Source organism: Megalops cyprinoides, chromosome 5 (genome assembly GCF_013368585.1).
Source record: "Megalops cyprinoides isolate fMegCyp1 chromosome 5, fMegCyp1.pri, whole genome shotgun sequence".
Classification (NCBI taxonomy): Eukaryota; Metazoa; Chordata; class Actinopteri; order Elopiformes; family Megalopidae; genus Megalops; species Megalops cyprinoides.
In genome coordinates, this window is record NC_050587.1 from 1004 (window position 1) to 135732 (window position 134729).

The window sequence follows — 134729 nt, forward strand, 5'->3', positions numbered from 1 at the left end:
TCTCCTTTAAATTGAATGCTGAGCGATGTTGAAAACGTGGGAATCGTGTTTTTGCGCTCTGAAAGTGTTGAAAACCGTGTTTCTGGCAATATAGTTGAAACTGCACGTTGAATGATGTTAAAACCCAGGAATCGCGTTTTTGCGCTCTGAAAGTGTCGAAAACAGGGTTTCTCGCAATATCATTGAAACTGCACGCTGAATGATGTTAAAACCCGGGAATCGCGTTTTTGCGTTGTGAAAGTGTAGAAAACGGCGTTTCTGATGCACTTCTGGAAAATGAATGCTGTGTGTTGTTCAAAGCTGGGAACAGAGTTTTTGGGCTTGGAGAGTGTGAAAATTGTGTTTCTGACAGTCTACTGAAATCTGAATGCTGAGTGTTGTTCAAAGCTGAGAACAGAGTTTTTGGGCTCTGAGTGACTCCAAAAACCTTTTCAGGCATTCTCCTTTAAATTGAATGCTGAGCGATGTTGAAAACGTGGGAATCGTGTTTTTGCGCTCTGAAAGTGTTGAAAACCGTGTTTCTGGCAATATAGTTGAAACTGCACGTTGAATGATGTTAAAACCCAGGAATCGCGTTTTTGCGCTCTGAAAGTGTCGAAAACAGGGTTTCTCGCAATATCATTGAAACTGCACGCTGAATGATGTTAAAACCCGGGAATCGCGTTTTTGCGTTGTGAAAGTGTCGAAAACAGGCGTTTCTGATGCACTTCTGGAAAATGAATGCTGTGTGTTGTTCAAAGCTGGGAACAGAGTTTTTGGGCTTGGAGAGTGTGAAAATTGTGTTTCTGACAGTCTACTGAAATCTGAATGCTGAGTGTTGTTCAAAGCTGAGAACAGAGTTTTTGGGCTCTGAGTGACTCCAAAAACCTTTCCAGGCATTCTCCTTTAAATTGAATGCTGAGCGATGTTGAAAACGTGGGAATCGTGTTTTTGCGCTCTGAAAGTGTTGAAAACCGTGTTTCTGGCAATATAGTTGAAACTGCACGTTGAATGATGTTAAAACCCAGGAATCGCGTTTTTGCGCTCTGAAAGTGTCGAAAACAGGGTTTCTCGCAATATCATTGAAACTGCACGCTGAATGATGTTAAAACCCGGGAATCGCGTTTTTGCGTTGTGAAAGTGTCGAAAACGGCGTTTCTGATGCACTTCTGGAAAATGAATGCTGTGTGTTGTTCAAAGCTGGGAACAGAGTTTTTGGGCTTGGAGAGTGTGAAAATTGTGTTTCTGACAGTCTACTGAAATCTGAATGCTGAGTGTTGTTCAAAGCTGAGAACAGAGTTTTTGGGCTCTGAGTGACTCCAAAAACCTTTCCAGGCATTCTCCTTTAAATTGAATGCTGAGCGATGTTGAAAACGTGGGAATCGTGTTTTTGCGCTCTGAAAGTGTTGAAAACCGTGTTTCTGGCAATATAGTTGAAACTGCACGTTGAATGATGTTAAAACCCAGGAATCGCGTTTTTGCGCTCTGAAAGTGTCGAAAACAGCTTTTCTGATGCACTTCTGGAAAATGAATGCTGTGTGTTGTTCAAAGCTGGGAACAGAGTTTTTGGGCTTGGAGAGTGTGAAAATTGTGTTTCTGACAGTCTACTGAAATCTGAATGCTGAGTGTTGTTCAAAGCTGAGAACAGAGTTTTTGGGCTCTGAGTGACTCCAAAAACCTTTTCCAGGCATTCTCCTTTAAATTGAATGCTGAGCGATGTTGAAAACGTGGGAATCGTGTTTTTGCGCTCTGAAAGTGTTGAAAACCGTGTTTCTGGCAATATAGTTGAAACTGCACGTTGAATGATGTTAAAACCCAGGAATCGCGTTTTTGCGCTCTGAAAGTGTCGAAAACAGCTTTTCTGATGCACTTCTGGAAAATGAGTGCTGTGTGTTGTTCAAAGCTGGGAACAGAGTTTTTGGGCTTGGAGAGTGTGAAAATTGTGTTTCTGACAGTCTACTGAAATCTGAATGCTGAGTATTGTTCAAAGCTGAGAACAGAGTTTTTGGGCTCTGAGTGACTCCAAAAACCTTTCCAGGCATTCTCCTTTAAATTGAATGCTGAGCGATGTTGAAAACGTGGGAATCGTGTTTTTGCGCTCTGAAAGTGTTGAAAACCGTGTTTCTGGCAATATAGTTGAAACTGCACGTTGAATGATGTTAAAACCCAGGAATCGCGTTTTTGCGCTCTGAAAGTGTCGAAAACAGGGTTTCTCGCAATATCATTGAAACTGCACGCTGAATGATGTTAAAACCCGGGAATCGCGTTTTTGCGTTGTGAAAGTGTAGAAAACGGCGTTTCTGATGCACTTCTGGAAAATGAATGCTGTGTGTTGTTCAAAGCTGGGAACAGAGTTTTTGGGCTTGGAGAGTGTGAAAATTGTGTTTCTGACAGTCTACTGAAATCTGAATGCTGAGTGTTGTTCAAAGCTGAGAACAGAGTTTTTGGGCTCTGAGTGACTCCAAAAACCTTTCAGGCATTCTCCTTTAAATTGAATGCTGAGCGATGTTGAAAACGTGGGAATCGTGTTTTTGCGCTCTGAAAGTGTTGAAAACCGTGTTTCTGGCAATATAGTTGAAACTGCACGTTGAATGATGTTAAAACCCAGGAATCGCGTTTTTGCGCTCTGAAAGTGTCGAAAACAGGGTTTCTCGCAATATCATTGAAACTGCACGCTGAATGATGTTAAAACCCGGGAATCGCGTTTTTGCGTTGTGAAAGTGTCGAAAACGGCGTTTCTGATGCACTTCTGGAAAATGAATGCTGTGTGTTGTTCAAAGCTGGGAACAGAGTTTTTGGGCTTGGAGAGTGTGAAAATTGTGTTTCTGGCAGTCTACTGAAATCTGAATGCTGAGTGTTGTTCAAAGCTGAGAACAGAGTTTTTGGGCTCTGAGTGACTCCAAAAACCTTTCCAGGCATTCTCCTTTAAATTGAATGCTGAGCGATGTTGAAAACGTGGGAATCGTGTTTTTGCGCTCTGAAAGTGTTGAAAACCGTGTTTCTGGCAATATAGTTGAAACTGCACGTTGAATGATGTTAAAACCCAGGAATCGCGTTTTTGCGCTCTGAAAGTGTCGAAAACAGGGTTTCTCGCAATATCATTGAAACTGCACGCTGAATGATGTTAAAACCCGGGAATCGCGTTTTTGCGTTGTGAAAGTGTCGAAAACAGCGTTTCTGATGCACTTCTGGAAAATGAATGCTGTGTGTTGTTCAAAGCTGGGAACAGAGTTTTTGGGCTTGGAGAGTGTGAAAATTGTGTTTCTGACAGTCTACTGAAATCTGAATGCTGAGTGTTGTTCAAAGCTGAGAACAGAGTTTTTGGGCTCTGAGTGACTCCAAAAACCTTTCCAGGCATTCTCCTTTAAATTGAATGCTGAGCGATGTTGAAAACGTGGGAATCGTGTTTTTGCGCTCTGAAAGTGTTGAAAACCGTGTTTCTGGCAATATAGTTGAAACTGCACGTTGAATGATGTTAAAACCCAGGAATCGCGTTTTTGCGCTCTGAAAGTGTCGAAAACAGGGTTTCTCGCAATATCATTGAAACTGCACGCTGAATGATGTTAAAACCCGGGAATCGCGTTTTTGCGTTGTGAAAGTGTAGAAAACGGCGTTTCTGATGCACTTCTGGAAAATGAATGCTGTGTGTTGTTCAAAGCTGGGAACAGAGTTTTTGGGCTTGGAGAGTGTGAAAATTGTGTTTCTGACAGTCTACTGAAATCTGAATGCTGAGTGTTGTTCAAAGCTGAGAACAGAGTTTTTGGGCTCTGAGTGACTCCAAAAACCTTTCCAGGCATTCTCCTTTAAATTGAATGCTGAGCGATGTTGAAAACGTGGGAATCGTGTTTTTGCGCTCTGAAAGTGTTGAAAACCGTGTTTCTGGCAATATAGTTGAAACTGCACGTTGAATGATGTTAAAACCCAGGAATCGCGTTTTTGCGCTCTGAAAGTGTCGAAAACAGGGTTTCTCGCAATATCATTGAAACTGCACGCTGAATGATGTTAAAACCCGGGAATCGCGTTTTTGCGTTGTGAAAGTGTAGAAAACGGCGTTTCTGATGCACTTCTGGAAAATGAATGCTGTGTGTTGTTCAAAGCTGGGAACAGAGTTTTTGGGCTTGGAGAGTGTGAAAATTGTGTTTCTGACAGTCTACTGAAATCTGAATGCTGAGTGTTGTTCAAAGCTGAGAACAGAGTTTTTGGGCTCTGAGTGACTCCAAAAACCTTTCCAGGCATTCTCCTTAAATTGAATGCTGAGCGATGTTGAAAACGTGGGAATCGTGTTTTTGCGCTCTGAAAGTGTTGAAAACCGTGTTTCTGGCAATATAGTTGAAACTGCACGTTGAATGATGTAAAACCCAGGAATCGCGTTTTGGCGCTCTGAAAGTGTTGAAAACAGCTTTTCTGATGCACTTCTGGAAAATGAGTGCTGTGTGTTGTTCAAAGCTGGGAACAGAGTTTTTGGGCTTGGAGAGGGTGAAAATTGTGTTTCTGACAGTCTACTGAAATCTGAATGCTGAGTATTGTTCAAAGCTGAGAACAGAGTTTTTGGGCTCTGAGTGACTCCAAAAACCTTTCCAGGCATTCTCCTTTAAATTGAATGCTGAGCGATGTTGAAAACGTGGGAATCGTGTTTCTGCGCTCTGAAAGTGTTGAAAACCGTGTTTCTGGCAATATAGATGAAACTGCACGTTGAATGATGTTAAAACCCAGGAATCGCGTTTTTGCGCTCTGAAAGTGTCGAAAACAGGGTTTCTCGCAATATCATTGAAACTGCACGCTGAATGATGTTAAAACCCGGGAATCGCGTTTTTACGTTGTGAAAGTGTAGAAAACGGCGTTTCTGATGCACTTCTGGAAAATGAATGCTGTGTGTTGTTCAAAGCTGGGAACAGAGTTTTTGGGCTTGGAGAGTGTGAAAATTGTGTTTCTGACAGTCTACTGAAATCTGAATGCTGAGTATTGTTCAAAGCTGAGAACAGAGTTTTTGGGCTCTGAGTGACTCCAAAAACCTTTCCAGGCATTCTCCTTTAAATTGAATGCTGAGCGATGTTGAAAACGTGGGAATCGTGTTTTTGCGCTCTGAAAGTGTTGAAAACCGTGTTTCTGGCAATATAGTTGAAACTGCACGTTGAATGATGTTAAAACCCAGGAATCGCGTTTTTGTGCTCTGAAAGTGTCGAAAACAGGGTTTCTCGCAATATCATTGAAACTGCACGCTGAATGATGTTAAAACCCGGGAATCGCTTTTTTGCGTTGTGAAAGTGTCGAAAACGGCGTTTCCGATGCACTTCTTTAAAATGAATGCTGTGTGTTGTTCAAAGCTGGGAAAAGAGTTTTTGGGCTTGGAGAGTGTGAAAATTGTGTTTCTGGCAGTCTACTGAAATCTGAATGCTGAGTGTTGTTCAAAGCTGAGAACAGAGTTTTTGGGCTCTGAGTGACACCAAAAACCTTTCCAGGCATTCTCCTTTAAATTGAATGCTGAGCGATGTTGAAAACGTGGGAATCGTGTTTCTGCGCTCTGAAAGTGTTGAAAACCGTGTGTCTGGCAATATAGATGAAACTGCACGTTGAATGATGTTAAAACCCAGGAATCGTGTTTTTGCGCTCTGAAAGTGTCGAAAAAAGGGTTTCTGGCAATATCATTGAAACTGCACGCTGAATGATGTTAAAACCCAGGAATCGCGTTTTTGCGCTCTGAAAGTGTCGAAAACAGCGTTTCTGATGCACTTCTGGAAAATGAATGCTGTGTGTTGTTCAAAGCTGGGAACAGAGTTTTTGGGCTTGGAGAGTGTGAAAATTGTGTTTCTGGCATTCTACTGAAATCTGAATGCTGAGTGTTGTTCAAAGCTGAGAACAGAGTTTTTGGGCTCTGAGTGACTCCAAAAACCTTTCCAGGCATTCTCCTTTAAATTGAATGCTGAGCGATGTTGAAAACGTGGGAATCGTGTTTCTGCGCTCTGAAAGTGTTGAAAACCGTGTTTCTGGCATTATAGATGAAACTGCACGTTGAATGATGTTAAAATCCAGGAATCGCGTTTTTGCGCTCTGAAAGTGTCGAAAACAGGGTTTCTCGCAATATCATTGAAACTGCACGCTGAATGATGTTAAAACCCGGGAATCGCGTTTTTGCGTTGTGAAAGTGTAGAAAACGGCGTTTCTGATGCACTTCTGGAAAATGAATGCTGTGTGTTGTTCAAAGCTGGGAACAGAGTTTTTGGGCTTGGAGAGGGTGAAAATTGTGTTTCTGACAGTCTACTGAAATCTGAATGCTGAGTATTGTTCAAAGCTGAGAACAGAGTTTTTGGGCTCTGAGTGACTCCAAAAACCTTTCCAGGCATTCTCCTTTAAATTGAATGCTGAGCGATGTTGAAAACGTGGGAATCGTGTTTTTGCGCTCTGAAAGTGTTGAAAACCGTGTTTCTGGCAATATAGTTGAAACTGCACGTTGAATGATGTAAAACCCAGGAATCGCGTTTTGGCGCTCTGAAAGTGTTGAAAACAGCTTTTCTGATGCACTTCTGGAAAATGAGTGCTGTGTGTTGTTCAAAGCTGGGAACAGAGTTTTTTTTCTTGGAGAGGGTGAAAATTGTGTTTCTGACAGTCTACTGAAATCTGAATGCTGAGTATTGTTCAAAGCTGAGAACATAGTTTTTGGGCTCTGAGTGACTCCAAAAACCTTTCCAGGCATTCTCCTTTAAATTGAATGCTGAGCGATGTTGAAAACGTGGGAATCGTGTTTTTGCGCTCTGAAAGTGTTGAAAACCGTGTTTCTGGCAATATAGATGAAACTGCACGTTGAATGATGTTAAAACCCAGGAATCGCGTTTTTGCGCTCTGAAAGTGTCGAAAACAGGGATTCTCGCAATATCATTGAAACTGCACGCTGAATGATGTTAAAACCCGGGAATCGCGTTTTTGCGTTGTGAAAGTGTCGAAAACGGCGTTTCTGATGCACTTCTAGAAAATGAATGCTGTGTGTTGTTCAAAGCTGGGAACAGAGTTTTTGGGCTTGGAGAGGGTGAAAATTGTGTTTCTGACAGTCTACTGAAATCTGAATGCTGACTATTGTTCAAAGCTGAGAACAGAGTTTTTGGGCTCTGAGTGACTCCAAAAACCTTTCCAGGCATTCTCCTTTAAATTGAATGCTGAGCGATGTTGAAAACGTGGGAATCGTGTTTTTGCGCTCTGAAAGTGTTGAAAACCGTGTTTCTGGCAATATAGATTAAACTGCACGTTGAATGATGTTAAAACCCAGGAATCGCGTTTTTGCGCTCTGAAAGTGTCGAAAACAGCGTTTCTGATGCATTTCTGGAAAATGAGTGCTGTGTGTTGTTCAAAGCTGGGAACGGAGTTTTTGGGCTTGGAGAGTGTGAAAATTGTGTTTCTGACAGTCTACTGAAATCTGAATGCTGAGTGTTGTTCAAAGCTGAGAACAGAGTTTTTGGGCTCTGAGTGACTCCAAAAACCTTTCCAGGCATTCTCCTTTAAATTGAATGCTGAGCGATGTTGAAAACGTGGGAATCGTGTTTTTGCGCTCTGAAAGTGTTGAAAACCGTGTTTCTGGCAATATAGTTGAAACTGCACGTTGAATGATGTAAAACCCAGGAATCGCGTTTTGGCGCTCTGAAAGTGTTGAAAACAGCTTTTCTGATGCACTTCTGGAAAATGAGTGCTGTGTGTTGTTCAAAGCTGGGAACAGAGTTTTTGGGCTTGGAGAGGGTGAAAATTGTGTTTCTGACAGTCTACTGAAATCTGAATGCTGAGTATTGTTCAAAGCTGAGAACTTAGTTTTTGGGCTCTGAGTGACTCCAAAAACCTTTCCAGGCATTCTCCTTTAAATTGAATGCTGAGCGATGTTGAAAACGTGGGAATCGTGTTTTTGCGCTCTGAAAGTGTTGAAAACCGTGTTTCTGGCAATATAGATGAAACTGCACGTTGAATGATGTTAAAACCCAGGAATCGCGTTTTTGCGCTCTGAAAGTGTCGAAAACAGGGATTCTCGCAATATCATTGAAACTGCACGCTGAATGATGTTAAAACCCGGGAATCGCGTTTTTGCGTTGTGAAAGTGTCGAAAACGGCGTTTCTGATGCACTTCTAGAAAATGAATGCTGTGTGTTGTTCAAAGCTGGGAACAGAGTTTTTGGGCTTGGAGAGGGTGAAAATTGTGTTTCTGACAGTCTACTGAAATCTGAATGCTGACTATTGTTCAAAGCTGAGAACAGAGTTTTTGGGCTCTGAGTGACTCCAAAAACCTTTCCAGGCATTCTCCTTTAAATTGAATGCTGAGCGATGTTGAAAACGTGGGAATCGTGTTTTTGCGCTCTGAAAGTGTTGAAAACCGTGTTTCTGGCAATATAGATTAAACTGCACGTTGAATGATGTTAAAACCCAGGAATCGCGTTTTTGCGCTCTGAAAGTGTCGAAAACAGCGTTTCTGATGCATTTCTGGAAAATGAGTGCTGTGTGTTGTTCAAAGCTGGGAACAGAGTTTTTGGGCTTGGAGAGTGTGAAAATTGTGTTTCTGACAGTCTACTGAAATCTGAATGCTGAGTATTGTTCAAAGCTGAGAACAGAGTTTTTGGGCTCTGAGTGACTCCAAAAACCTTTCCAGGCATTCTCCTTTAAATTGAATGCTGAGCGATGTTGAAAACGTGGAAATCGCGTTTTTGCGCTCTGAAAGTGTTGAAAACAGCGTTTCTGGCAATATCGTTGAAACTTCACGTTGAATGATGTTAAAACCCAGGAATGGCGTTTTTGCGCTCTGAAAGTGTTGAAAACAGCGTTTCTGGCAATATCGTTGAAACTGCACGTTGAATGATGTTAAAACCCGGGAATCGCGTTTTTGCGTTGTGAAAGTGTCGAAAACAGCGTTTCTGATGCACTTCTGGAAAATGAATGCTCTCTGTTGTTCAAAGATGGGAACAGAGTTTTTGGGCTTGGAGAGTGTGAAAATTGTGTTTCTGATAGTCTACTGAAATCTGAATGCTGAGTGTTGTTCAAAGCTGAGAAAACAGTTTTTGGGTTCTGAATGACTCCAAAAACCTTTTCAGGCATTCTCCTTTAAATTGAATGCTGAGCGATGTTGAAACGTGGGAATCGCTTTTTTGCGCTCTGAAAGTGTTGAAAACAGCGTTTCTGTCAATATCGTTGAAACTTCATGGTGAATGATGTAAAAATCCAGGAATCGCGTTTTTGCGCTCTGAAAGTGTTGTAAACAGCGTTTCTGGCAATATCGTTGAAACTCCACGTTGAATGATGTTAAAAACCGGGAATCGAGTTTTTGTGCGCTAAAACTGTTGTTAACAGCGTTTCTGTCAATATTGTTGAAACTGCACGTTGAATGATGTTAAAACCCAGCAATCGAGTTTTAACTCGCTGAAAGTGTTGCAAACAGCGTTACTGGCAATATCGTTGAAACTGCATGGTGAATGATGTAAAAATCCAGGAATCGCGTTTTTGCGCTCTGAAAGTGTTGTAAACAGCGTTTCTGGCAATATCGTTGAAACTGCACGTTGAATGATGTTAAAAACCGGGAATCGAGTTTTTGTGCGCTAAAAGTGTTGTTAACAGCGTTTCTGTCAATATCGTTGAAACTGCACGTTGAATGATGTTAAAATCGGGCAATCGTGTTTTAACGCGCTGAAAGTGTTGCAAACAGCGTTACTGGCAATATCGTTGAAACTGCATGCTGAATGATGTTAAAATCCAGGAATCGCGTTTTTGCGCTCTGAAAGTGTTGAAAACAACGTTTCTGATGCACTTCTGGAAAGTGAATGCTGAGTGTTGTTCAAAGCTGCGATCAGAGTTTTTGGGCTTGGAGAGTGTTGAAAATTGTGTTTCTGATATTCTACTGAAATCTGAATGCTGAGTGTTGTTCAAAGCTGAGAACAGAGTTTTTGGGCTCTGAATGACTCCAAAAACCTTTTCAGGCATTCTCCTTTAAATGGAATGCTGAGCGATGTTGAAAACGTGGGAATGGCGTTTTTGCGCTCTGAAAGTGTTGAAAACAACGTTTCTGATGCACTTCTGGAAAGTGAATGCTGAGTGTTGTTCAAAGCTGGGATCAGAGTTTTTGGGCTTGGAGAGTGTTGAAAATTGTGTTTCTGATATTCTACTGAAATCTGAATGCTGAGTGTTGTTCAAAGCTGTGAAAACAGTTTTTGGGCTCTGAATGTCTCCAAAAACCTTTTCAGGCATTCTCCTTTAAATTGAATGCTGAGCGATGTTGAAACGTGGGAATCGCTTTTTTGCGCTCTGAAAGTGTCGAAAACAGCGTTTCTGGCAATATCGTTGAAACTGCATGGTGAATGATGTTAAAATCCAGGAATCGCGTTTTTGCGCTCTGAAAGTGTTGAAAACAGCTTTTCTGATGCACTTCTGGAAAGTGAATGCTGAGTGTTGTTCAAAGCTGGGAACAGAGTTTTTGGGCTTGGAGAGTGTTGAAAATTGTGTTTCTGATAGTCTACTGAAATCTGAATGCTGAGTGTTGTTCAAAGCTGAGAACAGAGTTTTTGGGCTCTGAATGACTCCAAAAACCTTTTCAGGAATTCTCCTTTAAATGGAATGCTGAGCAATGTTGAAAACGTGGGAATGGCGTTTTTGCGCCCTGAAAGTGTTGAAAACAACGTTTCTGATGCACTTCTGGAAAGTGAATGCTGAGTGTTGTTCAAAGCTGGGATCAGAGTTTTTGGGCTTGGAGAGTGTTGAAAATTGTGTTTCTGATAGTCTACTGAAATCTGAATGCTGAGTGTTGTTCACAGCTGGGAACAGAGTTTTTGGGCTCGGAGTGACTCCAAAAACCCTTTCAGGCATTCTCCTTTAACTTGAATGCTTAGTGATGTTAAAACCTGGGAATCGAGTTTTTGCGCTCTGAAAGTGTTCGCATTTTTTGGACTCGAGCGTGTTGATAATGGTGTCTATGGCATTCTTCTTGATATTGAATTCTGAGTGCGATTCAAAGCTCAAAATCGCATGTTTTGGCCCTGAGAGTGTTGAAATTGGTGTTTCTGGCATTCTCCTTGAAATTGAATGCTGAGTCGGGTTCAAAGCTGAAAATCGCATTTTTTGTTCCGGAGATTGTTGGAAATGATCTTTATGGAAGTCTACTGGAAAGTGAATGCTAAGTGGTGTTCAAACCTGGGAATCATGTTTTTGGGCCCTGAGAGTGTTGCAATCAGCGTTTCTGACATAATCCTTGAAATTGAATGCTGAGTGGTTTTGAAAATTTGGGAATCTTGTTTTTGGGCCCTGAGAGTGTTGCAAATAGTTTTTCTGGCAGTCTACTGGAAAGTGAATGCTGAGTGGTGTTCAAACCTGGCAATCGTGTTTTTGGGCTCTGAGAGTGTTGCAAACAGCGTTTCTGGCAGTCTACTGGAAGGTGAATGCTTAATGGTGTTCAAAGCTGGGAACCACATTTTTGGGCTCTGAGAGTCTCCAAATACTGTTTCTGGCAATCTCTTTGAAATTGAATGCTCAGTGGTGTTCAAACCTGGGAATCGCATCTTTGAGCCCTGAGAGTGTTGCAAATAGTGTTTCTGGCAGTCAACTGGAAACTGAATGCTGATTGGTGTTCAAACCTGTGAATCACGTTTTTGGGCCCTGAGAGTCTTGCAAATAGTGTTTCTGTCAGTTTACTGGAAACTTACTGCTATGTTATAGTCAACCCTGAGAAACTCCTGTTTGGCTCCGGGAGTCTTTCAGATTGAGTTTTTGGCCGTCCACTACAAACTAATCACTGAGTTGTTTTCAATCCTGCGAATCAGTGTTTTGGAGTTTGGAGTCTTCCAGATCATGTTTCAGGACTTCCACTCTGAACTCAAAATTGCGTGGTTTTCTTCCTTCCGAAACAGTATTTTGGACCCTTTAAGGGTTCCAAATAGTGTTTCTGGCTTTCTACTGAAAATTCATTGCTGAGTTGTGGTAAAACCTGGGATTTGCTTTGATGGACTCAAGGAGTGTTCCAGATTGCATTTCTAGCATTCTACTGGAATCTCATTGCTGAGCTGTGGTCAACCCTGAGAACTGCCTATTTGGACTCTGGGAGTGTTTCAGTTTGAATTATTGACCATCCACTGCAAACTCATCACTGAGTTGTTTTCTAACCTGCGAATCTCCAGAGTGCATTTCTGGCTTTCCACTGAAAATGCATCACTGAGTTGTGGTCAAAATTAGGATTTACTTTTTTGGATTCTGGGAGTCTCCAGATCATGTTTCTGGCCTTCCACTGTAAACTCAATATTGAGTGGTGTCATCCCTGGGAAGCACTTTTACGGACTCTGGTAGTCTTCCAGATCGCATATCTGGCTTTCCACTGAACAATCATTGCTGAGTGGTGGATAACACTTGAGGACACTTTTCTAGGTCCTGGGAGGCCATTTCTGGCCTCCCCAACTCAAAATTGAGTGGTTGTCTTCCCTGGAAATCACTTTGTTAGACTCTGGGGAGTGTTCTAGATAGCGTGGAAAATTTCTATTTAAGTGTATACCCCATGTGGAAATTGTAAGCACTTTCACTCCACCAGAGAAAAGCGGAGCTTGATGTGGTACGATTAAGCTTGTTACTTGGTGGAGATAAATTATTGCCAGCAAACATCATAAGCATTGCCAATAGATGTTACTTTTTAATTTTAACTGCAGTTATTGATATATTAACTGAAGTTATTGATATATCAGCCATTTACTCTATTAATTAAACAACTTAGTAATGTAGTAATGTAGCCTATTATAGTTTGTATGCCTGTGAGCAGAAACTAGAAAGAAGGGTTAAGAGAGTACAGGAGACTGGGGAGGGTATGCAGCTGTGAGATACCTGTATACCAAGTTAGGTCTGTTGTGGGCCTGTTAGTGAGAGTTGGATACTTTCCGAGCGCTGCTCAGAGGATGGACCCTGAGTGTAAGATAAAAGAGTTGGATTCTAAAAAAGGGGGGTTGAAAACAGGGATTCTTTATGGAATACAGCCAAGGCAGAGCAGGTCAAGAAAGGACAGTTATTTTTTATAGATTAGACTGGAAGGGGTTTGTCCTACCATAGTTTCTGGCATTCCACAGAAAGTCATCACTGTGTTGTGGTCAATCTTAGGTTTTGCTTTTTTGCAGCCTGGGAGTCTTCCAGATCGCATTTTTGGCCTTCCACTGCAAACTCAAAATTGAGTGGTTGCCTTCCTTAGATCACTTTTTTTGTACTTTGGAGTCTTCCACATAGCGTTTCAAGCATTTTACATGAAGCTCACTTCTGAGTGGTGGTCAACTCTGGGAATCATTGTTTGGACTCTGGCAGTTGTCTAGATCGCAATACTGGCCTTCTGTTGAACAATCATTGCTGAGTGGTGGATAACGCTTGAGAACACTTTTCTAGGTCCTGGGAGTCTTCCAGATCACATTTCTGGCATTCCACTGTAAATGCATCACTTAGTTGTGGTCAGATTTGTGACCCGACGCGAGTAAACCCTCCACATCACGGCCGCGTCAACTTTACAGGAGACCGCAAAAATGGTCAAAAAACATTTTTCGTGAAAAATGAGATAGTGGTGGATTCAAATTCCTAAAGTGCTTATCTATCATCCACCTTCTTTTTGAAACTGAAAGTTATCTGTAAATATGGAAAAAAAACAATAAATATCAAGGCAAGTTGGTCCTCCGAGAACGGACAGGGGAGAAAACGTCGTCAATTTCCTATTATGTTGCATTATTAAAACAAGCGCTGGCATATCGTATGCTTCCGTCTTTTAATACAGTCATGCAGTTCATGATCACCCTCTCACATTCGCTGTGGTGTCAATTTGCAACACAAAGCCATTTTTATAAAAAATGTAATTTAAACAATACTGGATTTATGACTGAAATGAACTACGCAGTATGATCAGCGTGTTGTCACAGTCGGAAAAGGACATGTTCATCATGGGACAACTTTTCAGTAACGGGAGAAGGAGTGACATGACGAACGACAACAAACGAATTGTCACTGTGACGGTCATGGAGAGACCGCACGTGTCCACTGCCTTCCTTGGGCACGAGTTGCCTTTGTGTGAACTCCACTACACTTACAAACACACACACACTGACAGACGCCGACAAGAGCCATCAAGCTCAAATAAACGTGATGCTGCTATTGATGTACTTAATGTTGTTGCCCACGAAATGGACATTTTACAAGGATAAATGAAAACGCTAGACAATCTTGTGATTATGCTCTAAAACATCTTTATTGTGCTGAAGTAGGCGCGCAAACTTGACTGCATAAAAAAAAGAACAGCGTAGCATAGTCATACCGTGTTGAATGCTGCTCCTTGGTGTTGGCAAATGTCTCTCCGATGGCAAAAGGGTGCCGTGGGGAAACAGGGTAGCGTTTATTTCGTTCTGGCCACGATTGGCCCAATTTACCCTGCTCGTGGCCATGGGGGGTGACAGAGATGGCCCTGATCAAGCCGCCTCCGTTTTAATCCTTTCATGTGTCATTTGGTTGAATTGTATTTTTACTAAAATCTGCTGTTTAAATGTTGTAGGGTGTTATGATGCTGCATCAGGGTTTGTCATGTTGTTGTTTGTGTTGATTGATTGTCTTATGTTCCCCCCTTTATGTGAATGGTGCTGGTCACCTGGTATATGTCTGTCTGTCTAGTCTCATGTGGGGAGTCTAGTGTTGGATGTTGGACTGTGAGTACCGCTGCTGTAGTACCCTGCATACTTGGAACATCTAAACTTGTTCAAAGGCTTTTCAACACAGTCATCCCCTTCAGCTGTAAACACCTCACCCTTAATTGTGATGGTGCAGACAAAGTTGGCACTATGTTTACCATTCTCAAACCGAGTGTCAAAGTCAAAGAAAATGTACTTGTCATCTGTTTTTTTCAACGTGATGGGTTGAATGTAGCAATCATGTTCAGCGTCTGGTGACAAATTCTCGCCGCAATGAACACAACGCCCCATAACACATTTGTGACCCTTTGTTTCTTTCACACTAACATTTCTTACAATACTTTGTAACTTCGCATGGTGCCGCTACCACACCCGCCTCACCCAGGGAAATCGGCTGCTTGTGTTTCTCAAAACAAAACTCAGATTTGCAGTACCTTGAACAATCATTGCAATATTTCAACATCCTTGGCTTCTTGTAACATTCAGAGTCGTTGCACACGTCACAGCTGAACTTACTACTATGGTCTCTGCGATTACTAAATCCACCATAGCAAAACTGACAAGATATTGTATCATGTAGTAATGATTGTCATGGAGGTGCAGAAACACCATCTTGTTGTGCGGTGTGTCGCTTGTTTGGTACTTGTGACCCATGCTTGTACCAGACCTACAGAATACAACAATCTTGATTGCACTCAAACTTTGAAACATCTTTAAACCCTATTTTCTGCTGAACTGTGAAACCGACGCCTGTATGTATGTCTGTTGCGATCTTCTCTAATGTATTGGGGGTTGCTTGCGGGTTCAGATAATGCACAAGACAAATTGTGAAACATAGGTTGTTTGAAATGTTAGAAGGACAAAACAAATTCATTCTGTTCTTACTAATCACTTCATTATGAGCCAGGTCACGCAACTTTCTATACGCACCACGTTCTTACCCCGTGTTATACAGACTGTCAGTTCCAAATGGTCATCAACCATGATTTGTGTGTTACTCTGCAAAACTCTTTCAATAGCATCCAAGAAATGCTCAACTCCGTAACCACACAACATCACATTAACATCTGACGTTAGGCTAGGCCCTCTCAAGGTAATATTTAAAACACCGTTTTCGCCAGCTAACAGTTTTGAAAACTTGACTATGTCACCCAGCGTATCGTGTACAAACACTGTGTATGCAGCCTGTGTCGGGGGTTCCCCTGAAATTAAGCGACCTGTGTAAAACCACACTATTAAATCGGGGGCCTCATCACCACCGTATGATCACCAACCACACCACCCTCTCTTACCAATCTTTCTACATCCCCGTTGTTTAAACCATGATTAGATTATGTGTCAGTGTGACCAGCACCGTTTTATAGAGCACGTAGTGTGTTATTGAAAGTATCGATATCATCAGGCGTATGGCAAATGAAAACATCATTCAAACATTACCATTGTGTCTGGTTTTTGGATGTTATCCTCTACAGCTAACAGTGAAACGTGCTATATGTCCTCTGTAAATGTATCCCCAGATTCATCGGTGTACAGTTTCACACAACGTGCAACTTTGTCAAAAACATATTCGCCAACACGACCATCAGACAACACCCATTCATATTCCACAGCTTCTTTCTCATTTTGAAGAAATCGGATCAAACCCACAGATTTCTTCTTTTTTGGCACAAAAGTCATTTTGTCGTCTGCAGTAGTGGCGGAAATAGTAGTGAGAGGTGCCCTCTTTACACTCTTTGTTACTGTAGATGCTGATTTTTAAACAGCTAACTAGTTAGACTTAGGACTCACATTACTCAATCTGTACCGTGCCCAAGCACGTTTGACCCCCAAAGTCCAGTTCGTTTGACTAGTGTGATCGCTCCGTACCATGCCCCGGCACGGTACACTGAGCCATGCCCGGGCCCGCTTGAGGAGTTGGGCTCGGGCACGGTTCAGTTGGACTCGGGTACGGTACGCATCAGTGTGATCGCTAACCGTGCCCGAGCACGGAACTCGAACATGACATTAATGATGCGACTCTCCCATTTAATAAATATATCCCTTATAGCAACAGTTAGCTGGATATCTGTTAGTTATATGCCCAATCATATTAAATCCTTTAAACCATCATTTCCACCTAAAGAATCTATTATAGTTAACCTTATTGATTCCTTTTATAAATTTAAATACCTCAATTAAATCACCCCTAAGCCTCCTCTCGGTTAGTCTAAATAGGTTAAGTAACTTGAGTCTTTCCTCATAGCTTTTATATTTCATGCCAGGAACTAATTTAATTGCCCTTCTTTGAACCTTTTCTAGAGCTTCGATATCTTTTTTATAGTGCAGTGCCCAGAACTGCACACAGTATTCCAGGTACGGTCTGACTAAGGCATTGTATAATTTCAATATAAACTCTTTAGATTTATACTCAATACTTTTGGCTATATATCCCAGCATCCTGTTGGCCTTTTTTACTGCTACAGCACACTGCCTAGATCCTGTTAAGCTTGGGTCAACCATTACTCCCAAGTCCTTTTCAAATTGAGCACATTCTAGTTTTTTTCCCACCCATGAAGTAGTCTCGTCTAAAGTTCTTATTTCCCACATGCAAGACTTTACATTTATCTAAATTGAATGTCATCTGCCAGGTATCTGCCCACTTTTGGATGCTGTTTAGGTCTTCCTGTATTACCTTAGTTGATGCTATACTGTTGGCTAGACCCCCTAGTTTTGTGTCATCTGCAAATTTTACTATTTTACTACTAACCTCTGCATCAAGATCATTTAAGTATATAAGAAATAGCAAAGGCCCCAACACCGATACCTGCGGGACTCCACTTCGTACAGGACCCTGCTCTGATACAATTCCTCCCACAGTTACAGTCTGCTTTCTATTAGACAACCAACTTCGAACCCACTCAGTGATAGCTCCTGTAATTCCTGCAGATGTCATTTTCAATATGAGTCTCTCGTGCGGAACTTTGTCAAATGCCTTTTGAAAGTCCAAATAGATAATATCATAAGCTTGGTTTGAGTCCAGACATGCTGTAGCTTCCTCAAAGAAGTCCAGGAGGTTTGTTAAGCACGACCTCCCTCTGTGAAAACCGTGTTGGCTATCATTTAGAACACCATTTCGTTCCAGGAATAATTCCAAATTATCCCTAATGATGGATTCCAGTATTTTGCATGCGATACAAGTTAAGCTGACAGGCCTATAATTTCCTGGTTCAGTCCGGTCTCCTTTCTTGTAGATAGGTATTACACTGCCATGTTTCCAGTCATCTGGTATTTCTCCAGTTTTAAGGGATTGCTTAAAAATAACTGTCAGAGGCTTGTAAACCACCTCTGCTAGTTCTCTGAGAACTCTTGGATATATTCCATCAGGGCCTGCTGCCTTATTTGTTTTAAGTTTTTGAAGTTTATCTAGTACTTTTGCATCATTTAATTCAATTTCCTCCATAAGACTGTCAGAGCTGAATGCACCTGAAGGCATATGCAAAGACACTTCACTAGTGAAACTCTCCACAAAGTAACTGTTTAGTGTATCAGCAATAGCTTTGTTATCATAAACCATAACCCCATCCTCATTTTTTATACCTCTTATTTCATCCTTAACTATCCTTTTTTGACCATAATATTGAAAAAACATTTAGAGTTGCTCTTTGCATCTAGTGCAATCTGTCTTTCAAAACACCTTTTAGCTTCCCTTATTTTTTTCTTAACTTGCATATTACTGTATCTTGTATCTTGCTTGCATATTACTGTATTCAATCTTATTACTATCTGAGCTCTCCAACTTGTATTTTCTAAATAATTTCCTTTTTTGTTTCAAACTGTTCTGTAGCGACTTATTCATCCACGCTGTACATCCAGAATAATTGTTTTAAATATGCACCACATTTTTTTGACAGTTTTACCACTTAGAAGAGGTACCCAGTTTATATTCCTTGTATAATCACACATCTTAATAAAGTCAGCTTACCTAAAGTTGAATACTCTAGCATTGGAGAATGCAGACTTAACTTGCCAAAAAACTTCAAATGTAATTGAACTATGGTCACTTGTACGGAGTGGTTCCCCTACCTCAATACTGCCGTAAGCATTGCTGTTGTCAGGGGCTTAGTCAGAGTATCACAAATGAAGCAGCCAACCTGTTAAAGTAGCTAGTCTTCAACAATCATTCAGATAGGTAGCCTGTTAGCTAACTAGCCAAGTCTGTCAAATTTATCGCTAGATAGCTAACTTTAGCTCCCCAGCCAGTTAGCATCGATTAAGCAATGCATTGATTTTCAGTTAATTGTGCTGCATGTATATGAAGATTTTTACGGAGGCAGCTGACGCTGAGAGAGAAATTTGGAGCTTTCCTCGCCGACTACAATTCATGGTCATCAATAAGGTGAGAACCAGACCCCTTATTAATGCAAATACTCTCGAATGAATTGAAAAGTATACTATCCAAGTAGTACCTAATAGAAGATGTTTGTTGTTGTAATGATGACAGTAGCACACACATAGGTATTAGCCCTAACTGGTTAACATTAGCTAACATTATTGTGATTAAGCTGCTGTAATCTGACACAGCATGACTGAAACGTCAGCTTCCTCCGTAAAAATCTTATTATACGTGCAGGACGATTAACTGAAAATTGCTGTGTTGCATAATCGATAGCCATCTATAAGGCATGTGAAAGGGCCGTGTGTCACCGCGCCCAAAACGACTCCAAATGTGGGGAGGGGGGGGGGGGGGGGGCAACCGTGCTCAGGCATGGCACAAGGCAAACGGGTCTAGTGTGAGTATGCCCTTAGTCGCACAACAAAAAAACGCACAGAATACCAATCCCAGGTCAAACACATTTATAACCATCAGGACAGGTCAACACATGTCACAACATGCACAACATTTATTTGTATCATAAAACTGAGGATTAAAACTTACCAACAGAGCGAACTCCCCCATTCTCTGCTATACCTGACTTAAACATATAATTCCTAATCGTTATATTGTTGTTAACGCTTTTTCACCATGTCTCGCCCTGCACATTTAACTATATTTCATGTTTAGGAAAAATATAATCAATGAATTATTAATATTGTAATAACTAGAAGAAACTCTTGCTGATTTATGTTTTCATTAGCGTTATTAAGCTTCTCATAGTTTTCAGCTAGCATTTGCGATATTTTTAATGTTAAATCGCTGTTTCCTCAAAGCTAAAATTAGCTGGATTTTTTCCAATCTGGTGTTCTAATCGCACCGGTTTTAGCATACGCGCTAAACGGCAAATCACACCAGTGTGACCGTACCACGAAAGGGTTAAAAAAAAACCATGTCTTTTTAACAGTGTATTTTCTTGAACTTTAAATACAATTCAACTGAAGAAATAACCCTAACTGCGTTCAGAGTTATGAGGAACATCATCTATTTCCGTGTTTCCCAACCCTGCTCCTGGAGGCACACTGTCCTGCATATCTTCTATGTATCCTTGCTGCTTGACAAAATCAGGTGTGCTCAGCTAATCAAAAGTGCCACTGATGAGTTCAGTCAGGTAGGTAGAGCAGGGATAGATAGAAGATATGCAGGACGGTGTGCCTTCAGGAGCAGGGTTGGGAAACGCTGATCTATTTGACGTGTTTTTTTTCTTCCCGAAAACAAATAATTTTTAAAATATTTGTACGAAATAAATATTCGTAAAAACCCACTATTTGTGCTTTGCCGAACACTGTATTTGGATTCGGCTCCACCTCTAATACACACTATATAAAAATACACACTATCAGTTATTGCACAATAAATTATTGCACTATTGAGTTTAGCTGAAGGTGGCGTTCCTTCATCCAAGAGGAGATATCAGCGAGGCAAGCAATGATCCGAGTCAAAACCGTGGAGTCATCTGGCGGGAATGATAAGTATAGTTGGGTATCGTCAGCATAGCAATGGCATGAGAAGCCATGTGAGCGGATAATCGAGCCCAGAGCGATGGTGTATATTGAAAAGAGAAGGGGTCCCGGCACCGAGCCCTGGGGCACCCCTGTGGAGAGGCGATGGGGTAAGGATGTTTGTCCTTGCCAAGACACACTGAATGAACGCCCAGTGAGGTAGGATTCAAACCAGGAGAGTGCTTTTCCCGAGATGCCCATGTCAGCAAGCACGGGTAACAAGATACGGTGGTTTACTGTGTCAAAGGCAGCTGACAATTCAAGCAAGATGAGAACCGAGGACTGACCCATGGCTCTAGCTGTTCTTAGAGCCTCTGTCACAGACAACAGAGCAGTTTCAGTGGAGTGGCCACTTTTGAAACCAGACTCATTGGGATCAAGGAGATTGTTCTGAGAGAGGAACTCGAGGATTTGTTTGAAAACCGCCCTTTCGATAACCTTAGAGAGGAATGGAAGCAGCGAGACTGGCCGATAATTCTCAACTTGACCAGGGTCAAGAGAGGGTTTCTTGAGCAGAGGCCTAACCTGGGCCTGTTTAAAAGCCTCAAGAAATGTTCCTGAGGCCAGTGAGCCATTATTCACATGTGTGATTGTAGGCGCAATGGTAAGAGCAATGGCTTGGAGAGGGTTAGTAGGAATGGGATCCAGCGGACATGTAGTAGGACGGCTACGAAGTCAGGAGCTCTGATAACTCGCTGTCATTGAGAGGGGTAAAAGAGGAGAGTGAAGCGTACTTGCCCGAGGGAGACTGCAGGGGGTAGGTTGTATGGTTGCAACCTGCTGCAGGTGGCTCAGAGAATTAGCGACTGATTGCCTCAACCTTATCTGTAAAGAATGAGGCAAACCTATTGGCAGAAAGGTTTGTGGCTGGCTGAGAAGGAGGGTGGAGCTTCTGAGTGTCGTAGTGCTGCTGAGTTTGTTGTTGTAGAAAGTGGTTTTAGCATCGGTAATGTTGGATGAGAAAGAGGCCAAGAGTAGCTGAGAACCCTGTATTTCAGCAGTGTCAGAGGTTTTCCGCCATTTTCTTTCAGCAGCCCTTAGCTTGGTGCGCAGCTTTCGGATGGTATCTGACAGCCATGGGCGGGGCTGGTTTGACCGGGCAGGGTTGGTGGATAGTGGACTGGAAAAAGGCTGTTGTGGAAGTGTAACATGGTTAATAATGCTTCCACTTGCCATTGTACCAGAGGAGTATGTATGTGTATTTTGGTCTAGTGTTCGAACACTTTAAAATCCTTGTGAGGTTGCCTTTATAAGGGAATGATGCACCTTACGTTCTTCCCAGTTTAACTTGCCTGCGCAAGCGTATCAGCATTGCGGAAGATACATGTTCTAGAACAGTTCCGTGATTGCACTGTTTGTCTATTATTAGAGAATAAACCAACTCAGCTGGGAATCCTAGTCTGTGGTGCCTTTACATAACACAACACAAGATCACACCTGTTACAGAAGCATGCCTTGTGAATGGTAATGCTCTCTAGCCTGTGTTGTCTCAGGTTGTATGCTGAGTTCTTCCACCTGAAAAGAGAGTGAGCTGGGTGGTGTCGATCACTAAGGATGCTCTGTGCTTTTATCCTACAGCGCTGTGTGTAGAGTGTGTCCATGGAGGGGAGGTCAGAGCCAATGAATCTCTCTGCAGTTTTGATGACTTGTTGAAGAGATCTCCTCTCAGCCTGGGTAGTGTGTCCAAAGCACACAGTGATGCCGCTGTTGAGAATGCTCTCAATGAGTGCTCTGTAGGCCTGGATGAGGGACTGACATCTGAGTCCGACCTTCTTCAGCAGCCTGATGAAGTAAAGCCACTGCTGTGCTTTCTTCACTATTGTCACAGTGTTTATGGCCCAGCAGAGGGTTTTCGACATGTGAAGGCCTAGAAACTTGTGACTGTCGGCCCACTCCACCTCAGTACCCTTGATGGTGAGAGGCTGCAGAGGGGGGGCTCTCCTCCATACAGTAAGTCTGTATGACTGTATAAGTCACCCAATAATATGTTTAACCACCACATATAACCTACTGATACAAATGGCCATTCATAAGAACATTCATGAAAAAGGAAAAAAATATATACTGCAGCGTAGAGAATACTGTATACCTACATGTATGTGGTGCACCACCTTTGTGCTCAACTAGAGCAAGCTTACTGTATGCCTAATCATATGCTCAGTCCCGACACATGTACTGAGAGCGTTGAAAAAAAATGGTAGCTGCTAGGTAGCTTGCCAGAGTCTGTCCAGCGGAGAGTGTATGTTGCTACATCTCCCATGTTCTGTAGCTTGAAGTAAAAAAATCTGTCCAGGCAGGAAAAAAAAGGAACGCAGTCTTCACACTGGGAAAACACTGGTATAAAAACGATTAGTTTTGACTGTAGTATTGAAAAAAGCATTTAGAGTTGCTCTTTGCATCTAGTGCAATCTGTCTTTCAAAACACCTTTTAGCTTCCCTTATTTGTTTCTTTTTTACTTGAGCTTGCATATTACTGTATTCAATCGTATTACTCTCTGAGCTGTCCAACTTGTATTTTCTAAATTTCCTTTTTTATTTCAAACTGTCCTGTAAGAACTTATTCATCCACTGTGGATGCTTCTTTTTCAGCTTCCCTTTTCTCACTTGTGGAATGAATTTACGCTGTACATCCAGAATAATCGTTTTAAATACTCTCCACATTTCTTTCACAGTTTTGCCATCTAGAAGAGGTACCCAGTTTATATTCCTTGTATAATCACACATCTTAATAAAGTCAGCTCCTCTGAAGTTGAAAACTCTAGCATTGGAAATTGGCCTTAACGCTCAATGGGGTGGTTGCATTAAGGGAAGTCCCACTTTTCCACCAAACGGATAATCGCTTTGTTGGTAAAGGCATAACCTGGAAAAAGGCAGACCTTTCATATTCTTAAGGTGAAAAATGAACGCCCACAGCCCACTCTACTGTCACAATTATAGCTACACAGCACACAAACGGGGCAAATCTACACAATGAGTAATATTAGGTACACATCCTATATAATGTCTCTGATGGAGATCAGCACATAATATTACATGTAAAAGACGACACAATTGTGTCTGACAGAATTACAGTATAGACAATTTTTGGATTTTTTAATTCATTCATTAACATTTGGAATTTATTGTGCTTTTTTTCAATGTCTATCGAAGCAGAAATGAGCTTGCTGACTAGGTGTATCAATTAGCTAACTAGGTTGCAAGCTAAAGTTAACTTGCTAGTCACCTGCAGCTGGCTCTCGGCACCTTGAGGAAAGTAGCTATAAAACAAACATTTGCATTTACATTTATTTATTTAGCAGACACTTTTATCCAAAGCGACTTACAAAAGTGCATACAGCAAGTATAGCGACAGTACGGGGACAGGATGTGTACAGTTCCATAATGAGACAGTTCTCAGCTGAGAGCAAGGTCTGTTTGAGGACACAGTACTATTAGATTTGTACAATTACAGCCTATATGGCAACTAATACGATACACTTTCAAACGGTGAACTTCAACAACTTCAAATGGCGCAATGAGCATCAGGGTAAAGGCGGCAACAAGAAACAATTTAAAAAGCACAATTTAAAAAGCACAGCAATTTACGACAGCACTGATTGGGGGGGGGGGGGGGGGGCAGCAATTGTGTGCTGGGTCAGTCCAGGTAGAGTCTGAAGAGGTGCGTCTTCAGGCCCTGTCTGAAGGAATGGGGTGAAGAAGCTGTCCGTAGGGAGACAGGGAGTTCGTTCCATCACTGGGGAGCGATGTAGGTGAAACGCCGATGTCTGGCAGAACGAGCACCTCCTGCCTTGACCATACAAGGAGCGAGGCATCCAGTTGCTGCTGAGTGCAGGGGTCAGGCTGGTGTATAGGGCTGGATGAGTTCTTGGAGGTAGGCAGGGGCTGTCTTGTTGATTGCAGAGAAGGCAAGGGTCCGGGTCTTGAATCTGATCCTGGCAGCGACAGGAAGCCAGTGGAGGGATTTCAGCAGGGGAGTAACATGGGAGAATTTGGGGAGGTTGAAGATCAGTGGGGCAGCTGCATTCTGGATGAGCTGGAGAGGCTGGGCGGTGCAGGCTGGAAGGCCTGCAAGGAGAGCGTTGCAGTAGTCCAGTCGAGGTAGAACTGTGGCCTGGATAAGGAGCTGCGTCGCGTATGTTGTCAGGAACGGACGAATCCTCCTGATGTTGTGGAGGAGGAATTGGCAGGCCCGTGGCGTGCGAGCAATGTACTCCTTGAAGTCCAGGTTACTGTCGAGGATGACGCCCAAGATCTTTGCTGACTGAAAGGATGGTATTGTGGTGCCATCAACGGTGATGGAGAGGTCATGCAGGGGGGAAGGGCCAACAAACTGTGATACACCAACTTTATTAAGTACTGGGTATGACATGGTGACCACCTCTGAGAGTTTACTGATATCATGCAAGTATACTTCATATATCTCATCCGGCTAAACGTTCTTCAGTTACGCTATGTGATCAATGTCTGGTCTGTGAGGTAGTGCTCAAACAATTTGATGTGACCAGGAGAAGGAGAGTAGACTTCAAATAGGTAGGCCAGATTTAATTATTCATTAATCGGTCAGTGGCATTTCTCTCTCTCAGCTTTCTTTCTCGATGTGTGTATGTGTGGTCAGGTTTCTGTGTGTACCCTAAGATAAAATCCTGCAGGTGCCCCTGTATAAAACCAGTGTTGTCTTAAAATAATTAATTTTCGAGTTTCAATGTTTTTCAATAAACTATTACACAGAACTAAATTTCAATGTATGTGAGAATATGAGATGAAAATTGAAGGTCATATATATAAATATATAAATAATGTAAATAATATAAATATCAAATATCAGTAACAATATTTTACATATAAATACAGCATATTTTAGCCTTGTAACAGAGTGCATGTCCGTTACATGGACCTAGGTAAGCTAAGCAGGAATATCTGGGGCAAACATACCATCTCCCAGGTTGGAGGAAAGACATTTTATTTCACTGACTCCTTTGTTTGCCTCCTCCCAAACACACCCAAATCACTTACTCTACTCACCAACAAGGATACAGGCAGAATGTCTTAACGTGCAGGGTGGCCAACTGGATGGTTAAGGATTTCTAAGTCTTGGACAATTTTTTGTCAATGGCACCTCTTTTACAGCTAAAGTCAATGAAATGTTTGTGGTGTCAGGGCCTACCTGTGCATCCAAGGCCACCAGCAGGATGGACTCCATCAGCCGAAGGACCTGAGGGAGAGTGCAGACAAATGGGCTGACCAACATGGGAGGTGACTGTGGGGGAGTTTCTGGTGGTGGCTTGTTAATCTTTTATAACTGGGTTTTATTATACTGTAAAGAGCAAAAATACCCATGAAACATTTTAGATGTGGTAAGGTGATGTCAGTCTGCTGGTATCTATTGGGTTATGGCTTTTGTTGAGTTGATTGATTTATTTTATTCTGCTTAGTTTAGTTCAATATGGCTGATTTCCTTCACAGGAGCAACATTCAGTCAGTAGGGGACAGGCTGGTGAAGAGTGCAGTGATATTGAGAGCAGCAGTTTAATTCATGTGTTCTCTTTTTGCCTGCTTAGGCCATCATTGTTTGCATTTTTTTTCTTCATTGTTAGTTTATTATTATTTTTTGTTACTTTCACCGGTCACGGGCTTGGGAAAAATAAACCACCATCATCATCAAATCTTTTCACCTCAGTTTTCTTTCCATCGCCTCTCGGTCATTCCACAAGCCTCCTGGTGGAGGGTGTTCCATTTTACAATGTTGTATAGCTCACAGTAATGTCTAAGTGGTCTTGCATTTGTCATAAATCTGACGGCACTATGATAAACTGTGTCCTTTTAGTGTACTGGGTGCTACTTGCATATAAATAACATTCCCATAATCTTGTACAGATAAAATTTGCCTTGCACAAGATCCTTCCTCACTGACATTGAAAAACATGATTTATTCCAAAAATAAAAACTCAGTTTGAGTTTCAGCTTCTTAGACAATTCATCAATATGTTGTTTAAAACTCAGCTTTTCATCTATCCAAATGCCTCCAATCCAAAGGCCAAGATATTTTCGATTTACTGAACAACAAAAGTTAAATTCTTTAAATGGTTCCATGTCTGCAGTAAGAGTAGAAAAAACCATGGGCCACTGAGACCACCAAGTTTTCCTTGACTTTAGCATCAGATTCACATGAAAAAGTTGATTTTGAATTTCATCAGTTGTTAGTTGTGAAGGGCCTTCTCTATCACTGAGATACTTGTGTAAACGACAGTATCATCAGCATATACATGGCATTTACCAGACTTCACATTCATACCAGTGTCACTGATGTACAATATAAAAATGTAAACTGAAACTAAAACTGAACCCTGAACTCATACGGAACTCAGATTTCATACCTACTTAAGCCACAGACTTCTGTCTTAGATGTAAATTTGGAATCAATCCAACACGTTAACACCTATTCTGTACAATAGCAGGGCATGGTCGATAGTATAAAAAGCCTTTGATAAATCGATAAATGCAGTGATGTTCATTGTCTTGTACATTCTGAAAGTCAATGGTAATGATGTGTCATGTAATCTTACTTGGGTCTGTCTTCTTCCTCCATGTAGTTTAGTAGTTGACTTTAAGTTCTTAAGGTGACCTTAAGTAGGCTACTAGAAGCTACATCATTGTTGTCTGTCAGGAATCAATGCACAATAATATTAAAATGATCTACAAAAATTTCATTTGTCCATGGTGTATCAGGGAAAGCGTGACAGCTAGAACACAAATTGACCAATAGTAACAATAGGACAGAGCTAACTAGTTTGTAATGCCATTGGGAAATTCATTGTATAAAAGTTGTAAGCAATGTATAAAAGTTTATGTGAGGGGTAGCCGGCCAACTTCTTAATGCAAACATTTCCTGTTTTATTGATATTAATTAGCCTATATAATGTGCCAGTAAATATGAACGGAGTAGGGCAGATTAGAATGTTTGGATTACCTAGGTTATAAACCTTGTTTGATGAAATGTACATTTGCATTTCCAGGGAATGTGATAATGGTGCTTTGGATGTTTTACTCCTGGGCATGGTATAGGTGCGTGTCCAGCTGGTCTGTATGTGAGCAGTAGTGGACCTCAGGGAAAGGAGGTGCGTTCGAAGAACCGGACATCCTAGGAGACATTCTTATAATCACTCTGCTGCTAATTACTATTGTCTATCAATCTTAAATTGTATAACTTGTCTTTAACGCCATCTGCCCAGTGCCGGCCAGAAGCAGATGGGCTCCCCCTCTGAGCCGGGTTCTGCTCAAGGTTTCTTCCTGATAGGGAGTTTTTCCTCGCCACTGTTGCCTTAGGCTTGCTCTCAGGGGGTCTCAGTCCTGGGAACAATGTAAAGCTGCTTTGTGACAACTTGTGTTGTAAAAAGCGCTAAACAAATAAAAATGAATTGAATTGATTGTCGTGCTAGGCCAATGCGCTAGGCTAATGCGCTAGGCTAATGACATTCATTTAATTATGCCCCAAATATATATATATATATATATATATATATGTATATATATATATATATTTAGGGCATCAGAAAATGGTTTGAGTTCCAGGGCTGAGGAAGAATGTTATAGGCTAGGTAACACTGTAACACTGTGCTACGTTACAGAGAAATACAAAACCGCAATAATGAGCCTTTAAAATATAAATTTTACAAGTGCACAAAAAAGCGATAATGATTCTGAATGTGTCGGAACAACCAGCAAGGAGACTGAACATTTTGTTAATTTATTTCAACACAGTAGGCCTATAACATAATACATCTTATGAACTTGTAACACCAACACAATAACTTATAAAACAAATTATAAATAAAAAACAGAACATGAAGTTAAACATGCAGTAGCCTAAGTGAGGTAATTTAGCTTTAGCATATGACAATATATTTATTTAGCTGCATATAGCCTTAACTTTGCAATTCATTAATGTTAATTACGCCACTAATTATTTAGTATAATTGAATAACCCTTTCGTGCGTAGGCTACGGTCACACGGTGTGATTAGCCGTTTAACGGGTATGCTAAAACCGGTGCGATTAGAACACTAGATTGGAAAAATTCTAGCTAATTTTATCTTTGAGGAAACACTGATTTCACATTAAAAAATATAGCAAATGTTAACTGAAAACTATGAGAAGCTTAATAACGCTAATGAAAACATAATGAACCGTAATGTAACAGCGGGCTTCATTACATAAAAATAAGTTACCTGCCAAAGGGAAAATAAAGTTAGGCTACTCAAGGGGGAACTGGGAAGAAAGTAGCACTTTTCAAATAAATGTGAAATTTTCATTGTTATCAATAACTCACGTGTGTGTTCTATCAATACCAGGTGCCATTTTGTACAAATGGGGAACGGTATAATAATATATAAAGTATAGTTGTTATTGTAGAGGGACGAAAGACACAACTGTTACAATCGTCCCGACAATGACTCCTGACAGTTAAACCTGACTTGCTTCTAAACTGAGAAATTCTGACATGGCAAAATTCAGGATGCGTTAAAGTACTAATTAATCTGTCAAATGATCATGACTATGACACATGAAACAACAGACACAACTTGTCATTCAAAAAAAATTACCGCTTGAGTGAATTTACTTTCCATGATCAAAAACAGCTGCTCGGGTAGGCCTATAACTCCATGAAAGTATGATGTATCCACGCTGTACATGCTGAGGCACTCAGCATATCAGACTTGTATGGGCTCAGAGAAGATCGCCGTGTCTCTTTTGTCCCGTGTTACTTTTGTACAGCTCTCCCATATATGTTTCAGATGGTATTTCAGTCATGTTTGAGGTCGACGAATGATAGGCGAAACTTTGCATGAAGAGTTTGCATGCCACCTTCTTGGAATCGTCCTTTACACGCTCGAAATGATCCCACACTTTGGATGATTTTCTTGCTGTCTAAGATGGATGAAAATCTCACTTTGATTGCCTGTAATATGAAACACTACATTAGACAGGCATGCAATAGCATATTTTACTAGTACCCAATGTGACAAATGTCTACACAACAATATCCTCAACTATACAAGGGTACGAAAGCAGCTTTGTGCATTAGCCTCATAGATATTATATCACCCATCTATTATCTAAATATGTACATATATAATGCTTTTATATAATTTTATTACGTGTATTTAATATATGTACCAGAGGTTGCACGACAATTAATCATTATCTGTCACTGTGAAGGATGGGTTATAAAAATTTCGTCAGTCTATTTTATACGTCATATTTGTTTTCATTTACTGGTAATTATATAGACCTAAACAAGTAGGCTGCTGAAGTCAATTTCAAACATGAGTCCCAGGAGAATTCTCAGATAACGCAATGCTGATATATACATATATGTTTACCTGTACAATGGCATCAGGCATGCCAGCTGTCATCCGGGAAAGGCCATTCTTCAGTGCAAGCATGTTGGACATAAGAATCTCCAGGGTTGGTAGAAGGGTGCCATAATAGCAATTATTTTCTCCTTGTAATATATCCAATGCCAAAGCAAGTGGCTTCAACACTGTACAATATTCCTTCAGGAACTGATACTCTCGCTCAGTGATACTATGCTGTCCTCCGCGTGTGTATGTCTGTATGCAGTTTGACAGCCAGCCTAACTCCATTCAATGAACGACACAGGAGTCAGGATGTAGCGTCCAAGCTCCTTTGTTCTAATAGCCACATTTGCGTGACGTCAACGAACAATACACGGTTGGAATGTATTGGGATGAACTAAAAAAGGAATGCTGTCGAAGGCACAACAACTTAGAATTTTGGCTGCTTTGAGGGATGCCTGGGACATGAAATGTTAGAACTTTTAAACAGCGATCTAACTTTATTTACTTCCCATCAGGATTACATAACTCAATTAAAGCGGTAGTACGTGGCAGTACGACCTAAGCCTTATTTTAACTGAGGGGCGGAACAGATACCTTTAATCCCTAGTCTAGTGCAAAGGATGTTCAACTCTGTGACTGGGATTTCTGTGATGCGACAGAGTGTCATGGAATGAGTTCCATCAGGTTGTAGTAGGTACAATGAGCCTTCTTTTGGTCACTTCCTCAACCTAGTCTGAGGCCAAAGTGGAGCGGCTAGCTTTTGTCCAGAGAGCTGAGCACTTCCCGACAGCAGTTCTGTAGACTGCTTTTGATTCATTGTTACTTGTTAATCATTTCTCCAAATCATTGCTTGATATCAAGTGTAGCATATGTGGTGCACATCACAAGTGATGGAGGAGAGAAAATTGCCCGTCTGAATCTGTGGAAAGTGCTTGACCAACGTCTGTGAATGTCATTTCTTCATTAGGTAGCTCCTCATCAGAACCAGAACCATCAGTCTGAACAGGTTCATACATTCTGAAGGCTTTGAGAAAATTACTCCCATTATCTGTGACACATGCAATGACTTTAAGTGTCAGTCCATAAGCTGAATGAACTTGCTCAATTTCACTGGCTATTACGTCGTATGTATGTCATCCTCTGACTCTTTTGCACGCAATAGCAGCCTTTTCACGCTTAAAATTACTGTGGTCACTCCAACGGGTGGTCATTCCAAGGTAACTTTTATTGTTAGTGGTCCAAATGTCCACGATTGTGGAAACATACTCCAAGCCCTCAAAAGTCTTTTTAAGGTCAGATTCTATATCACCATAACATTGTCCAAGTAACTCGAAAACGTTTTCCTGTCTGATGGCGGCACACTTCAAGTCATGGGTATTTTGCTCGATATTTGTCTGAAACACAGTGATTCTATAGTAGACACAGGAATCATTTCCTCCACTACGTACCTGGACCCCTGCACTCCCGGACGTGAATCAAGTTTAGCCTGTTTAGGTGGTGTTGGGGCACTCCTAGTCTCTCCATCAGTGTGGGCATGGGGATCTTTCGCCACAAGCTTTGTACGGTCATGTTGTCTTAATAGGTGCTTGGACAGGTTGCACATTGAATTTGCAGCGGTAGAAAGGTGTTTCTCACCTGGGCATAGCTTACATTTCACAGAAATATTTTTGTCTTTCCGTCCAGTAAACTGAAAATAATGAGAGTATCTCCAGTTATTGAAGCCCCCTGTCTCTTCTTCCATGTGAATTTTCTTTCTGATCTAATATCTGTGACTCAAATCAATCCCTACAGCAACTGTACCTCTAGCTCAGCTCAGCCTCAGCATGCATGCACTTCGTGTCTTGCCTGTAAAGCGTGGCCTCATTCACCATTCACATTTCTGACCAATGACAAAAAATAAACACACAAGCGCCCAGGACCAGAAATATCCATTGTATAAGTTAAATTTAAATATTCAGCAGCACAAAAAACATTCTATTGACAAGGCGTGGGTAACACAGGAAAGGACATTTCAATAATCCAGTAACTGTAATGTAGTAACTAAAATTTGAACTGCAATGCGTTACTTTACTTCATTATGAAGAACAGTAATTAAATTACAGTAACACATTACTTTGTAACTCGTTACCCCCAACATTAAGCCCTCTTCTGAATGCCAGCTGATCCAGTGGCATTTCTGTGCCATGTGTTCTGCATAACTACGTCAGGCATGAACATGTAGAATGGGGCCCACCACTTTTTTAAATAAATACTTTTTTGAAGTTTCTTGCCTTCAGCTCGGGAGTATCTCATGGTTTTCCCAATGGGGTTGTTAGGCTGACAATTGGAAGCCAATGTGACAACACTGTTGTCATGCCATTGTGTCACTACCACCATGCTGGTAGGGGAGTAATAGTGGTTATATGTACCCCTTGGTGTCTTACTCATACCTTTGAGTGCTTGTAGATGGCAGTTTTGGACCCTGTTGGCTGTCCGAGTCCCAGTGGCACCTAATCCCTGTTCACCAAGCACCTGCAGGAGTGGAACTGAGGTGATAAAGTTGTCAAATGTCACCTACAAGCTCATTTGCTTGTAGTAAGCCAGTTAGGTCCATGACCGTTGCAACCCCAAGACCAAGCCCAAGCCCAAGCTTCTTGTCAGCCATTCCTGCATATGGCTAACACTGCACCAGGTAGCCATGCGGTGTGTTGAGGCACCACATTTTGTATCCAAATCAGATGGGCTTGCCCTTCATGAATTGCTTGAACTTCTTGTTCATTAATTCAACCAGCGGCCTAACTTTTCCAAGTTTATCTCCTAGGGGGAGGTTAGTGTTGTCAGCGAGATGGAGATATTGTAGAATCTCTCCAAAGCATCTCCTTGTCAACACCTGACAGACCAAGGGGTTGTTTACATCCTCACTCTCCTCCCACATCATCCGTCTTCGTGGTACTGTACTGTAGCCACTGATAAGGAACATGGTGATAAATGCTAGCATTTCTAATGGGGACACATGGTGGTCATGTTTGCCTTTGAATGAGGCATACAATTGGCTTTGATCACAAAGGAATTGTATAACCTCATCATTGTCATTGTCAGTATGTTCCTCTGTAGCTGTCCACTGAAACTGGCTTTGCCGGTACCTGGGAATATCTTTCCCCCTTATCCACTGTCTTTTAGTTTTGCTGTCTTGTGAGGTGGTGGGCAAGTCTTCATTCTCCTCGTCTTCCTCAGATTCAGAGCATAGTCTCTCCTCTTCACCATTTCTGTAGACAGTGGCATCTGCTATGTGGTCCAACTGACAAGCTGACAAATTGTCTATGGTTCCACCCATTTCATCATCCCCACTCTCCTCAGCACTGTCTTCACTTTCATCAGGTGGCATAATAAAAATATCTGCCCAGTCAGTTTCTTCAGATTGAATTATATCATTCACTTCTTGAACAGTGAATATTTTCTTGCGATGTGCCATTTTGCAGTTTCTCTGCCCTGTATATTGGATGCATCCAAATGCTGCAGTGACATTTAGTACTATGTGAGGTCACTTCTCCCTCAAATTAAGCAAAGCATGAAGTTCAGGAGTACACTATTTGTAAACACAATTTATTGAGAAGTGCTAAGAGGGGTGTGTTAGAGCCCATGTCCCTATAGACAAAACAAGACAGCTCAAAGCTAACTATTTGTAAATACTACAAGTTCAATTGGAAGTCATGATCAATGAATGAATTTATTGTATATTTATTATATAAATAAATATATAAATAAATATATAATATATATTATGGGATTATTATATTTGTTACGGCCAGACTCCTGCCAAAGGTGACTACAGGCAGTCACGGGGCAGTTGGCAGGACAAATACTCCGCACATAATAGTACAACAACCCGGCTACTCACTCTTCCGTGTTTGATCCAGCCGGGCAGAAGACGCAGCGGCGAGTGCTTCGCAGTTTTAACTGGCTGAACAGTATTTATACGGATCAGAGAAAGATAGTTGGAGAGATAGCAGTGCACAGGAGTTTTAGAAAGAGTGGTTTGAGAGAGGGAAGAAGGTAATGTGGAGTAAAGAAAAGTGGAGATCTGGAGATCGGTGCGCAAAAGAATGAAATGAAACGGAGGGGACCGACCAGTCTGCAATAGACCGTCGGACCGGCTCCACCATCCTACCCAAAACAACAAAACAAAACTAGAAAATAAACTCGACAAAAAAATGCACCACTGTCTCACGAACTTTATACATAAAGCTGCTCTTAAACATGAAGTGACAACTAAATTCGCACAATATACTACGCTGGTACTCACTCAAATTCCCCGACGACTGTGCTTGCCGCCATAGACGTTTAAATTACCTGAGGTGCACACGTTCGTGCACCTGTGACCCTGACGTTACGTGACCCATAACCCCTACTTCCGTGCACCCTTTACCTGACGTCATGTGGCATACCCGTAACATATTATATATAATAGTGTGTGTGTGTGTGTGTGTGTGTGTGTGTGTGTGTGTGTGTGTTCATTCTCAGGCAGGTGAGTAGATCTGTGTGTGCACATGTGCACTATATATAGGAATTGGATTTGGTTGTTATTGTAGGTGTCTCCATTGAAATACATTGAAATCTCACACATTCAGTAAGTTGTGTGTGTGTGTGAGACAAGTGAACATTTATCATGATTTCCTCATGATATTAGTCTATTCTATTAGGAAAGAGAAAATCATCCAAATCAGTTAAATATAAATGGATTTATTCAGAAAAATAGAAGAAATGTACAAAAAAGTAACCCCTTGTGACCAGAGACTTAAAAAAGTACAAAAAGAAAAAAGCTCGAACACAAAACCTAGAATGAGCTGAATGAAATAAATGGTACATTTCAGCCCAGAACAAGTCAAATAACAAAAATATGTGATATAGGTGTGCCTACTTCTGGTATTTATGGTTGAAAATGTACTGTAAAGTCAATTTTGTAAATTTTTTGGCAATTTTAGAAAATTCGAACTTTGACTGACAAAAGAGGTATGAAATTTTCAAATTTCAATTTTCAAATTTCGAATGGATAGCAATGTGCACAGACTACACAGACACCAACTTTCATCAAATTTGAATAAATTGAAAAAATACTATTTACTTTTTATAGTGTCTGAGCTTAAATGGGTTAATATTAATTCTAGAATGTTTTGTTCTTAATTTCAATTTCCACTTGTTTATAGTGGTCTACTAGCCAACCAGAAGGTGGACGATGGAATCAATTGGAAAAAAAAATCACCCTACTAAAGTAGCTAAACTTTACTAACGTAAAGAACAGTAGGGCTAGCTAGCTAATTACATTACATTAGCTAGCTAGCCGGATAATCTCTAGTTTTCTAAGTGGCTAATAGCCCCGGAGTGACGTGATTTTTCTATAATTGTTTTATATGGTACACAGAAGTCGCAACAGCTCTTGTTGTATGTATTGTACATACAACAAACGCTTCAAGTCAAGTTCCACTCTGTTATACAGTCTGTCTGTTGTTTTGCTATAAACACCTGCTTTTTCAGGGCGAAAATATTCAGGGCTATAGCCCCAGATGATCAGACCTAATGATGCCACTGGTTTAGAATGAATGTTGCTTTGTTGGGTCACTTGTAAATAGCCATTCTAATCTACTGTTCTAATCATATGGTTTGACTGTACACTGTAGGGACCACTCTAGAATGATCACACCCATTTGAGCGTACATGCGAAAGAGCTGTAGTAGTGCACACACATACATTTGAGGCATTTTTACTGCATTTATTTTGCAGCTAGTCATGAAGATGTAATCTATAGCATTGATTCTCCATCCTGCTCCTGGGGCATCTTTCCCTGCTCTACCTACCTGACTGAACTCATCAGAGGCACTTTTGATTAGCTGAGCACACCTGATTTAATCAAGCAGCAAGGATAGACAGCAGATATACAGGACAGGGGGGCTCCAGGAGTAGGATTGAGAAACACTGATCTATAGCAATGAATGGCTGTCATACTAAGGCATAAGACTAATTTGCTCATTTTAGTCATGAGCAATATAGAAGCATTATATTTCATTCTAAATCTCTACATTAACAGGTAGGATGAATGCAAATAAAAAACAAGCTTGTTCCAGAGATTTAAGAAAAAATTAGATAGAGTTGATTTTTTAAAAAATAGAGCTATGATACTGCTGGAATGTGGCATAGATACTCTGTAGGGCATGTTAGCTTCTGCGTCACCTGTTCAGGGGTTATGATCTTCAGATATATAAGCCTGTGACTTATGCAAAATTTCTCCCATTTGAATGACCCTTGGGCAGAAAGACAGTCTTGACACCTTCAGTTCAGTGGTGAGCCTAATTAGTTGCAGACTTCAGCCGGTGCTTGAAGTCACATGACCACACAGCTTTGTCTCAGACTGCCCAGTTGGGTCAGACACAGAGGGAGGAGGGATGGGCATATATGCAGAGAGATAGGAAGGCACACACCAACTCCAATAGTGACATTAAGAGCAGTAGTAATAAACACATACTTAATGCAAACATGAAACCACACATTGCGTTTAATCTTCAGGAAATGCACACAAATTTTTTTCAATTCAACAAATAGTTTTCAATTCAATTCAATTAATTTTTATTTGTATAGCGCTTTTTACAACACAAGTTGTCACAAAGCAGCTTTACATTGTTCCCAGGCCTGAGACCCCCTGAGAGCAAGCATAAGGCAACAGTGGCAAGGAAAAACTCCCTATCAGGAAGAAACCTTGAGCAGAACCCGGCTCAGAGGGGGAGCCCATCTGCTTCTGGCCGGCACTGGGCAGATAGCGTTAAAGACAAGTTATACAATGTACAATAGACAGTAATAGACAGTAGTAATTAACAGCAGAGTGATGGGCAGGGCAGCGAGGTAGCAGGACTGGAAATCGGGACGCTTTGGCTACAGCTCCGGACAGGAAGCAAACAGAAATCAGTGATTAGTGGATGATAAGAATGGCAGGGATGTAGAACAGAGAGGCAGGAGAGGAGGGGCAGTGAAAAAGGTGCCAGTGTGCAACAAGGAAAGAAAACCCTGGCAGGCTAACATTATGGCAGCATACCTAGTGGACGGGAGGCAAGGGACCAGCATAGTCATGAGGGCGACCCTAAGACAGTCAACATCAGATCACGGCAGAGTCCATGATAAAGTGACAGCAATGACCACTTAGTCCACCAGAGACTCTATGATCCACGCCAGCACCAGGCCATGTCCCTCAGCTGAAGGATTTACGGCATACATATGTTTTGAGCCTAGACTTAAAGGTGGAGAGAGAGTCTGTTCCCCGAATCTCGGTGGGTAAGCTGTTTCACAGGAGAGGGACTTGATAGGAAAAGGCTCTACTGCCTATAGGAGTTTTGCCCACTCTTGGAACGATGAGAAGCCCGGCAGTTTGGGAACGAAGGCCTCTCTGCGGAAGGTATGGGTGAAGAAGGTCCTTAAGATAGGGAGGGGCAAGCCCATTTAAAGCCTTAAATGTGAATAAGAGTATTTTAAAAACGATCCGGTATTTAATAGGTAGCCAATGGAGAGAAGCTAGAACTGGGGTAATGTGCTCAAAGCATTCCGTTTTAGTTAAGATTCGAGCAGCTGCATTTTGTACCAGCTGAAGGGGTTTTAGTGAGACATTTGTACATCCTGACAAGAGGGCATTACAGTAGTCTAATCTGGATGTTACAAAGGCGTGGATCAGCCCATAACTGAATGTCGGTGAACTGCTGGACATTGCTGGGTGATACTGGGTTTTTTTTCCAGGAATAAATCACACTTTTTGCCATTCAAGTTCAGATGAGTTATACATTCCCTGAGTGGGGAACGGCTACCACATCGGCATTCAAAAATGTTGAACCTAGACGCCATGCATTCAATCCCTTGATGGTATCGCACACAAGCAGTGATTTTTCTTTGTATAATCATCCTACCTCGTACACATGAACTTAGTAATAATCATAATCTACATGCAAAAAAAAAGATTTTTATTGTCTGGATAACTGCTACGGGAATGAGAGCAAAGCTACCGACATTACTATTATTCCTGTTAATTAGGGAGTTTTTCCTTGCCACTGTTGCCTTAGGCTTGCTCTCAGGGGGTCCCAGGCCTGGAAACAATGTAAAGCTACTTGGTGACAACTTGTGTTGTAAAAAGCGCTGTACAAATAGAATTGAATTGAACTGAACTGAATTGAATTTTTGGAAGATGTCTCATTTTCCCCTTTCCTAGACCATTTGGTAGCCACATTGGCCTATTCTCAGATCACCCATAGGTGTGCATAACTCAGACTGTTAGACCAGTGGTTGGGACACACACGCGGACCACAGGGTATTCCGGTTCCAGGCGTTTTATTGAAATCGGCAGGCGGTTCGTAATTCCAGAGACAGGCAGGGTTCGAAACACAGAGAAGCAGTCCGGGAGCAAATCAGAATCGGGAGTCGGGGCAGACAGGGTCAGGAACCAGGCAGGTGAGTGGTAGCAATCGGGTCCGAACGGCAGGCAGAAATCGTAGTCGGGAAACAGGCAGGATCAGCAATGCAGCAAACGATCAGGAAAACTAAAGCGGGGACGAGACAGGCAAAAAAACACTGAAACGAACTAGCAACAAGACAGAGACAAGCAGGGATATATATAGCTGGGGTAACGAGGAGATGGGATGCTGGTGAGCAGGCAGGTGACGGTGATGAGAAAATCAGGTGGGCGGGGACCAGGCTGGGAACGGGGCGGGGGCTGGAATGCAAGGAAAACAAGAGCACATGGACAAGGAAAAACAAAAACACTGCGGCTTAAGGGGGCGGAGCCCTGACACAAACACTCGCTGCCATAAATTAAAATGCACAATTATTCTAAAGTTACTGTATAAAATTAGATCTTCTATAAGTATTCTTAAATGGAATACTTGTTATAAGAAAAAGGTCTGCATGTTATGATAAGAATAAGTCTATTATTTTTATATATCATTCCTTCTGTTTTCAGCATTCAGTAAAATCCCAACATTTAAATTGTGGATCTTTTTGCTGTAAATTTAAAAGAGTTATCCTGTACTGCTTCAAGACAGCATACTTTTTTGAACTGGCAAGTGTAATTCTCTAACACATTTTTTGTCACAATATTTACTCATGCAAATTTCTTTGTGCTAGAAGAAACATTCAATGTAATTTTCTGCTAGAGGCGTTTCATTAGTGTTGTCACTCCTTACTTGTTTAATTAGCAGCATTGCCTGTGGAGCTAGAGGAAAATTCGTTGTCATTTTGTGGTGCTGACACAACCACTTGTGACAACATCTTTGCTGAACTGACTGTACTACACAGATTCTCATGGCCTGAGCTCCTCCACACAGAGAAATACTGCAGGGTATAATCTCGGTCATACCTATATGAGTGCACATGGCTCAAAGCCACAATGCTGTCACACCCACATACTGACCACACTAAGCTGGGATGACTGGAGCACAGAGAATGACCTCTGTGTACTTCAAGGTCCAATAATCTCTTCCATTCAACTTGGTTGTTTTCTCCCCTGCTAGTGTTACAATATTTGACGAGGTCCTCTTTCTGTGTTGCAGCACTTTCACATTCATGTATATGTTGAGTGGGCTTTCTCCTCACAAACATATATACATCAAATAGAAATTGTTCACAATATAATTTTATAAAACTATATATATAATAGTTTTATAATAGTTTTACTATATATATAAAACATTTAGAAGTAATTTTACGAAACACAAGACCATTTATTTTTATAGGATTTTTCCAAAGAAAAATCCTATAAAATATTTTGTTGTATTCATTTTTATAAAAAGAAAAAGGTTATTCAACATTAGTCAACTTTGCAAAAAAAAAATGGAAAAAATTTAACAGTAACAAAATCCAAAAGTAATGGAAAAGTTGAAAAACTTTATTGTGCTTAACACTTTATCTTTTTTAAACAATAAAGACATTTTTATATTTCAGAAGCTTGTTTACCATGTTCACCTGAACCAAAAACCAATAAGCGATGATAACATTTCAGACAAGACATTGTTAGTTCTTTAAGAATACATCATGTACACATTAATTTTTACTGGGAGTAATCCAAGTGTGTATACAGTATTTACTAATGTGTACTTCAGTCAAATATATATCAGATTTTATCTATAGAACTTGGTTAATGGACTTAGAAGACATTACTTTGTTCAAAAATATCTACAGACATCTGCATTCGTTTTATAAAATGTTAGATCACAACCATAAATAATACAACCCCAATTCCAAAAAAGTTGGGGTGGTAAATGAAATGCAAATAAAAACAAAAAGCAGTAATGGGTAAATTTACTTTGACTAATATTGAAACCAAAACAGTATAAAGACATGGTATTTCATGTTTTACCTAATCAGCTTCATTGCTTTTTGAAGATGTACATTTATTCTGAAATTTATGCCTGCAACACGTTCCAAAAAAGTTGGGACAGGGGCAATTTAGGACTAATAACGATGTGACAATAGTATATAAGGAGCCTCCAAGAAAGGCCTAGTCCTTCAAGAGCAAGGATGGGTCGAGGTTTGCTAATTTGCCAACAGATGCATCAGCAAATAATCCAGCACTCTGAGGACAACGTTCCCCAAAGACAAATCGGTAGGATTTTGGGCATTTCACCCTCTACAGTGCACAGGGCTGGAACACAGTGGAAAAACCGTAAACAAAAGCACATGGTCAAGGAAACAAAAACAAACCAGCTTGAGATGCCGCAGTCCTGACAGTCAGTGCCCATTGTATGGTTAACCTGCACATCTGTGACATTTGCCTGGATTACAAGTGCGTGGCTTCGTAAGAAGAGAGTGCAGGTGCTAGACTGCCCTGACTGCAGTCCTGAATTGGGGTTGTGCACTTTGTTATTTATTCTTGTAGAAAGAAATGCTTAATTTGTGTTGGGCACTAGGATTTAAGGGAAAGTACACAGAAGATTATCATTTCATATGTTGTTCCTTACCATTAAATCAGTCAGCACTCATTTTCCTACATTTCTTCATTTCCTTCCATTTGTGTAGAACCCATATAGATCCATTAATTATCTCTTGGGAGGAGCTCAGGTACTGAGCATGGGATGAATCACCCAGATAACTAAACAATCAATGATTATGCATAGTGTTGTCCCTGAGAACCAAACACGTTAAGGAGGGACTTTGCTTTCTTACTGCTTTAGATGTGATAGATGGTTGTTTTCCTTTTTAAATGCAGAGAGTAGAATTGACAAACTGGTGTTAATTCAGCAGGAATACAGGCGGATATCCAGTGGGAAGACATGAAACTGTGATGTATCATCATTCTGATGTCCTGTAGGTGGACCACCATTGTTCCATTGTTCTAAGAACAATGAAAACTCCATTACTTTGAGTCCACAGTGATGCAGTAGTTATATACATGTACAATGCATATAAAATATAGAAACAATTTGAAAAGTAGTGTCAAATCAAAGACAGTGACCACAACATGGTCCTGCAGATGCAGTACACTGGTCAGTACAATGCAGTACAATGCAAGGTGCGACCCCTTCCTCAGATTCCAAGTCAAAGTCCAGTACAACTATACCCTCAGGTATAGGCAACAGAAACCCCACACAATAATGAAATATATTGTAATATATGACAGATGTGTTGTCCTCCCAAGAATATACTACAAATACATAAAAATATATTAATTCTAAGCAGAAATATATTGCAATATGCCTAAAAATATATATTTTCTAAAATATTTTCTCTCTCTCTCTCTCTCTACATACACTGTGAGATGTATGTAAATAACAGTGTGCCCTGGAGCTGGAGAAAGGCTGTTTTAAAGGTAAGGTACAAGCATCCAGATTGGCCAGTGCAGGGGTACATCTTTAACACACCCCCAGCTCATGAAAGAGGTAATCCCAGCTCTCTGTACAAGTTTGTTCCTTAAATATTGAAAATGATTTGGACTTTTGAAATAGGGCCTTGTGTATTAAGGGGCCTCTGTGATCATCTGACCATTAAGCAGATAAGTACTACATGTCAGTTAAATACATTACATAAAACACGATGAAATTTGGTGAAAACACACAAACACACACACAGGCAAGAGACAGAAACATACATTTTTGTTCTATATGCATTATTATTGAACACATAATATTATAAAAATTACTACAGTAGTAACTGGTATTTCCATGGTGCTTCACTTCAGCACTACCAAGCTTTCTTTGACAGGCTATGGCAGCCAATTGAAAAAGCAGAGAATTGCTGATGTCTTATTATTTCCCTCTTTTGTGATTATTTTCCCTTCAATAAAAGGAAATGATAACTAGCTATGTATTCAAAATATAGTACCTGACCAAACTGAATCATGATGATGAACAATGAAGGATTGGCTATTGTTCAGTACAATTTTAATAAAGCATTAAGAAAAATAAAAACAGTATTTTGACTAGCTCAGTGCTATAGGTTAAAAAGACAGCCAGTCAACCAGTTATCTACAGTAGCTTTCAGTAAATGCATAATATTATATTGCATTACATTATTGGCATTTATATATAATAAAAACAAAGACTATACTAAACAGCATATTAATCCCAGTCAAAATATATTTGTAATAGCAACACATCTCTTTTGTCATTACTTCAATGTTTAATTGTTTTTGAAACCTGTAACTTTTGAAACCTACAAAACCAATGTTAGTTGTAGCATGTTTTTTGTTTTGTTTTTTGCATTTGTAAATATGTGGAAACTCTGCTGACCTTTTCCAGACACTGTGTGTTAAATTTGCATTTGACCATGCAACACCATTGCAAATTGGTTGTTGTTGCAAAAACAAACAAAAAATGTAATGCTAACATGGACCTGTAAAATAGCCAAAAAAAGTGCTAATGGAACTGAACAGCATCTTTACAAGGATAAGCGCAGTTTGGGTGGATGATTGATATCTGGCCTGAAGTGGATAACTGGTAGGATTATTTTTTTCTCCTTGTCCAGCTTCTGCAAGATTTAAAAATATATGCTATAAATTAGATGTCAACCACATTATTTGATGCTTTACTATGTTTAACAATTTAGAGCAGATATTTTAAAAATGATAACATCAAAAAAAATTAGGTCTAGCAAAACACATTATACTAAACAGATGCATTTAGTGAGATACCAATCTTTTGTTTAAATAAATCAGGTAATTAATAACAGCTACTTAGAATGGTTCATTTAAACCCATGTCAGAAGTAGTTTAATGAAGAGAGGGCATGCTTTTCTTGTGATATGTTTGCATTTTTCTCGTTAATGCTTCCATAATACAATTATACAATTTGCAAGTAAAAATTTGATGCAATGATGTAATTCAATAAATGTAATATATAAACTAATTTAAATGTATTCAGAAAATTGTTTTCCAAGACCTGTTAATCTGTGTCACAAAATTGGAATGAAAATATATTTATTCACATAAATAAATGTAAATAAATATATATTAATTATATTTATTATTGGAGCATTGTTGCATTGACACTAAAAAGTTGTTGCACCCATCACTATGAAAGTAGTTACCTGGGGTGATAGGGTGTCAACCCACATTTTACTAACCAGATTCTGAATGCATTGTGTATAAGACTTCATCATAAGTGATCAAGTGAAGGGTTGTAGATGGTGCAGTGAAGTCCAATACAAAAGACCTCTTAAGTGATTAAATGTAGGCTTCAGGAATTCTGAAGTTGCTAAAACACTATGCCTCCAATTGAGGCCGTGGCATTAATCAGTATGATCTAGTACATGTGTCCAAGGTACTATTCTGTTAATTCTGACTGTACACTTTGATGTAAAAAGGCAGAAGACAAACATCAAAGATAAGTAACTGCCCAAATACTTTCCCATTTTTTTACTGGATAAAACATGAAAACTGATTTTAACACTTCACTAGCGATCTTTCCATCAGACTATGTGCACATGGAGACCTGCAATTCTGCATTCAGCGCATTAAGAAGTTCTCTCCGAAACAAGAATTTAGGAAGTTGTGCAGTAACATTTGTTTCTGTGCAAACAGTTTCCCCCCAAATGAAAAAGTGAAATTTTATACAAAATAAGGTGTATCACTTTCAGACACATTTCAGACTTATTGTAGATAAGTATTTTCCACAATGGCACAATTCACAGTTTCCAATTCAAAATTGTATTGAAAGTTATTAGCTGGGGACCAAATGTTATTTACTGTATGCAGAACATCAGACAAGAGCAACTTGTATGACTTACTCAGGGAAGATTAATTAAATACTTAATGCTTCATGTGATCTTATATTCTTTTGTCTGCCTGTGTAGTAGAAATAATATATTCTAAAAAAGCAGGATTTGAGGAATTATCAAGATGAAGATGTGTTTACGTTTTTCACCCCGTTTTTTGAAAAATTGAAAAAATCCAGGGCTACGTTTGCCTGGGGGAGATCAGCATCGGTAGGCAGGGGAAGTTATATCTACCTTTATAATAAATAAATATTATCACACCTTCGGTCGCTGCAAGTCTGCTCTGTTACACAGTCTGTCTGTTGTTTTGCTACAAGCACCTCCTTTTTCAGGGCGAAAATATTTGGGGCTAGGCTTAAAATATTCAGGGCTATAGCCCCGAATGATTGGACCTAACGGCGCCACTGGTTAAAGCTAACAGTATTTAACTAAAATTAACACTAGGACATTTATAAGAATATTATTATCAGCATAAGAAAAGGCCTAACATTAAATACGTTCGTTTTTACAACAGTACTGTGCACTGTATGGCGCTAGCTACAATTTAAACTGTAGGGAACGTTGCTATTAAATAGATGTCTGAATTGCCATTCTGATCTAATATATCAAATACCAATGTTAATAGTAACAATATGCAATGCATGTTGCAATACAGTTATTTCCTTTTATGTTCACAAGCTAGCTAGTTTTTTTTTCCCAGAGGAAATCAGAGCTTTTATCATCAATTCATTAACCTTAAATTCCATCAATGCTTACAAAATTCCGTAAATGAGGGGTTAACGGAAACCATGGGAAATATTTGTACTTACAAAGGCATCTGCTGCATCTGAACATAGGCTGTCTTTTCCTCTGCATTTGCTGACAGATGATTCCACCTCAGATGCATCACTCTCAGACTGTATTTTTGTGTGTTTTGTGGTTTTAAATAATCTGTTGTTGTTTTGCATGAGATACATTAATAACTTGCAAGATGTGCAAAATAAATTAAATCATCCTGTCAGTAGATTACCCAATGGATACTGGTGTACTCTTTACTCAAAGATATGATCTGTGTTTTGGATGCCTTTCCTCCTCCCCATAGGCCACATGATTGTTTTATGAGAACATAACAATCAGTCACTAATTGAATAATCAGGTCACTATGCCAACTGTTAAACATTACTGATAATTGAGTGTCTACAGTGACTCTTGAAGGACAATAATTGAAATATAGGTTTAATTCCCCACAGTCCATGTAGTCAAGAAAATTTGTGGGCCCTGCTCCCTACAAAAATAGAAAAAAGAAAAAACATACATCATACTGCCACCTGTTGCCTGAGAAAGTAAACTACAGATATGAACATTTCATCCTGATTCCACCCACACAAGCTTTTTGATAGGATATACATCTATAAACAATAAGTTGTATATATAAAATCTAAAAATGCCATTTCATTAGGCAGTAGGAAATGTTATAGTAAGCAGAACTTGTGTTATATTGAAATGGCCTTTTAAACATAAACATTCAGCCTATCCATGTAATGCATAAAAAATGAAAAGAACACAAAAGAACTGTGGAATTTATGAAGTTGTCATCAACAACGAGCTACTAACATAATTTTAGGTGGTCAGTTTTCACTTGGTGACTGGGGTAGAGACAAGCCACAGTCTAGACAGCTAGTAGCATTATTATTTTTTTATGTCTATTTTTAGCCTGATTTGGCATAGGCTGTGAGAAACTTTGGGAGAAATGGTTGTGAGGGAATTACCCCTCCAAGCAATAATAAATTTATAGCTCAAAAGTAAATTTTCAGCTCTTTCCTTCATCTCCATTATTCGGATCAGTCCACAATTCTGCTATGTTTTTTCATGATCAACTGTTTGTAATTGATTGCTATATTCATGCATCAGGGTAAGATATAGTAAATTATGTTTACAGTTAGTAATATTTTAAAATAACAAATCAAATGGTCACTGAAACCCAAAACAGATAGACTGCATGGACTGAATGCATTCCAACTGTTATTTACATAATAAATTTTGTTTTTTTACATTCAAAATTTTGTTTGCTTTAAAGCTCTGGCCTTAAAACACATAATAAAGACAGCATGATATCAATAAGCCAATATACAAGCATAAAACATACAAACACACAGATAAAGTAAAAGGCAAAAGTTAAAAACCTTGAGGGTAAATAGTGTCGCCTGCAGCTGAGCGGTTGGAATGGCCTGGGGCTACACAGGTCTTTTCGTGTGACTCTGAACAGTGCTGCAGGTGAGGGGTTGGCAGGGCAGAAAGTCTGTGTGTCCCAGGGCTGAGGTGGTGGGACGATATGATGTTAAACCTGTGGCCAACCAAACTAGCCAGACTAAGAACATAGTGATATACAAAGGTTTTATGCTTTTATTTTACCTGCACAGTCATTTTTATATGATGCAGGATTTTCAATTAAAGACATTTTAAATCAAACATGGTGCAGCTGAGACATTGAGCATTCCATAGTCACTGACACAATACACTGACAAATCTTCTAAAGGACAGGCATCACAAAGAAAGAAGGAGACACAAAACAAATGCAAACTGGCAAGATACCAATCATTCAGTGGCATGTTATAGCCTAGTGTGTGTGCTCTTTTACCAGGTCTTATTCTTCAACCTTTTTCTTTCATGGGATAAATAAAACAATACATGAAACAACAATTCAGCTGGTTTTGAGAGAAATGCTTAATAAAGAAAGAAAACATACTGAAGAAAATCATGAAGAGAATAGTTACGGGGATTTAACAATTCATTTAACATACAGAAAACAATAACAGCAATTTGCTTTCTAGGACTCTATTTTTATTTTTAGACTTTATGAATCACTTACTACCCCCGCCAGCAGGAGTGAGTGATGAATTTAGTATCAGCTAATGCAGAGTCTTGAGATAAATGAGAATGACCAGAATGTCTCCTTTCACTCCTCAGTTGCCTTTCCTGGATCCCAAGATGAATAGTGTGCCTACTGCTGCTAGTGGAACAATCACCACCTGTAAATAACCTTTAATTGAGCTATTATTATTGATAAGTGCCCTTTTTGTGTTCATGCATATTTGTTTATGATAGCGTCTTATTTCTTAAAACGCGCTTTTATTTTGAAATTTGATTATACTGTCTGCTGCTCATGCGCAGTTGTTGTGTGGACCCGGATGTATCGAGGAGAATCAAATTAAAGCTAAAAGGAGGTGGATAAACGGAAAAAAAGTTTTGCAAAATACCGGCGGACGAAAATAATCACCGTCAAAGTGTTGGAGGTCTCGTGAAAGTACATGAGTTTTTTGTTTGTTTGTTTGTTTGGCACCTGGCTGATAGGGGCACAACGTTAGTGGATTTGTGTTTGATTTTGGCCGTTTTGAGTGAAGTGTATGTTTCGTACTTTGAACTACGATACCGCTAAATTGTTTTCTGTGTTCAGCTTTTCAGGTCCCATTAAAACAAATAGCGGTGTAGTTTAATTTGAATTACTGTTCTAAACAATTTAGCGAACTCATTTTATATGACTGTAACAATTTACAATGTATTCAGTACATTCTTTATTTGTACAATGAGATATAGTAAGATAGGTAGCCTTCTGCTTTATTTTCTTAGTGTATTATTTTAAATGTTAAATGGTATTTTGTTTGTTTTCTTCCTTTAGCTCTTACTGTGTGTTTGTGAAGACTATATTGTTAATAAAGCAAATCTTTATAAACCATCAGCATATAAAGCATCAGTCGGGGATGCTACACCACCAATGAGATACTATGAGTACCTGGCTCTCTAACACTGCAGAAATAGTTTTCATTATGCCTTCGATGTGCTGTGATGGAGGAATTTCTTGGTCTGACCAGAAAACGGTGAAGCTGGCTGTTTAAACCTGTAAACCTTCCTAAAAACTTTTCCAAATCTGATGCCCACAGCTCACAAAAAACTGATTGGCACCTTTCACCTTTCAAAAGGATATTTCATTTTAATCTGATTATTCTGGCTGAGCTCAAAGCAAAACAGCTATGACAACCAAGCCTAAAGAAATAGTTACTTGTTCCAAACACAACAGGAATAGAAAAGAAAAATGTTCAGGATGACAAGAGCATTTGAAACAGTCTAAACTATTTGAAAATGAAAGTACTGTCCTCACTTGACTAATCTGTCCAAAAGCAATTTTTGATGTATCATTTTAATGCATTCCAGTGTAAAATTCATAACAATTCATAACAATACAGAGTAATAAATCAAATCAGTCAGTTATTCTTGAATTGAATTTACATGGTAGCTACCTTGCCAGTATAGACCAATACATTTTAATCAATTGTGCAATTTGCATATAACATATGCACATATGTCATAAAGAATACTATGTATCCCAAATAATTTTTTCCCTGCAGAAACATGTACACAGCTAATGTTAATTTAGCAAATGTCAGCTAATGACCTTCTTGCACCTCCATTTACTCACATGGGCCCTCAGCCACATTGCACCTCCATTTACTAACATGGATCCTCAGCCACAGCATTCAAATGCTTCATTTTATGCAATTTTGCTGTAACATGTTAAATACTTACATGTCAACTCCTTGTGAAGTGACTGATGGTTTGGACTGAGAGTTTGTGTCAGTAGGCCTTATGAAATACTTTCACTCATTTGGGAAGGAGACCATGGTATGTGAAATGACATGCCCATGGTAGGCTAATTGCGCATTTGGGTCAGCCACATAAACTACTTCTGATTGAAATTCTCCCTGGTCTTTTGTGTTTCTTCATGTGAAGTATTTCACATAAAAATTCTTTGCCCTGACTGTACATGTGCTGGTAACACATTTCTCTGTCAAGCACTCATGCTAAGCTGAGCTGGCAAAGAACTTGCTATCAGCTCTTTATTATTTATGCTCTTTATTAGCTGGTTGAGATGACAGACTCAGTTTCTTACAAACAATTTCATATTTCGTCATAGAATCAACAAACCTTCAACTCATCTCATTGTGCTAAATTCTTATATTGTTCAACCCAGAGCAGCAATGTCAGCAACAAAACAGGCAATTTAACAATAACATTGATAAGCAAGTGACAGTCAACAAAACAACGGAGCTTTATTCTTTGTGATTATTAACACATAATTCAAACTGATGTAACAAATAAAATCAAGTTTCAAGATTACCAAAATATTTTTTTCTTTCAGCTTGCCATACAAAATTTTAACCTGAAACCTTAAAATTTTTCTGAGCAAAAATCCTTTACGTTTAGGATTTCAAAATAAACTGCAAGCAGTAAAGCAGATTAGCATTACCTGTACAGAAAATATGCATGGATATTATTCCTCTGTCTTGACCAAAAGGCCAATTTGGCCATATAATGATTCCTAGTTTAATTACCTGTGCCTGTACCTGTCCCTTGCCTCTCCAGTCTAACTTACATATGGTGGGAATTGTAGTGGCTGGTGTACATCACACAGAGTGAGTTACATGTTCATTCATTCTGTATCAGATTAGCTACCTCTGTCATAGTAATGCACTTTGAAATCTACGGATTAAATGCACTATGCATATGTACACATCATTGTCATTGTGATTCCATGAAGTAATAACAAGACTCTGTGAACTTTACTGAAGAGAAAACTGTATATACAACCAATGTAGTACCTGCTGTTATCCTGCAGAAGGGAGCTTAGCTGCACCATTCTACCAGGGGAGGGGCGGCCCAATGTAACAGCACTTGGCATGGCTGCTGTGACGCTGTGGTTAACTGCTGTGACGCTGTTGCTGGTGAATGCACCTTTAAAGCGAAGACATAAAAGCAATGGGTATTAGTGGGACAAGTCAAAATGAGACGACCATACATGGAAAAAGCATGGATCAAGGCAGCAATGTAGCATAGTGGTAAAGAGCAAGGCTCATAACTAAAAGTTTGCTGGTTCAATTCCCTGTGGGGCACTACCATTGTGCCCTTGGGGAAGGTACTTTACCCTCAATTGCCTCAGTAAATATCCAGCTTTATAAATGGATAACCATGTTAAACTGTAACCTATGTATGTAGCTCGGGACAAGAGCATCTGCTAATGGCAATAATATCATGTAAAGGATCCCCATGAGAGGCCAGTAAAGATATAATTATTTCATGCAGGTTTTATATGTATGTGCTGTTTACCTGAATTCATGCCATGGACAAGCCCTAACTGGCCCAATGTGCTGCCCCCTGTGTCTGGAGGGGAAGTGCTGGGCTGCAGTGACTGGATGGTCAGACAGTCAGTCAGTGCATTCTGGTCTAGTTCTAAACTGGACCTCAACTGTAAAACAAAAAAAAGAACAGGGCATTAACCACTAACGTAACATAGTAGCAAATATTTTTCTTGCCCCCCCCCCCCCCCCCCCCCCCCCAACATAATCACACGCTTGTGTGCACACACACGGTTTCTTCCCGTATTGTTTTCCCTTTAGTCATACCTGATGCGGAAGCACACCTGCAGTATTCCAAGGCCATGTGAAATGCTTCTGGGGAAAAAAAACACCACTCGTATCTGTTTAATGTTGATACCACAGCAACAGCACTATGCTGCTTCCATGCCATACATAGAAACACATGGCTACAAAGATGAAAAGTGAAAACATATGCTATGTGTTTTTCAAAGTTAATAGGTAAGTTAACCAACATATAGATACAAGCATTTCACTGAACTTTGGAGGTGTGCTCCCGCATCAGGTATGACTAAAGGGAAAAAAATAAGGGAAGAAACCTAACGCTACATACTGGGGATAGCTGTTGTTGCGCTAAAAATAACTATTTGATATATATGGCCTGCCCTGGACTCAAACCACCACAGTTTAATTTCTCCAACTATCAAACATCCGAAATAGCTTTTGATGAAGCAGCATGGATAAAAAACCTGTCTAATTTCATCAGTTTAGCAGTACACTTATCCTGCTTTCTTTTTTCCTTCCTCTTTTGAGTGCCGCTTTTTTGTTTGGGCTTGCTAAACATTATTTATGCTTTTAACGTTGAAACGTTGAGGGGAAAATTGACGTCACGCTAGCTCACAAATGACAGGGAGCAAGGTCATTGGATAATTTACAAACAAATTAGCATTTCCCAGTAAGACTTCTTCCGTCGTAACTTTTGAGAAGAAAGCAACCAAATGAAATAATTGGTGGGTAGAAATAATATTTATTTTTAATAAAACATATAGTTTTGGAACATTTCAATAAGGACAAATAAAAATACATATAAAAAGTCTATGATCAATGTTCATTAAAAAACTGTACATTACATGAAAACATGAGTTAGAAAAGGCAGGAGCCACCCTAAATACATTGTGAGTGAGAAAGGAGTAGCTTAACATTTTAATGTATAATATGCGTAATGTAAAATTGTTGGACTAATCGCAGTTATGAACATGTGAAATTTCACGTGTTTTGTCACTGTATCTACTCCTTACCTAGTTAGCTTTAATACTATACCTACTAGCCTACTAGCTACCTGAATAGCTAATCCAGCACAGCCAAACTATGTAAGATAGTTAGCTAGCGATCAATGTTAGCTTAAGTAATGAAAAAGAGAACTTATTTCAAGATGCTACTTCAGGTTAGAGGTCATCTCTTTTAAAGCAGATAGCAGTTTGGTTGCTGGAAAACACAGCTTGCATTGTACTGTTATGTTGCGACCTTTGCCAAATTTGAAAGTAAAATGGTCCCAGTATTTCCATGACATAAACGTGTTGCGCTGGTTGCTTTCTGTCTCACTGTCCATTCTACTGTCTTGTGAGTCAGGCAGGTTACGTGCTTTTTTCTTCCTTTTTTTCATGAGGGGCATATGGAAGATACACCCTAGAGTTGCCATCATCATTGGATAGATTTTCCAACTGAATAAACATAAAATGGGAAAAAAAATTTAATGGAAAAAAATCCAATGTAATCCCTTCAGTCATCTAAATATTTTTAAAATGTAACTGTAATTTGATTACCATCAATTTAAATGGTAACTGTAAAGGAATACAGTTACTCATATTTTGTATTTTAAATACATAACGCCGTTACATGTATTCTGTTACTCCGCAACCCTGCCTCACAAGCTGCTACAGGCAGATGATGTAATATAAATGAGATGGTATGGTGGTCTTGGGCTGGTTATGGAATGGTGCTACTGCAGAAGCACTTGTTGCACAGATGGAAGGAGAGTGGTAGACAAACAGAGAGAAGGGGGAGACAGAGGGGGGAGTTTTGTTCTCATCAAGATTCTTGCAGCTTTAGGCTGCAAGGGATTTAAGGTGGCATTCAGGCATGCTGAAAGAAAGGCATCACAATACTTGAGATTTACTAACTGAGAGGTGAAGAAATGAGTAAACTACATGTCTCTTATGAAAAGAAAAGTTGAAAAATACCAGTTTTGAAGGATCATTTCAGAGAGGTCTGGGTGAATTGTAACCCCAAAGTCCTTCACAAGTAGGATAGAGGTAGCTGACTTGAATTTTTACAGGTACATCAATATAAACAGGTACATGATTATAATGATATAATTAGTCTCTCCAGCTCAGTATGCTCAACAGGAGGAAAAGACTCAAGAAACTGAAAATTAATTTTTAGATGAGATATCAGGCACTTGCAAAGGTACCAGTTTAAAGGTGAGTGACAGAGTGGATCTCTTATTTGTTAACTCTTTTATCAAACAAGTTCACTGTAAACTGAGAATGCACAGACTGGTTATTATCTATTTCAGCATTAGTATTGAGAGGAATCTAGGACTGTTTTTCAATATCCTCAATTAAGTTAGAATGATACGACAGGGTATAAAGGACACATTTAAACTTTTTATGCAAGACCTTTTCATGCCTGAAAGAATACGTCTAGGCCTGTTGAGTGGAATTTACATTGCATTTTCTGACATACGTCTTTAAGGTCATGTGTGTGATCATTACATCAAGCGGCCAATTTTTTCTGTCCATCTTGGTTCTCCTAAGGGGATCGACAAAGTTGAGGGTTTTATGTAGGTTATTATTGAAAACACAATCTGTTAGTCATCTAGTAAGGTTAGACTATTGATGTCAGGCAGCACAGGCTAGGACTCAGTCGCAGACCCAAAAACGCGAGGGTAGAGATAATAGCAATAACGCACGGCAGAATCAAAAACCAGTACACAGGCAGGGTCAAAACCAGAGAGGCAGTCCGAGGGCAAATCCAGAAACGGGAAAGTCAGAACGGGCAGGGTCGGAAAACGGGAGGGCACGATCAGGCGAACAAAGCAAAGCGGCAGGCAAAAAATGGAATCAAAAACAGGCAGGTCGAATCTCGAAAAACAGCGAACAATGATAACGCGGGGACGAAACAGGTAGAAAACTACTGCTACGAACTAGCAAAGACTGCACAGCAAGCAGGGCATATAAAGGGACAGACCGACGAGGGGATGAGATGCAGGTGCGCAGGTAATCAGGCGGAGACAGGGCGGAGAGAAGGGCAGGGCAGAAACACAAGGGAAAAAAAAAAGAAAAAAAAAAAAAACCAAAAGCGCAGGGCTAGGAGGCGGGAGCACTGACAATTGAGGTCTTTTTCCTTTGGGCTATAGGACATTTTGGCAGTGTATTTTAGGGACAAGTAAAAAGAATTTCACATGTCATAAGAAAATGGTCAGATAGAACTGCATTAAGAAGAAAAAATAGTTATATTTTTTAAGTCCATTCCAAGGGGTGATAACGAGATCAAATGTGTTTCCAATAATTTGTTGTCAGATAACACTAACAGAGTAGAGAACAGACATAAAAGTCATTTTTTGCATATGTGGTCCGTGGTGCTAAGCAAATATCTGAGTCTTAAATTGTTGCAAATACAAGCCCCATGGCCTGATATGCACAGTCACTGGCTACTGAAATACCTATCTGGGTTGATTTCATTAAGAGTTATGTCTTCATTTGGTATAAGCCAGGTTTCCAATAGGTTAGAGCTATCTAACTTTTTATTGGTGCTTATTTCATTCACAAGATCAGACTTGGAGGATAGTAACCATTATTGATCTAAGATTCAATGGCCTATTTCAGTTGGTGATTTAGAGTTACTGGTATTAATAAAAATGAGATTATCATGGCAGATGCAACTGTGGCATGTACGCTTATTGAAAATATCAGTAATTTCACTTGAATTTCTTTTGAAATAAAAGTCCCAGTGAATTCACACAGGTAACCACATCTGTTACTGTTATGCTGTTTATTGCATACCTCACCCCTCTGTGGTGGCAAACATATTGCTGGATTACAATGTTTAACAATGGACTTTCCGATCATGAGCACTTTCTCAGAAGGTTGGCTTGAAAAAGTAACTACTAGTTACAAGCTTTGCTTGAGAGATGGTCTGTATCTGCAGCTGCTGTATTAAGCCCATTATGACATCACCTGCACGTGTTAGATTGTACAGATTCTGAATGTTATACCCATGTTAGTCACTGTAAATATGTTTCTAAAATATTTTAGATATAGATATAATTTACAAAACACACAGGCAACCAATGTAATGACTTGAGAACTGGTGTAATGTGTCCATCTAGAGAATTAATTAAACTTACTTACTCAGGTAATACAGAGTTGTACAAGTGAGCATCATTAGCATAACTGAAAGTCAATACCATTCTTTCAGATGACCCCCTGTCAAGGGGGACTGTGTACAAAGAAAGAGCAAAGGATGAAGGCTGGAGCCTTGTGGCACCCCACATGCAATGTGTACCTTTTTTTCAGCCATAATCTCCTTAGGCAACAAACCTGTCAGATAAGCCTGAGGCTGTTGCTCACATTACTTGCAAGACCAAACTCATTTTCAAGATGGTATAAAAGATTTATGATCCATGGTATCAGATGCTGTACTTGGATTAGAGATATTATGGAGTCATTACTGAGTCTACAGGTATTTACCAGCTAATCTGTGTGTTGTGGTAATCTGAGCACAGAAACCTCAGAAACCTGACTGAAGTTCTTTGTGAATGTGCTAAGAAAGTCATGACATTTTTGAAAACCACCTGTCAAGAATTTTGCTTAGAAAAGGATTACAAAAGAAGAACTTTGAAATAGATCTAAACAGAGGATTCCAGGTTACTTTTCTTTTCTAAGTTTTTAAAGCAATTGGGGAAATTGCCAGTTAATAAAGAGCAATGTAAAACTGACAAACACTCAAAAACCTGTTTTACAGACTATACTGGGGATAGGATTCAAAAGGGCATGTTAACTCTGACACAATCATGCTAAGTATCTCTGCTTCAACCAGAGCAAAGGATTTCACAATATCGCCACATGATGAACTAGGACAGTCTTAACACTCAGGTAGCTACTGTTTGCCTTATATTCAGTCGCATTATTTCGCATTATTTTTGGAAAGTATTTTATGAACTCTTCACATTTAAAAGTAAGGGATATGCTTATGCAAATTAATTAAATTTTTGATTTGAACTGCAAGCAAACAGGTTGTATTACATTGCATATGTTGACATAATGACTTGAATAAAATAACATCCTACCCCGAGAAATCACAAAGACTATCCTTTGCAGAGTGAATGTAGTTCTGTTTGCTTCATCAAGTTATATCCACATTTCCTAGTACATTCATTGTGTTATATCCAATCCAGATGACACCACTGCCTTTGTTTCATTTGAAGATACTGCTGACAAATAAACAATTTAAAACATATTTAATGTAAATCATGCAATTTAGAGTGAAATGGAATCTGCTGACCTTCTTCCTGGTCTGTTGCTCTTTGGAGGAGTGTGCCTTTACATGCTTGCGTAAAGAGCTGGGGTCTGTGTAGCGCTTTGCACAGCCCAGGATCTGACACGCATATGGTTTCTACTCAAAAAAATAAACAATGAACAAGTTAAACCATTTTTGTGCGTGTTCACTGTCACTATCCTCATGGATGACCTGTCAAGCAAAATGTAAGTTACTTGTCCAACTGCCTTTACAATCACTGATGTGCAGCAATGGTGACAGTGTCATACAGTTTATACATTCATCAACCTTCCTTCAGCAGTACTATGAACATCTGTTTATAGGCTGTATTGTTGACAGTTTTTACATGTTGAAAATGGATCCAGTCTCTGACCCCATCATTGTGGCAATGAATCAGACACTCCACTACATTTCATGAAAACAAACAGTGATTTCAGTCCGTTGATTGCTGGATAATGAAGTATGAACTGCACGTTATTGGGTGGGTGTACTTGTCCCAACACAATACTGAGCTGAGTATGCTGTGTGCATGTGTGCCTACATATAATTTAAAGATATGTGCAGTGCCATACTCACAGTATCAAGGTGGGTGCGCTGGTGCTTGGCACGATCGCTGGAATTACTGAAAGCCTTGTGGCAGTTGGGGTGCTGGCACAGATAGGGCTTCTCTCCTGTGTGGCTGCGAAGATGGATCTTTAGGTTTTCCAGCCGAGAGAAAGCCTTCTGACATCCCTCAACCTGCGAAAGATGGAAGGCATTTAAAGAAGTATGTTGTAAATTGCACACCATGTTTGAACCCAGACATGGGTGTACAACGCAAAAAGCACAAGGAGCTTCAAAAGTATGAAAATACTTTCATTTGCAGTAGTCATGTTTCATGTTAGTAACCTTTTTCATTAATTAATTTCAAAGCTGTCAGTAAATATAGGAAGGAAATGGTGCTATTAGAACAAGATACTAAAATTTTGTGCTTTACTAAAATTATACCTGGGTTGATTATACCTGACCCCAAATTCCTCCAACATCTCAGACATATTAGTGTCATCATATACAATATATTTCTTGATAGTACCTCATTTGGCTGTGCATTAGACCTGTTTTAGGTTGCACAAAGTGCTGCCTTTCCCTCCATAGCATGAACAACTTTAATTATGCATTTCTGAACCTACATGCACTTGGATTTGTATGAAAGTAATAGTTATTGATAGGATGCCTGTCACTCAAAGTTAGTTGTTTGTTATTACTTCTGCAAAACATTGATGATCCAGAAATAATGACATCTTGAACGACTACACTGTATTGTGCAACTAATAAAGCACCTTGTGAATTACTGCGCTTCGCTGACTGCGATCATCACGAGTAGCAAATCTTAGTGTTAGTCTACTGTGTTAGTCTACTGTAATACTGATGTCAGATTCTAATACTGATGCCTCATTAATCAAAATATTCATAGAAATTATTGTTATTTTGAAACTATTTTGCTTATTTTGGTAAAGTTTGTAAAAGTATTTCTGAGTTAGCTGGCTAACTTTGAGATGTTCCAAAAAGTCAGGCCTAATCCGTTTCACAAATCAAGCTTAAACTGTAACTGCATGTTACCATAGCAATATCTCACTTAGTCGAATTCTGCCCCTCAGCATGCCAAATGGAAATTAGCCTGACTTGCTCTGGGAAAATTGGCATGTCTGTCCAATCATTTCCCATGACACACTTTCCACCCATCACCATTTCTGAGGGAAATGATTCATAAACCTTACTGACATAACAGGAGAAGAGCCAGGCTGTAGACATATAGTCCTACACTTTTGTCTGCATTGTATCTAGAACCACGACTTTTCATAATATTGAGGCTAGGGCTGCAAAAAGGTGTAACGGGGTTAATCAGTTCATGTATTAAATGTTAAATCCTGCATAAATGGGTTCAGCGACTCCTATTTAGTATTTGAACTGTAGTAAAATCATATCATTATCATATGGCATATTCTGTATATTATTTATTATAAGTAATATGCATGAACTAGAAATCACGATTTGCAACCATTTAAACTAAATTGTAACTTTTATTTATGTTTGTCTTGTCAATTGACATTGAAGCACGCTTTCATGGTGAACATTTTAATATGATGTAAATGTATTTCATTTAGGCGGACCGGATTGTCTTATGCCCTTTCCAAACACTATTGGTTGTTGACCCCATATGCAGCTAAATAAATTACACCATCCTCCATCTGAGTCCTGTATGCTGACGGATGGCAGATCTGGTGTGGGATGGTGTAGTCTACACTGGCAAATTTTAAATTTTCTCTGGAAATTTCCCACAGGAATTTTGTTGAGGCAACTTGGAAATATATCTTCTTTTCAATCCCTTGAAAGAACACTGTATTCTCAGTTTGGATCAGGCCCACTTTAAATAATTAATTAAAAATTCCTCAATTCTAAATCCATAGATTTTTTGGAATAGGTCATTTGTTGATGGTACACGTGGTGACAACGTGAAATAATCGAAATATAACACTGTGATGTTATTTGTCAAAAACTACAAAACTACACTATTACTTGTCTTACTATTTTAATATGACAGTTGTGTGTTATTGAGGATGGATAGGATGAAGATCGGTGTACAGTTTGATGTTCATAGGCTGATGTTACATGAAGCAACTTCCACGTGATTATAATTGTGTGCACTAGTCGCATGTGATGTCAATATGTGCAACTTTACTGCTACACAAAGCAATTCACAAGCTTAAACATAATTTAAATTTTGTTGAGTATATTCAATCATTATATCCACTACAAGAACTTGATACTGTTTAGCTTTTTTTAATCATTGATTACATTACCAGGCAACTACAATTTTCGCAAATAAAATTTAAGTAAAAAGTAATATTTAGCTAACGAGCTAGCTACCAATCATTTCAAACTCCAAACTAGTGACTAGTTTTTGCGAACATTGTATTTTCCCCTTCCATCTGTCGACACTAGGGTGACTAGATGCAAACAGACCAAATGTGGGACGAGTAGTAAGTTTGTGTGGGACAATGTGGGACATGTTACCAACACTGAGATGTAACCCAAAACTTTGATATAATGTCCATCTACCTGAATAAGAAACATTTGTATTCCGCCTTTCAGCTCATAAACACCTATACTTTGTCCTCTAGTGGATTCCACAGCACACCATTTAGGCCATAAAAGATACAGGCTACAGTTCAGGTGCAGTGATCTTATCTAGCAGGGCTATCTTTGGATTCAACAGAAACAAATCCATAGATTTGGACATTTCTTTTTGTAGTACCCTTTTCTTGGGAGACTCACATGTGCTGTGTCACTTCACATTGTATTCACCTCCATGTGAAATGGAAAAACTGTTTTGACAAAGACTGCAGAACATTCATTGGGAATCCCCATCCACCGGCCTCACCCAGGAATATTTCGCAGCCCGTTCTTTACTAAAAGAACATTTTCTTTTCTTTGTGGCCATGATGTGGCCTGGTAGCTTTTACCTTCATATCTGTAAAGTTTGTGTAAGTTTTTGTGACGTAGCAGAGGAGTTCACCGGCCCCACGTCTGGACAGTTTGATTGACGGCTGTAACAGCCTCTTGATGACTGCCTCCCAATGGTGCATCAGTAAAAGTTGGTGAGGATGCCTGAGGCCATGCCAAACTTCTTGAGCTGCCTGTTCTTACCACCTGGGGCCTCTCTGTTAGAAAGTCCAGGATCCAGTTGCACAGGTGGCTGCCCAACCTGAGAACCTGTAGTTTTGTGATGAGCTTGGTAGGGATGATGGTATTAAAAGCTGAGCTGTAGTCAATGAACAGCATTCTCACATAGGCGTTCCTTTTCTCCAGGTGGCTCAGGGCAGTGTGCAATGTCAAGGCAGTGGCGTCATCTGTAGATGTATTGCTGCAGTAAGCGAACTGAAGGGGGTCCACAGAGATAGGTAGAGAGGACCATATGTGTGTTTTAACTATATGCTCAAAGCACTTCATGATGACGGAGGTAAGTCCCACTGGGCAGTAGTCATTCAGGCAGGAAGTAGTGGGTTTTTTGGGGACCGGAACAATGGTGGTCTTCTTGAAGCAAGAGGGTATCATGGACGGGCCCAGGGAGAGATTGAAGATATCCGTGAATACCTCTGCTACTTGGCTGGCACATGCTCTCAGTACACAGCTGTGGATGCCATCAGGTCCAGGTGCTTTCCTGGAGTTGTCCCTTTTGAAGGACTGGTGCACATCTGATGTTGTCAGGGCTAGTGGAGAGCAGCTTGGGTCATACCTTGCTCAGGTGCAAGATATTGTCTTATAAACTCATTCAATTTGTTGGCCTCTATAAGGCCAAACAGTATGGTTGCCTTTTCCATTGAACAAACCAAGAGAGCATTCAAAACAAATAAGGCATATAATTGTGGAGAAGCACAATTCTGGGGAAAGGTACAAGAACATTTTAAAGGCACTGAACATACCTCAGAGCTCAGTGCGCTCTTATCAGGTACCAGCATAATACTTACTAACATGTCAACAACACAGTGTCACTAGGATAAGTGCATAATATTTTTGGCAATGAGAAGTTACAAGGTAATCAGTACATGTCTGAGGTACATGATAAAAGTGCCATAAACACTACCTGGCAAATAGATTCAGTGGTAAGAAAAGTGGTATTCCCCATGCTCCATTAACTGTGCCTCCAGTAGCTGTGACAGAGCCTAATGTAAAATAGCTCATTTCCATAAACAGGTTTCATAAAGGGGAATAAAGCATAAAATGTTATTCTGGTGTAATTTAAAACTGATCTTTTCTAAAATACTTTAAAATGTAGAAACAGTAAACATGTTAAATAACCTCAGGTAAGTAAATTGATTGTTACATGGGGAAAGCTGGAGGCATGGAGGAGCAAATGGCCTGATATGGGGGAGTTTTGGTAGTTGACTTGATTAGATAATGTTTCAAATTTTTCACTATTAATATACCTAATCTACGTATCTATCTAAAGACACACACTACATAGGGGAAGGCTGGCGGTCCTGTAGCACACCACCAGCCAATTAGTTACTTATGATTGATGATTGGGTTACTTATGATTTCTTTCAGAGCACTACTGGCTATTACAAAAATAGCTGACATGAAACTTAAGAAAACATATATAATGCTCAAGCAGTGATGCAGGAGGATGTTTTGAAATTTGGGTGCTGAAATGCATGTGACCAAAACAGCAAATAATGATGCATGATTGTTGTCCAGGAGAGACATAGTATTGCTTTGTATAATTTTGAGGGGGAGTTCCTTTGTACATGGCACAGTATCCTGCTGAAAAATGTTCCAGCTGAAGATTTGTATTATTTTTCAATACACTGAGAAAATAACCTCTGTTGCACAGTGGCAGAATTAAATTAATGTAGATCTTATTATCATGCATATACAATTATAGCTCCAAATACAGATTTGCACTCTGGTGTGGTGCTTTTATCCCATGAATGAATGAATGAATGTCCAGAATGTCACAGCATGCATCACAGCCAGATGCAAAAGTCCTGCTCTTCTAAGGCAGATTTTCTGCCGACAAAGGGTAAAGAAAGTGATGGACACAGGTAAGCATGAACAACATTTGATTAAGTTTTTTTACTTCTTTTATTAGCTGCTACAAATGCCACAAAGCACTGGCAGCAGGACCAATTCACTGGGTCAAAGTTATGTTCACTCTTTAGCTCATGCTTTGTAGTGTTAAATGGCCATTGTCACTATCACCAGACAGGATGCTAGCAGTACAATCAGTTTTAACTTAAAGATTATTAATGGTCAAGGAATTTACTTATTGTATGGAAACAAACATAATAAGATTAAATGTTTATGTGGCATATTGGAAGCTTGTAGAAAGCTTACTGTGGTTAAAACTGGTATACCTGTTACAATCAACAAATAAAGACTGTAATCCTATCATCCAGGAGGTGGCACTCAAAGTTCTGCTGGTTCAAAAGAGGTACCATTGAGCCAGCAGAATGGTTCAGCTAGCTGAAGCATCTCTGCAGCAACTTGAGCACAATGGGCAAGATTCACTATTCGTGTGTACGAACATTTTTGTGCCTCTAATGTACAAACACTTTGGAACTCAACAACTTCTTACCTGGAATTTGTTCCTATGAACAAATGAATTTCATATTTCCTTCAGACAACTTGTACCACATATCCAAGCCCACAAATTTCAGCAAGGCTTTTTTTTTTACAATTTTGATGAAATGGTACTATTTTCAAATTTATATGTGAACAAAATTACCTTTTGCAGTTGAAGTACATAAAAAAATGATCGAAGTTAGTATATTATCAGTTTATTCTAACTAATCAGTAGGTTTATATTGTTATTACTTACATCCAAAATCATCATTGCAGTGCTGAAGGTGACAGAAATTACATGCTGAAAAGTATTTGAAGCATCTGTGCCTATAAAAAACACTGACCTCAGTGCTTATCACAGTTGTATTTGGTTAGGGAAACTAAAATACAAAAGTAAACCTGTAAATGATAATTATCTGGGAGTAGTAAATGATTGTTATTACAATCATTTACCAGTAGGACTACAAATCTCAGGGGAAAATAAATAAGGTAAATGCAGGTGAAGTAATCAAGTGCAGAGGGTGTAGTGTATATTAGCCAAGGTTTCGGTCAAGTAACCTTCATCAGTGCTATTCTCTTTTAAATAGAGTTACATTGTGAAAACCTAGCTGACACAGTTGGTCAACTCACAAACACCATGGAAGGTTGAACATAGCCATTTGTTCAGTGATGGAGCACTCTGCCACTGCTCACACTACAAAATGATTTTCCCCTTGCATCCACCTCTGTCAGGATTTTTACATTTTTGGATGTTTGCGCACGTCATGAATCCAACATGACTTTTTCGTACACATTTTTCCCAAGAACATAATACATTTTGATGAAGGAGTCCCAGTAATTAGTGTGCTTGCAATGCGAAGCAGTGCAAGCAAACTATGGTTATCCGATAGTTTTATTCTTTTTCTTCTTCTTCTTCTTCTTCTTATTCCACCAAATTTTGGACTGCTTTTCCTCCCACAGTTTTTGAGATATCGACCCCAAACCAACTGTAACCCGTCTGGTCTGACCCCAATCGGGTTGCTTGTATACAGCTAAGCTGTACCCGCACTTGTTCTCCGGTTTTTGTCATTTTTTCATCCCTTTTTTCCCATAGACTCCCATTCATTTTCAAAATCACCCCCTCACACTTCATGGCCTTCTCACTCGGTCACTTTTCACCCCGTAGCCCCCATACCTCACACGTTGCCTCGGGACAAATGACCCAACACTCACCCAAGACCATCTTGACCCACACGTCTTTTTGTCATTTTTTTAATCAATTGTTTTACTCATTTATTCATCTCTCCATCCTGCCATTGACTTCAATTCATTTTTAAAAGCCCTATCACACGGTCACACTAAGGCCATCAACAAAGCTACCTCATATGCTGCCTCATGTCATGCCACCAAACAATCATTGAAACCCATACTGACCCACACTCATCTTTTACTCAATAATTCATCCCTCCATCCTCCCATTGACTTCAATTCATTTTTCAAATTCTTACCGCTCGGTCTCCTTTGGCCTGACAGCCACCGTACCACATATGCTGCCTCAGGTCGAATCACCCAACACTCACTGAAAGCCATACTGACCCGCACTCATCTTTTTGTCGTTCACTCATCCCTCCATCTTCTCATTCACCTCACTTCATTTTTAAGGTCTTACCGCTCGGTCACCTTTCAGCCTACAGTCATAGTACCTTATATGCTGCCTCGGGTCATGCCACCAAACACTCACTGAAATCCATACTGACCCGCACTCATCTTTTACTTGTTTATTCATCCCTCCATCCTCCCATTGACTTCAATTCATTTTCAAAGTCTTACCGCTCAGTCACCTTTGGCCCAACAGCCCCCATACTACATATGCTGCCTCAGGTCGAATCACCCAACACTCATTGAAAGTGATACTGACCCGCACTCGTCTTTTTGTCATTCATTCATCCCTCCATCCTCCCATTGACTTCAATTCATGTTTCAAAGTCTTACCGCTCGGTCACCTTTCGGCCTATGGTCACAGTTCCTCACATGCTGGCTCAGGTCATGCCACCCAACACTCATTTAAAGCCATATTGACCTGCACTCGTGCTTTTGTCATTCACCCATCCCTCCATCCTCCCATTGACTTCAATTCATTTTTCAAAGTCTTACCGCTCGGTCACCTTTCAACCTACGGTCACAGTATCTCATATACTGCCTCAGGTCATGCCACCCAACACTCATTGAAACCCATACCCATTACTCGTTTATTCATCCTTCCATCCTGCCATTCACTTCAGTGAATTTCTTAAAGCCTTACCACTCAGTCACCATTTAACCAATAGCCACGGGACCTGATTTGGTGCTTTGGGTCATGTGACCCAACACTCACCAAAGGTGGGTGTGTCCCTAGCAACCATATTGTTTACCATAGCAACCGCCTAGCAACCACTTAGCAACACCCTAGCAACCATATTGTTTACCCTAGCAACCACTTAGCAACACCCTGGCAACCACCCAGCAACACCCTGGCAATGCCCCAGCGACCATATTGCTTACCCTAGCAACCACCTAGCAACCTCTTAGCAACACCCTAGCAACCACCCAACAACGCACTAGCAACCAAATCATATACCTTAGTAACCATCTAGCAACACCCTAGTAACCACCTAGCAACATTCTAGCAACCACCTCATATACCTTAGCAACCACCTAGCAACAGCCTAGCAACCACCTAGTAACGCCCTGGCAACCACCTAGCAACAGCCTAGCAACCACCTAGTAATGCCCTGGCAACCACCTAGCAACATCCTAGCAACCACCTAGCAACACCCTAGCAACCACCTAGCAACAGCCTAGCAACCACTTAGCCACATCCTAGCGATCGTCTCATATACATTACAACGTTTTCGCTGCCGGGTTGCAAGCACACTGCATTTTCTTCAGGAAAGGCACTTTTCTAGTTTTAATATAACCTCTTTAGATTTATAATCAATACTTTTGGCTATATATCCCAACATCCTTTTGGCCTTTTTACTGCTATAGCACACTGCCTAGATCCTGTTAAGCTTGGGTCAACTATAACTCCCAAGTCTTTTTCAAATTGAGCACATTCTAGTTTTTCCACCCATGAAGTAGTCTTGTCTAAGGTTCTTATATTTCGCATGCAAGATTTTACATTTAGTTAAATTGAATGTCATCTGCCAGGTATCTGCCCACTTTTGGATGCTGTTTAGGTCTTCCAGTATTACCTTAGTTGATTCTATACTGTTGGCTAGACCCCCTAGTTTCATATCATCTGGAAATTTTACTATTTTACTGCTAACCTCTGTATTAAGATCATTTATGTATATAAGGAATAGCAAAGGCCCCAACACCGATCCCTGCGGGACTCCACTTCGTACAGGACCCTGCTCTGATACAATTCCTCCCACAGTTACAGTCTGCTTTCTATTAGACAACCAACTTTGAACCCACTCAGTGATAGTTCCTGTAATTCCTGTAGATTTCATTTTCAATATGAGCCTCTCATGTGGTACTTTGTCAAATGCCTTTTGAAAATCCAAATATATAATATCAAAAGCTTGTTTTGAGTCTAAACACACTGTAGCTTCCTCAAAAAAGTCCAGGAGGTTTGTTAAGCATGACCTCCCTCTGTGAAAACCATGCTATCATTTAAGATACCATTTTGTTCAAGGTATATTTCCAAATTATCCCTAATGATGGATTCCAGTAATGTGCATGTAATACAAGTTAAGCTGACAGGCCTATAATTTCCTGGATCAGTCCAGTCACCTTTCTTGTAGATAGGTATTACACTGCAATGTTTCCAGTCATTTGGTATTTCTGTTCTGAGAGATTGTTTAAAAATAACTGTCAGGGGCTTGTAAGCCACTTTTGCTAATTCCCTGAGAACTCTTGGATATATTCCATCGGGGCCTGCTGTCTTATTTGTTTTAAGTTTTTGGAGTTTATCTAGTACTTTTGCATCATTTAATTCAATTTCCTCCATATGTGAAAACACTTCACTAGTGAAACTCTCCACAAAGTAACTATTTAGGGTATCAGCAATAGCTTTATTATCATAAACCATGACTCTGTCCTTATTTTTTATAACTCTCATCCATTATAATCTCATCCTTAACTATCCTTTTATGACTATAGTATTGAAAAAACATTTAGAGTTGCATCTAGTGCAATCTGTCTTTCAAAACACCTTTTAGCTTCCCTTATTTTTTTCTTAACTTGAGCACGCATATTACTGTATTCAATCATATTACTCTCTGAGCTGTCCAACTTGTATTTTCTAAATAGTTTCTAAATTGTGTTCTCTCTTGTAGGTTGAGTAACATACTGTATCAAAAAGCAGTCATTTATAACATCTAAAAACTCTTCCTCACACATACCTTGACCTGACACAGCTTCCCAATTAAGGGAATTGGGGGAATGGGGGATTGAAGTCCCCCATTACTATTGTCTCATCCTCTTGACATGCTAGCTTAATATTATCAAAGAGCATACTGTTAACACTGCTGTCTGAGGTTGGTGGCCTATAACATACTCTGAAAATCAGAACCTTTACATTTTCCCCCAGTATTTTAATCCATAAACAATTAACATGATAATTGTTAAGAAATAAAAACTTTGACTCGTATAATTTGCTTGTCTTGTTTTATTTTCCACCATCATAGTACATTAAATTTTTGTTTATGAACCTTTTCCCCATTTGTACATGTAGAACGCAGTTAAACATATTAGAAATGCAATCCCTGGGTTGTAATTAGGGCTGGGCGATATGGCCTATAAATAATATCACAATATTTTTAATCTATATCGCGATACACAATATATAGCTCGATATTTTGAAATCTCCTCTAAAGCACTTCATAAATGCTCGATTTAACCCTTTGATGCATACAATCACACCAGTATGACGATTCTAGTAGTCCCTGCAACATATGTCTGCATTAAAACATCAGGGCTCCAGACTAACTTTTCCACTGGTAGCACTGGTCCTACCAACTTTCTGAATTGGTCGCACCAGCACATGATTTGGTCACACCCTTTTTTTGGTACAGCATGGTACTAATCAATGACCTTGCATTGCATAGTTGGCTTACATACATATACATATATACATACATATATTTGCATACCCTAGTTTTGCATTGATGTAAAGATTGACAGTGACTCGAGACTTGATATTTGCAAAATATTTTAATCTGAACATTATGTTTCCCTCGTACCACAACCACAGGTACTATGTTAGCCATTGTGGTTGAAAGTAGTACTTTTTCTTCACTGGCTCAGTCAATCTCTCCCTGCCTGCACCTGCACTCTCCCTGCAGTCTGCACTCTCATCATCGGTTGTGTCTGAGTTGGGACCTCTCATTGGCTCTCCCTCTCCACCAGCCTCCTCCTCTCTCTCCTCATTTTGTTTTTTTTAACCCTTTTGCATGTACGGTCCCACCGGTCTAATTAGCCGCTTAGCATGTATGCTAAAACCGGTGTGATTAGAACACGAGATTGGAAAAAATTCTAGCTAATTCTAGCTTTGAGGAAACAGTGATTTAACATTATAAAATATAGCAAATGCGGTGGTGAAAACTGTGAGAAGCTTAATAACGCTAATAAAAACATAATGAACCATGTACATAGCATAAAATAGTTAGGTGCGAAAGGGATAAAATAATCAGCTATAGACTGCTTCATCTTTGGAACATAGTAACAGCTACATGGATTGTTTCGCGCGTTTCATCATCAGTGGGCGTGTGCACATAGGGAGAGACCGACTGAGCCAGTGAAGAAGGGAAAGTACTACTTTCAACCACAGTGGCTAACGCAGTACCCATGCTCGAGGGGCACCAAAACAGCTTAATGATTATCATGCACTCGCGCGAATGCAACCACGTGAAATTTTAACTCGCACACTCTCAAAAAATGGTCACATATGCGGGTATATTTGCAAGTCGCACTAGTGTGCCTAGTTGTAAATTTAGTCGCACTGTCTCCAAGTTAAATTAAACAAAACGGTATTTATTCAAACCAGTTCAGAATCAATTCGTCCGCCTCCATCTTCTATTACCGTTTCCGATCGCTTTGGCGCTTCACTTCTTTCGCTCTCTACAGGCTCTTTCCCTGTTCCTTCCAGATACAAAAACACACGTCTTACCTATACGTAATACACACTCGCCCAGGAGAGTGGTCTGGATGGGCGGGCAAGTGTGTGTGTCTTTTTGTGTCTGTGAGAGAGAGAGAGCCATATAAGAGACAGCGAGAGAAGCGAAACGCCAAAGCGAGTCTCATGCCGGCGGCTTAAAAAAATTACGTGACAATTTGTACTCGATGTTCGTGATATAGACATTTACTACATCCCACGTAGAACAAGCCGCGATACATCGAGTATATTCGATATATCGCCCACCCCTAGTTGTAATGTTTTCACAAAGAAGGAAACCATGTTATCATATTTATCCAAATTATCAGAATATTTAGATATCACATCTTCATAGTCTAATCCTTTTAACATGTGATAGAGGAAAAAAACAGTGTTCACACATGGTCAACAGAAAATCTTGAACCTGTTTTTTTGAGAATTGCAGTCTTGTACACGTAGTTCTTAAAAAGTATAGTTGGATGGCAGAAACAGCTTGTGGTTTGGTTTATTTCCAAAACTGTAAAAAAACCATCTGACACGATTGTTGTGTATTGACCACCTAAGTTTGTCCCTTTTAAGATACCGTCACACCCCCCTTGTGTTACCTTTAGTTATTGTTATGCTGATGCCTGGTTTTGGACACAATACATCAGTTCATGTGCAATACTCCGCAGTCTCATGTCTCATCATAATTATCTGTCATTCCCAAATATTACATAGAGTATACAACAAAACTGGTGACGAGGTAATACGTTCCCGCATTGCGTTTATTTTCAGTGGAAAGTCCGCGTTAAATGTGTTTTTCGCGCGGGTGTACAGCGCAAGGTAGTGGCTAACTGAGCATAGCTGCTAGCTGGCTACTGCAGTGTAGAGGAGACGGCACTGGAACAGAGGATAGCGCTGCTGTGTGAGAAGGACGCATCTCTGCGGTGGTAAGGAGACAGAAATAAAAAGAGGAAGGGAAGGATTGTGTCAGGGCAATAAAAGACCACCAGGGCAGTAAGTCAAATGAAACAAAAAAAAAGAGAGAGAAAGAGAACTGGCTAAAAGTGAATATAGGCATTAAGAAGCATAAGGGTAAGGCTAATCGCTGAAATCAAAGGAAAATAACGAATATTGCTTGAAAATGGCTGCACTGTTTGGAAATATAGGACCATTTGAGGAAAACACAGAGCGGTAGAGTGCATACACTGAGAGGTTTGAGTATTTTGCACTCGCTAACAAGATTAAAGGTGACGTTGTAGTGCCAACTTTTTTGAGTGTTATGGCAGGAAACCCATTCAACGTACTGCACAGTCTAGTGCAACCTGACAAGCCAGGGGACAAGTCCTATGATGAGATAGTGAAAATACTGGGAAATCACTATTCTCCTAAGCCACCGATTATTGCAGAGCGGTTCAGATTCCATAAAAGGAACCAGGAAGAGAGTGAATCTGTTTCACAGTTCGTAGCTGCACTGAAACGGTTATCTGAACATTGTGAATTTGGACAGGCACTCAATGACACCATACGTGACAGATTGGTGTGTGGTGTACGTAGTGAGTCCATTCAGAAATGACTACTTTCTGAGGCTGACTTGACACTGAAAAAAGCCATAGAGATAAGTACGTCAATGGAGATGGCTGCCCGCAAAGCACAGCAGCTAAGTGCATCAACCCAAGTGCATCAGTTGTCTTTTCAGTCCAAGAACAGGGCACCAGGCATCAGAGTACTGGTGCAGGGACTTAGACTGCAGAAACTGTGGTAAGAAAGGCCATATTGAATGTGCCTGTAAAAATAAAAAGACCCAAATACACAAACAGCACACTGAGATGAGGAAATGTGGCTTCCACAGAAACAAAAAGAAAGATGAAGAAGATGGAGCATGACCAGGATGACCAGAGTGACTGTGAGTCTGATGATGACACAGTGTGTGTTGGAGAGAGAGTACCAGAGGCTCCCTTTTGGGATTACCTCTGCTCCAGCACATTTCCAAAGAGCAACCAAATTCTGAGTGGGCTACCAGGGGTCCAGTGCTATCTGGTTGACTTGCTTATTACAGGACCAGATGAACAGTCACACATAAGGAACCTGGATGCAACACTACAAAGACTGGAGGACCATGGTCTGAGAGTCCAGAAAGACAAGTGCGGGTTTTTTATATCTTCTGTCGAGTACCTGGGGCACGTAATTGACAGTTTGGGACTCCACAAGGCACCATCAAAGGCTATTGTGGAGGCGCCATCCCCAAAGAATGTGTGTCAGTTGAGATCATTCCTTGGCCTGCTGACATACAATGCAAAGTTTGTGCCTAACCTTGCCAATAAGCTGAAGCCACTGCATGAGCTTTTAAACAAAACCAAGACATGGAAGTGGACAGACAAATGTGAGACAGCTTTCAAAGAGGTCAAGATGGCCCTCTCTAAATCTGAAGCCCTCACGCACTTCGACCCCACACTACCACTTCAGTTGGCATATGATGCCTCACCTTATGGTGTGGGTGCAATAGTGTCACACATCCTGCCATCATTTACATTTATTTATTTAGCAGACGCTTTTATCCAAAGTGACTTACAAAAGTGCATACAGCAAGTATAGCGACAGTAGGGGGACAGGATGTGTACAGTTCCACAATGAGACAGTTCTCAGCTGAGAGCAGCATCTGTTTGAGGACACAGTACTATTAGATTTGTACAATTACAGCCTATAGGGCAACTAATACGATACACTTTCAAACGGCGGACTTCGACAACTTCAAACGGCGCAATGAGCGTCAGGGTAAAGGCGGCAACAAGAGACAATTTAAAAGCACAATTTAACAAGCACAGCAATTTACGACAGCACTGATGGGTGGGGGGGCAGCAATTGTGTGCTGGGTCAGTCCAGGTAGAGTCTGAAGAGGTGCGTCTTCAGGCCCCGTCTGAAGGACTGGGGTGAAGAAGCTATCCGTAGCGAGACCGGGAGTTCGTTCCACCACTGGGGAGCGATGTAGGTGAAACGCCGATGTTTGGCAGAACGAGCACCTCCTGCCTTGACCATGCAGGGAGCAAGGCGTCCAGTTGCTGCTGAGCGCAGGGGTCGGGCTGGTGTGTAGGGCTGGATGAGTTCTTGGAGGTAGGCAGGGGCTGTCCTGTTGATTGCAGAGAAGGCGAGGGTCAGGGTCTTGAATCTGATCCTGGCAGCGACAGGAAGCCAGTGGAGGGATTTCAGCAGGGGAGTAACATGGGAGAATTTGGGGAGGTTGAAGATCAGTCGGGCAGCTGCATTCTGGATGAGCTGGAGAGGCTGGGTGGTGCATGCTGGGAGGCCTGCGAGGAGAGCGTTGCAGTAGTCCAGTCGAGGGAGAACTGTGGCCTGGATAAGGAGCTGCGTCGCGTATATTGTCAGGAGCGGACGAATCCTCCTGATGTTGTGGAGGAGGAATCGGCAGGCCCGTGACGTGTGAGCAATGTACTCCTTGAACACGTTTTTTTTTTTAAACACGTTTTACCACCAAAAGAACCCGCGTTAGAGGGCTTGTAGTAAACAGATTTCAAAAGATCTGTCATGATACCTACTGACTGAAAACCGGAACAAATAATGACATAAAATGTTTTGATCCCCACTGTTACGTGCTGCGCACTGGGCATGTGGAGTCTGGGTCGCCTGCGTCTCGGTTTCTCCCCCCCCCTCTCCTCTTCCGTTCTCTCCCCTGACGCAGGTATCCCGCGGCGCTGCGGCCCGCCTCCTCGTTCCGGCTCGGCCAACCAGAAAATGGGGCGCCCCAATTTAAAGATGCTGGATGCTTGGGGTGATCGTCTTGCTGTTTTCTCTTCTGATCTGTCGCATTCATTTCTTCTACAAACTTGCCTGTACCGTGTGTTTGATATTGCATCGTTTACTGACTTCGATTGTGGATCTTGTCTCAGATTTGGTTGCATTTCGGTTGTCGTGGGAGGAAGACAGGTAAGCTAGGGGATCCCCGTGTGAGGGTTCGCCGTGTTAGGGTTAGGTTAGAGGCGGGTGCCGCTCCTGTGTATTTTTGGTTAAGTTAGTTAGAGTAGGTAGGTTTCGTTTGGCTCTGCCACCCCTTTTGCTTTTGTATCTAGTTGGATTTGTATAGGTATGTAGGGTTGGTTTTGTTTTGTTTTGTTCTTTTCTTTGGGACCGTCTGTTGTCCTCCCTCCTCCCTTTTTGTTTGCCCTGTGAATGTTTGTCATTGTATATCGTCTTGTAAATATTGTAAATATATCGTGCTCCCCTATATTGCTCCCGTGTCTGGTTGTTTCCTTTTGTGTTGCGTCCCATATACGTACCCCTGGACGCCATTTACCCACCTGGGACGTAACACCCACCTTTTATTTTCAACAAGAATACAAACTCACAAAGTGTCGAGGTAGTCTAAAAATTTAACACAAGTATCGATGTTTCTCTCAAGCAGAAAATCAACTAATATTTCAACCACTTTACCCACATTTACGGATTCATTTTTCTACAGTTTCATTACACAAAACTTCTGTTATGTATGTACAAAGACAGGTGATGTGTCTGATTTCGAGACCCCTTTGGCACGAGTCCGTGCATTCTAAAAGGTCGCTTACAGCCACATGACACTGTTTGGCTGCGTTTGCACATATCTGCAACAGATCATGCCACTCTTCAGACATTTACCTGGCTAATGCCATTTGGTTTTTAAGATTGTGCGAACGTCGAACAGTGACCGTGCGTACTGTGTTAAATCATCAACCTCATCAGCTATAATTTTATGTAACAACGCTCTTAATTCAAACTTCATATGTTGTTTAACAAAACCATTTGACAGACCGCCCCTGCTGCAGACATTCCCCATGTTGACACGAGTCAACCACTTCTTCCAAGCCAAAAGTTCAGAGCGTCAAAAACAATCTGTTCACACTGTGGATCAACAAGTTTTTCCCTGATTTCCGTCAGTTTCTCACAAATGTATGGTTCTTCTTCCAATTTGTTGACAATAGCCTCCACAGAGCCGTGAATTTTTTGTGGGTTTGGATGTAGTCCGTATGTACCCAGAATACACGTGATGGCTTGTAGTAACTCTATCTTAAAAAGTTTCTGTTTTATTTCCTCGATATGTGATTGAAAAAAGTAGGCATCAGGTTCAAAGAGGCATGAATGCTGTAACTGGCTTGGGTGGCTCACTTTACAGCTGAAACAACGTTCCTGCAACCTTACTCCAATGATGCGTTCTAGTATGACACCAACAGTGGCCTTTATGAGTCCAGTGGGGCAATGCATCCATCCACGTCTTCAGCAGGGTGTGGTAGTGTCGACACAGCCTCTACATCCCCTGGTGAAGGCAATGCGGTTAGCGATTCGGTAGACTGGTATGTATGTCAAATTCATTTTCCCCAGATTCTCGCACAATTCGGCAATCCAATTGCTGTCTTCAGGCATTGCTACTTCATTTACATGCAACATGGTTAGTCAGCGTGTCAGCAAGTCTTTGAGATGAAACGTCTTGGAGGTGTCAACCTTTTTAATGCTTGTAGAGAATGGGTGGTGATTCCAAATGGTCAGCCCCACAGTCACACTCAAGGTCAGACCCCCGCGTCTGAAAAAGTTTTACTTTGATGTCTCGGTATCTATCCAAAGCATCACACCATTTGAACAACCTATCTATCTTCTTGAAAACATCATGTAGAACAGGCATGTCTTTCCAAAGAAACATAACTTTCAGGTTACGCATGATCCTCTCAACATCTCTATCTTCACGTGCCTTCATGATTGTGTATTCACCACAACACATATAAACATAATCATCAGGATCCTTTTCAAGACGATTAGAAAATATATAGTAGCTTTTTGCAGTGTCACACCATTCCACGCAGCATTGTAGACATTGTCCAAACCAGGGACTTCAAGGTCTCTCCAAACTTTGTTTCTAAATAAACTCCAGTCTTTAGCAGGGAATGAAACATACAAAATGTCCCCTGTAAACGTCTCCCCAGATTCAACGGTGTACAGTTTCACACAACACAACCATCAGACAACAGCCATTCGTATTCCAGAGCTTCCTTCTCATTTTGAAGAAATCGGATCAAACCCTCTGGTTTCTTCTTTTTGGCACAAAATTCATTTTGTCGTCCGCAATAGTGGCGGAAATAGTAGTGAGAGGTACCCTCTTTACACTCTTTGTTACTGTAGATGCAGACATTTTTAAACAGCTAACTAGTTAGACTTGATCACACAACGAAAACGCACAAAATACCAATCCCCGGTCAAACACAATTTATAACCATCAGGACAGGTGTCATGTCACATATTACAACATGCCCTGGTAACACACCATCCTTTCGTTGACCATTTCCTCAGCTACCACCTACAATCACACCTTTTTTTTCTTTTTTCTTTTTGTAATAAAATCCTAAGTCATAAATCTAAACCGTGACACACACGTCAATCAGTACGACAAGGACACTCGTAAATATAGATAGAAAACAGCTGACCATCAAACCAACCTGTCAATTAAACCGACCTGTCAATCAAACTGGCAAGGAGGGGTCATAAATCACAGGGGTCATAAATCGTTTTGACAGAAAGTGTAGGATATACACTACTGACACACACACACACGAACAGACACACAAGCGAGCAGATACATGAACACACACACACACACACACACACGTGAACAGGCACACACACACAAACAGACACAAAGACAAACACACACACACACAAACAGACATACACACATAGACACACACACAGATGCGCACACACACACAAACACACACACACAAACAGTCTCACACACATACATACACACATGACCAGACACACTCACACACACACACGAACAGACACACAGACACTAAGAGCCCTTTACGATGCAATTAATGACCCATTGCTAAAACAATGCACACAATAGTGAAAAGACGACCACAGTGACACGTTGTTACAGTTTTTACAATCATTTTCACACGTGTCTCAACCATGTCCACTTTTTCAAAACACTTAACACATTCACCATATCAGTAGACTATGTGAACTAAACTGTGTATACTTTTGCATTGCTTTGATACAAAATGCATTCAATCACCACTTTTTCTGAAATTCATGAATACCTCTCTCAGTCAATGTTCACCTCCAGCAAAATTCCGTACAACTACAGAAAATACTGCAGACATTTAGATACTCTGTTCAAAACAGTTAACTTTCAGTTCAAAATATGATTTTAAAACAAAATTTAGATCACTGTAGATGGAAATATGCTGCATTTTGACAGACAAATGAAACTACACACTTGAAATAAGACAGATTATTCTGATTTTAGCAGAAAGTTTATACAGTTTTTTGTTTGCAGCCTTGTTACCATCTATACAAAGGTGGTCATATTTGCATTGAAATGTGCATGTATATAGGCAAAATATAGTTGTAGCTGTCGCTGAAGAGATTTTTCCACTATTACCGCTGTATATGTAAGTCATGGGCTATCAGTGAGAGAAAGAATGCAACTACAGTAATTTTACCACACTCAATAGTGGTATCTACAGTATTGTGACAGGCAAAACAACAGATCAGAAAGTTTGTTCTTGGTGTCATGATAGCTGCTTGGCTTCAAATATTTATGGGGCATGGGGGATTGTAGGGGTGGATAAGATATTTTCTAAATATATATTTATATATATATTTTTTCTAAGGTTCAAGGCAAGGGAGAATGTTGCAGTAAATGTGAAATTCATAAAAATTTGACCCAAAATACAGAGGACACCATGGATCAGCATTATGGCTACAGCAGACTTTCTAGTGTGTAGTATCATGTGTTGTTGTTTCACTTACAAGAAATGAAAAGCATCTGCAGACTTTTTGTTGTAATATACTTCAGTAGCACAAAGCTGTCATGAGGCATATTTCAGCATTTCAGATTTATTTGTGTAAATTTTACTTTTTTGCAATGCAGCACTAATCTATGCAAAACAGAGGATAAGGCAACACATATGTGCAATGCGTGCATTTTGCAATGCTTCAAGTTGTTTCTGTTTTTTAATCCATTGTATTTTGAGTGACAAGGTAGTCTTGCTTGGACAGAGCATTTGCTCTAGTTATGGCAGCATGAGTCACTTTTGGTGTGAAGTATGCATGTGTTTTGGTGGTGCATTCAATGTGAATGGATTCTCTTCTCAATCAATGTCAAACAAAAGAAAAACTCTGTAACTTCAACAAATTTTGCATACAATTAAATGCTTTCAAAACAGTTAATATATAGCTCAAAATCTTACACACATTTGAAACACTTGGGTAATGTGATGTGATGCTTTTGTACAGAAATATAAAGCTATATTAAAAAAAAAAAAAACACCTGGTTGTCATTTCAGCTAAAGACCTACCCAGGTTTTTTTCTTTGTGTCTCGTTACCACATATACAAAAGGGGCCACCCTTGGATTGGCATTTGCTTTCTTTAGCCTATGTGAGTAATCGCGGAAGAGTTCAAGAACTTTAGTGTCATTGTGCAAGCACAACGGATTTGCAAAATAGCAAGAAAAGGCACCAGTAAGAGCAGCACAAAGCCACTGCTTTCATGCACGCCGCCATGATAGGTTGAGTGTCTGATGAAATCAGAGCCACAATAATTGATCATGTGGTAAATCATGGTCTGTCCCTGAGGGAAGCAGGTCTGAGGGTTCAACCAAACTTGCCTAGATCTATAGTGGCATCGATCGTGAGGAGGCAAACCAACAGGTACTATAGAGTATTCACAGCATTCTGACTGAAGGCATCTGATTAATGTGTATATTACAGTAGTACTGTGATTTGAGAAAAGTCTGTAGAATAAACTGATGTATCAGTACACATTTGTCTTTGACTCACTACTGTAGGACCCAGCAGTTACCTCTCACAGGGGGAAGGGGAAGAATATTTACACCTCAAACAGGAGGATGCAGTAGTTGAGATGGTCTTTGCCAACAACAGCATTAGGCTAAGAGAAATACACAACATAATCGCAGACAACAGCATATTTTCCAACATTGAGAATGTTAGCACTACAACCATTTCAAGAGTGCTACAGAAACATCAGATCAGGATGAAACAGTGGTACATTGTTCCCTTTGAGAGGAACTCTGAGCGTGTCAAGGAACTCAGGTACCAATACGTTCAGGTAAGCTATCTAAGGTGATTTGGAACAGCACAGCACACACACGCATTTTCTTTGAGATTTTGCACAACACAGTAATCTATGCAATTTGTGATTTACGGTACCTTGTCTATTCTCTAATTTACTGAAGAGAGTCATGGAGCTTGAAGCTAGTGAAACCGAAAACACATTCATCGTTGTGGATGAGGCCGGTTTCAACTTGGCAAAAAGACGCTGCCGTGGAAGGAATGTGACCGGGAAAAGGGCAACTGTAGATGTTCCAGGCCAGCGGGGGGCTAATATTACCATATTAGTGTGCAGCAATATCTGGTGATGGACTGCAGACCGTCAGTGGCCCATACAATACAGCATGCCTTATTGTTTTCTTGATGAACTTTATGAAAGGCTCTCAGCAGCAAGAGAGCAAGAGAGGCAGAATTCTTGTATACAATATTTGTGATTGTATGGGACAATGTGGCCTTTCATCACTCCCTCCACTCAGAGTGGTTTACAGCCCATTCCAGGATGATGTCGTTATTCCTGCCACCATACTCTCCTTTCCTCAACCCCATTGAAGAATTTTTTTCTGCATGGAGATGAAAGGTTTATGACCACTGCCCACATAACCAGATGTCACTTCTAAATGCAATGGCTGCTGGGTGTAAGGACATAACAGTGGAAGACATCCAGGGCTGGATAAGGAACTCTAAGAGATTTTTTTCCTTGGTGTATGACAGGAGAAAGCATTCGGTGTGATGTTGATGAAAATCTATGGCCAAATCCAGAGCACAGGATGGATTAGGCCAGGCCAACAGTAGATTTCTGAGCCGCTGATAGGTAGACAATATATATGCAAATTACTATATACAGTGAAAAGATTGCTAATTGGCATTTTTTGTTAGAGTAATTGATTTTAATTTATTTTTCTTTTCTGTACTACAGTATATGCACTGTGAGAACAAATAGCAAAATACAGTAAAGCCCACTGAAGAATACTGATGCTTTTGTGATTTGTTTCTTTATCATGTATTATTTTACATTACAGAGTAAAAATTGTTATTCTTGGTTTCCGATAAAACACTCATTCATTTACTGTTTACTGCAAATTTACCACACTCAATCATGACATCTATAGTGAGAGGCAAACAACAGATCAAAAGTTTCTTCAACTGCTTGGCTTGCAATATTTGTGGATGATTGTAGAGTAAGATGTGCTAAAGATTTACATATTTCCAAGATTCAAGGCAAAGGCATTATCATAAATGTGAAGTTCATACATGTAAAAGTTTGACACCAAATACAGAGGACAGGATGGATCAGCAATAGGGCTACAGTAGACTTCTGGTGGTATTACTGTGGTATGCAGAATCATGTGTTGTTGTTTGTAACTTACTGCACTGGAAATGAATATGTAACATCTGCATGCTTTTTGTTACATATTGATATAGATATAGACATAGATACATATATCTGATACAGTAACACATTATATATGCAATTTTGCAATGCTTCAAGTTGTTAGTGTTTTTTAGTTCATTGTACTTTGAGTGACAAAGCAGTCTTCCCGGGAGAGAAAATTTGCTATCGTTATGGCAGCATGAGTCATTTTTTGGTGAATTGTGAAGTGTTTTGGTGGTTGTAGTGCATTTTGCATGAAAGATTAACTGATGTACTCATATGCATGGTTGTTAAGCACACTGTGTTAAGAGTTTTAAAACACGGTATTGACCTAAGTGTGAAAATGATTGTAAAATCTGTAATGTGCATTTTTGCTTTATCCAGTCTGATTCCTCACTTATTTACACATGCATGCAGGAATAGGTGGAACATAAGGCAGTCAACTTGGCAGTTAGAAAGTTCTTTACACAAGAGAACTCTGCTAAATTCCTAAACACAGTGTTCCCCATGGAGTGCTGTCAGCTAGAAGTAGCTCAGCAGCTGGAGTAGTAAAGTATAATTAATGGTACATTCAGACTTCACCCACTCCTTCTAGAAGCCTGACAATCTAGAGGCACTGGGCTTGGTACCCTGCTTTGTTCCAGTGGTTATTTCACACTTCAAGCCAACAGCAATGTATTCTCTCTCTGTTTTGCCATGGTTACTTTGTGCATGAATAGGATGTTCACCAAAACTGCTGATTTATTAGACTGGACAAGTGCACAATTTAGTCTTATTCTAAACATTTTAATCATACGGTAGCTCTTCAGTGTGTGATTTATTAAAATTGTAGCTTTAGCAGCTCTACAGGCCATATGTGCAGCCAATGTATAAATGTGAATACATACATACAGTCAATGCAAGAGCTTTAGTTCAGCTCACCTTGGCTTTATTAGCTCCTCACTGCTTTACAATTAACACAGAACTTTTAACGGCATGCCTCAAACACTCTGCAGGGTTAAAAATTCCTATTTCCAGCATATGCCCTCTGACTTTAATATAAATATCCTGTGAGAATGATCTTGCATATTATTCAAATAATCAATTAAGCAATGCAGCACAAAGCACAGCCCTATTCCTGCTGAATGTATTTTACAAAAGTGGGACAATACAATAGTATTTCAGATTACAGATGCTCAGTCTTAGAGACAGAAGAGTCTATTTTCAAGGGACCTCTGACAGTTGCAGCTATGCTTTTCTTTTGAGTGAGCACCCTATTACTATCAATTGAATAGTTATTTTAAATTTCAGACAGAATTCCACACTGACATGAACAGCACCAGTAATTTGCGCTATTAAGCCTCTGCAGTTGATACAGAATGCGGCTGCACATCTGGTTTTCAACCAATTAAAAAGGGCTCATGTTACACTTCTCTTGGTCCCTTTAGCTGCCTGCATCATGTTCAATGCCTTGATGCTTGCATACAGGGCGACCAACAAAACTACACCTACCTACCTGAACTCACTACTGCAACCCTATGTTCCCTCCCAACCACTATGCTCTGCTACCGAACGGCGTCTGGTGGTCCTGTCGCATTGTGGCGTAAAATCACTATGTAGGACTTTCTCCGCCATTGTCCCCCAATGGTGGAATAAACTACCACACTTCATCGATTCTGTGAGTCCCTCTCTGTCTTCAAAAAAGATCTGAAGACACAAGCTCTTCCGCTCTCACCTGAGCACCTGAAACACCCCTAGAGGAACTTCTCATGTCTCCAGACTGTTTCCTACTAAACTATAAAATAAAAAAAACATAATCTAATGGTTTAGCGCACTGGTTAGCTTCACCAGCTAGTTTGTACCTTGCCTGGCCAACCATTGAATCCTGGTCAAGCAGTGCTTCTAATATTGTTGACACTTGTAAGTCACTTTGGATACAAGCGTATGCCAAATGAATGAATGTAATGTAATGTAAATGTTATGTAATGCAATTACTGCAAACCATGTGTGTTAATGTGTTGACGCAAATATGGTTTGGTTTATAAAATACTTGAAAGAGTACCATATGAGCAACTCATTATCAAACTCAAGTCATTAAGAATTAATGGACTGCTTTCAAAGAGAAATCATAGGAAGGATCATGCAGGCTGTTGTGGGAAGTGCAATGCCCCAAGGATGTTGGGGATAGTTAAATATAGTTTCAACCCTTGCAATAAACCGTTGTGGTTGCCTTAGAAAAAATTTTGCCCATGGCATCAAATGTATTAAGGCCACCCCTGGTTAAATTTTCAAACTTGTGTGAAGCTCAGGAATTACTCAAATAATTTAAAAGACATAAAATATAATCCAGACTTGGGCAGACATCTGGAAAATGAAATTTAATATGACCATACTTAAAGTTCGACATGGTTGCTGTTATAGTTTAAGGGAGGACATATGGCAGGAAAGCATGTGAAATATGAAAGACATGGGTGTAATAATAGTTGAACCAAATTTATCTGACAATGTGCCCATGCAGTTAAACTGGGAGTAGTTCAATTTAAAGAGCTTCCAGTGAAGGAAAATTGATTCTGGCATTCATGGGAAAAAGGACAATTAAAAAGGAAGTTATACTGATATCAAACAATGTATTCCTCAGACCACTTTTACAGCACTGTAGCGACTATCCCTTTGCAATTTAGATAGAGCATACCCAAAGGCCCAACATACGGATTTTGCATCAATTGAAGTTACGATTCATGAGAAGAAGATTTTTAAGTATATTTTTCACATATTAAAAATTGGGTTAAAAATGGGAGTGTTCAAGCGCTTGTGGAGTCTGTGTTTTTTGAAGGATCGCTTTCAAATTTGGAATATCCTGTCAGTGATGCCTTGTCATCGTGCACAAGAAATTTCAGAATGATTGATGCAACGGTGAATGATATTGGCTAATTTGCATATTAATTAGGAAATGAGGCAAATTGATTGGCTTGTAGCGCCCATGTTTTTTGATGTAGCAGCTTCTTTTTCGCAATTTAAGTCAGAATTTGGTTCAAGATGATGTGTTTCAAGTTTCGTGCAAATCAGCCCAACCGTTCAGGAGAAGATGTCATTTTTGCTGAAATCATAATTATGCAAAATAGCTCAAAATCCAATATGGCGGACTTGAAAGGTTCAAGAGGCAAAGTTGTTCCTTGTGATGAGGGGAACCAGTATAACAAGTTTTGTGACTTTTCGTCAAATGGTTCAAGTGGGCTGAGCTTTTGAAAATGGCAATTTCAATCCAAGATGGCTGCCAGGTCATGTAACCTATGGATGCCATATTTGAAACAATTGTTCAGGAGATGAACCTCTATCTTCCTACTAATATTGGTGACTTTTCGATGCACGGTTTTGGTTTTATGGCCAAGATTGCAAAAGTGGCAGAATAATAATAATAATATTATATATAGCTGCAAGCAGCAATTCCGGGGCCCAAGCACAAATAAGCCTAAATAAGTGTTTTTTGACGGATTGCTTTCAAATTTGGAATATCTTGTCAGGGAGGCCTCATCATTGTGCACAAGAAATTTCAGAATGATTGATACAATGGTGATTGATACTGGCTAATTTGCATATTAACTAGGACATGAGGCAAATTGATTGGCTTGTGGCGGCCATGTTTTTTGATGTAGCAGCTTCTTTTTTGCAATTTAAGTCAGGATTTGGTTCAAGTTTCGTGAATAATTATGCAAATTAGCTCAAAATCCAGTATGGCAGACTTGAAAGGTTCAAGATGTTCCTATGTGACCTATGGACGCCATATTGTAGTCAATTGTTCAGGAGATGACCCTCTACTATGCTGCCAATTTTGGTGACTTTTTGATGCACGGTTTTGGTTTTATGGCCAAGATTGCAAAAGCGGCAAAAGAATAATAATATTAATCCAAGTAAAAACAAGAGGGTTCCAGCACCTTCGGTGCTTCGACCCCTAATAATAATAATAATAATCCAAGTAAAAACAAGAGGGTTCCAGCACCTTCGGTGCTTGGACCCCTAATAATAATCCACGTAAAAACAAGAGAGTTCCAGCACCTTTGGTGCTTGGAGCCCTAATAATTTTAGCAATGCATTTCCAGTATTCCAAATGCTCACTCAGTTAAATGAGTTTGTGACAAACAACAGACAGCTATGGTTATTCAGTGAAGAAGCCATGAGCTGATTCAAAAAGAATAGTTATATGCTTGGTTGATGGTATGGTTTTCATTCAGACAGCTTGAATGTTGTCCTGATTTTGTCCCAACAGTGACAAATGACCAATGAAATTTATAGCTGCATATGAGTGCTGGATTAATCCAACAGCATAGAGGGACAAGGCAGCTGTCACGTTTGCATGAAGGGAATATAAACAAACGAGCATATGACAGAGATAGGCCACTAGAGCTACTTCTAATGTTCCTCCTCTGAAATTAAGAGGACAGCATTCTGGAGTTTCTGTTTGCTTCTATTTTCCCTTCACATTTGTGTCCAGTGGATGACTACAAAAGCAATAAATTTAGGATTACAATTAGGATTAGGGTTAGGGTTAGGATTGTCACTCATCATTGATGGGTATTGCAGATATTGAAAATATTGGACTGTTAGCCTTTTGCCAACTGAACATGAAGTTACCAAAAACAACCACCATCAGTGCCTGATTTTGCACCACCAAAATCAGGCCTTTATCTGTAAAAAAGCTAAGGGAAGTCTGATTTTTCAATCAGAAGAACAAAAGGGTATAGGTTGAAATTATCAATAAATAAATTGTTCTATATGTCAATAAATTATTCTATGTGTACAGTTATGTTCATTATGAAACTTAATCATTATGCAATTTAATATTTTCAAAAATATAAGAAGGGGAGTTGATATCAAGATAGTCATTTTTAATTTAACAGGTAGTGAGCAGACCACAATAACTGAAAATATGCCTGTCATGATGCATTATACTTTGTAAACCCTAAATTCTGTTTCTTACTTTGTTTTTACATTGCAATATGAGCACAATTAATTGATAGACACTCCTTGAATCTCAGTGTCCATTGTTCGGTTGTGAGGGAAATACCCACCACAACACATCACTTTCCCAATGCCAGCAAGCACTTGTAGTTTTGTATGTTTCTGATAGACTTCTAACTTTCACACTCAAAGTATTGGATGAAAAATTTGAGACCATCAGATGAGATATTAAGTAGTTCTCAAATCTTACAACTACTTACAAAATTTGGACTCTGTTCGTAAATATGTGCAAATAGTTTGCAAACTCATGTAGCTCATTGCTTCACTGCCTGCAGGTCACTACATATTAATCAATGTGTAGCTCAACAGCCAGCAAATATAGACTTCCATCAAACACTAATCACAAAGCTGGCAGAAATGCAAAACAGGCCATACTTGAGTGACTTTTCACTGAGACAGTAGCAGCACAAAAACAATGTAATGAAACAGAAAATATTGCACTATGCAGATTCCAGTATACATACTGTAAGGAAAATGCAAAACCTGCTTCAGTGTTCTTGGATGGTCACCTAATACAATCAAAACTAACTCAATTATCAAGGAGGGGGGGTCTGAGACAAAGGGAATTGATTGGCATACCTTGATCCTAACAATGACCATTTGGTTGCCTTCCACACCACACCCTTTGTTCCTGTATGAGGTGCGATACCTCTACCCTTTCTCTCTGTGGAGCCTCAAAAACCTTACAAATGTAAATGTCCATTTGTTTCTCTGCCACCCAATCAGGGACAGGAACCTGCATTTTATTTCAACATTTTATTTCAGGTTTTGGGTATAAAGGCTTGTACCCAAACCACATCACTTTGTAAATGACCTGCCTTGCTTTTACCTGGTATGTTTCATACTGTAATTCAACACTAGTTTTGCTTTGTTATTAAATTGCTTTCAACTGAAACTTTGGAACTACGAGCCTTACTTTACAAGAAGGAAAAATCCCTACAATACACTACAGTACATCACAAATAACAGAGTGGATTTACTTGATATGAATTGTATCATTAATTATGTAATTATGAACTACCCCATCACTGTCAGTCCAGTTAAAAACATTTACATGTGTCATCACACTTCTCAATGTTACAGTTTTGGGTTTTTCCCATTCTTGCCAGAGGATTACACCCCCTTAGTTCCAGTAATATCCTTGCCACATGGAAACACATGATTGCACTACTTCAGTGAGGAACCCATAAAGCAAAAAGAGCAGGCAGGACAAGTTGTGGCATGTTCAATGTGTCTCAGTTAAAGCCTGGGGTGTGTGAGCATTAATTTACCAACAATATTACAGGCCCTGGTGTTTGTCAGCCAGTGTTACTGTCAATCACCCTTTAGATAAGACCCAAAGACAGACACTGACAACCTCTTTGGGAAATGATTAGCAGTCAGATTCTGTGAACCAGGATAGATAATTGTGTACAGTTTTTATTATTGTTTAGCAGGGGCAATGACTCATTGAACATTTTCCTCCTTAGTGTATTTCCTCCTTAGTGTACATAACCATTCAACAATTTAAGCTTCCATGGAAACAGGTCGGATTCTGAGTAATAAGTGAGTGTTTGGAGCAAAAGGTTGATCACAAGTATGTGTACTGTTAATTATTGACAGCTTCAGAGCAGTGAAATGAAGCAAGGATTGGAAATGTTTTACTTCCTACCCATTCCTGCACGTATGGCTGCTTCCACTGGTGAAGGCAATTCTCCTCTGCATCTAAAGTATGCAACTAGCGTTCTGCTGTGCTTTCAAACCTTTAAAGCTCCTAAACAGCAGTGACCCAAAATCAAACCCCAATAGAACACCTCATCTGCCTCCAGTAACAGCATCAAACCCTACTTCAGCCTCCAGTATAGAACAATACCATACCTCATCCTCCAGTGCAGAATCATATACCACCTCAGCCTCCAGCATAGAACAGCCTTGCATAACTCAATAGGGCCCAATCGTCAGTACAGGACACGACCTTTCATCAGTGGAGTCTTAGCTGCTGTAACAGCACCCTCCCTGTGTATGCACTGTGGCAGGAAGCAGGTTGAGTCCATGCCAGGCTTTAAGCACAGTGCTTTTGTGCTGATTTAATGAATACATAATTGAGTCAACTCCCATGTCAATTTCCGTAGACCTCTGCTAATTGCTGGCTTGCATTAAAAGAGAAAAATCCTTATTGCTGAAGTAATACCTAAATATGGCAATAATAGACGAGGTGTAAAAATATGGCAGCAACGCTACATAAGAAGGATACACTGGATTCTGAATGCTGGCACACATTTCATGAAAGATGACAAATATAGCAAACATACTATCATGACAATGAATTGTAATGTCTGCAACTAGCAAAAACTGGACACAAATGAATACAGTGCAAAGCAGTGTATTTTCTGTAATTTGGATATCTTTACTAGGAAACACTCCTCAGCTTTTATGTTCACACCTTTAATGCCTGTTTTATGTATTCATCTTCTGACTTGAGACAAGCACCTGCATACCTGCAACACTGTGATATTTAATGAGGTAACTAAGGAACTAAGAAAGACTCATGGGTACAACAGTAATGCACTACCTGGATACTGAACCTTATAGAGATGCATAAAATACTATTACTACCAGTAGAGCAATTCTTAAGATTTTTTTGGTTACCTAGCCTTCCCAGTTAACAAAATGTATAATATACTCACAATGATGAAGACTACACTACAGGTATAATTAACTGTGCTGTCAGCTGTAAGACAAAAATAGCTTGTGCTATTTTTGAGAGGAAAGGGAGATCTAGAAAAACTATCTCCCATCAGAGATGCTATTCAACTATACACCTGTAGTGAAGGTGATGCTTGGCATGTCTTTGAACTCCACTCTTTGTACCACATCAGAGATGAGGAATTCTCCCCTCATTTTCTGCTCATCAAAGTGTCATTAAACTAGGGCTGTGATCAAATCTGCAAAGGAGTAAACAAAGTGCCCAAACAAGTCCATACCTCACATGGCATCACAGAACTACATACGTGTGTTATTTGGGATACCATATGAGACACACTCCACTGCCATGGCTTCTGATGAAACAATAATGACTCCAAAAAATTACATGAAACCATGGAAATGACAAATCTGTTAACTGTTTATCGTAGCTCACAATCTTGAAAAACATGCCTAATCTGAAAGTGGGTTTTAGACTCCTGCACGAATCATTCCCATTATTTACAAGCACAGTTGAGATACTGAAGGACAGAATGGCGAAAAAAAATTTAATCAATCTGTAGGAAAGTAACATTAGATGTGAAATATCAATATGGACACATATGCAAAACATTACTTTAATGTCAGAGTCCCTGCTCTGATTAGTTGAAAACTTCAAGCTCCCTAAATTTAGTTAAGTGGAAAACCTCTAACCAACCACAAGAAAGAGCCACAAACATTACAAACACCAACAGAAAAATAACCGCTTTCCTGTTCAAAGAATGAGGCATTGAGGTGATGTTCCACATCTGGCCCACACACAGAAGAAGCCAGGCCAGTGATCCAGCCCTACCAAGCAAACAGAGAGGGCCAAGCCACATGTGACTTCCTGCTGTCAAGGAGGGAGCCTGAAAAAGACTGAATATTACCCAACAACATGAAAGATTCTCAATGACTCCAAGGAACAAGAATTCATAAATCCCATGCAATGTGAATGGTTCTCAATTTAGTGTCAGGATCAGCGACAACAAACTATATAGTATTTCAACTATAACCAAAATTGTTTTAAAATCATATTTTTCATCTATTTAGGTTTTATTATGTAATAAAAATGGGAAAATATGGGAAAAATAACAATGAATAAGTTTGTTCTAAAATCTAGGTATGTGTTCATTACAGTGTAACTAATCATTTTTACTATATTTAGATAATATGGTCCAAATCAATGATTATCTTTTTGACCCCCACTCCCATTTAAAGTGAACTGGCCTCAATTAACTGTGAAGTTCACACACACAAAACACACTATCTCTGTCCAAGAAGGTCATACTGTTATGGGATTAAGTCCTGCTTTTCCAGGGGAAGCTGTTGAAGATTTAAGAGGTGGTCTAATCTGCCTAGAAATTGTCCTGGGGTGCCACTAAGCCCCTGTCAAAAACTGTGACAAAAATCCCATTTTCTGCATATTTCTGTTTGTTTTATTAATCAATACATGGGCAAAATGATAATGAATATGTTTGTTATATTGTCTAAATTAAACATAGTTATGTTGACATACTCTGTGAATACTTGACCTTTCACCCCTTGAAAATGACCTTAAAATTACAAATCCAAAATGTTATCCACCCTAGCCTTGTTGGTCATACCACCTGACCATTTCAGTCTGACATGGATACAACCTGTTAACAGATGATGCTGTTAGTCAAAATAATCAAGTCAAAATAACTCATGTTGGCTGTCTAATTACTATTATTTCACCCCTAAAAACAAGTTCACTCAGTTCTGTCAGAACTTTTTAAAAAAAAAAGTTTATTTCTGATATGTGGTTTGTTACGTATTCAATGTGCTCTGAGGATTGGGATTTTAGTTGACTGGGATTCACTTTGACTTTGATCTGAAGACTGTTTATAAAAACATCCTATGTCCATCCTTCCATGTCCATGGCATGCAATACCACTCACAGTAACAAGCTACAACCTACAGTAAGTCGTATAGAAAGACTCTGGACTCTGCTATCCAGAACTATTGACCAGTCTCTCTCCTTCCCTTTTTGTCTAAAACACTTGAACAAACTGTGGATAACCAGCTATTCTCCTTTTCTCCTAGAACAACCTTCTTGACCCTTTTCAGTCTGGCTTCAGAGCTGGTGATTCCACAGAGACTGCCTTATTCTCCATTACTGAGACTCTTCAATTAACCTGAGCTTCCTCCCACTCCTCAGTCTTGATTCTCTGCACGCCGGATTTCCAGCGTGGGGCTGGAGATCCCATGAGCTCCTAGTTCAGGCCCTGGTCCTCTCATGCCTGCACTACTGTAACTCCCTCTTTGTTTGTGCAATCAAACCCCTACAACTAATCCAGAATGGAGCTGCATGACTTGTCTACAATCTCCATAAATGTAGTCAAGTGACTCTCCTCCTCACCTCACTTCCTTGGCTTCCTGTTAGTGCTTGCATCAGGTTCAAAACCTTGGTGCTAGCATACAAGACAGTGACTGGGACAGCACCCTCATACCTACGATCAGTCTCCAAACCATATGTACAGCCCAGATCTCTACGCTCTGAAACCATGGGGCAACTGACTGTCCCATCCCGACAGGGTCGCTCCTCTCAGACACAATCCCTGTCTGTAATGGTCCTCTCAGCAGAATCACTGGTCATCTTTCCAATGCAGACTGAAGACCCACCTCTTCAGACTGCATCTTAGCTCCACCCCCCCCCCCCCAACACCTGCTACCTCTAGTATTTGATGCTACCTCTACTATTTGATATTTATTTTACATGTAGTACTGTGATGTATTTTGGATTCTGTGTTCTATTGACTGATGTATCATAGTATATTTGACTTCCATTGCTTTCCAAATCCAATACCTAGTTAGAAGTTAACTTGTGGTAGGTCTAACACTGTGCTCATTTAACTTCAATAACTTATGTTCTATTGTGCTAGAATTTGCTCTGGATAGGAGTGTCTGTTAAATATATTTAATGTAATGAGAGATGTTTTTAACACTGGTACCGTTTTCAAACAATGTTGGTTTTAGAACCACAGAATTTTTTTTTGCATCAGCATTGATCTGAGCTAGCAAAGCAACAATACTTAATACGTGTAGCTATATATGTATGTACGTAAGTAAATGCCTATGGCACCACAAAAAAACACAGGCATGAGTTTTAAAAGCACTGTTACATTCCTGATGATAACACACATGGAAATACATAGAGCTTATGTTGAGCCAATTGACTGAATTGATTTGAAATGTTGTGATTTTCTGCTCAACAGTTTTTGCTTAAGAGGAATGAAAAACTAAATTGTGTTTCATAATATCACATCACAACAAAGATACATATGAACACCCCACTATCCTCATATAGTGACACCCTGCATACCGTGCACTTGTTGGGCTTCTCACCGGAGTGGACCCTCATGTGGATAAGAAGCTTGTAGCGGGCGTTAAAAGGCTTGCACTTGCGTGGACACCCGGCCCAGAAACAAGTGAAGTCATCGCCCTTGCGCTGGTCAACATGCAGCTTTTCAATATGTCTAACTAGCTCCTCTTGCTGGTCATAAGTAGCACTGCAGTCCACCCAGCGGCAGCAGTGCCCTTTACTGGGATCTTCCGGTTCCCCCTCCTCCTCCAGTATGGGGCACGGATGCATGGGAAGGGAACTGTGGCAAGGATGTAGGGGCAGGCTGGGTAAATGCATTTGGGAGTGCCCCAGAAAGTCACTTTCAGATCTTGGTAAGTACTGGTGGGAGTGGTAAGGTGGTAGTGGGTCATGGGGAGGGGTGGGTGTCCTGACAATGGCCAGCTCCAGTTGATGTGGTGAAGATGGAGGCAAGCCACTGAGAACAGGATGCCTGCACTCTGCAAGTGGTGGCAGAGCCCTGCTCTGCCGCTGAACCACCATGTTGACCAACTGTACACTGCTCTCCAGCGCCCCCTTCAGTTCCAGATGCTGCATGCGGGAGCACTCAGTTTCAGGATGGTGCTCACTGGAGGGATGTAGGACCAGCATGGTCTCAGACAAGCTGGGGGGGCAGGGACTAAGATGGCCAGGGTTCGCCAGAGGGATACAGCTGCCCCTCACACCAAGGAAGTGCCCATACACTTCAGACTGCATAGGTGAGACCACAGGGTATGAGGCTGGGGAGTTGCAAGAGCCATTAATGTAGGCTACTAGTGATGTCGGGGATGTGCGGATAACTGAGTTGAAATCAATACCCATACCATCAGATAAAGGTGACACGGAAAGTGCCCTTTTTTTGGAGTGGGCCGAGTGGCAAGGGCTTGGGAGCTGTGTGCAGCTGGCTGTGTCACCCCCAAATAGGAAAGAGGGCAGGGAAGCAGAGTTAGAGGTGGTGGTGGCTCCAGACCTGGCGGTTCCAGGAGGAAGGCTCAGCAAGTCCACCCCCTCACTTCCTCGGATGGAGTCTTGCTGAGGAGGCAGGGGAGGCAGCACACAATATCCAAAGGGCCACTCCTGCCTGCTGCTCCATGCTGCCTGACTCTCCGCAAGGCTGAGGGTTGTAGAAGCCAGGGACTCTCTTGAAAGTAGAGACCTACGGCCACAAAAACATGCAGCGGTTTCAACTTGGAACAGGTACTGCAGATTAAACAGGACATAATATATCCACAGTGTATCCTTTCAGTGTGTAATTCAAATGCTCACTGGATTTTTAGGGACCTGGGACATAGGAGTAAATGAATACATCCCAGTGTATTGGATTAGGAGGGTAGATAGTGGGAGTAAAGAAAAGTGAAGGAATGTTTAGATGAAGTCACTCCTTATATTTCTGTCTAGAGCAACAGGAATGCCTTTCTGTTTGTTTTGCAGCACAGAGGTCAGAATAGCGTGCACTTCACAGGTTGACTGGTCATTTCACTGATCACACTCAATACCCTTCTCCATATTTGAAATTCCTTAGACACATTCCTTAGTCTTTCCTTGGCTGAGGAAATAAAGATTTAAGTATGCTATAGTGATATAGCAGTGATAGTGAGCTGACCTGGCATCAGTGTAGGGCCCGGCAAAGTCAGCTGTGTGTGGGAGGCAGTGTGGGGCATGAGGAGATAGGATATTCGCTTTGACAGACTGTGAGGAGACAGAGCCGATGCTCTGCACAGCCATGGGTCTGTTGGTCACCATCAGATTTGAATGTCCATGTCGCCCCAACATCCCACAGCAAGGCCCGGAAACAGAGTTACCTGCAGAGAGAGGAGGAATCAAGGGTTTCCTTGTGAGGTCAAAGATCAGGTGCTGTGATCCAAGAGTACCTTCACAGCCTCTCTTGAAAAAGTTTTATGGAAGTTCAACAGATCTCCAGATTTTGCGAATTACAGTTCACACTAAGAAAAGACAAAGGTATACTGTGCATAGTAGAACATTTTGTGCACAATCGCCAGACTTTCCACTGTACACCTTCCTGGATATAGATAATTATTCGTGATTTACAAGATTATAACAGATAGACACAATTAAGTCTACCGCTGTACATGATTAATCTACTACTGAAATTCCCATGCTCAACAAGAGGTGGTGTGCTAACTTGCCAATACCCTTTTAGGAGGTCAAAGTTATTAAGAATTTTAGTTGGTCTAGCCTGATCAATACAATTACGCATCCATGGAAGAGGGTAACAATTGCTTTGGTCTCAGAATTCATCTGGACTGGGATTAAAAAAAACATGGGGAAGAGCTCCAGATGAACTCTCCAGGTTAGTCTGTGCCACCTCACAGGTTGCGGTAAGGCTAAACCAAAATTTGTTCATATAGTCAAGCAGGTTAGCAGGTATATTGTCAGCCAGCAACTTTTCTTTAAGAAGTTTCAATGGCCATGGACAGTATGACCAAGGCCAAATTTGATGGGCTAAAACCCAACTGAAACCACCACTCTCATTGAAAACATCGTCAAGGAAACTTCCTCACATCCCAGTCCTCAAATTCACAACAGTACATTCACAGCATCACAACTTCGGGTGATATATACTAGGGCTGAACGATTAGTTGATTTCAAGTCGAAATCGTGATTTGAAACAATGTGATTAGCAAATTGCAAAGGCTGCGATTTAGGATACACGTTATGCAGCGCGCCTGACCCAGGGTTTAAACTGTCATGTCAATGGTTTTACAAATTCATGCCATCCTCCTTGTGTGACAGTCATGCTCACCAATCAGAAGTGCCGTGCTCCTCCCGTACCAGTCATGCTCACCAATCAGAAGTGGCCCGAAGTGACTGCGTATACGCCCACCAACAAACACGTGAAACCTAAGGAAAACGTTACATTCGTGGTGCGGAAAACGTTTTAAAGTTAAAGAAAAGCAGCACTTCGGTGGTATGGGAGTTTTTCGGGTTTGAGACGACAGATGTGCACCAAAAGAAGGTATTGTGCAAGTCCTGTCGTGGAACAGTCGCCACGTCACGAGACAACACCACAAACCTATGTCAGCACTTGAAAACCCCCCAGAGGCAGCTGACGAATGTACGGCCAAAAAGTCAAGTCAAACTAGTGATGCTCTAGCCCAGTCTAGTGAACAAACTACTATTTCAGAGTCATTTGCGACTGTTTTACTCCGTATGAATAGAGCTCACGAAGGCACCGTGAGGCAATGAATAACCCCCCCCCCCCCCCCCCCCCCCCCCCCAACTAGTTCCCCAATAAATTAATTTCTCTAAATGAGTAAAATCATTATTTGTAGTCGTGTCACAACAACCAGCAAATTTAGAATAAAAGTTTACTTTGGAAAGGGAATATCGTTCTTTCTGGTCACGTTTTGTGAGCGTGCCAGTTTTACTGACTGCATCATTATCAAAAACACACAAGCACAATCAACTTGAACCTAAGCCTTAAACATGTACTCGCTCTCCGGGAAAAGAAAAAAATGATAGTGATAGGCGTGTGTTGATTTATTTAGTGACCAGTTTCACGTTAGTCATCTTTTGAATAATTTGGCAGCAGCAATTCTAGCCTAGGCTATTTGCTAGCTAGTTTCTGTACTATTAAAACTACTGTACGTTAAATAAATATGATTTCCGGATATGTTGAATTCATTAATGAACGATGACCGCAAGCACAGTAGAGACATTAAACAGGTTTTTATTTTCGAAGATAACTCATGGCTCCCGCTTGTTGACACAGATTAACTGGGACGACTCAGCTAGCTACAACAGTCGTTTAAAAAGCGCTGGGCTAAAAACACGAGGTAACCGCCTTTGCAAATCAAGGACGTAGGAAGTATTCTGGCCTGGGCTACTTTTTTATTGGTAATTGTTAATTAACAAGCTAACGTTAGCTAGCCAGCTGTTTTGCCACTGACATAGGCCTATTGCTGAGGTAAAGTTCGTATCAGCTAGCTAGCTAGTAATACCGGTGGGAGAATTATGTGACCAACAGGTGTTAGAAACTGCAGTCGAATAAATGTTTAATTAAGCTAAACAAAAAGCGTACACACAGTATGTACTGCACTTCCATGCTTTCCTGTTGTTCAAGGCCACAGATTTTCATCAATGTCTGTTTTCCCTGGCTATACAGTGAGGGGAGTGTGTATATTTGTCTTCAGCTGTGGCATGAAGACAATGGCATGCACCATTCATTACATCAAAGTGTGACTTTTGGTTATATGAATTAGTGTCATACATTTTCTGTCTCCACAAGGAACATAACTCTTCTTATATATAGGCCTAATGAGACACATCCTAATGTTGGGTGACACACCTTCATGTTGGGCAAACTCTGCCCCAGATGTGCATCTCCTATGTCCAGTTGAGCTTAGTAGTAACAGAGGTGTGCAGCTCTTCTTGAAAGCACTTAATTGGTGTTTACACGTGCCTACCTTCTTATTTCAAGCCATCCTGATATTGTTTTATTCTTCAATATCAAACTCCCTCCTACACCCTTGCTATTAACCCTTTCGTGCATACAGTCACACCGGTGTGATTAGCCGTTTAGCGGGTATGCTGAAACCGGTGCGATTAGAACATGAGATTGGAAAAATTCTAGCTTTGAGAAAACAGCGAATTAACACAAAAAAAAGATAGCAAATGTGGCGGTGAAACTATGAGAAGCCTAATAACGCTAATGAAAGCATAATGAACCACGTAACCTAATACACGCGCTAAATAGCATAAAACAAGTTACGTGTGAAAGGGTTAACACCGTGACCAAAGATGGGTTTCAAAAACTCCTCCGAACACTGGATAAAAGATATGGAATTCCCTTTTATTTGCTCTGCATTTTATCCCTATAGTGGCAGCCTTGAAAAAAAGCCTTGTGTAACATTTATAATTTAGTGATCGCTTTTTTGATAATTATTCTATGGTTTGTCAATTTATAAGCTAAATGCTGGATATCAGTAAATAATGTTCTATTGGTTACAGATTGTACAATATTTAGATGCTCCTCCTGAGCCATAAGTGAATGACCTACCTATTTCAATGTCAGAGATTGTTTACAGAAAGGTCCTATTATTTTCTTATTGGAATTTTTTTTTTTAATTGTTATTACTGTAATTATTTAACTTAACACTGTCACAGCTTTTGTGATAATTATTCTATGTTCAATTGTTCTATATTCTATACCAATTATAAAAAATGTAATAAATACATGTTGGCAGCAATTCATATCTTTAAGTTCTCATCCTTGCATTAGCATATAGAGCAGTTAATATTTTGATGGCATCTCATATGGTAATGTTCCATCACATTTTAAATCTATTACACAGTGAATATTTAACTGAAGCTTGACTTTAAAAAATGATATCGCAAATCAAATCGCAATATCTGTCAGAAAATTCTAAACATGAAGTTTAGATAGCCTTAAGAAGCCTAAAACATAGAGAAGAACTTGACAAAGGCTTTGACTATGAACTGAGCTGTAACTTCCTTAAGGGACAGCTTCAGGTAACCTGATAGATGTGTACATAATTGTAAGTGAATGATTACCATCACTGGTTCTCAGCAAAGGGCCAGCACAATCCAAATGACTCTACTTAAGGGAATAAGCTACAAAAGGGCGACATCCACATTCTGATTACGTTTCACATTAAGTTAGCCAACAAGGCTGACAATAAAATGCTAAATAACTTTTCAACCCAGACCAAAGAAGTTTCAGAACTTGGTCATATGCTATAGTAAGCCCCAGATGATCTGCTATCATAAGATGAGTTAGGGATTTGTCTCTGCTACACTAATGGAACCATTATTTCTTCTGTAATGTTCCACTCCTTAGGAACTATAACATTTTGCTGTCTCCATTTCCTCATCAAGTCCAGGGCTCAATGCTCACATTGGTAGTAATCCTCACTCTTGCCTTTGGACTCAAACTTAATATCTTCATAGAACTGCCAAAAAACCACCATTTTGAGTAAGCACATGTGCATCCAAAACTGCAGAATGACTAACCAACAGCACCTTTTTCATTCAAATAGGCAGCAAGATCATCAGGAAGCCATATTTTAAATTCATATATAAATTCCTAAATGTTAATGTATATAATATATATTTATATTAATAAATTTATCTCCTAAAAATGTAGCCGTCCTGTGGTATAATTTCTATTCTTTTCCCTACATATTTCTGGAATAAGATGGTACAGTCTTTAAATAGTTGAATTGGCAAGTAAGGCAGAATATGCCCATTGTGTGCCCATAAAAGGGGGTATTCTGATACACCCACTTGCATGAAAACTAGTAGACGGGGCTGCATGCGTGCTCTCACCTAATTCTAGCTCCCTCATATGCACTTACCTCCATTTCCATTCCCTTATTTTACAGCCCTTTTCAATGCTAAAATCTCATGCTCAAAATTTGTCCCATTCCAAATTCTTCCTCTCTCTATCCCCTTTGCTAATTAAACAGTTTTTTTTCTGATAAAGCAAACTTTTTAGTTCTAACCTGCAGTATATGTTGTTCAACAGCTAAAAATGATCACCAGATTTTAAGAGTCTACAGGTAAAATGGTATGATAATACTACATATTATTTATAATCTGCAATCTCAAACACATTTGCTTTAGAACAATCATCAATCTTCTCACTAGCTTGAATTACAACAAACTCCCTAAATTCAAAAGCCATTTTCTTCTCTGATGGGAAAGCACACATTCCAGAATGTGAATGTTAGGAAAACAAACTCTCTACACTAGTAACACCATACAAATACAGTTGAAACAAAACACTCAGTAACATTGAAATCAGACACTGATATGTGATGCTATTCCTGTTGTTATAGGCTAACTGTGGGTTGTGCGTGTTGCCGAAAACAGTTAAGTTGCCTACAGTTTCTTATTGGTTGAAGCAACTTATTGGAACAAAAGAAAAGGAAAGCAGTCCTGCTCTATTAACACACAAGGAACTACCTGACGAAATATCAAAATGTTACACATTAATTGGATGCTCCCACCCACACCTGTATTTTGAACTTAAATGTAGAGGTTTCTTTGAGGTGCTTGGTAAAAATGTGTTTAGATTTGTGTTAAATTTCCTGTTCGTTTAGCAACAATTATTAAGACTAGTCAGCATGGACTTCAGTTTGCAGAAGTGTCATATCAATTGAGAAAAACTGTAAAGTTCCTCTCTTCACCTTACTATGATATCATGTGGCACACTCATTACACTGGCACAGTAGAACACTAGGTTGACTGATTCAGTGGTACAGGGAGATTATGCATCATGTCACTTTATAACAGATCGGAACAGTCTGATCTGTTTGAAAGCACTCTTGAAGCAGTTGTCTTTATCAGATTTCAAACACAAATATTGTTTTTTCCTGTTTTGAAAGAAACAGATGAATACTCATGGGATTCACACAACAGACCTGTAATGCTCAGGGACACTTTCTGCTCTGTTAATTACAAATGAGTTTTTCTCTTTTACCTCCATGGTTCATTTAGGAGCAAGCTTTCTGCTTGGTTAAATATCAATAAATATGAGATAAAGGGCTAGGAAGAGACATGGCAGGAGCTGGTGGGGTGATACAGAGGTGAAGTGAAGTATGTAAATTAGCGGAGCTGTTGGACAGGAGGAAAACAGCACTATCAGGTCTTCAACAGGCCTTCAAAAGTCTGTTGCAGGGTAGACACACAGAGCCGGGTTCCAATTACTTTAGTTTTGAGGACTGATCTGTTAAGGGTACCAAATCCTTGTTCAATTGGGTAACATTATAGCTGGATTTCCATTTCTTTTTAAACAAGGATCATTGTGGCCTTATGTCCCAAACCTTTTGTCCCATAACAGGTAAAAGGTAGACATAAAATGCAAAATACTTAATTAGCTAAACTGTAGGGTTTCCATTGATATTAAGAGTTGATGCAACATTGAATCCAGTGGTGAGTGGTTAGTTGTTTTGAAAGTAAAAATCAAGAGGTAATAATACTTTTAATAATACTTAGATATTAATCAAGTTTATCTGTATATATTTATTGTGTCATTGCCCTTACAACTTAGTAACATAGTGTTAAAGTGTGTTCTGAAATATGTTTTCATCTGTATATGTTAAGTTGTAAAATTTATTAGTAGCATTGTTACGATGCTGTCTTTAAATTTGGACAATGTTCTGAGACTAATTGTAATTTATTTATTTAACAACTCTATAAATAAAAAATACATGTTGGATTGTCATTTGACACAATTTCAAACAACTCATATAAAACATTACAACCAGCCTTTACAATCATGAGTGACTTGTATCTTTTGCACAAAAAGTACAGATGCTTTCAAAAAAGCTTTAAAGTAAGAACACAGTTGTTACACTTGTATTGTTAATTTGTATCATTAATAATACAATTTTGTATTGTGTTGCCTAGGTTGCCAAATTGATTACTTAATGTTGACTTACCCATGGCACTACTGTCTGTTAAATTTGTTTGGAGCTCCAGACTGCTGCAAGATATGGCTGGAACAAGATGAGAGGGTGCTTGTTTTCCTAGTAATGGCAGGATGCTGAGCCTGTTCTGTTCGTTTGCACTGGTCAATGCCTTTCTCCGCAGACTAAGGGCAGGCAGCAAGACAGGATTCTCACAATATGTCCCAGAGCCAAAGGGCATCGCCATGCTGCTGCTGGCACTGATGCCACCAGTGGTTGGGTTGGATGTCCCATGATGAGAAGTTGAGCAGGGAGTACATTCACGCACCCTGATGGGGGGCACCTGCTGTCCAGTGATCATGCCCACAGATGGGGGCACACTGGTGGGGGAGACCATGAGGTTGAAGGTCTTCCCATTCATCTTAGCTGTGAGTGCTCTCACTGGGATGTACAGGCAGTCTGAGTGGGACGGGGCTACAAATGCATTTTCTTTTGGATCCTACATGCATCAGCTCTTCAGTTACCTATTTACACATATAGATAAAAATATGGGAGCCACACTGACCTTCAAACAGCTTCTTTGTGCTGACAGAAGGTATGCATCTGTATGACACAAATGTACAGGTGTATTCATCAACATTAACATTAAAATATATGAACCAAAACTAATTGACACACTGACCCAAACTCAATAAATTTTATCACATACTGTACACATAATGTTCACTGGCACAGATTCAGCAAAGTATGTAACCAAAAGTATGTAACCTGTGCCCAGACAAACAGTAGTTGAGTGTTTTTAGCTTTTGAGATAGCATTAGATCCTGTAAAAAGAACACTATGCAGAACCATCTGACACTAGCCAAGACACACACCTTTAACATCTGTAATACACAATCTAATTTACATCTATTATAAAACTAAGAAAAGAATGCATTTTACCCAACATTGAAATTAAAAAGTGTTTTAATCATTGCTTTACTCATGTCTACTTTGAAATAGATTCACACATCCAAAAATGTATGTGATGGAATAAACAGTCAACTTTGAAGTCAATTCAAAGTCAAGCCAATTCACCAATGTGGTGTTTGTTTCAGAAATATAAAGTAAATATTTTTTCAATTTTTGAATATTTCAAAAGGATCCAAAAAGCTATTAAGAATTTCAATTTTTTTGATAGTGGGGATGTTTTGGACTGTTTTTAATGGTGAGGTTCTTTACTGTTGAAGTTTTCATAGGTGTTATCACACCAACCTGCAACAGAACTAACGCAGAGAACGGTGTGGGGAAAATTAATATCAATAATAGCACACTTGGAATGGTTTAAGTACAGAATTTTTGTGTTAATGGGTACGTGGTTATGATTTGTGGAACCTTAAAGACAGAGCTTTCTACAGCTCACTCTATCCTTAAACGTTTATATTTTCAGTATCTTTGAAAACAGATAATGAATAATCATACATTACATGGCGAGTAGGCCTATTAGAAAATTCTTTGAACCTCACTATGTCCTTTGATCAATGCGCCCTCAGATTAATAACAGTTGAAATGTTTCTATGTATTTTCCCATTGCAAATTTATGAGAATACAATAGCCTCCAGCAGGTATGTAGCTGGCAATCATTTACAATAGCAATGCTTCGCTGGTCTTTTGACTACCAACTTTACGTCGATCAATGGTCAAATGTAAATTAATAGAAAGCAAACATTCCCAGATAATTAATTTTCTGTACGTAATAGGCAGAAAATTATTTAATTACTTAATAGAAATAACAGGCTTACTCGATACAACAATTTGGTATTCTAAGTAAGAGTCTAAATGAATAAGAATCAGAATAAAGAATAAGAGCAACAAAAGGTAAATTGCAACCTTAACGCAAAAACACGGCTATTAATGGATAAGATTCTTTACGCCCACTCTTGCCAAATAAGAAGTTGGCCTGCTACGCTGTGTGTATGAAATTGTACTCACCTGGTAACCACTGTTTCTTCAACACGAACTGGACTTAGCTGCTGTGAGCGGTTCGTCGTGTAACTGAAAATTCAATGTGTCAAAACGGGTTGTGGCATAAGGTATGTGGGCTGCAATTTATGCCTTATCTTCACAAAACTCTCAATGTTTATCACCTCACTGCATCGTCTTCTTAGCTTCATAACAAACTGGCGAAACGTTTAGAACAGTGTCAACGTACTTCCCCCTGTTCTCTGTTTTCCGTAACTCATTGGCTGGCAACGAAAAAAGTTCAGACGTCGCACACTCCCTCTGCAGTTCAATGCCAATCTGTGAATAAGCACGTGCCTCTGTGACCAACTCGAGGGACGGGCAATCACATAGCGTTAAAACTGCACGAGTCAGTGAGAACCTCAACGTCTTATGTGTTGGGACATTTTTGGTCAAATTAACCCTTACTCTGGTATTTTCTCTGGAACATAGTAATCCTCATAATTAATTCTTGCATTTGCATACCTATGTGATTGTATAGTACATGATTAAGATGGTGATATTGATAGAATGTTACTTTACCTTTGTGTGGATTTCATATATGTCAATAACAAACACACTCGTATGTTCCACAGTTAGACCTGTCAGTTTGATTATTTATTTGTAACAATAAACAGCACTGTAGGAAGTAGAGACAAAGTATGACAGTAGACAAATGTAAGTAGGCAATGTTAAAGAGAAATTTTTCATTGTGGAGCCAGAGAGAGATTGTCCCTTATTTTAACTGTTATGCACTCTCATAGGGAAATTGTCTCCTACATAATCATGATCTTATGTGCTCTGAATAGAATTTGACTATTCTAAATGGCTGAGATATCTGATATTTGTACACATTTGCAAAGTTGAAGATTCATGGAGGAGATAAACAATATCACATGACACCTGAGCATTAAGGCCTTGGATGTCACTCTAGGTAAGAGTATCCCCCAAATTAAAGAACAATTTATATATATATATATATATATATATATATATAATGAATTATAAACAAATTTGAAATCTCCCCTGTGATATTTGTGAATATTACACGATTAAATCAACTAACAATGCCAATCACCTGCCATTTCTGTACTGCTTTATACAACCCCCTAATATCCCTCCCTCAGCTCTCCCCACCTCAGCCCAGATTGGATTGTGCACAGCATGTTTACAGGCTGTTGGAGTATTTGAACAGTCAGTCCTGCTACTTGGTTGGCATGGCAATCACATTATTTGCTTTATTGCAACGTGGGAAGGTAACTAAGTATGGCTGGAGTGGAGGCCCTCTGATTCAGAGCTAGAGGGAAAAGCATTACTCCTCACATGTGCTGTCCAGCAGCTTACAAGTGTTGGAGTATTGAAAAGCATCCAGTAGATATAGGTTTATAGATCATGCTCAGCTGAGAGTGTTATAATGATGAGGAAAGACTAAAAATATTTTCAGCCTTTCATTATGAGAGGCAAGTACCACAACACTGGAAAAGCACTGTCATGTCTGCTCCAGTGTTTAACTGTTGTTAAGGTATTATTTTCAACAATTTAAATGGAGCATAGTTTGTGTAAAATGGAATAGTAATTAATAGAAAAACACAAACATGCAATGAATGAATAAATAAGAATCCCTAATAGGGATTCTTATGGTGGAATGGTGGACCTAACAATTTAGGTCCACCATTGGTGTTTCAAAACAGAATGAGGTTTTAAGTTAAAGTCACAACTGAGTAGTTTAACTACAAGTCAGGTTTGCATTCAACCTGGTGAAATTCAACATCAAAATTCTCAGCAAAATATTGTTGAAATTTTATGCACCAACTCTGACTATGACAAGGAACAAATTACCACGGCTACAAATATCCATGCAAAAGATTCAATGAACAAAATACTTACAAGTTAGCATTTTCATTAGAACAAATTTTGCTCTAAAATGCCACATAACTTACATAACTTACTGAACTTTTTCTCTTAAAATTGCAAATGAGTTAAGATAAGTGTTGCAGATTTAAGTTTTTCTAAATTGATTTGGCACATTCCTTTAAACTGAGATTTAAATTAACCATTAACACACCTGTCTAAACTGAAAATTAAAAATACATCATCATTGCTTTCATACAAATTATAATACTACACACTATATTAAGAACATAAAAACATATTATGACGAGAACAGGCCATTCAGCCCAACTAAGCTCGCCATTTCAATTAAGAGAATCCAAAACTGCATCGAGTCTGGACTGAAAGACAGCAAGGGTCTCTGCCTCAACTACATGACCTGGCAACCTAATCCATGAATTGATAACTCTTTGCGCAAAGTAATACTTCCTTATATCAGTGCAGAACTTACTCTTAACTAGTTTCCATTTATGTCCCCTTACATAAATAGGTCTGACTAAAGCATTGTGTAATTTCAATATTCAATTCAATTCAATTAATTTTTAATTTGTATAGCGCTTTTTACAACACAGCTTTACATTGTTCCCAGGCCTGAGACCCCCTGAGAGCAAGCCTAAGGCAACAGTGGCAAGGAAAAACTCCCTCTCAGGAAGAAACCTTGAGCAGAACCGGGCTCAGAGAGGGAGCCCATCTGCTTCTGGCCGGCACTGGGCAGACTGTCAGGGCTCAGGCAGGGACTCAAGCGCAGACAGCGGAATAGGGTGCGCAAAGCGAAGTTTAATAAAGCCAACACGGGGAATCCAGAAAAACGTAGTCAAAACAGGCGAAGTCAGAAAACCAGAAAAGCATGGCTAACAATACCAAAAATCAGATCCAAAAACGTGGTCGAGTAAACGGGCAAGAGTACAGATAAACAGCAGGCAGGCAGAACAGGAACAAACGGCTTGTAGCGACACAGACAAACTGAGACGAACTCGCGATGAGACAAGAAACAAACAAGGAATATATAGGGCAAGGCAGATGACAAGATGGGGTTCAGGTGTGCAGGTAGGCGGGTGGAGCCAGTCAGATGACCAGGTGGGCGGAGACAGGGCGGAGAGCAGGGCAGGGCTGGAACACAGGGAAAAAACAAAAGCACATGGACAGGGAAAACAAAAACAAAAACAAAACAAACCCGGCTAGGGAGCCGCAGTCCTGACACAGACAGAGTTAAAGACAAGTTATACAATGTACTTTAAGACATTTACGATTGATAGACAATAGTAGTTAACAGCAGAGTGATTAAAAGAATGTCTCCTACGATGTCCGGTTCTTGGAACGCAGTTGGCTTTGATGGGCAGGGCAGCGAGGTAGCAGGACTGGAAAACAGGATGAGACGCTTGGGCTACAGCTCCGGGCTACTACTACAGGGATAGGAAGCAAACAGAGAACAGTGGTTAGTGGATGATAAGAATGGCAGGGATGTAGAACAGAGAGGCAGGAGAGGAGGGGCAGTGAAAAAGGTGCCAGTGTGCAACAAGGAAAAAAACCCAGATTAACATTATGGCAGCATACCGGCATATGGCGACCCTAAGACAGTCAACACTAGATCACGGCACAGAGTCCATGAAAGCGATGACCACTTAGTCCACCAGAGACTCTATGATCCATGCCAGCACCAGGCCATGTCCCTCAGCTGAAGGATTAACTATATAGATATGTTTTAAGCCTAGATTTAAAGGTGGAGAGAGAGTCTGTTCCCCGAATCTCGGTGGGTAAGCTGTTCCACAGGAGAGGGACTTGATAGGAAAAGGCTCTACCGCCTACAGTAGTTTTGCCCACTCTTGGAATAATGAGAAACACGGCATTTTGGGAGCGAAGGGCTCTCTGCGGAAGATATGGGTGAAGAAGGTCCTTAAAATAGGAGGGGGGGGGCAAGCCCATTTAAAACCTTAAATGTGAGTAAGAGTATTTTAAAAACGATCCGGTATTTAATAGGTAGCCAATGGAAAGAAGCTAGAACTGGGGTAATGTGCTCAAAGCGTTTAGTTTTAGTTAAGATTCGAGCAGCTGCATTTTGCACCAGCTGAAGGGGTTTAAATGAGACGTTTGCACATCCTGACAAGAGGGCATTACAGTAGTCTAATCTGGATGTTACAAAGGCGTGGATTAATTTTTCAGCGTCGTTAATTGATACAATTTTCCTGATTTTAGCTATATTTCTCAGATGGAAGAAGGCAGTCCTAGAGGTGTTAGTTATGTGAGTTTCAAAAGAGAGCTCAGGATCAATAAAAACACCAAGGTCTTTGATGGCTGCACTCGGGGCAAGGGAGACACCATCAAGGTCCAGTGTAAAATGAGTGAGTCTGCTCCTGATTGAATTTTGGCCTATGACCAATATTTCGGTTTTGTCCGGGTTAAGGAGGAGAAAATTTCGGGCCATCCAATTCTTTACATCTGTGAGGCAGGCCTCCATGTTTGAAATATTCAGAGGGACATCGGGTTTGACTGATATGTATAACTGAGGGTCATCCGCGTAACAGTGGAAATTAATGTCATGTTTACGGATGATATCGCCAAGAGGCAACATGTATAATGAGAAGAGCAGAGGCCCAAGCACAGATCCTTGAGGTATACCATATCTTACTCTGAAACAAGCGGAGGATTCGTTGTTAATGGAGAAAAACTGATATCGTTCTGATAGATAAGATCTAAACCAAGATAGGGCCTGTCCACTTATGCCAACCAGGTTTTCGAGGCGGATACAATGATCAATGGTATCAAAGGCTGCGCTTAGGTCTAGTAGCACAAGAAGAGAGATACAGCCATTGTCACAGGAGAGTAGAAGGTCATTGAGCACTTTCAGGAGAGCGGTTTCCGTACTGTGGTGAGGCCTAAATCCGGACTGAAAAACTTCCAAAATGTTGTTAGAGTGTAAAAAGACACAGAGTTGCTTTGATACTGATTTTTCCAGAATTTTTGAGAGGAATGGAAGGTTCGAGATGGGCCTATAGTTTGACAGGTCATTTTGATCTAGATTGGCCTTTTTCAGAATAGGCTTGATAACTGCTACTTTGAAGGGCTGAGGTACGTGGCCAGACGTAAGGGAGGCGTTGATAAGATTTAATAGCGGTGTGCCAATTGCAGGCAGTAGCTGTTTTAGGAAGCCAGTTGGTATGGGGTCAAGTTGGCTGGTAGAGTTATTAGATGAATTGATAAAAGAAAAAAAGTCGCTAAATTCAATGGGTATAAAAGAGTCAAAGCGTGAGGCGGGCCAAATAGACATACCTGCATAATCTGGAACGGGATTGGCCAGGCAGGAGGCAGAAGTCGATGAGAATTTTTGTATTGTGTCTCTTATCTTTAAGATTTTACTATCAAAGAAGGTCATTAAATCATTGCTACTATAAATTGCTGGTATGATAGGGTTAACTGATGCAGGACTCTTGGTTAATCTGGAGATAGTGCTAAACAGGTACCTAGGATTGTCCTTGTTTCCCTCAATAAGGGTAGAGAAATATTTGGATCTGGTAGCTGTGAGGGCATGCTTGTAGGTTAGGAGACTTTCCTTCCATGCCAGGAGAAAAACCTGTAATTTGGTGGAGGGCCATTTTCTTTCGAGTTTTCACGTAGCTTGTTTGAGAGCACAAGTATGGTCGTTATACCAAGGTGCTAGCTTCTTGTCTGTGATTTTCTTCCTTTTGAGGGGAGCAACGGCATCCAGAGTTTTATGCAAAGTAGAGTCAATACTGTCCGCGAGTAGGTAAATTTCAGTTGAGCTAGGGTTTGAACATAAACTAGAGGAGATTTCGTTGTGCAGGTAGTATGATGTAGGGAGCTCGTCGATAAAGGCATTTGCTGTAAGAGAGCAAAACGTGCGCCTTGAAGAAAATCTAGGCTCCGAGTATGCGAAGCACGTTAGTGGTAAATTAAAAGAATTTAACCTCCTTAGATTTAAACTCAATACTTTCGGCTATATATCCCAGCATCCTGTTGGCCTTTTTACTGCTACAGCACACTGCCTAGATCCTGTTAAGCTTGGGTCAACTATTACTCCCAAGTCTTTTTCAAATTGAGCACATTCTAGTTTTTTCCCCCCATGAAGTAAGTCTTGTCTAAGGTTCTTATGTCCCACATGCAAGACTTTACAGTCATCTAAATTGAATGTCATCTGCCAGGTATCTGCTCACTCTTGGATGCTGTTTAGGTCTTCCTGTATCACCATAGTTCATTCTATACTGTTGGCTAGACCCCCTAGTTTTGTATCAGTTGCAAATTTTACTATTTTACTACTAACCTCTGCATCAAGATCATTTATGTATATGACAACCTCGTCTCATGGGATATACGTATCTCCGACAACTTTTTTGCAGAGCCACAAATACATACTCTCAGGTACATTTTGCTGCAGTTTTGAGAAACAAACATCCACTGGGGGTGTTAAAGAGAAGCTCATTTCCATATCCAGTCAGGCAGCATACACGATTCTGTAAATAGTTTTATTGCATTTTAAAAGTTATTCTACATTGCTCCAAACATCATGTCCATTATTAGCCTGCTCTGCGGCAAAACAGCACGTGTGAAACCAAATGTCAATGAAATTAATAATAATTAAATCATAATATTCATTACGTGAAACTGCACCATGCTATTCAAACAATCATGCAGGGGCAAAGTATACTTCGTCTCTAGGAAGGTAATAGAACCCCTCATTTTTATTGATTTTTCTTCTGCTTTTAATTGTATTCAGCCACATATTTTAGCAGAAAGGATGGATTTTTTAACTGTCAGGTCTCAATGTGTTAAGGTCAATGATGTTTTATCTGATGCTCTTCTCTCCTCCACAGGTTCACCACAGGGGTGTGTCTTCTCACCTCTTTTATTTGTTTTATATACAAACGTGTCAAAGTCAGTATACTGGGCGGCACATTGTAAAGTTTGCTGACGACTCTGCCATTGTTTCTCTTTTAGGTTCAGATGATTTTACTCATGGTCCTGTAGTTACTGATTTTATTAACTGGTGTGAGTCGTCCTTTTTAGAGATAAATGTGGGAAAAACCAAGGAGATGTTCATTGATTTTAGGAAAAATCATAATGTTATCTCTCCAATGGAGATTAAAGGTCAGGCTGTGGTTGTACAGCAGCACAAATATCTGGGAACTATTATTGATAGTAAGCTGACCTTTGAGCATCAGGTGGACGCTGTTTGCAAGAAAGCTCATCAACGCTTGTACTTTTAGCATAAACTCAGGAATTTTAATGTGGACAGTACTTTTATGAGAATGTTCTACTGTTGTTTTATACAATCTCTTCTTACTTTGTCTTTTATTTGCTGGTACTGGTTTCTGTCTCAGAAAAACAGGTCCCGCCTTCAGCACGTGGTTGATATGTGTAGGAAAATAGCAGGTACTTCAGTGGACTGCCTCCCTGTCCTATACAAGAACAGGTCCGTCAAGAAAGCCCAGTCAATTCTGGCTGACTCTTGCCACCCTCTGTTTTTAGAGTTCTCTCTGCTCCCGTCAGGCCGTAGATTTGTTTCAAGGAGGTGTAGAACAAACAGATACAAGAACTCATTTGTACCTGCTGTTATTGGCTTCCTAAATACCCTCACATGAGCATCTTACCATTTTTATTTTATTTATTTTTTATTTTTATCTTTTTTATTTTTATTTTTATTTTATTTTATCTTTTATGTCCTTGATGATGATTGAGCTTGTCTGCTGGCTGTGAAACAAATTGCCCCCTTGAGGATAATAAAGATACGTTGACATCTTGATCTTGATTTTAATGCGTAATAATAGCCTAAGTACATGTCATTTGCAAAAACTAAAAAAAGCACTGAGAAAAAAAGAGTTATAACTGAAGCGAATAACTTCGTTTTACAAGTTTTGAACTAACCCAGCCCAAACATTTTAATATACTTGTAGGCTTAGTCAGTGATGTCGTATTTTTATTTGTTGTTAATGTAGACATAGTATGTTACAAAGGTGATGCATAGGCTTATGCATCACATTTCTGTTTTGTTTTGTAGCCTACTATGTTGATTTGTCAGTATTTATTAAGGACTTTATTCAAGTTAAAAGGAAATGTGATGTCAACATTAAATACATCGTAGCCTACATAAAATTGCAGTTGTGATAAACAAGAACTGCGACATTGTGCGCACCTAAAATATGCTACTGTTATAAATATAAATATAAAATAATATTGCAGGTAGATGAGCAAAATTATATTTAATATTGTTTTTAATTCCTATAATAATGTCACGGAAGCGCTCTGATTCCTTTTGCATTGTCACAGTCAATGGCGGATGTAGCCCAAGCCTGCTACACTGAGAACTAGCGATTCTGGCAACACGTAGTCAATAGGTCTTCAGAGTCAGTGAATCTTTGGAGTCTGAACGAACTGGTGAACTGAGGAACTTGTCAGCATAGTCACCAGTTCCTTTGAGTCCGAACGAACTGGTGAACTGAGGAACTTGTCAACAGTTCATCAGGTCAGTAGGTGGAGTTTAGAGTCTTCATAGTCACCGGATCTTTTGCATTGTCCCACATCGTCAGCTGTGCCGAGATGGCCAGTGGGAGGTGCTTCGAGAGTTTTAGCATTTCAGCCATTGGCTAGTTGTTGTCATGAACGTACTGCTGATACAGTTTTGTGATAGGCTGCTTCGTGGACAGACCGCATATCTAATATCCACTGGAGGGAGAGTTATAGCTGCTATGCCAGCTAATCAGCGCGCATGTTTGCTAAGAGGAAGGAAAGAATCTTTTAGACTAGGGATTCAGTACACTCAGTTCACCTCAAAGATTCGTTCAAAAGGATTCATTCGTTCACGAACTGCACATCACTACATGGAAGCGCTCGGCATGCCAAACTGCTCATGATGACAGGGTAAAGCAGCTGATCTGCCACCTAAGGTGACATCAGGTAGCTATTACTCACTTATTTAAATATTTTCATCTGGCTTGCTAAATAAAAAATACATAAAATAAAAAATAAATACCATTTGGCTCATGGTACCGCGGAAGGAGGAAATTATACTTTACCAGAACATGTCTCTCTTCATTATTTTGAAGCTCCTCCTCCAAGTTATCCACTTCCTCCATCTTCTCCATTCTTCTAACATGATAATTTGAATGACTGGGTTCTGCACTCCCACTCCCAAGGATTTAGCTTGCTTTAATCAAATTAAATGCAATTTAATTTGAAGCAAAATTTTATTTAATTTGAGGCTGAAATTATATTTCATTTTGATGGATGTGCTTCATTTCAGGTTCATGCAGTTCCATGCGCCACCATTTACTTCAAATGCCTTTCATGTACTTTTGCAAAGAGTTTGAGCAGTTAGAGTTTAGTTTGCCATTCAGCTGTCAATCACATGCCCCGCCCATCCACCGTGATCTGGATCGATTACCCATGACTTGCTCTTCAGAGTTTCAAGCACCATCTTGTATTTGGGACTCCTGGCCACGCTCCTGGCATACGGTAAGTATTGTGAATATCTGTCAGCGTTCTCTAACCGCCAATGGCCGCAGCACATACAGTTGGAGAAGTAGTAGAATTCCTTCTACAAAAACTGCATTTTTGCAGGAATGTAGCTCAGAACCAAATAAACGACGAAACATTGTCGTATCAGTTGGAGTGGCTTTGTAGTTTTATTAGTAATGTCCAATCCAGCGGGGTACTGATAAACCCAAGGCTAGAGGAGCTGGTGGCCGAGGTCACAAGAGAGGTTGCTTTTAATCTGATCCGGAGCCCCTCGTTCTCATGACAAGTCTTGCGCAGTTTGTAGATTGTGGGTACTCAGCTGTAAGAATAGCAGCATGTCTTGGTGTTCACCCAAACACTGTAAGACACCGTCTGAAAGAATTTCAATTGGACAGGCAACATAAGTACTCCGACATAAGCGATGCAGATCTAGTTACTCCGGCGGAGAATGTTCTGAGCCAGTTCCCGAATACTGGCTATAAGATGATGACAAGGCACTTGCTCTCCAGGGGCCATAAAATTCAACAATGTTGCATACGCAAGAGCATGATCAGAGTGGATCCAGAAGGTGCCCTTAAGCGGACCCTACGTGCATCTTTGATCTCGAGAAGGCAGTACTCCATTCCTGGGCCACAGTCGTTGTGGCACATTGACGGAAATCATAAACTGATAAGGTGTGTAGGCTAGGTCGGCCTATTTGTAATGCCGCAGGTTTTGCGTCATCAATGCAACCAATCATATGCTGTTGTCGTTATGGAGTCTACAATGTTCTCATCTGTATGGCCAATGAGAGAGTTTAGTCTGCGTTGGTTGGTATTGCCCCAAGAAATCCAACTCAAATGCACAGAGACCAGACTAATTCCTTGTATAGAATAGAAAAAGAATTATGATGGCTGGCCAGGCTAAGATGTGGTTGGAGGGTTATCTGTGTATCAATGCGATTTGGACTAACTTTACATTTGTAAGTTTTACTATTTCCAGTTAATTAACGGAAATATTACAACCGACTCATTATAAAACCTTTGGCAAAAGTTTAGCAAGCTAAATCCTAACATTATATCCTAATGTCACCTACACACAAGTCTGTGGTGGACGTTTCATCTTCATCTCCTACTATTTCAGGTGGCGTTTTGTGGTGTTTGGTGGAGTTGATGGATTCAGTTGGAAGGTGGTCTTCCTGTGAGTGGCATCAAACAACCAGTCTTCCACTCTGCTCAGAGTGTTTGAAGATGCTGTTGCGAAGCATGGTCTGCCTTCCAGAGTTCGCACGGACAAAGGAGGAGAAAATCGGGGAATTGTGGAGTATATGTTGTTACACCGGGGGCTCGGTAGACACAGCCATATAGCAGGTCGTTCTGTGCATAATCAGAGTTGAGCCTCTTTATTTAAATTCTGAACTGTTTTCCGAAGCATGGTACAATGCTTTAAAATGGTTTGCTTTTCATAGCACATTGAATAAACATTGTTTTCTAAAACAAAGTTCAGGAGGAGCCCATAGGGCTGATTGACAGCCATCACTCACCCCACTTCTGTTTGTTGGAGATTTATACCCTGCTTACCTACCCACTACATAATACGCTCTGGCTTTGCAAAGTATCCCACTTTCTCCTCCATTTCACTAGTAGCTCATATTACTCACTGCAATAATACAATATATATTACTCACTGTAAGCTCATATTACCACTTATAAGGGGTGTCAGCGGACATCACTTGCACTTGATTTCCGCGGTTGGCATCCCTGCACCACAGCCAGCTACCAGGCCAAACATGCTTATTCTCAGCGCTATATCAAGCAATCTGGTGGGCGAACTAGCGAAATGAAGTAAAAAGCTCAATGTTAGAAACAGATACGGAGACGGACGGAGCCTCCATCCAATTTCTGCGTTGATTTCCGTCCCTTCACTTCAAGATTACAGACAGAATGGATCTATCCATTTATGCACGAAAAGGGAGCATAAACTAGGCTTAACTCGTTTTGGTTTCTTGTAGGATTGAAAGACTTTGGGTTGATGTGTGGCGTTGTACCACCAGCCTGTACTACTCCCTGTTCCACCGAATGGAAGACCTACATCTGTTGAATCCAGATTGCGAATACCACCTTTTTGCCCTTCATTACATCTTTCAACCAAGGGTTGCAATAAAGTCTGGACAGGTAACAAGTATTTCTACCTCAGAATGTTACTTGCATTACCTTACAGTGGTACATTCTACACTAAGTAATGCATTTTATATTGTTGCAGTTTTGTGTCTGCCTGGAATGCACACCCCCTCTCCAGTGAAGGAGGAAGAAGCCCTGATCAGCTGTGGCTGTCACCAAGGCAAGAAACAGACTTGGAACAGGTATTGTTTAACCCACAGCTTGTCATTCTATTCAGTTATGATGTGTAGATTTTGTTTCTCCTCAGAGCTCCACTTTCAGACTAATACTGACCTTGTTATTGTTCTGTAACTCACAGGATGGACACCTTGATGACATGTCAGGGCCACCTCTTAATGATCAAATACAGGTTCCACATGTTGATGTAACTGAAGCACAGAAAGATCAGCTACGACAGATTGACCCTTTGAAAGAATCCACAGACTATGGAATTGAACTGTACACAGAAGTGCTCAGAGTATTTGGCATGTAAATGGGAAAACGTTTGTAAATATGAATATGAGTTGAGTTACATAACTGTTACATAACTGTAAAGATGTTGAAGCTATTTCTGAAAAGCTGTACATGCACAAGTACATCACATGTCATCTTAATAGGCATAACAAATATCGTTTATTATGTAATAAACAATTGTTTGTATCATTTTTTCATCGTCACTATGGAGGCAAACACATTCAAGTATGACAACCAGAAGCATGATAAAAGAACAGGAGACAAGGTAGGCCTCTTAACTAAACAGTAAAAAAAAAACAGTTGATTTCATTATTTATTCATCATCACTATGACAAATAAGTATCATAACAAGAGGCGTGATAAAATAGGAGGCAAGGTAAGCCTCATAATCAACTTGCTCTAAACAGCTAAACAAACCAGTTTTTTTTCATTATTTACTCATCATCACTATGTCAAACAAGTGGCATGATAAAAGAACAGAAGGCAAGGTAGACCTCATAATGAACTTGGCCTCTTTAAATAAGGCCAAAACCAAACTGATTTACAGACAGTGCAGCCAGAAGCTCATCTTTGAAATCATCATACTGGCTAAATCCAAGAGGGACGATTAGCATTTCAAAGCATGTGCTTGCCTTGAACTGCATTTCAGTTGAGTACTGCAGTGACAATTTTTTAAAATATGCCAGCCAGTCCAGAACGTTACAAGTTCCTTGATCTGCTCATTTCAATGTCCCTGACATAGTGTTTCAAAACAGTGCCTCACTGATTTACCTGCCGGTCAACTGTATCTTTCTCTGTGCATGGAAAAACATGTTGAGCAAAGACAAAATTCTTCTGTATGAAGTCAAGGATGCCTGTTTCCATTAGACCTGTTTTCAGCTGCTGGATCTCTCTCCTCCTTCTCTCAAACACCTGCAAACAAAATCAGACAGTAAATCATTGTGTAAAAACTGTCCTTTCCATTAAGCCTAAAACCTCTTGTCCAAACTGCATAAAATTTTAAAATGCCTACACCTACACACACTTGACATAAAGAAAGATTTAGGATGCCTTGTACATTTTTAAATGCTGTTCAGTTAACAAGTCATGCAGTGTATTTGGTAATGTGATGAACAGACCATTGTATGAGTTGTCTGCATAGCACTTTTCCAAAACCATGTCACAAGGAGAAATTGGCAAAACAAGCTTGTTAAAGAACTACAGTGAACAAGAGGCTATTCCATGCAAATGTTAGACATTCATACAATCATATGAAGAACAGGAGTTGTGCGAATCCAGTGGCTCAACAGATTTTGGGCCAACTACAAACAATTTTCAGACGTGACCCCTGGAAGTCCACATATGACCGCCTCATTATTTACCAGGGCGTTGCAGTCCTCACTCAAGGTGTCTCCCTCCAGTAGCTAGTAAAATTTAAAGTTCAAATTAAGAACAGACTGTTGAAATATAGTGTGTTGCCAAGACTGAAAGGAAAAGGTCAAGACTTACTTTGCAAATAAGTTCTCTGACTCCAAGATCAGGACAGTACTCTGGACAAAGAGGTGCCGGCTCCTCACTGCCATCTGCGAAAATGTGAAGGTGCTGGGCTAAGGCCACAGAGGTGAGGGCCCCCTTTCAGAAAACTGTGACCTGCTATTCTACCTGCCACAAGGAAAAGGCCTGAATCGTACACTTTTGAAACAACAGGTAGCTTGTGGTTGTTTGCTCCCTCAAACAGAGGCGTCATGCACTGTGTCCCTATATTTTCAAACTGAAGAAATGCAAAAAGAACAATTATAATGGCATTGCACACTAATATCTTTTCATGACCTGATCTCTGATGATCTGTTCACCCACCCACCCCCAGCACACTTTTGTTTTGTTATCCCATTTGTGAAAGTCAAAAATGTACATGCGTGTTTTAGTGTGACATCCCATTGTGATTTGTAAATGACCATTTTGGATGATCTTAAGCAGGAAAAGATTAAAGTTTTATCAACCTCCACCAAACTCCAAATGGAATCCTCGGTAGATGCAGTCCATGGCTACTGACAGAAAGTGCCTTTCAACTCCCTCGCCTGTTGCTATATTACCTTAAGATGCCAAAAAAATGTTAGGACAGAATGAGTTATTGATTGACGTCACACAGCTTTATGTTACATGTGTTCAAGGTCGGGAAATACCAATATGTTTGATACTGTGCTGTGCTCCCTGCAGTGCTCAAATGTCACCAATGGCATAGTGTTGTTGTTTTGGCAAAGAGAAATTATGAGGTAAAAAAAAATGCATTTCCATTCTTATACATGAACAAACAGATACAGAAGATCAAAAACAAAGAAGAAAACAAATGCTGACACACAAAGAAGTCACACTGTACCTAACATAACATTTACATGCGGTGTCATCAGCCTTTATCAATTTATAGTGAATCTCTCACCTCCATAAATGAAAACATCTATGTCAGCAGCCCATTCTCGCTTCTGCTTGTAGAAGCTAATCACCGCACGGTTTCTCTCCTCGGGGTCAGCTAGATTAATCCTGGGCCGCAAAGGTGGTCTGTAGTTCACTGCTTCCTTCTTTAATTTAATAAATTTTTTAAGCACCTCTTCTTTGTCTATCTGTAGGGCATCTAAATTAATTCAAAACAGATATAAAGAAATAGAAAAACATATCTTAAAAACACAATCTGGTCTTTGGTAAAAAAGAAAAATGTGACATAAAAGTTGAAATGGCTTCCTATCCAAATAATTATCTCAAAGGAAGAATTTTTACAGTTGGAAGGTAGAATGTTTACAATATTTTTTTACAGCATTGGGAGACGGTTCTTTTAAAAACAAATGTTTGTCACCCCACTTTAACTTACCCGCTTGATCACAGATATGCAGTAATAGCTCTCCCTCCTTTTCATGTTGTTCCTCTATTTCTTCATCACTGACAGTAAGGACTACTTAAAACAAAACGGACAGTGTCATTGCATAATCTAACAGGGCTTGCTTATACACAGACACAAAAAAGTGCCATGAGTGAAAATTATAAAGCAAGGCCATACTAAAGAAACCAAACCACTCACCATAGTCTTCATCAGCTGTTCCTCCGCCAACCTCAGCCTCTCTATAAATGGTAAAGGACTGTTAACTGACTGTAATACAAATAATGCAAATCTTGGAGAAAGTATTATTGTGTGACTTGTCTAAAAGACTTACTTCTGACAATTCATTGCATGTTCTCGTATGCTGTCCCTCGAAAATGAGCCGGCATAGTATAGGCACTCCACAAGTATGTTTGAGCTCTATAAATAAAATGTAGTCAAAATATTTACATTGCATTTACATTTACTCATTCAGCAGACGTCATTCAATCATTGGGGAATTACAAGTCAAAGTAATCCTAAACGTAATGCAAGTCCATTAAAGATAAAAGTCCTTTGTAAAATAACAATTACCTGCCTACTTTCTGTCTTCAAATCTAGGTCCTTCTGCAGAGGACGGACATAGATGATGGAATTGCCAATGAAAACATCCTGTATTAAATAAGGGACACTAAATCCATCTTCTGGGTACTTTATCACCTCCAGCTCCCTGGTGTTCCCTCCTTTGGACCTTAGGAGGTCAAATCCCCCAGCCTCTACCAGTTTGGGGAACTGGAGCATCAAGCTGCCTTGAAATTCTTCCACTTTTCCATTTCGGTCTTGGAAAAGAAATTCTGACAATTAGTCTTGACATAAAACCCTGTTTCCCAAAAAAGTTGGGGCGTTGTATAAAATGTAAAGAAAAACTGGATGAGATAATCTGCAAATGTCATAATCCCATATTTATTGCAGGACTGACATAGACAACATAGCAAATGTTAAGTTAAATTTGAATTAAAAGTAAATTAGATGCTAATTGGGAATACCTTTAAAAACGATACGGGCGGAGCCCAATCCTGCTGCCTGAAGAGCTGCCTTTTCACTAGGACTTGGGACAGTTGTGCAGTCCACATGGCTAAGACAAATAAACGTGTGAGACCATGAAGTTGGCATGGAAAAATGTCTCCCAATTCCTCTAGATGCTCTTCCTCTTCTCCTTGGTGGATACGGGTGAAACAGCCTCTGTAACTCCAGACTGGTAGCTGCAGATTATAAAGACAACATGTTCCATATTTGCTTTACATGCCCATTTCTAGCAGCTTCAAGGTAGGGTAAGCGATGCTAAGCGATATGTAAACACGTAATACTTTTTGTAACATTCAGCAAATATCTCCTCACTATCCACTAGCTCCCCATTCTCTGTGTACACTTAAAAAAAAGTTTTTACACAACCCTGGCTCCGTGAACTGGAAACAAACAAAGTGGGGGCAGTCTGCCCCTCAGACAATAACAAAACACTGTGGAGTTTCTCGGGGAGCACTGAAAGGAGCGGTGAGCAACATAAACAAAAACATGACCATAAACAAACACAACGTCATCCAACATCGCTTACCCTACTTTTCACTTTTCACTGCTTGGACCCCTAATTATCTTTACTCATAACCTATTTTATATGATATTAATAGTAGGCCTATGTCAGACACCCTGTAATCTACACAGGTTATTGGCCTAGCGCCTGAGCAGATAGCCAGACTGAATAACATAAACAAGGAATGACACCTGTTCAGCATGTCTATAAAGTTATTGAACCCTACAAGAGCTGTGGAAATAGGCTAACTGTTGTACACAGTCCACCCATAAACACTGCCATTATGTAGCCTACTTGATTGGCAGCAGTACACTTCAGGGTGAAATGCCTTTACTTTCTTTTGCTTTGGAAGACTCTCGCATTGCGCAGTTGACGCTTTGATGTTGATGTATAACCTAATGAAAGTGAAATGGCCCTGAAATTGTTACACAAATTAGCCTACTTTTTGCAAGTAAAACAATGTATAAAATATTTATGCACTTACCTTCGATATAATCATATTTTCTCTTTTTTACATCTCTCTTCCTGTTTGCGTCTGGCACAGTGGTGGTACTCTCATGGTCAGTTTGGGCTGATGACGTGTAGTCATACTGTTCACAGTCTTTCTCATTTTCTAGAAAAGAGGTCACCAAGTTAAATACTAATATAATCTGTGATCCCCAAACCAAACATAAAAACAAACATATTAAGACAGTCATCATACCTGACACCATTTTCATTTTCAACAGCAGGAAAGTGAGCCAGTCCTCCGCTGTCTAGACCCGGGCTGACTGCAGCTGGGTCTTTGGCCATCGCACAACATTGTTGTCTTCCTGGATCCAGTTTTTTGGGAGGACACCTTCAAAATGTTTGTCACCCTCAATCCAAACAGCCCTGCAAAAACCATTGTCTGAAACAAATACAAAAGGGCAACTTAAACAACAAGCCCACTGCCCACTCTGTCACTGTCTTGCTAAAAAATAAATAAATAAATACATAAATAATTCTGCGATTCACTTTATTTCGTGCAATAAAGGGAAGATGGCATATCCTCCACTATGTGGTAGACAAACAGCTTTCCTTTTCAAGTCCTGGCTCTGTGGTAGCTGTGTTTTACCCATGCTGTGGACACTGCCAACAAAAGCAATGTTCAGGAGTTTTGACTGGCAAGGCTTCTCAAAGAGGTTGGAGGTTCGACAATCTGGAATGATGCTGCAAACCAATTTGCCATCTGTTCTTTTCTCAGTCACGAATGCTACACCTTGAACAAAAAGCAGCTGTCCCTCTGCTTCACTGACACTGGCAGCAGTGGCCTTTGCTTCTGTTTTGTATTTTTTTGTACACACTCCTTCTCTGCCATACGCTTTGCCACTTGCACCAAAGGGTCGTGGCTGGTCTTCACAAGCTTCTTGATGGTCTGAAGATGCAGCTCAAAGGGGAAAGCAGATATGTCAATAAGATTGAATACAGTAATATGCGAGCTCAAGTTAAGAAAAAAATAAGGGAAGCCAAAAGATGTTATGAAAGACAAATTCCACTAGATGCAAAGAGCAACTCTAAACGTTTTTTTCAATATTATGGTCAAAAAAGGATAGTTAAGGACGAAATAAGAGGTATAAAAAATAAGGATGGGGTTATGGTTTACGATAAAGCTATTGCTGATACACTAAACAGTTACTTTGTGGAGAGTTTCACTAGTGAAGTGTCTTTGCATATGCCTTCAGGTGCAGTCAGTTCTCAGAGACTTATAGAGGAAATTGATTTAAATGATGCAGAAGTACTAGATAAACTTCAAAAACTTAAAACAAATAAGGCAGCAGGCCCTGATGGAATATATCCAAGAGTTCTCAGAGAACTAGCAGAGGTGGTTTACAAGCCTCTGACAGTTATTTTTAAGCAATCCCTTAAAACTGGAGAAATACCAGATGACTGGAAACATGGCAGTGTAGTACCTATCTACAAGAAAGGAGACCGGACTGAACCAGGAAATTATAGGCCTGTCAGCTTAACTTGTATCGCATGCAAAATACTGGAATCCATCATTAGGGATAATTTGCAATTATCCCTGGAACGAAATGGTGTTCTAAATGATAGCCAACACGGTTTTCGCAGAGGGAGGTCGTGCTTAACAAACCTCCTGGACTTCTTTGAGGAAGCTACAGCATGTCTGGACTCAAACGAAGCTTATGATATTATCTATTTGGACTTTCAAAAGGCATTTGACAAAGTTCCGCACGAGAGACTCATATTGAAAATGACATCTGCGGGAATTACAGGAGCCATCACCGAGTGGGTTCGAAGTTGGCTGTCTAATAGAAAGCAGACTGTAACTGTGGGAGGAATTGTATCGGAGCAGGGTCCTGTACGAAGTGGAGTCCCACAGGGATCGGTGTTGGGGCCTTTGCTATTTCTTATATACATAAATGATCTTGATGCAGAGGTTAGTAGTAAAATAGTAAAATTTGCAACTGATACAAAACTAGGGGGTCTAGCCAACAGTATAGAATCAACTAAGATAATACAAGAAGACCTAAACAGCATCCAAAAGTGGGCAGATACCTGGCAGATGACTTTCAATTTAGATAAATGTAAAATCTTGCATGTAGGAAATAAGAACCTTAGACAAGACTACTTCATGGGTGGAAAAAAACTAGAATGTGCTCAATTTGAAAAGGACTTGGGAGTAATGGTTGACCCAAGCTTAACAGGATCTAGGCAGTGTGCTGTAGCAGTAAAAAAGGCCAACAGGATGCTGGGATATATAGCCAAAACTATTGAGTATAAATCTAAAGAGGTTATATTGAAATTATACAATGCCTTAGTCAGACCGCACCTGGAATACTGTGTGCAGTTCTGGGCACCGCACTATAAAAAAGATACTGAAGCTTTAGAAAAGGTTCAAAGAAGGGCAACTAAATTAGTTCCTGGCATGAAATATAAATGCTATGAGGAAAGACTCAAGTCACTTAACCTATTTAGATTAAGCGAGAGGAGGCTTAGGGGTGATTTAATTGAGGTATTTAAATTTATAAAAGGAATCAATAAGGTTAACTATAATAGATTCTTTAGGGTGAGTTCAGTCTGTAAAACAAGAGGACATAAATGGAAACTAGTTAAGAGTAAGTTCCGCACTGATAGGAAATATTATTTTACACAAAGAGTTATCAATACATGGAATAGGTTGCCAGGTCATGTAGTTGAGGCAGAGACCCTTGCTGTGTTCAAGTCTTGTTCAAGACTTGATGCAGTTTTGGATACTCTTTAATTAAGAAATGGCGAGCTTAGTTGGGCCGAATGGCCTGTTCTCGTCATCATATGTTCTTATGTCATTCAACGAAGAATCAAAATGTGCAACATCTTCATGGAGGTGTTTTAAAGCAGTGCGAAGGATCGACATTCCAACTGTAAGGCAGAGGAAGTGGTGGTACAGGTCCAGGTCCACAATCCCACGGAGCGCCACAGGTCCAGTGTATAGCAGAAACTGTCGAAAATCAGTGGCTTTCCATCTGTCCAACTCATGAAGGGATCTAGGCTTCCTTGCTGCCTCACTGGGCATTGCATTCCTCAATCCAGTGAGTCCATTGGAGAGTTCAGCTCTCTGTCTAGGAAGGAGCCTGCGTGGGTTGGAGATCCGACACAAGAAATACAGGATGCGCCTCACTACTCCAAGGCAAACAAGATGCATATAATCAAGGACAAATGAGCTAACACATGGGATGCCTGCTCTGATCGGTGGTGTCTCCCCATTCTGGTGTTTTGCTCTGTAGGCCATCTGGCTGAACTTTTCATCTGTCCTTCTAGGGAATGTATCCTTGCTGTTGAACACTACTTTTCCCAACCATTCACCTTCCTTTTCACACCTTTCACAGCTATAGTATCCAGCATGGTAGATGATGTTTTTTAGGAAAGCCCTTGCTGGAGCATCATATATAAAGGCTTTTTATGCACCTGTATGACTCCTCCATTGTGCTGTATTCCATTCTCCTTGAGCCTCCTAATATCTTCCACAAAGTCTTGGACGTAGTCTTACAGTGGTTCTGGTTTTGTCATGCCACTGAAAAGACCGGCAACGAAAGGCTCAAATCCATCAATCTTTGCCAACATGGGCCAGAACTGAGCACCACTAGATTTGAATAATGGTATTAGTCACTGCCCAATCTGCCAAGTCACTGCATAGCACTAATCTATTTTCATGTAGGTGTTCATTGGCTATTTCAGTTGCCTCTTCCATTACTTCATCTTCTGAGTCAGGACATACAACACTGTATCTTTCTTGATCCCTGCCATCATCCACTGCATTGATCTCTTCATCACCCGGACTGGACATGTATTGGTCATCTGAATCTTGATCCATGAACTGTTCTTCATTGTCATCCTGAGCTAATTTGTTTACCATGGAATTGACCTTCCTCCAATTTTTAAGATAATTTGAGGCCATTTGACAATGTTACAGGGGTTTTTACAGGGAGCATGTAATTCAAAGCTGAAAAAAAGCAAGTTTACACATACACACAAAAAAGGCCTCATGTTTGATAAATCAAGATTATATTAGTCAGGATGCCGGCAGATATCACATATTTAATACTTGTTAAGACAAATGTTTAATGAAATCAAGTACTGATTTTTTGCTTGCTGCTTGATTAAATCAGGTGTGCTCAGCTAATAAAATGTGCCACTGATGAGTTCAGTCAGGTAGGTAGAGCAAGGATAGATAGAAGATACGCAGGACAGTGTGCTGCCAGGAGTAGGGTTGAGAAACACTGATGTAAAGTCTGGATCCTATTCTCCCCTACTGCTGCTGTGGAGACCGACCCCCTGTGGGGGCTATTAAAGTTTTACTCGATCTAATCCAAAGTCCAAGTGGATGTAAATTAACATTTAAGAAAGCACAAAGATGGTCCGGTTAGAGGGAGAAAGCCCAGCTGGTGACGGATCACAAAGAGGGGAAAACCAGCACCGTCATATCACACCTCCACTGGCCACACACACCAGGGTTTCCGTTAGCCGGTAAATACCGGTTTGTGCCTGGTAAAATTAATTTAAAAAACAGATAAATTAAAAACTTGCAGGTCAAAATGTCCGGTAATAATACTCATACAAAATTCTATAATAAAGGCTATCCCTGAACGGGACATTTGTGTTTTGACGGCTAAACAGCGTATTAACAGCCTACAGTACTTTTTTCCCCCAAAAAGGTGTGCTCTTTTATTGAGCGATACTTGCTACTATGCCCACCGTTATAGAGTACTGAGGTGGGTATGTCATCACTGGTTCTTCGCTGGTGTCAGAAGTAAATTCCCTATGGAAAATTACAATGGGCTTCGCACACTATCCATCTTTACTCAAGTTCAGATTCATTTCAGGTGCTGGGAATTTCCTGAATTAACCTGTTCGGTGTGAGGATATATTTGGACTCATCAAATGTTTCGATATTTTCTGAAAATGTTAAGATTTAAGACTTGTAGTTTGTTTTGTAGTCCACTTTTCAGGCAATGCGGGGGGGGGGGGGGGGGGGGGGGGGCGTCCTGACAAATCAGATACCACAATCTCATTTGGGCATTCTGGGATCTTCGGTTTAGATTAGAAAACCCAGCTAGCTTTGCTAGTGGAAAATAGTGATGGGAATTTCGGCTCTTTTTAGTGAGCTGGCTCAGTTCAGCAATAAGAGCTGGCTCTTTCGGCTCCCAAATGGCTCTCCATTCAGTACTACTTCTGGCTTTTATAATTCAGCCAAATTTAGCAATGTTTTGACCAATGATTGGTATGTGTGCACGTATATCACTTAAATTATTCAATGTAATTATACTAAACCCTATAATTTCCAGAATACCATTTTTTTACATTAAGTTTGGTATAAAAACATCAATGTAAAAACATCAAACACTATTGCACGTGTATTAAACATTTTATTTATACTAAAGGTTGTAAATTAGCGTTTCGCAAAAAACACGAAACACAGTGCATCTGGTCCTCGTGCATAAATTCTATTCTATTCTATTCATTCTATGCAATTCTAACATTCAGTCAGTGCATGGAGTGCCTGTGGCCGAGCAGTGTGGCAAAAAGATCATGCCTGGCCAGTTCCGTTCCAGATTATGCAGGTATGTCTATTAGGCCCGCCTCACGCTTTGACTCTTTTATACCCATTGAATTTAGCTGAACGAAAGGAACCAAATCACTAAAAAGAATCGTTTTGAACACCACTACTTCCATGAGATTCCATTACATCTATCATAAAATTAAAAAAAAAAAAAAAAAAACACGTGACGTCTATTTCACAGAGCTTCTCTTTAACACCCCCAGTGGACGTTTGTTTCTCAAAACTGCAGCAAAATGTACCTGAGAGTATGTATTTGGGGCTCTGCAAAAAAGTTGTCGGAGATACGTATATATCCCAGCAGTGTGCTGTAGCAGTAAAAAAGGCCAACAGGATGCTGGGATATATAGCCGAAAGTATTGAGTTTAAATCTAAGGAGGTTAAATTCTTTTAATTTACCACTAACGTGCTTCACATACTCGGAGCCTAGATTTTCTTCAAGGCGCACGTTTTGCTCTCTTACAGCAAATGCCTTTATCGACGAGCTCCCTACATCATACTACCTGCACAACGAAATCTCCTCTAGTTTATGTTCAAACCCTAGCTCAACTGAAATTTACCTACTCGCGGACAGTATTGACTCTACTTTGCATAAAACTCTGGATGCCGTTGCTCCCCTCAAAAGGAAGAAAATCACAGACAAGAAGCTAGCACCTTGGTATAACGACCATACTCGTGCTCTCAAAAAAGCTACGTGAAAACTCGAAAGAAAATGGCTCTCCACCAAATTACAGGTTTTTCTCCTGGCATGGAAGGAAAGTCTCCTAACCTACAAGCATGCCCTCACAGCTACCAGATCCAAATATTTCTCTACCCTTATTGAGGGAAACAAGGACAATCCTAGGTACCTGTTTAGCACTATCGCCAGATTAACCAAGAGTCCTGCATCAGTTAACCCTATCATACCAGCAATTTATAGTAGCAATGATTTAATGACCTTCTTTGATAGTAAAATCTTAAAGATAAGAGACGCAATACAAAAATTCTCATCGACTTCTGCCTCCTGCCTGGCCAATCCCGTTCCAGATTATGCAGGTATGTCTATTAGGCCCTCCTCACGCTTTGACTCTTTTATACCCATTGAATTTAGCGACTTTTTTTCTTTTATCAATTCATCTAATAACTCTACCAGCCAACTTGACCCCATACCAACTGGCTTCCTAAAACAGCTACTGCCTGCAATTGGCACACCGCTATTAAATCTTATCAACGCCTCCCTTACGTCTGGCCACGTACCTCAGCCCTTCAAAGTAGCAGTTATCAAGCCTATTCTGAAAAAGGCCAATCTAGATCAAAATGACCTGTCAAACTATAGGCCCATCTCGAACCTTCCATTCCTCTCAAAAATTCTGGAAAAATCAGTATCAAAGCAACTCTGTGTCTTTTTATACTCTAACAACATTTTGGAAGTTTTTCAGTCCGGATTTAGGCCTCACCACAGTACGGAAACCGCTCTCCTGAAAGTGCTCAATGACCTTCTACTTTCCTGTGACAATGGCTGTATCTCTCTTCTTGCGCTACTAGACCTAAGCGCAGCCTTTGATACCATTGATCATTGTATCCGCCTCGAAAACCTGGTTGGCATAAGTGGACAGGCCCTATCTTGGTTTAGGTCTTATCTATTAGAACGATATCAGTTTGTCTCCATTAACAACGAATCCTCAGCTCGTTTCAGAGTAAGATATGGTATACCTCAAGGATCTGTGCTTGGGCCTCTGCTCTTCTCATTATACATGTTGCCTCTTGGCAATATCATCCGTAAACATGACATTAATTTCCACTGTTACGTGGATGACCCTCAGTTATACATATCAGTCAAACCCGATGTCCCTCTGAATATTTCAAACATGGAGGCCTGCCTAACAGATGTAAAGAATTGGATGGCCCGAAACTTTCTCCTCCTTAACCCGGACAAAACCGAAATATTGGTCATAGGCCAAAATTCAATCAGGAGCAAACTCACTCATTTTACACTGGACCTTGATGGTGTCTCCCTTGCCCCGAGTGCAGCTATCAAAGACCACGGTGTTTTTATTGATCCTGAGCCCTCTTTTGAAACTCACATAACTAACACCTCTAGGACTGCCTTCTTCCGTCTGAGAAATATAGCTAAAATCAGGAAAATTGTATCAATTAATGACGCTGAAAAATTAATCCACGCCTTTGTAACATCCAGATTAGACTACTGTAATGCCCTCTTGTCAGGATGTGCAAACGTCTCATTAAAACCCGTTCAGCTGGTGCAAAATGCAGCTGCTCGAATCTAAACTAAAACTAAACGCTTTGAGCACATTACCCCAGTTCTAGCTTCTTTCCATTGGCTACCTATTAAATACCGGATCATTTTTAAAATACTCTTACTCACATTTAAGGCTTTAAATGGGCTTGCCCCCCCCCTCCTATCTTAAGGACCTTCTTCACCCATATCTTCCGCAGAGAGCCCTTCGCTCCCAAAATGCCGGGCTTCTCATCGTTCCAAGAGTGGGCAAAACTCCTATAGGCAGTAGAGCCTTTTCCTATCAAGTCCCTCTCCTGTGGAACAGCTTACCCACCGAGATTCGGGGAACAGACTCTCTCTCCACCTTTAAGTCTAGGCTCAAAACATATGTATGCCGTAAATCCTTCAGCTGAGGGACATGGCCTGGTGCTGGCGTGGATCATAGAGTCTCTGGTGGACTAAGTGGTCATTGCTGTCACTTCATCATGGACTCTGCCGTGATCTGATGTTGACTGTCTTAGGGTCGCCCTCATGACTATGCTGGTCCCTTGCCTCCCGTCCACTAGGTATGCTGCCATAATGTTAGCCTGCCAGGGTTTTTTTTCCTTGTTGCACACTGGCACCTTTTTCACTGCCCCTCCTCTCCTGCCTCTCTGTTCTACATCCCTGCCATTCTTATCATCCACTAATCACTGTTTTCTGTTTTCTTCCTATCCCTGCTCTGGGCTCCTGTCCGGAGCTGTAGCCCAAGCATCTCATCCTGTTTTCCAGTCCTGCTACCTCGCTGCCCTGCCCATCAAAGCCAACTGCATTCCAAGAACCTAGGAGACATTCTTATAATCGATCTGCTGTTAATTACTATTGTCTATCAATCATAAATGTCTTAAGGTACATTGTATAACTTGTCTTTAAACGTCATCAACACGCCCACTTGCTCGCTGTGAACTCTCTGGCAAAGTACCTGCTCTATTCACACATGAGCTCACTCTGACATGAGATGGACTTTGTACGAGGGAGCTGGCAGAACGAAGTCCGTCTCATGTCCAGTCCAACTGATTCGGTCATTTGCGTTCTCACATACAGCTCCTCCAGCTGCTAATGGCTAGATAAGTTCCGACTTTCAGTGCATGTCTGAAAGGGGCTCGAATGTGCATTTTCACTCAGGTCGAGTGCCCAAATCTACACGTGTAAGCAGAATTATTTTTTTTGCTTAAACATCAAAGTGTTTCTGACTCTGTATATATGTCCCAAAGGCTCTGGGAATTTTTCATCATTCAAAATTGTGGGCTAACAATCAGTCCACTTAGCAAGCTCGATTGGTGATGATGTGGTAACCTGACTTTGCCAGCTGGTTAGCTATGCTACCTAACGTTACATTGGCCTACACTCACCAACACCTTGTAGGTCTTATCCCTCATGCTCGCCCTAACCAAACCGGTGATATGGCCCTCAAAACAACTGAATTCCTCCACATGCCCTGATTTATAATAGTTTTCGCCCCAGCTGATAGCGATGACTGCTAAAGACGTGCTGGCAAGTTAGCTGCTATAGCGATGATTAGCCACACTCTAGCTAGCAAGGCCAAAGAGCAGGAATGAGAAAGCTCCGTGGGGTCAGGGGACGTGTAGTTTTTAGCCCGTAGTTGTACTAGCATATAAGGTAAAAAAATTAAATTATGTAAAATTTAGCTCAAAACAATTAAAATAAACATTATAAGTCACAAGTTAGGATCACAACATAAATCAATAGAAGTACTTTAAAAGTGCCTTTTAAAAAATGCCTGACTAAAATGCATGGGGAATTTCACTTCCGATACCAGTGTGACGTAGCCACCTCAGTACTCTATGCTTGCAAACCCTGACTGGGCTACACTGGCTAAAATTGCACGTGTTCTGCCTGTGTCAAGTGTGCCAGCAGAGAGGGGCTTCTCTCTGCAGAATCAAATTAAGACGGCGCTGCAAAGTCATCTGGAGGAGGAGAGAGTGATGCAGCTTATGTGCATTGCAAGCTGCAAAGACACATTGGACACGTCTGATTTCAAGTCAGCAGCAGAGGACTTTGCCGCAATGAAAAAAAGGAGGAAAAAATGTTACCTGGTAGCCTATAGGCTACATTTGATGCCATGTAGGCCTAGCCTTTTCTTAACAGGCTACAGATGTTACAGGTTACAATGTTTCGTAATAGCCTCCATTTGGCTAATGTTACTGTTCATTATGCTCCATTCAAACGGACCAACTTCACACTACAAACCCAGCTGGAACTCAGAAATCCAGTTTAACTAGCCTAAAATGTACTACAATGGCGCTAGCATTAGCTGCTAACGGAAACCTAGCTTTTTCAGCATACCTTGCTAGTGATTAGCTCGAATAAACTTCAGTCAAACACGCGTTTCTGTATTATCCAAATAAATTATAATTAATTAAGACTTACCCAGTTCAACGTGTGTCCGTTGCTGTTGGTTTCGTACATTAGAGTCTTGTCCACCTTTTTTCACTAACCCCGCCCTTCTCCTCTTCCAAGCCCACCTGCAACTATTTTGACTTTTGAATTTTGACTGATGACCAATCAGTCAAAACAAGCCACTCTGGCGTTCTGCACTGCTATCACCCGAAATTCGTATGCTGTGGTTGTGTGTCTGTGTGTGTGTGTGTGTGTGTGTGTGTGTGTGTGTGTGTGTGTGTGTGTGTATGTGTGTATGTATATGTGTGTGCGCATGTGTGTCATGAAACAGTGGGAAAAACTTATAGATAAATTTTAAATTAAAGAGCAGTAAGTTATTTTAAGTAAGTTATTTGTATGGCATATCTTAATCATATAATATATATATATATATAATATATATATATATATATATATATATATAATGTTTATGTTTTCAGAGAGACTAATCTGGGTGTAGTGTACACAACACAACGCAACACACGTTCTCATCAAGATATAAATCCCCACTCGCTGCAATGTGATCTTATTTTCATGGCTGGAATAGGGCTATGTGTGGTCCGAACCAGACGTCCATCTTGGGGTAAATTTGGACCAAATCAGACAAACCAAACACACACTAATTTTCAATGACTATTTTGGGCTAAATAAAGGAGATAACGGGCCGACCAGATTTAGCCCAAAAAACAACGTCCATGGACGTCTGGTGCTTGGTGGGTAAACACAGTGCATCTGGTCCTCTTGCATAAATGTATGTTACAATTATAACATTCAATCAGTGCATGGAGTACCTGTGGCTAAGCAGTGTGACCAAAAGATCATCCCATTATTCTGGCTTGTATTAATTAAAAGAAAAAAGTAATCGGCCCTCAGACGGGAGCCGGCTCCCATCGTTCACGTAAGGACTCATTCAAGACCGACACATCACTAGTGGGAACTCAGGTTCAAAACTCGCTCGCTTGCTGACCCGTGTTCACCCATTACACAAGCATACGTTGGCCTGACGTTGGAACAACGGCTTGACAAACGTTAAGGTCAACGTCATTTTGGCCGTCGGGGTAACTAAACATTGTTTCTACGTTGGACATCGACTAATCTGCATTACGTCACAATCCATCCAGCCAGCCTATTTCTGGTTGGCAAAATGTTGTCTTATAACCAATTGCGGACGTCTTTCATTTTTGTTTTCCATTTGATGGATAGAAAATATTGTAGACTATGCAAATCATGTGCAATGGCTAATTCTTCAAGACATGCCTATTCCTGAGCTGTAAGGTCTGTACCAACATAATAGGGCTATGCCATAACAAGAGGAAATTATTGCTGATAATTTATTCATTGATAAACATGTCTTAACCAATTGAGACAGATAGGCTACAAGTTGTTATAGATATCATCAATATTTATTGGGGTGTATAAATAAATGCATGAATGAATAAATACATAAATAAATAGAGAGAGAGAGAGAAATATTAACAGTAATGTCTTCAGGGACCAGGTCCTAGTTCCTGGAAAAATACAAAAATAAGTTAGATCAATGTATAGGCTATAGGCTACACATTCAAAGGCCAATGGAAAAAGACGCATGTAGGCTGTTTGCCATGTGTGCTCGCATTTCTTTACCCTACTTACTCGGAATCGCTCGAACTGAAATACACCTGCGTTTGACCACCTGTGGAGAAAAGAAGATACTCAACTGGGGAGGAGAGGAGTGGGCTAACCTGATACGATGGTGAAACGTTAGCGCATGTCTGAAAGCAAGACAAGATCTACAGCCTACGTCGGGCAGATGTGTGCTATCAGGGTCCCCTATTACTAAACACTCCCCAACACTTCCAATGTTGTACAGCATATCGTTCAACACAAAAGTTGGTAAAATATCCAGTGCACTACCAAACTATGACAGACAGAAGTACATTTTGAACAATCCCTGATAGTTATATATACATTTTTCTACAATCATAACAATATAGCTACACTGGCTTACGTTTTGACGGTCCACAGATTTCAGTGTAACACCACTTGCTATAATTTCAATTTTCTTACAGACAAAAACATAAAATCCTGTAACTTATTGCAACAGCAACCCACCCCAAGACCTCACATGCACACTCATCTTATGCCATACCCTGCCATCCGACGGTTCTCTCACCAACACCAAGCCTTGCAATGTTACCAAGAGACAAAGCGGCAAGCAAAACTTTCCAGGGCTTCCACAGGCAGAATATGAGGAGGGCGCTCAACTGTCCCAGCATTATTTGTGTGGTATACGGACAATGTTCAGTCACTTCCTCCAAATTATTGAAAACAAAAGGGTCAACCTCTGCTAATGGGGAGTGCGTGGGAGAATTAGCTAGCTAACGTTAGCTATACATGGCTAGGGCTAGGTATATTGGGAAGCTAAAAGAGATCGTATATAGAGACTGGAGAGGTAGAGCAAATCAGCAGTTGCAGACACCAGAACGGTGGCTAGCGCACCGTTTACTTGACACGATTCGGCAATGAAGTTAATGGAACGTGTATAACTGATGAATACCCTACAAGAATTTACGGTCGTAAAGTGAACTTTAATGGTTACTGAACTGCGCATGAACATCGAGATATACACGGATCGACACAGCACTTGCCAGTCAGTGATAATGAGCGCAGACGGTCTTGTAGGGAAGGGGAACATTGCAGAAACGTTATAAAGCTATATATAATTATTTGAATTCCTGTGAAGATTATCTGCTTAAATTAAAGGCATTTGGACTCGACAGTGATCCTTACAACTTACCAAAGGACCAGTGGTCCATGGACATTGACATGTCGCCAGGAATCGGATTTCCTGACATTTATATGTACCTGATTTCGACGCTGGGGAAATACACAAAGCAAAGCCTGAAGGCATACAAATGCCGGGACATTCTAAAACGCTTAACGTGGCTTAATGCTCCAAAACTGCGATCAATGATCACCAAATTTCTCTCGGACATCTCTTGTCAGAAACACTTCCTCCTGTCAAAAAAATCAAAACCGAAATCCTAAGAGTTTGGTCATTATCTCACGTTAAGCCTTTTCCTCTCCATTGACGCCCATTATAAGGAAAAAAACTTAACGTGACTTAATGTCCAAAAACAGCGATCAGTGATCACCAAATTTGTCTGACATCTCACATGTCATAAACACTGTCTCCTATCAAAAAGCAGAACTCTCCATTGACGCCCATTATAAGGAAAACGCTTCGTAGCTTAATTTTCCAAACAGCGATCAACTAACACAAAAGCAAAACTGAGAGGACAGCGCTTAACGTAACGTCGGCCTAACGATCGTATTCCTTGCGTTTTAGTTTTGCTTTTTTGATAGGAGATGGTGTTTATGACATGTGAGATGTCAGACAAATTTGGTCATCATTGGACGCTGTTTTGGGACATTAAACCACGTTAAGCCTTTTCCTTATAATGGGCATCAATGGAGAGGAAAACGCTTTATGTGAGATAATGTCCATACCAGTGGCGGCTAGTGAGCTGGAAACAGGGGGGGGGGGGGGGGGGGCTGAAACATTACCTTTAAATCTATCATTACTTTCAAGCTGTTACCCTTTATCTTCCTTGATTAACAATAAAACAAATCATTCACAGAATAATTGACACCAATCGCGTAAATTGAGTAAATGCTTATGCTCGCGAAACAGCGCAGATTGTCTGTAGTTTGTGTGCTTGCGAAAGCTACAACGTCAGATTGATAAATGCCATCCTTGTTAATTAAACAATTTAAATTACGTTAAGTGCTCATGACACCACAGTTTTTGTGAGGTCTGTGTTCTAAACGTTATTGTTCATTGCACTCAACCTAAAAGTTTATTCTCAGTAATTTAAATCGATCTAAAAAAACGAACTAAATTTAGCTCCGTTTTGTAATTTGAATTTTGTAACACAAAAAAGATATAATGTGTAATATTTAAGAGAAAGCTTTGGGATTACTTGCCTAGGGCTCAGCTGGGACTTGGAGAATGACTCTTTCACCTTCCTTGTGTCCCGAGAAGAAAAGCCATTCACAAGGAGGGGCATCCTGTTAACTGTCAACAGCTTATACGATCCGCTAGGGTTTGCTGCACCCATTATAATGCAAGGCAAGGCCCTCATCAGAGAACTGTGCTCCGAAAACAGTGAGTGGGATGCTTCATTACTTGCTGACAAAGAGGCACGTTGGAGATTGTGGAAAACCTCACTAGTGGAGCTTGAGAAGCTTCAGATTCACAGACAGTTCACGGACACATCTCTCCATTCTACCTGCTACACAGAGCTGTGTGTCTTCGCAGATGCTTCCACATTGGCCATATCTGCTGTAGCCTACCTCCGAGTCCTTGAGAAACATGGACACATCCATGTGGGATTCTGTCTTGGGAAATCCAAATTAGCCCCATGCCAAATCCACACTGTTCCTCGTCTAGAGCTATGCGCCGCTGTCCTCGCAGTCGAGCTATCTGACACACTGTTGGAAGAACTTGACATTGAAATCCATTAGGTTAACAGTGGCACTTTGTTAATGTCAGGAGTTCCTCCTGACATGACCGCGCTGCACTCCCTGGGAGAGCGAGGGGGCTCGGGATGGAATAATTGGCAATTGACGGTGTTCGCTGCCTGGTGTGTGCTCCGCACCTGTTGCCTGTCTGTAAGTAATTTTGCTGGGACTATTTAGGCAGGTGAGTGGGAGTAGCACGAGAGAGACGCTGACGGAGGTTGCCACACGGGATTTTAGCTTGGAGCCAGGTTTTTGATTTCTTTTTTTCTTTTGAACGTGCCGGCACGGCTGAGTTTAGGGTTTATTTTGGTTTGCCGTTTTTTTTCTTTGAGCTCTGGGAGTCGCGACCCAGAGCGGGTTTTGAGTTTGCTTTAATTTCTTTTGGTTTTTGCTTTGGTGTGCGAGATGCGCGAGTGTGTTTGTGTTTTAGGTGGCTTCAGAAGAGCGGCGACCGAAGGGGATCTAGCGGTGAATCCCTGAGGGAGCGGGGAAAACAACGCTTGGTTCCGGACGCAGCCGGGGCCGAAGGGAGCCCCCACCCCGTGGAAGCGCGTGCTGGGGAGGTGATCCCCTAGCTGGAAGGGAGGTGGCACCGCGAAACCTTAAGAGAGTGCGTGGGTCACCAGCACTGGGTGGAGAGGGAGGGCTGACCGGCTGCTGTTCTGTGTCTCCCTCAGTGCGATCCCGCGGAGCCGGCGGAGTTACTACCGGGGAGAAGACGTGGGTCGCCGCCGGAGCCGCCAGCCCCCGCAGGAGTGACGCGGGGGCCTTGTCTGGAGTTTATTTTATTTTTTTGTTTTTCTGGGACGTAGGCGAAGCCCGGCAGTGTGGCGCGGGCTGAGCTACGTCCCCACTTATATTTTCGTTTCATTTTGTACGTCTTGTGTGGCGTGTGCGTGCGTGTGAGGAGCCTCCCCCACAGCGGCAGCACTTCCCCCTCGGCAGTGAAATTGAGTAGTCCTCTCTCTCGGGGAGGGCAGACAGGGGTGGCTAGAAGGATAGGGGGAAGGGCTTCGCTGGGAGAGGGATAGCGGCGTCTCAGATTTTATGAATTGCGTTGTTAAATTTGTGTTTTAAAGAATAGTTGCTCCTACTCCCCTTGTCCTGGCATTCTTGTGGCGGGCGGATCCCTAGGAGGGCGAACTATCTGGGCATAGTGTCACTCCTGACATTAACACGGAAAATAATCCTGCTGATCACGGCACAAGGCCAGTCCCGCTGCGCTCCTGAGCAGTACAACCTGGCTCACCGGCCCAGACTTTTTAAAGAAAAATGCCAGACCATTTTGAGCTCGTTGAGCAGGCGACAGATGTTGAGCTACGTCCGCTGGTTGCAACATTCACGACACGACATCACTACTTGGGCCACAAAGGTTTAATCGCTTCTCCAGCTGGAAACTCCTGACCCCTGGTGTAGCCAGACTCATCAGGAGAATTAGATCCTCTCTGAAAAATCCAGAAACAAATCCACAAAAGGTGAGAACAGAATAGTAATGAGAGATTTTAAAGGTAATGTTTCAGCCTCCCCTGTTTCCAGCCCAGCTCACCTAGCCGCCACTCGTCCATACTCATAGGATTTCGGTTTTGATTTTTTGTTTGTTTGTTTTTACAGGTGAAATTGTTTGACAAGAGATGTCAGAGAAATTTGGTCATCACTGATCGTTGTTTTGGAACATTAAGACACGTAACGTTTCACGTTAAGCGTTTTAGAATGTCCGCAAAAGCCTTGACTCGGCGCCCGCATTCCAGTTGTTTCTGCGAATTGCAGCTATCCATTTGCTTCTCTTTTCTTTAGTTTTCTGCAGTCTGTAAAAAGAGCTCCGATTTCTTGAATCTATTTGTACAATCAATCGCACAACAGCTCTTTCCCATTTTAGATGTGTTTTTGTGTTTTCGACGCATTCAAGCTGCCACTCAGCAAACCTTTCTTCCACTCAGTGGGTGAAACCCGCGGTGACTCCGCCTACTGTGACATCACGTGCATAACCTCTATAGGCGAAAGTTGACCCCATGACACACTTTGAAGGACAGCCCCCTGCATTTGCATGATGAGGACGAAATTCATGAAAAAATATAAAAAGACGAAGAAACGCATGAGGAAATGTAAAAAGAAATGCAGGAAGACATGTAAAAAGAAATGCAAAAAGAAATGTAAAAAGAGATGTATATTCTTTTTCGAGTCATTTATTTATTTCTTTATATATTTTTGATTTTGGCAGCTTTCATCCTCCATAGTAAAGCACAGGAGTGCAACTACCCATTTGTTGAGGGGGCAACATCAACACCCCCCCACCCCCAACACAAGTTGTCACAAAGCAGTTTTACATTGTTCCCAGGCCCGAGACCCCCTGGGAGCAAGGCTAAGGCAACAGTGGCAAGGAAAAACTCCCTAATTTACAGGAAGAAACCCTGAGCAGAACCCGGCTCAGAGGGTGGAGCCCATCTGCTTCTGGCCGGCGCTGGGCAGATAGAATTATATAGAATACTTGAAATTGTACGATGTACTTTAAGACATTTTGATAGAGGTAAATAACAGTAATTATAAAATGTATCCTAGAGAATGTCCGGTCCTTGGCACGCAGTTGGCTTGATAGGCAGGGCAGCAAAGTAGCAGGACTAGAGATCGGGGTGTGATGCTTGGACTACAGCTCCAGGCAGGAGCCCGGAGCAGGGCCAGGAAACAAATAGAGAACAATGATTAGTGGATGATAAGAATGACATGAATCTACAGCAGAGAGGCAGGAGAGGAGGGGCAGGGAAAAAAGGTGCCAGTGTGCAACAAGGAAAAAACCCCGGCAGACTAATATTATGGCAGCATAACTAGGGGAGGGGAGACAGGGAACTGGCATAGTCATGAGGGCGGCCCTAAGGCAGTCAACACCAGTTCACAGCACAGAGTCCATGTCATGACAGCAATGACCACATAGTCCACCAGAGACTCTATGATCCACGCCAGCACCAGGCAATGTCCCTCAGCTAAAGGATTTACTGTATAAATATGTTTTTAGCCTGGACTTAAAAGTGGAGAGAGAGTCTGCTCCCCGAACCTCGGTAGGTAAGCTGTTCCACAGGAGATGGGCTCGATAGGAAAAGGCTCTACCGCCTATAGTAGTTTTGCCCACTCTTGGAACAATGAGAAGCCCGGCATTTTGGGAACAAAGGGCTCTTTGTGGAAGGTATGGATGAAGAAGGTCTTTAA

At 40.4% G+C, this 134729-nt stretch overlaps 1 protein-coding gene across 1 annotated transcript; it reads right to left on the minus strand.

Annotated features, from left to right (window-relative positions):
- Nucleotides 1–22107: 22107 nt before the first annotated feature.
- Nucleotides 22108–98352, minus strand: LOC118777393 (zinc finger protein GLIS3-like; the record flags this gene model as incomplete). Its single annotated transcript, XM_036528230.1, has 11 exons — nucleotides 98260–98352; nucleotides 95417–95471; nucleotides 91142–91340; nucleotides 89521–90694; nucleotides 56361–56522; nucleotides 55791–55901; nucleotides 50239–50377; nucleotides 49734–49866; nucleotides 46318–46393; nucleotides 25696–25743; nucleotides 22108–22453 (listed from the first exon to the last, which is right to left on the minus strand). Coding segments are annotated over exons 1-11 (2536 nt in total), but the record flags the coding sequence as incomplete, so codon positions are not given.
- Nucleotides 98353–134729: the final 36377 nt, after the last annotated feature.